Consider the following 144,179-nt stretch of genomic DNA (forward strand, 5'->3'; position numbering starts at 1 on the left):
ATACGGACTTTGGTACATCAGAAATGAAACTTCATTCCTCTGCAGTGAACCGTTTCGCAGAGGGCATATTTGATTTCAGCTCCATCGGAAATTAGAAAGTATAAGAGACAAAGAATTATTGGGTTGATTCAATTACCTATATTGAATAAAGTGTTCATTCGGAATTTCAGGTTTTGAAATCGCAACGTACGAGGACATATTGAAAAATTCTTAGCCTACTATAGAACCAATAAAAATTTCAATGTCAAAATATTTTATTACTCAACATATTCTCCTTATAATTGGATACATTCATTACAGTGAACCTGCAACGTCTCTAGACCTTTCAAAAAAAAAGTTTCTCTTTGCTCTGCAAACCAGACCTCAACAGATTTTATTACCTCCTCGTTGGAAGAGAATTTACGATTTTTTAAACTTTTTTCAGTTGAGGAAAGAGATAATAGTCGGATGGAGTCAAATCTGGTGAATAAGGTAGTGTTTTAGTAATTCAAACCCTGAATCACGAATTTTTTGCATGGCATCATGAGATTTGTGTGCAGGGGCGTTGTCCTGCAAAAACAAAATAACTTTGGATAGCTTTCCGCGTCTTTTCTCTTTAATTTTTTCCCGTAGAGTGGTCAGTAATGTCGAATAGCAATCTCCTGTTATTGTTCTACCCTTATCTAAAAAAATCAATCATGATTACTCCATGGCAATCCCAAAAAGCAGGAGCAAGAACTTTTCCAGCAGATTTTTGGACACGGAACTTCCTAGGTCTTGGAGAACCAGAGTGTCGCCATTCCATCGATTGTTGCTTTGTTTCTGGATCGTAGAAATCTACCCAAGTCTCATCTAAAGTTATAATTCGGTTTAAGAAGACAATATGTCCAAATTGACGTGAACTATATGATGAAAGCGTTCGTATGAAATATTCAGTGCTTCAGATATCCATTTTAGCCAAATTAGACGGTCTGATAAAATCATGTCATGAACTGCATCGATATTTTCGGGGACTGACACAGAAACTGGCCTTTCCAATCGGTTATCATCTTCAATGGAAAATTTACCTCTTTTGAAACTTGCAGTCCAATTTTTCACGGTCGCGTACGAAGGACATTGATCACCAAGGGTATTGAGCATATCTTCGTAAATCTGCTTACCTCTCAACTCTCTTAAATACAGGTACTTGATGATGGCTCGATACTTCAATTTTTCGATTTTCACAATTTCGGTGGACATCTTCTTTCTTTCAGTGCATTGCGTAACTCTGGTTTACTTTTTTGACCTCAAACTTCACACTTCTAATGAGTTATTGTTCGTTGCTATGGTAACGCAATTTTTTTTTATGCGTGAAACTGCTCTAGGCTAACTAGATATCAATACTGCCTTGATACAAACTTACTGTTCTTAAATTTCTCTCAATTGAGGCAGATTTTACGAGTAACGATGCTTTCGGGCAAGATTTTGTTGAATTGAAGAAATAAATCGAATGTTTTCGTAAATATCCCCAATTTGGCAGGAAATCTGGTGTTTTCTAGGAAGAAACTTGAGCATCTGATACGCTCTCATTAGTACTTCATGGTATTCAAGTAACCAAGTGTGCAAACTTACGAAATTACGTTAAACATTTGCCAATTTTCAAAAGAGCGTTCCGTTGGGGACATCACGTGGTTCAGCGTTATACGAATCAACCTCCATCATTCGCAGATTCTCGCAAAAGGTAATCCACCACACTCTACCTCCATATTCCATAATCAACTCGTTTTTCTCGACGATCAAACAAACGGTCGGCCTGCCAATCATACTCCCGTTGTGTTACTTTCACACCTCAACCTAATTTTGTAATTTTCTAATTATTCCGCTACTCAATTAAATTGACATTCATCCTAGTCAATCCTTGAGACGTCATCTCAGAACGTGATTAAGGATATAATGAGTCCCCTTTGTTTGACTGACTCGTTGAAAAATATTTCCGTTGACGTTTTCGGAGAAGGATCTATTATGCTCGAAAAAGAGCTTATGGGACTCGTGTTCTTCAGATTTCCGTTGATCAAGACGGGTTGTCGAGGATTAGGAATTACCCACTAACTAGGCGAGAACAGAAGTTAACAGCAGATGATGAAAGCGTTGAAAATTGGGATGAAATTTCTGGGAACAGTTAGGGCTTGGCTTGGCTGAATATTTATTGCTCCATCCTTCTGTTGGGAATTCCGATTCTGTCCGATTTTTAGAGGATATGTCAATTGGACCCAAAGGAAGCTACTTGCCAAAGGACTGACATTTTGGACTTGACGCAAGGTCACAGCAGTCCTTTGAAAATGTAAAAACAAATCGTTCCTTGTACATACTCGAGCGTGTCAGATTTTCATACAGATGGTTTCTCAGTGTTGTAGACGTGTTGACCCATTGATCTGACACTAATCAGGGGGGGTTTTCTTAATCCGACACTTTGAAGATGATAAAAATGCTTTTTTTTTCGAATATTCCACTGCCTGTACCTCTAATCGTTTTTGTATTCAATATGAGAGTTGTAGATAATAAAATTCTACACAACTTTTGTCTGAAGCAATTTTACTTACTCTAACCGTTCTCGAGTTAGAGGGCAATAAGGTCGAGGAGCTCAGCCACACATGCGAAAGGGCAAGGTCAATGTAGAATCCCAGTCTAATCTACATTCATCCAATTATCAAAATGACAAGGTATTTCTATGATGACAATTTTGAAATTAGTCTCTGACTGAACCTTAGAATGTACTATTTTCCAACGAGTGAATTTTCGCTTCAGCATGTATCGCTAAACACCTCGCATTAATCGCCATATATCTCAAAAACGTTTGAACGTAGAAAAAATTGCTTGGGACAAAATTTGTAGAGAATGTTATGCTCTACAACTTTTATAATGAATGCGAAAAAGATTTGAAGCCCAGGGGAGGAGATAATTCAAAAAAACTGATTTTTGTGACCTTTATGGCCCAATTTTTATTGTTTCGGTTTGCTAAAACTGTCAGATTATACTTTTTCCGTTATTCTTGAATCATTAGCTTCAAAATAAGAAAAAACGCCACTTCACTCGAGAATGTACACATGACGTTTTTTTTTTGCGCCTTCCCACACATTTTCGACACGCTTAAATTGTCAGATTAAGAGAATATATACTTTTCAACATGTAATCAACCACATATATCTTAATCTGAGAGGCTCGAGTATGTACAGTGATCTTTTTTTTTACCATTCTGACAGACTGTCCTAGACAATTCCCCCTATATACAGGTATAATTTTTTGTAGAGGTACTCTACAGGATCCAAGGTATGTCCCCTTAAATCAATCTGACACGCTCGAGTAAATCCCGAATTTCCCTCTTTGGCTCCCCAACTATAACACTAAACTAAATGCGATATATTGAAATTCAAGAAAATTATAGTCAGGATGAAAAAATTGTGCTTCAGATACTGTACTCTTATTGCCTGTCATGCATTAGGTAGCCTTTCAGTAAAATTTCAATGCCTTGCCATCACAAAAACCGTACAGAATAACTCGAAAACGAAGCTTCATCGGCCTTTGCGTTTCATCAAGAATATCAGTCTGTATATGGATACTCCTTGATGTTTTGAATCGCCCTGTATATACACCCGACCACACCAATTCACAATTTTTTTTCTGGTTGAAAACGTCACTTTTCATCTATAAATTTCTCTTTCTAATCTAATGGGTTACAGTTTCTGTGGCTGTTACAGGAAAGACAAATTTTTCGACGATAAGTGATGTTTTCAATAAAAAAAAGTATGAGAGATATAGATTTGAGATGTTGAGAAGTAGGAGGCATATTGAGTGTTCTTCTGAACGATCCTTCAGGTGTTAAAATCCTCAGGTTGCAATGTTCTCTAAGATAACCTAGTTCAATTTTGTCTCTGTGTCCTATTTGAATGGACCGCAATTTTTCTTCAGCAACTTTACGTCATGAATCAAAGTGAAATCTCCTATTGTACTCGAAGCGTCATCATCCATCTCCTGGTCTCAATCGATAGCGTGAATAATTTCGCTCCACAAATCAACGAAAAATTTCCAGTTTGTCCGCGGTGAGCTAATGAAAACTGCCGTTGATTACAGCACGCGCAGCTATATCTCCCGATCTCTGCCCACGTAACTACACATCCATTGTGGAGGCATAAATCAATCGGACACAATATTTGATTTCATTTGAGGTTATCCAATGAATCAGTTTCATTTTCAATTAGTTTTGGTGCTGGCGTAGAGAGTTTAATCTGCGGTAATATTCCAATGATGGTGGATGCCCTAGGGGTCGTATAATATCCCATACGTGGGCCCCTCAAGTTGGGAAAATTACTTGGTGGTCTTGACTTTTTTCATGATTTATCTATTGAGGGTTACAGTTACAATTGATTGTAAAGGACGAATCTCTTCAGATCTTTGAACCAGTGACTGATAAGATATGGGAAAACAAATATCATTATCATTGTGGATAAATTGAAGAATGCTTACGAATATTGCCTTCTAAAAACAAATAATCTTCAAGGAAAAGGTGATTTAGCATTCATTGTTATTCACATGTATCCTCCTACTACATAGTGCATTATTATGAGAATATTTTTGGTGATGTTGGTGGGTTACTTCAACAAAATTTTATATGGAAGACCAGGATTCACCCCTTTAATTTTTTCGCAACTATTAATTCACACCCTGTAGAATAATTTCCGATCAATCAATTCTTTTGATTTTTTAATTATATGAATTCATCGAAATTTTATCCTTGTATCTGCCCTTCACATCTGCCCGCAACTCGATCAGAACTCTTCAAATATTGAAAAATTCTAACGCCTACAACCCTGAAACCATCTAACGGATTCCGCTAGTGGATTACCACTTCATTGAGGTAGATCGACAATGCTGCCCTGAATACAACACGCCTCCGAAGAGAAATTCGTCCGTTTAACCTGGAAGAATCTCGATTCCATGTATCAAAATTACTCGGATATGTTCAGTTCACGAAATTGACGCCACTGCACATAAATTGGGAATCTCCTCGGATGGCAAACTCGATAATGGGCCCTATTAAAGCTCGGGGTCAGTCCCGATCTGCACGAAGACACGAAATATCACAATCTTATGCTATTCATTTCTTACATTATCCGTCCATTTATCTCAAATTGGAATTATAGTTATTAAGCTGTTTTATACAAGGTCCTGTCGGCGGGATATCGTATTCGCATCCATTGCTTTACTGTTTCTCATCTTTGCTTAACATTTGTCGTCTCAGATTCGAATATAAAAAAAATTGTAGCTGATATACCCACTCATGAAAATATGTATAAGTTTAAGTTTTTCTATTCCATTATTTTTTACTACGTTTAATATTTCTCGAAATTATTTTATATACATTCATAAACTCCTTTGCTATCAATCACCTTTTTCAATTTTCCTAAAAAATGTTCCCTTTCATAAAAAAATTACAAGAGACAAGGCTTAAAGGAATGTGCTTCCATTTTCTTTAATGCCTACTGAGGCATCATTTGAAAAAAGCCGGTTTCTTTCTCCCTTCTTTTGATTTATGGTGTGCCTTTCTTTGGTAGACCACCCCTGTCAACGTCCAATTATTTTCAACGAAACATGTGTACAGGTTTTATGGTAATTCACGAATCGTAAATTACGAAGTTAGGAATCAGATGCAGACGGTCAGTGATTTGCGACAGATACGCCCAATAAATCAGATATAAGTAAATGATTATCCTGAAAATTTTATCGGCAAATAAAACAAGTCGTAAAAATTTCGAAATACACATATATCTAAGTCGCAATTATCAAATGAGACCCGATCCCGACAATAAAACTAGAATTTCTCTCTTGAATATGCAAAAGTAGCTTGTTAAATTCCGAAACCACGTTATCAATTTTAATTTTTTCCGTTAAATTTGGGTTTTCAACTCAGGTAGAGTTGGATTGTGAGATATTCAGTTGATTATATATACTGAACAAGCTATAAAATATACTTGTTAGATGGCCACTCGAAAATAAAACGCAAAATATTTTTAGGTGATATGGTCTGGTATTCTGATAAAGAATTCAATGAATACACTGGGTGTTCCTACATTGGAGGTACAAACGGAGAGGGGAGATTCCTAAAGAGCTTTTGCATGACTACTAATACCCTGATTTTCAGAAAGAGGAGCAGTTAGATCATTTCAAGGGGAGTGTAACACCTTGATCATTTTTGACCTAAAATATAGAAATTCTCGAAATCGAGTTTTTGTGCTAGGGTGGAAGCCTATGCAAAGCTGATTATATAACCGGAAATCACAATTTGATCAGACGAATATAACAGGAAGAAGTTTTAACTGAACCCAACTTTTTGGGAATTTTTCAAAGGTCAGCTTTAGAGAAGTTTTCCTTCCAGGACAATCATCGTAGATCTAAATGTGATACATATTCTGATAGAGCAATTCTTCTAGTAAAAAATCTGAGAAGCTCACCCATCTCGGCGCAACCGTTCGGTCTTGAGGAAGTTTTAACTGAACCTAACTTTATGGGAATTTTTCGAAGGTCACCTTTAGAGTGATTTATCTTCCAGGAAAATCATCGTACATCTGAACGTGAAACATATTCTGAAAGAGCAATTCTTCTAGTAAAAAATCTGAGAATTTCATCCATCTCGGCATAACCGTTCTGTTTTGACGAATTCTCAAATGAAATTCGCAATTTTTGAAAAATGACATTTCCAAGATGAAAATCTGAACGAAGGAAGATAGACTTTCGAAATTGCTCGCAATAGATTCAGCGTGTTCGGAAACTTGTATTGTCATACCGAAATTTCAAATATCTGGCCCTGTTCAGGAGAAAATAATTTATTTTGTTTTTCCACTTTTCATTTTCGAGTTGACTTCGAGGAGCTCTCTGGAGTGCAATTCTCTATTGAATCATCAACTGTTTCGTTTTCTAGAATTTTCAAAGCAACTTCAATGCACTCCATATCCTAGGACAGTAATAGAACATCCTGATTTTCAGACAGAGTAACAAATAGGTCATTTTAGGGTGGTCTAACCCCTTGCTCATTTTTGACCCAAAAAATCGAGATTTTCGAAATCGAGTTTTTGTGCTAAGGTGGAAGCCTTGCCAACGCTGATTACATAACCGGAGATCTCAATTGGATCGGAGGAATATAACAGGAGATATCGCAGATTGAAATTTGCAATTTTTGAAAAAGGCTATTTCACCGATGAAAATTCAAAAGGAGGGAGATAGACTTTCGGAATTGATCGCAATAGATACAGCGTGTTCGGAAACCTGTATTTTAATAAGGAAATTTCAAATATCTGGCCCTGTTTAGGAGAAAATAATTTTTTTTGTTTTTCCACTTTTCATTTTCGAGTTGACTTCGAGGAGCTCTCTGGAGTGCAATTCTCTATTGAATCATCCACTGTTTCGTTTTCTAGAATCTTCAAAGCAACTTCAATGCACTCCATATCCTAAGACAGTTATAGAACATCCTGATTTTCAGACAGAGTAACAAATAGGTCATTTTAGGGGGTCTAACCCGTTGCTCATTTTTGACCAGAAAAATCGAGATTTGCGAAATCGAGTTTTTGTGCTAGGGTGGAAGCCTTGCCAACGCTGATTATATAACCGGAGATCTCAATTGGATCGGAGGAATATAACAGGAGATATCGCAGATTGAAATTTGCAATTTTTGAAAAAGGCAATTTCACCGATGAAAATTTAAAAGGAGGGAGATAGGCTTTCGGAATTGCTGGCAATAGATTCAACGTGTTCGGAAACCTAAATTTTCATACCAAACTTCCAAATATCTGACACTGTTTATGCTAGAAAATATTTTTGTTTTGTTTTTCCATTTCGAGTTGACTTCGAAGAGCTCTCTGGAGTGCAATTCTCTAATGAATCATCAACTATTTGGTTTTTTAGAATCTTCACCAATTCTTGAAACATATATCACGTAGCCCGTAGTTGTCTATGAGCCCATCGTTCTAAACGCCTTCAAATGAGGATGATCATAAATCGGGGTCTCTGAATCTGACCCAAGACTTCCAATGTGAAGCGAATCCTCTCCGACAATCCCGTTACCACCCGTCAGCACGGTACGGTCCTACCTCTATCGTCATTTCAAAATACCGCAGATACATTGTGCTATTCATTCTCCCGCTTGCGACATTCCTATATCTATGTTCGAATTAAATTCACCCACACTATCGTAGAGAACCTCGTTCGCCATATTGAACGACGCTGCTAGAAGGGGACAAAGTCTGTTCATTGGTTTCTGCAGATGGAAAGTTTTAATTCTATTGGACTAAATTGTTGTTAACTGTATAATATGCGTGACACGCATCGATAAGTAATGTCAGCGGTGGCAAAAATGCGACCGGGACCAGTATATCGCTTGTGTAATTAGCGACTTATTTATTTTCATAGGCACCGCCACTTTATAGATGCAATAAGTCTGTGAACAAAGAAATAAAATGGCGTCTTCATTGCAGTTTCGTTTTCGATCAGTTGATGAGGCAACAATATAAAGTGATCAGATGTATCAGCCAATGACATTTCTCTTAATGATAGGAGAGATTATTACAGAATAATTTTAATACAAAGTAGAGACCATCTGTTCTATTTTCAAGTTTATCCTCACTTGAATTATCGTTATGGACAAATTATTCTCCATCAAAAGATGTGTGTTTCATCCTACTCCCCACAGAATGTGCACTCGTCAATTTCTGCTAGAACCACTCACCTAAGGTGACAATACTCTGTAAGGAATCCAGTAAGGATGTGTAGCATATCCTTACTAAGGTCCAGATAGTTCTTAGATCTCGCAGAGTCCTAGAGTTATTCTCCTTCGTTCCTTTCCTTCTCCTGAAACTCTTTCTGTCATTTTTTTAAACCCCAGAAAGGTTTCCTACCACTCAAATTCCTCTTGATTGCTTGCTGAGAAATTACCACTCTGTGGTGTTTTGCCACAAAGTTGAACGAGAACTGTGAGCAACTAAAACAAAAAGTTACAGTTTACAAGGTTCTTCAGAAAACTTAGCTAACCGAGTGTTAAATTAATCATCAGTTCTCTTGCACCCATTGATGGGACAGCCTTCAGTTGATTGATTGTTGTTGTGCCAACCTGGACATTAACGTTTAATAAAAGTATAATCTGCCCTACTCGTGTCTCAAAGCTAATCAGCGGTTATGGGTTATAATAAACGCTGGAGAAATTGGCGGTTATTGTTGGAAGGAGCAAGAATTGAAATCTAATTTATTCAGTACCTACGTGCATATTGGTTTACACCTCATTCGGAAACAAAATTTATTGATACTTGGGAACTGCCTTTATTTCAGACCAACAAAATGACCGCAAAGTTCTGTAAAGGGACCTCGATGAAAAGTTATTCATTACTGATATTCCTGAACTGACCGAAAATCGAAAGTTTGATTAATTGAAACCGGAAGTGCGTGCTTGGATCAGTGTCCCAAGTCAATGGGATTTTTCAGGAAAATCAGACAGGAGTGATTATTTGACATGCGATGGCGGCCAGACCACAACATAGCGTGTTTATTCATTTCATCAGCATGTCACAGATGGATTTAAAAAAATGATGAACCCTTCGTATCGTGCATCAACCTAGTGATAGACCAGAGCAGGCTGTTTCTTACCAACATTGCCAATTTTCGAACTTATAAAATCGGTTATCTACAATCTAAGTAATGAAAACACGAAATCTCTAGTATTCAGAATACGAGCTGAACAAAATTTTCAGTTTGAATTTTGCTTGGGCGGATTTTACGCCGTCCACATAGATCTCATCAAGAATAAGCACAGCCACTAGACACTACTAATAACGAACTTCCTCAATCCAGTCAATCCTATCTGAAAATAACCGGACGATGGATCACGTATAGCCATCTTCAACCGACAAAAACAATGCTATTAAAATTCTAACTCGTCCATCAGATCTAAATAGACCGCAATTTTCAAATCTAAAAAATAGGAATGCCTTCAGCGTGTCGCATTCCCTACTGATTAATGTTAGGAGCTCATTGGAAGTTTGCCTTTAATTATTATTAGGTTTGTTTTCCTTCTCAGAGGGATTCCGCAAATTGATTCAGACGTTACACCGATGATTAAGTTGTCAATTATGGTAATTCTATCCACGTTATCACTTCGCTTGGACGATGCATAGCCTTATACACATGTAGCTACATGCTAATTTTTAGTGATCTCTGAGTTTTTTCTGTGGAATTGAGAACTTTGTGAAAAAAAATGTTATACGAACTCATATCATAAATTCATCTATTATATCTAAACTGTCGATATAAAGGTATATTTCTCGTACTGTTTCCTCAAAACATTCACAGTTATCTTTTTCATACATGTAGAAGAGTAATTCGCTTGTTCTTTGATGATTCTAAAAAGCTATTAGATTAGATTAGATAAAGAATTTTGGTACCAAATCAGACAACAATCTTCATAACTTCTAACTACGATCGATTTTGAAGCTCGGAAATCTGAGAAATATTAATGAAGAGGACAAACTGAAGTTCTTTAATTTCAGAGATACTTTCTTCTGCATCAGTTTCAGTTGCTTTTCTATTTCGATTGAATAATTAAAGTTTCACAAGTTTTGTATAGTATATTGTCACAGTATCGCAGGTTCGAAACCCGCTGAAGTCATAAAACTTTCAGCATAATCTAGAATACAGTGACAATTCTGCCAAATGGAAGAAGATAGTTTGAAATAAACTTTTTTGAATAAATTTGTTATATTTTTTTTTAAATTCGCATGAAATTCAACCAGCAGAAGGACCAAATCAAGGAACATTTCTGAAAATTACAGGCTTTGTTGATTAAGCGCCATCTATGAAGGGCTATTCGAAACTTTTATGAGGAGTTCCAAATTTTCCTTTGCTGTATATAATATATCGACGAGATTCAATCGAATATTTCTAAGAAAGTCATTTTTTCAGAGTTAATGAGCTTAATAAGCTTTTAAAGCTCGAAATTATGACTTCTAGTCATATGTATGATAAAATATCCGCAGAGACATCTTTGAATGAATTGCCAAACACAATCCAATAGAAATATATTGAACATGCATTCTGTAATCGGTAGTTCTATCAACATACTCCCAACACTAGATGTCTCTACTTAAATCAAAATTAAAATCCAGTAATTTACAAATATTTTACTACCTCAGATCCGAATATTTCAAAATGATGAAGTAATCTCATGATATTTGAAGAAATCGTAGTTCATTCATAATATATTGATATTTTCTGTGAGTCGGCATTCTCCAAAAACTTGTATACAGGAAATGTCTTTTGGCGCCTATATTCGATTCCAGAACAAGCACGCATCGATAAGTAGATCCGATTTCTGTCACTCATCCATTGAAAAAACAGAGGAAATTTTGATATTTCATTGAATTTTCGCCATTCACGTACGTTTTTCGTTTCGATTAGTAGTATATTTTTAAAGGTACAACGGTTTTGGTCAAATCATTTGCAACACCCCTAACGACCGTTGGATACAGTTCCGGCACTTATGGAAGCGTAGGAAAAATCTTTCTGAAGTTTCTGCCTGTGGATAATTTCACATGTGGTGGTAAGCCGGTTATCTTCGTAGGAAACGTATCATATTTTTCAATTATAAGTGTTACAATTTTGATATACGAAAATGCATCAAGAAACATTACAATTAATCCACATCCTCGAAAAAACAGTTTCCCCTGGTAAGTACATTTTGTTTTATTTTACCACCTGTACGCGTTTTATTTATTCTGATTTGAGCCCAATTTTCTTACTTTTTTCTATATTTTGCATGTTTAATATCATTTTTTATGTGTAGTAACCTTATATTTATGACAAGGTCAATACCCCTGCTGTTCTCAATTTATTGAAACTTATAGGGCTCCAATATAACTGATAATAGTTTGAGTCATCCAAAATCAAATTGTGATCCACATCCGTTCATCTCCCGATGCTGATTTCCAATGCAGTGTTTTTACTAAGATTTCGTTTCTTAACATAGGCATGAATCATTATTTCTGAATTATTTTCAGACAAAACCGAATTGGAACAAGCTTCTTCGTTCCTTGAACAGGCTGCATTAACAAACGTCGTTCAATTCATAAAAACCTTATCTGAAATATTAAGGCATGGAGGAAATAGTCCTGTGGCTCGTATGGCTGCTGGTTTGCAGCTCAAGAACCAACTCACTTCGAAAGATCCAGCTATTAAAACAAATTATCAGATGAGATGGCTGAACTTTCCGGAAGATATACGTACTTATGTTAAAAAGAATGTGAGTTCTTCTTTTCAATTTAAAGTATGTTTTGAGCATTAGTTTTATGCAGGTTGTTGGAGCACTAGGAACAGAAACAAATAGGCCATCTTCTGCAGCTCAATGCGTTGCTTATATTGCTGTGACTGAGTTACCTCAAGGACAATGGCCGGATCTTATAAGTACCCTAGTAAACAATGTAGTCCAACCTCATTCTACAGAAATTCAGAAAGAAGCCACTTTGGAGGCAATAGGTATGTTTATGTGAAGTTATGGCTGCCCAATTTATATCATTTAATTTCAGGTTATATCTGTCAGGAAATCGATTCAGATGTTCTTGTAACACAATCAAATGATATATTAACAGCTATTATACATGGGATGAGAAGTCAAGAAACTTGTAACCAAGTGAGACTAGCTGCTACCCAAGCACTTCTCAATTCTCTAGAATTTACAAAAGCTAATTTCGAAAAAATTACTGAGAGGAATTATATTATGGAAGTTGTTTGTGAAACTACGCAATCGCCGGATTCTCAAGTGAAGGTAAGTGAAGGATCTCTGTTAGAGTTGAATTCTTAACATTACTCTTTCTTATTAGGTTGCAGCGTTACAATGTTTGGTGAAAATCATGTCACTTTATTACCAACACATGGAACCTTATATGGGACAAGCTCTGTTCCCTATCACTCTGGAAGCAATGAAATCCGAGAACGATGCTGTCTCTTTGCAAGGTATCGAATTTTGGTCTAACGTTAGTGATGAAGAAGTCGACTTGGCAATTGAAGATACTGAGGCTCAAGAAACTGGCAAAACACCTTCAAGGTAAGGTTTGAAGAATAATTCCAGAAAGGATGTATAGTGGCAATGAGAATTTTCATATTTCCAGAGTTTCCAGACATTATGCCAAGGGAGCACTTCAGTACATTGTACCCATTCTTCTCCAGAAACTCACAAAACAAGAAGAACTTGACGATGAGGATGACTGGAATCCCAGCAAAGCTGCTGGAGTGTGTCTTATGCTGCTTGCCTCTTGTTGTGAAGACGAAATCGTACCTTTCGTGTTACCCTTCATCAAAGACAACATCAAGTCTGAGAACTGGAGGTTCAGAGATGCATCTTTGATGGCTTTCGCCTCAATTTTAGGTTGGTCTCAGTGAAAATTCACAGAGTGTGTGGATTGAATGAAACTTTTAAATTTTTTATAGGCGGCCTGGAGAATACCACTTTGAAGCCATTGGTGGAGCAGGCGATGCCGACACTCATCCAACTTATGTACGATAGTAGCGTAATTGTGAGGGACACAGCTGCCTGGACGATTGGCAGGATTTCAGAGATCATTCCTGAAGCTGCGATCAACGAAACCTTCCTGAAACCCTTGTTAGAAGCTCTTCTTACTGGTCTGAAAGCTGAACCTCGTGTAGCGGCTAATATCTGCTGGGCATTCTCAGGTATTTAATCAAATTCGTTCTTCAGAATGAAGCACTTCTGAAGTGAACATGGAGAAAGTGCTTCTTTTTTTTTCTACCAGAAAATCTGTCTTGTTTCCTTGAAGTTTTCTTCCACAATGACATTTGTGGCTTAACCTCGAAGTGTCATCTGTCAGAAAATGACAGATGACAGATGGATGATGGAAATTTCAACTTCTAGAAAGAAAATTTTTCATTTCAAGATCTTAACCTTACCTCAACTTATCTCTCAGAATATGAAAGATCACTTGTACTTAGCATGTTAGACAGAAATTTGAAGTGCATGAATGAACGTTTTCCATTTCAGGATCTTATTCTAACCCCATCTTGACATCTGTCAGAATTTGACAGATCATTTGTCAGGTAACCCTGATAGATGGAAATTTTTCGTCAATTTCAGAATCCTAACCTAAACGCCACTTGTCGTCTGTCAGAATGTGACAGATCGCTTGTCACGTAGCCCTGCTATTCGGAAATTTAACGTTCACGAAACAGCGTTTTCCTTCTCAGGATTCTAACCTCAACTTGTCATCTGTCAGAATATGACAGATTTCCTGTCAAGTAACCCTGTTAGGAGGGGATCGGACCTTGATGAATGAATAATTTCCGTTTCAGGATTGGCTGAAGCGGCTTTCGAAACAGTTTCTGGAGGGGATGAGAACGGACAGCCCGAGACTTATCCTTTGTCCCAATACTTCGAATACATCATCCATCGTCTGTTGGAGACGACAGACAGGCCAGACGGTGGACAGGCTAACCTGAGACCAGCTGCCTACGAGGCGTTGATGGAAATGGTTAAAAACTCCCCCAAAGATTGCTATGTGGCTGTACGAAACACCACAGTAGTCATTCTTGAAAGGTAGAGTTGTCGAAGATTTAGGAAGAATCCTATGATGCTACGTAATGAATATCTTTGCAGACTTCAGCAAGTTCTACAGATGGAGGCGCATATAACTAATCATAACGATCGAAGCCAATTCAACGACTTACAGTCTTTGTTGTGTGGTACCCTACAATCCGTACTGAGGAAGATGACCCCCGAAGATGCCCCACAAATCTCTGATGCTATCATGACTGCTATGTTGACGATGTTCAGTTCAAACAAAAGCGGGGGTAAGTTGATGGTTTACTCTTCGGAAAACAAAGAAATGTTTTTTTTTCTGCGTTTGCAGGAGTTCAGGAAGACGCCCTTATGGCAGTATCCACCCTCGTGGAAGTTCTCGGCGAAGGTTTCATCAAGTACATGGACGCCTTCAAGCCGTACCTGTATCTGGGTCTGAAGAATCACCAGGAGTACCAGGTGTGCTGTACCGCCGTCGGACTGACGGGCGACATATTCCGCGCCCTCAAGATCAAAATCCTACCGTATTGCGACGAAATCATGCAGCTGCTGCTGGAGAACCTCGGGGATCAGTCCGTTCACAGATCGGTGAAGCCGCAGATATTATCAGTATTTGGGGACATTGTTTTAAGTATAGGTACAGAGTTCAGGAAGTATCTAGATGTTGTCTTAACAACACTGGCCCAGGCATCTCAGGCGCAAGTTGACAGGAACGACTTCGACATGATCGACTACCTTAACGAGCTCAGGGAGGGCGTGCTGGAAGCTTACACGGGAATTATTCAAGGTACGTACGCACAGGAGGAGTATTTATCGGAAAAAGTCGATCAAAACTCGATTTTCAAAACTTAGTCAAGGCTTAGTATTGTCTGTGCATCTTTGAACCTCAATAATGGTTACATCACTAGTTACGTAACTTATCTCATGATCAAGATCTGGAATATTTTGCTCCCAAGCTTCAAGCATGGCAGTGCAGTGTTGCAGAAGAAAAGCTTAAAAAAATTTTTACTGAGAAAGGCCTACTACAATCTCAACAAGTTCCTTAGTGAAAAATCCTTTGAAGGACTTGAATTCTTTTCTGGTGTTATTGAATTTTTCTATTTATTATTGTTTTTTTTTTCTTATCTTTTGTGACGTGATCAATAATCTGGGATTCTTAGATAAAAAATAAAGGTTATCTATCTATCTATCTAGTAGGCCAGTTTGATGACGCCCCATCCTCCCTCTAATCAAGACAAAAATCAAAATCTAGCCAACGCATGAATAGCTTGAATTTGCGTTTTATGCTTCTCTAGAAATTTGATTTTTCACGCCATTTTTTGAGTTTCTGTATAGTTAAATCTTACAAAAACTGTAGTGGATATTGAAGAGGAAGGTATGTACAGGGTGGGCAAATTTCGATGTTTTAGCACTGCAGTTTTTAAACCAACGGTGATAGACAAAATCTGAAACCCCATTCTCGTTCTCTTTTTCTGAGAAACTAAGTAGTCATGTTTGGCCGCCTTCTTTTGTTTTCGAGTTATAAGCGAAAATTGGAAAAATGGCGATTTCGAAATAAATTTATATCTCCGCTAATACTCATGATAGAGCTCTGAAATTGAAACATTATACAGGCACTTTTTTGAGTAGAATCCAGTGGCGTGCTCGCCTTTTTAGCAGGATTTTTAATTACGAAGCTATGACCCAAAGTTATGTTTTTTTAAATGGGAACACCAGATGTCAGTGCAATTTTTTGAAAGCTTAATATTTACTGATTTCAAAAATATATAACATCATATGGTTTGTATCAATATAAATAATGAAAAATGGTCAAAATTTCTATGGTTTCAACTTTCGATGAGAATAGAAAAATGTAGCATCTTAACGATTACCACACTCATCTTCTATTAGTCCTTTCATTTCTATGCTTTTTACTCAATTTCTCCAAGATTCAAATTTTGTGAAAATTGGTAAAAAGCATAGAAAGAATGACATTGCCGGAAGGAGACTGCTCTTGTTATAGGAAGCCCTATTTTTCTATGCTCGTCAAAGATTGAAACCATAGAAATATTGAGAAAAAAGGTTTTTGCCATTATCTAATGTTTATATTGATACAAATCATATGATATATATTTTTGAAATCAGTAAAAATTAAGCTTTCAAAAAATTGCACTGAAATCTAGTGTTACTATGTAAAAAAACATAACTTTGGGTCATAGCTTCGTAATTAAAAATCCTGCTGGAACGGCGAGCACGCCACTGGATTCTACTCAAAAAAGGCCTGTATAATGTTTCAATTTCAGAGCTCTATCACCAGTATTAGCAGAGATATAAATTTATTTCGAAATCGCCATTTTTCCAATTTTCGCTTCTAACTCGAAAACAAAAGAAGGTGGCTAAATATGACTACTACTCTTGTTAGTTTCTCAGAAAAAGAGAACGAGAATGGGGTATCAGATTTTGTCTTATCACCGCTGGTTTAAAAGCTGTAGTGCTAAAACTTCGAAATTTGCCCATCCTGTACATACCTTGCTCTGCTGAGATTTAACTGCAAACAAACTCAAAAAATGGTGTGAAAAATCAAATTTCTAGAGAAGCATAAAACCCAATTTCAAGCGATTCATAAGTTGGCTAGATTCTGATGTTTGTCTTGATTAGAGGGAGGATGGGGCGTCATCAAATTGGCCTACTAGATAGATAGATAGATAGATAGATAGATAACCTTTATTTGATCTAAGAATCACAGATTATTGATCACGTCACAAAAGAGAAAAAAAAAAACACAATGATAAATAGAAAAATAACTCCAGAAAAGAATTAAAGTCCTTCAAAGGATTTTTCACTAAGAAACTCGTTGAGATTGTAGTAGGCCTTTCTCAGTAAAAAATTTTTTAAGCTTTTCTTCTGCAACACTGCACTGCCATGTTTAAAGCTTGGGGGAAAAATATTCCAGATCTTGATCATGAGATAAGTTACGTAACTAGTGATGTAACCGTTATTAAGCTTCAAAGATGCACAGACAATAGTAAGCTTTGACTAAGTTTTGAAAATCGAGTTTTGATCGACTCTTTTTCCAATAAATACTCCTCCGTGGGACGATCTGTTCCAAGTTTAATCGAAACAATTCTAACGAATCATTTTTTTCTTCTCAGGTTTGAAAGGCGAAGGCACGACGCCTTCTCCCGAACTGATGCTGCTGGAGCCCCACGTCCCGTTCATCGTCCAGTTCATCCTGGTGGTCGCGCAGGACGCTGACCATTCCGAGAGCACCATCGCCGTCGCCGCCGGCCTCGTCGGCGACCTGTGCAGCGCCTTCGGCACGCCCATGATCCAGCTGCTCGATCTGGAGCCCATCAACGAGATGCTCGCGCTGGGCAGGAGGAGCAAGCACAGCAGGGCGAAGACGCTGTCCATCTGGGCGTCCAAGGAGCTGAAGAAACTGAAGACTAACGCCGCCGTCTCGGCCGCAGCTAGTTGGTGAGCTATCTTTTTTTTTTTTTCGACTAACTTTCGAAGGGGTGTCGTTTTGTCCGGCGTGAAAAATTAATGTTTGGTGGGGTCAGTGTTGGGACTTTGGCCGTTTGGGGTATTGAAGAACGTAATGTTATTTCAGCTGGGTGTTGACGATTGACTAACGAGGAATTTTAAATTCATTTTTCTTGTGGATGACTTCCGGGGCTAATTCGCCTTAAAATTAATCGGTATACAGGGTGGCTGAGTCTTTGACTCGTACAAATATTTCAATAGTAGATTCTTGAGGTCAAAAGAAACACTTTTTTTCTATACCATTTTATTTGATTCAGCCCTGATCAGAAGATATAGCCATTTCAAATTTTCATATTGAGCTGTGCCTAGAAAAACAAAATTACCTTCAGAATGAATAGCTAAATCTGTGACACCACACATCTGTCGATCTTAAACGGAGTTGCATTCTAAGTATCCAAATTTAGTTCTTTGAATTTTTGGTATTTTTCGTTTCATTAAATAGTACAAAATATATTGACCCGGGTCATTTCATTGATTAATTCGACGTCGTAGATTACCAATATGCAGTTGGATTTCTTGTAGGATCGGTATTTTAGGAAATAAATCATTTTTAGTGGAAAATTTGGAAAAAATTGGTCAACTTTGAGAAGCTGTAGCAGCCAGAAAAAAAAAATTAGACATATGCTGATTTTTTTATGATAGATAGATCTTTTACGAATAGAAAAAAACACACTCCATCCATCTACCGCCAACAGTTTAGATTTAATGATTTTTTCCGCGAAGGTCCAAAATTTCCGATTTTTCATCGACCATAAGTTAAAAAATAAATATTTTGAAAACTATCTGTTTGCATATTCGTGTTCTACGCCCTCGATTTAGTGAACAGTATAAATTTGGTTCAGATCGGAGACCAAAAATTTTTTTCGAAAAATCGCAATTTTTCCATGCATATGTATGGAAAATTTGAAAAAAAAAATTTTTTTTCCAATTTCCACCAAAATTGGAGTATTCACTAAAACGAGGACGTAGATTACGAAAATGCAAACAAAATTTTGCTGAAAGTATTAGTTTTCAAGTTATGGTCGATGGAAAATTGGAAAATTTGGACCTTCGCGGAAAAAATCATAAAATCTCAACTGTTCGCGGTAGGTTGATGAAGGTTGGATTTTTCTATTCGCAAAGGATCAGTCTATCACCAAAAAAACCAGCATATGCCCAGTGATTTTTTTCTGGCTGCTACAGCTCTTCAAAGTTGACCAATTTTTTCGAAATTTTTCACTGAAAGTGATTTATTTCCTAAGATACTAATCCTAGCAAAAATCTAATTGTGTATTTGTAATCTACGACCTCGAATTAGCCATAAAAATGACCCGGGTCGATATAGTTCGAAAATTAAAAAATTTATGAATTTCTTCTGCTACTTGTGTTACCCGCGCTCCACCACCGAACAAAAAATTTCATTTCATTTAGCTATATCGACCCCGGCGGTTTTCTGGAACTGGACAAGGACGGGGATGATAAGATGTCGGTTAAAATTTTCAGCGCTTTTTTTTAGCAGTAGTGGAATCTTCCCTAATCTTGATCGAAACCCTAATTGTTGGAATTCCATTTTTTCAGATTCTCGGAGCCTCAAAAGGAAGTAACGGGAATTTGTCTGGGTAACAAATGGAAACCAAACAATAACATTTGAGACAACTTTCAAAATCAAACAATAATTTACACATTTTCAATTTCAAGCCAGTAACAAAATTCGGTCTAGTCACAATAACTAATCCTTGTTCTATCCCCCCCAGTTATCATTTTTAAGATTACAGACATAAATATGTGTATTTATTTATACAAGTTTTATATGCCTTTTGTATGTTCCCTAAGTAAAACATCAATTTTCGAAAAAGTCCATGTGTATTTGAGAATCTTTGTTACATATGACGAAAAGATTTTTTTTTGTGTTGAGCTTCCATTGAAAAATAATGATAGAAGTAAATATGCTTAGTGGGCCTTCGTGTTGTATTCGGACCTTTCACCATCCATCTGATTCTTCTATTTCGCATCCTTATTATTGAGGTTTCATGTGTACCCTGTGACATCTCAAGAAAAAATTTCTAAGGGAGAACAGTGATCAATGTGTATTGTGGCTGCGACCGAACCTTTATTGACATGGTATTGGGTCCCAATGACAAACAAACTATTTGAGTGGGGGTGAATGATTGCGAGTATGAACTTGCCGTGACGTTTGTGAGCGTTAAAAAGTGATTTTCGTTGAAGAAGAAAAAAGGTACGTTTGCTATGAAAGTCTGTTGTGGGTGGCGCTGTATCTGAAAGTTCTGAATGGCGTTGACTACTGCAGTTGTAAAATTAATCGATGAATCGCTTCTGAGTGAGTCTCTTCATTCAAAATTACATATCGATAGACAAAAATGCATTTGGTCAGTTTGAATTTCATCAAAAAACGTGAAACGTGAAGATGTTGATCATCTGTAAAGGTTTTCTTCGTCAATATATACGAAATATCAGAAAAAATTCAAACTGACCGATTGCTTCATCAATATTTCCAATTTTCGGACTCATTCTCGATCCTCCATTCGACATAAGAGCAATATTGGTGCGAAATTTTCGGAATCTAACCTAACCGGTACAGGGTAAAGTATAAAGATTAAAAACTAAATGACAATAAACGAAACCGAAGGAGAATCCAGAATGGGTCCGTCGATAGTTGAATACCTACAATTTCGAAGAGATCTTAACAAGAAAAGCACATTTTACCTCAATTGCTAAAAGGTGCTTTTGTTGATTCGAATGTGTCGCAACCAAGTTCATTGAAAACATGTATCTCAGGTAATATGAGAATAAAAAAATAGGTGAGTGGTATTTTTATGAAAGTTTTTTGTGAGGCCCGTACGTGCCTTGCCTGCGAGTTGAGTGACAGGTCTAAACTTTTTTAACGAGGACGAATTTGCGAGGTCGCGTTAAAACAGTTCAGAAAAGGTCGGTAGAATAAAATAATCTGTGATTTGAGGAGGTTTCTAACGATAATGATGCCAAAAACAATTATTGATTATTCCATTAGTATTTAAAAGTTACAGGAAGCCTTCTCAATATTTTCATAATTATAATTCCAGATGTAAATCGATATTCCTTGTATGTGTGATAATTTTGACATTAAGGTCAGCTTCGAGACTCTGGTTGCTCCATTTCGAAATTCGATAATTTTCTTTGTTTTAAATTGATAACGAGTATTTTTCCCCAAAGCAATTTTTTTTTCTCTAAATTGGACTCGTTGGGGGAACTGTAATTCTGGAAGTTGACTTTTGAAACAATGGCCGATCTCTCACTTTTGATAGTAATTTTTATGGATATTTGTCTATCACAGGACGAATTTGTTGAACAAAAAGTATCGTGTAATGTAAGTGGCCCATTGTTAATGTCAATATGTACTAATAAGGCTGTATGAATTTTTAGTATGTAAGAGAAGCGAATGTGATATTTGAATGTTAGTAATATTTTTACGGATTGTGTAGTTCTTCTACTGGCCTAACATTTTCAGTAGCTCTTAACCTTTGATGTTTATTTTTTAAGGGGCATTACTCTGTTTTTGTACATATTTTTTCTTGGAATGTTCCACATTAAATTTTGTTTGGTCTTACCACAATGACGAATGTTTTTAGCATTACACTTGAAAAAATAAAAAATAAATCAACGAAATACGAATAATTCATTTCAACTCAACCCTTTGAGTGTTTTACGCTTTTTCATGTGTAATGTTCCCCCGATTACACATTTTATTTGTATTTAAACTAATATAAAATCGATAAATCGTATCTTTGGATGTTCAATTTATGGCTCATCCCATAACGATATCAGGTGTTACTGTCAGAAATATATTTTCGTATTTTTGTGTACACAATCACCTATACTGTTTAACATTCCAGTGTTCGTACTTGATCAATTGTATTTGTTGATATTATTTTCCTGAATTCATTCTATTTTTCCTCGTTGATTGTTGATTCAAGAGGAATTTATTTGAAGTTAAAAGGAAATTATTCGAAATTCTCGTCTTATCGTAGCGTTTTTATGGCATGAAAACGTGTTTGTTAGCTGAACCAATATGAGAGTGTAAAAAAGGTTGAATGTTGTGCCATGTTCGATTGATTTGTAAGAGATCTAATGAACACCCCTTGCACAGATGATTAACAATAGATTAAAGTGTGTAATGAAGACTGAGTATAACTTAATCATGTATAAATAAGGTATTAGCTCAAGTGCCGAATAAATGTCGGTGCGGTATCTGTATCACTATTGTTAAACATCCGTCTCGATTATGGAGTAGCTTATGTTATAATGTTACCATGTCTAAGGTGCCTACTGACCAACTGTATGTATCTCAACATTGATATTTGTATTTTCTTCGATGGTTCTGTTACTTTTTCTGAAAGTTTATTTTACTGAATTAGGATTCTTTCAAATTTCAATTTATTTCAATTTTGGGTAATAAAAACTTGATTTAATCGCTTATTTCATTGGTCTGTGTTCTAACAAGGTATGTCCCCCAGGTGGTCTTAATTACACACGAATTCAGCGATAATGGGGAATTCTCCCCAGTTTATTACATCGAATGCGAGTTTTAACAATAATTGTGAGTTTCGTTGATAAGTTTTCGAAATTCGCTGCAGAAACTGTCTAAATCCATTAAATTCTTCTTGAATTCAATTCTAGTAGGCTATGCTTCGTTTGCCATGCACAAAGTGGCAACAGCGTCACTTAAACCGGGTTCATCTATAGATAATGAACATATCCTACTAAAATGTTTCATTCTAGTAGGCTGTGATATGAACAGGCCCTAAAAACAGAGACGATTGACTCCTGAATGAGATGGAACTACTTTGAGCACTTAAAACTGTCAAAGAATGAGGTTATGTCTTGTCATAGCCTACTGAAATGAAATATGGGGTTTTATATTTTAAATAGCTTTGTTATAACGTTCTAGAATGAAATTCTAGTAGGCTATGGATTCGTTTCTCGTGCACAAAGTCCATATATATGAAAATAGCTCAATTGAATGTTTTAGTCTAGGGGTGTGTTCATAAACTTACTCCGAGAGTAGACTATGAGCATGGTCATGCTCAGGGAGCATACTCTGAGGAACTAAAAGTACGTTAGTGAACGCTTCGAGTAATCAGAGCTTACTCAGAGTAAGTTTGTGAACGCAAGCTAGTATGATGTGACCCCCGAATGAGATGGAACTACCTTTGGCACTTACAACTGTCAAAGAATGAGGTTATGTCTTGTCACAGCCTTCTCGAATGAAATATGGGGTTTCAAATTTTGAATAGCTAGTACTAGAATTCAATTCTAGTAGGCTATGCTTCGTTTGCCATGCACAAAGTGGCAACAGCGTCACTTGAACTGGGTTCACCTATAGATAATGAACATATCCTACTAGAATGTTTCATTCTAGTAGGCTGTGATATGAACAGGACCTAAAGACAGAGACGATTGACTCCTGAATGAGATGGAACTACTTTGAGCACTTAAAACTGTCAAAGAATGAGGTTACGTCTTGTCATAGCCTACTGAAATGAATGCTAGGGTTATATATTTTAAATAGCTTTGTTATATCGTTCTAGAATGAAATTGTAGTAGGCTATGGATTCGTTTCTCGTGCACAAAGTTACATCGGCGTACCTTACGCTTTGTTTTCTCCATAGTTATGAACATAGCTTAAATGAATGAATGAAGTTGGCACTTACAACTGTCAAAGAATGAGGTTATGTCATAGCCTTCTCGAATGAAATATGGGGTTTCAAATTTTAAATAGCCAGTACTAGAATGAATTTGTAGTAGGTTATGGTTTCGTTTCTAATGCACAAATTGGCAACAGCGTCCCTTTACCTGAGTTCTCCTTATAGATATGAACATAGCCTACTAGAATGCGAATTTGAGAAGATATTTCATGAAAAATAATTCATAAGCGTCCAAAGGAGAATTCCCCATGCTTTGATGAGCTGTATTTGAAAGAAATACGGAAAATCTGAAGATTTAGGAAAAGAGGAGGAAGCAAGATTCAGCAGCCTTTTCTATCACATAAAATATGTGCTTTCCTGATTGAAGCAAGTGTTGTTTCTTCAAATAGATTGCTGAATTCGGCTTTTTCATCTTGAAAGCGACACAAAACATTACACCTTCCATTCCAGGATCGCCAAGGGCGAATCTATCTCCTCTAGCTCAACTACCGACGATCAACAACAACCACAACAACGACGAGAACAACCATTAACGCAACAAGAGAAAGATTGGAATTGGCTCGTGAACCGGTATGGCCCCGTATGAAAATACTTTGAACCGACTCATGCGGGGAGGTGATTTTTGATTTTCAGAATATTGACTCGTGTACATTATTTGTGACGTCATATATATACTTGGTGTAGTGTCTACAATATATTGCCCAGATCAATTATTCTCGTAGAGAATGATGGAAATGTACGATAATATGAAGTGGGAAGTGCCTTAACGCTAGCCAACTGTAGTAGTTGCGTAATGTGAATATAAGGATATTTTATGTTCTCCTAAATTTCTCCTGTTCAAGCATTCTCTCGATTGCAACAACATTGTATGGTTTTTTCTAAAGAGACTTGTCATCCACACTGGATTATTGATTTTAGAAATAATCAGACGATTAAGTTAATTATTTCTTTATTAAAAGTTTTAGTGCAAGGATTTCTAATTTATTTACAGTCACTTTCGTTGAATCTGAGTATTAAATATTTACATAATATAATGGAAAAATCGGTAGGAAAAAGTCACAACTTGGGAAGCTGCAAATACATGTCCGACAAATGAAAAAACTGCAAAGACAATGTATTTACATACAGGGTGATTCAAAACCTGTAAAGTCCCTTAATTTTTCTCCTAGAGTTCTGAATCGTCCTGTATATTCGGGTGAATACTTCGTATGCTTGTGTAAGTAAAAAATGCTCCCAATTTTCTCGTATCTAATGAGTTTCGGTTATTTCCGACAATGCCCATGTGATGATTCGTGATTTGAACACAGATGTCATTTTGTGGTACTGTATCTACCCATAATATACTCGATCCAGTCAAGGTAATTATACACCAGGGTATAGATCCCGTATTTATTTCTTCTGCCGCAACCTTTACCGAAACTGGTGATTCCTTGTACTTCGTACACAACTCCGCCGTTTTTGGTACGTTTTTGCGTGCACATCAAGCCTCCGCCACTGTCACCAGCACAAGTGTCTGATTTTCCTGAACGCCATCCAGCGCAAAGCATGTTGTCGGTTATTGGCAACTCCTTGTAAGCCCACTTGCAGGTATCCTCCTCCACTATTGGGATCTACAAAAACAATGGAGAAAAAAGCACCATGACAAGGGAAAATTCAAAATCTTACCCTTGATTCTCTGAGTCTTGTGACGCCTCGTCTGGCTGAAGATCTCGTCTTACCCCATCCCATGACGGAGCAGAGTTCTTGAGGCTGGGGTTTTCTGTGTGGTAGGCAGGCTATTGGTGTCTTGACCGGGAATGGGAGTTGAAGTAAAGCTATATCACCGTTCACAGTCCTTTGGTTGAATTCTGGATGCTGGTAGGACTTGGAGATGAACAGTTCCAATTCCCTACCCTCGGTGTAGGTCAAATCGTGTTCGTTCAGTCGAACTATGAGGAAACTGCGGATGCAATGGCTCGCTGTGAGCACCCATTCTGACGCTATCAGGGTGCCGCCACAAAAAACTTCCTGCGACAGAAAAAATGGTAAAAAAGAAAGTAATAATAATGAGCAGTGACTGGAGTCTTCATTTAATGATAACTCACCCCGTATTGATTGATGAGGGCCACATGCCATGGCCATTTGTATCTTGGAGACTCGTTCCCACCAATAATTTTCAGCATGTAAGTCCTCTTATATTGCAAACCACAACTTGGGGAGTTGTTTAGCAATCTTCTTCTGCGAACAGCGGTATCATGCAGAGTGTACATTTTGCTATCTGTAAAACAATCCAGTGAGAACCATAATTGACAATTTTGAGATAGGTACTCCGCAATGTAGGGTGGTTATTACCTGAATACTTATTCTCAGTCTGCATGAGATTGAAAACGTACATCTCGCATTCAGTGTTTCCACGGTAACAATACGCTTTCTGAATTTCCCTCTTTTTCTTGCATCTCCCCAGTTTTGTACAATATCTTTTTCTGTAAGTTCTGCAGTTGTGGCTGCAAGTTGACCACTCTGACCAGCCACTCCAAATAGTTGGATCTCCTGTTCTGGGTGATATTTTCTGGAGCGAAGCCACATTTTGATTAGTGATGAAATTCGAAATTTCAAATTATAATTTGAATGAATAAATAATGGGTTTACACCCAGTATGTGAAGATGCAAGAAGCTTTTCGCTTCCTATACTTGATGAACGATAAATCGTGGAAACTTTCTAACAATGGGTTAGAACACTTTTTAAACTTCATCATTTCGCCGAAACAACTCTAAATTATTCGAGGAAGGTCACTCTGTAATTCAGATTAGTAAGTTACCTGCTATTCATTCTCTGAGTTAACGAACCTTCTCTCGCAACACCACATGAAACTCGTCCTTTCTTCGTTTCCTCTTACGCGTACATTTTTTCTTCCCGCACCGTCTCTCCTGGTAGATTTTCGTATAGTCGCAGGGGGTCAGCAAGCAGATTTTCATGCGTTGTTGGACGCACTTCTTGCATCTGGACCATGAGCTCCACTCCGACCACTTGGGTCTTTCCGTTGGGGCGGTGTGATTGGGGTATTCTTGATGCAATTCATGAGAGGAAGAGGAGTTGTCTTCTATGGGGGTGATTTTGTCGGGGAGAGTTTTGCTGTGACTTTCTTGTATCTGGAGAGAAAAAAAAGTACACTTGGTGCGTCGAATAAGCCCAGATTTGAAACTATGTACTGGACTTCCTCTCGTGAGGTCATTTGACACGTGTATGATAAGGCTAAAAGGTGCTTTTGTTGATTCGAATGTGTCAATGGATCATGGATGAATTTACATAACTTATTTACACGGTCGATTGATATTTATTGTTGTATATTATGTCAGTCAAATATAATTTTTTTCGTGAATTGATGAATGATATCGCTGAGTTAATTAATCGATACAGATTTATAAACATGCTTCCTTACTGTTTCATAACACAGTAACAAGTGTTAGCTCTGTCAGTCCCTTTTATATCTGTGATGATTATTATTTCATTTCATTAATCGATTTGAAATTTTTTACCATGCTTCAATTTTTGTTTATAAAGTTTTGGGTTGATGAAGATGGGAAACATAATGGAATTGAAGCGATAAATTTGATTTCGTTGAAAAATTGGCTTCTGTACCTTACATTGCAAAATATTTTCTGATTAATTGACAATTTTAACTACACGAAAGAGTTCATTAGAATTCTGGAAAAGGAGAGCTAGCTGTAGACGATGTAGCAGCAAAACAGCTCCTTTAAATTTTAGAATCTAGAGAACATCAACGTCTCAAAAAAGGTATCAATCTTCAGAACCGATACCTTCAATCTCCGGTGAAACTATATATCGGCAAATAAGGTATATTGATGCTGAAGCCATCCAATTACCCGCACTGATTCATTTGGGATTTGCCTGAATGGATTCCAATTTTGTTGATGTAAGTAGGTTAAACGCTATCCGAACATGGGTTCAGCAGTAGGTGGTTGAATAAATCTTATTCAATTATTCTAATTGGAATTGTTTTAGAACAATCCAGGCTCGACCAATTTCATTATGTTTTTCTTGAATAGTCCCATTGATGACCGGGTAAACGAAGACCAAGCTTGTTCGATTTGTCCTATTTCAACCTAATAAAATGCGTAGGATTTTTTTATTATTGGACCATATGATTCGCATAGCAATTCATTTAGTATTATTCACTGCTCGCCTATGTCTATGTATGGGTTAAAGTTCATCCAAATTTCGATCACTCCGGACAAAAATAAAAATAATTGATCTCCGAATGGACCTTTCATTGTCCAATATCTCGCTCTCAATTGCACAATCAAAACATCGTGTAGCACATGTCAATCTTTCATACCAAAATAAATACGTTAAATTCGATAATAAAAATTGGGTTATAATAATTGAAATAATCACAACAACGGTCAACGACATGAGCGTGTGAATTTAATTGCAACTTGTGCTTAATGACTTCTGCAAGTATATTAGATTATACATAAGTTGAGATGGCGGGTTTCCCCAGCAGAAATAATAACAGAATCTAAGAATAAGATACTCAACGTTGTCTGGTCCTTAAATAAGTCGACAAATAAATGAAATTTATACCTACACATACTTGAAAGTTATTTGTATAATGCAATCATAATTCAATTTTGTTTTCTGTGCCAGTCTCAACTTTTCTTCATCAAAAAATATCTGATTCCAAGTCTGATAAAAAAGTGATTAATATGCAAATGAGCTTCAATTTCAATGAACTCTTCGATATAAAAAATCATCAAAGGATTCCAAGTTGGTGTTTCATTAATGATGAGAAAACATCGGTAATTTCGATGACTAACATCCTTTAATTCGCGAATTTTTTCAATTATCTCGAAGCTCGAGATGAAATCTACCATTAAGTGAGAACAATAGATACTGAACCCAGGTGTAAAAATGACGTTTCCGCCACTAAATCATCCTCAGTCGAGCATAGGTACTACAAAATTTTTATTGAGTGCTATTCTTTTACTTCTACGAAAACTTGAAGCACCATAAAAATGAGACGTAAAGGCAGAGTCCAAGGTTTTTCTATAGGTAATTGTGTGTACATGATGAATTGTACAGGGTGTCCCGAAATTAATGTGACAAAATTCTTGAGGAAAATCTAAAAGTGCAATAAACAAGTAGAATTTTATACGAATCTCGAAATGCCTTCAATCACATTGTTATTAATTTAAGATGAATTTCTTTCGAGTGAAAATAGATGAAGTATTAGTAGGTATTCAACCCTCAATGTTCAATGGTGATATGATGTTTGGAGTCAGGGTCCATTTTTAGTTTCCACTGATTAATTCTTAAATTGTATAGGAAATACAATTTCAAGAAACATAAAACTGACTGAATGAATGAAAATTGTGAGAGGTAGGTATAAGTGTGAATTAAATGGAATTCATTATTTCAATTTTCTGGGTGAATAAATATTGGTTGTCAAGTGGTTTCTGAGAAAAAAAAGCAGAGAGAATTCAACTTACTTGACCATTAGCTGTGAAAATGCAGGTAAGGCCCATGAAGATAAATTTTAAGGTATGCATTACTAAGTTTTGTTCTCAAACCCGAATTTTTTCTGCAGTTCCGATACTCGTCATTTCACTAGCATACCGATGTGATAAGTTGATTGAACATTTAATTTATCGGTAATATAAATATTTGGCCGATGCAGTAGGTGTTTGATTTCGCGCTAGCTCCAATACATGATATCGCCTCTCTCGTTATATGCGCTAAAGACACTAATTGATGGCAGTGTATAGAAGTTTATTCGCGGTAAACCGACTTGATACTGAGATGAATGAACGTGCAGCATCGCTAAGCTGCCTGCGGTCAGCCTTGCTGGTGGGTATGTTTCATACCTTTTCGTCTAGCTCGTTATTGTGGTTCAAATCGGCGAAAATGCCACAATGCACATCGCTTATCATCTCTTTTAATGTGTTCGCATTTCGAACACCAGCTGATGGGACAAGGTGAGATTTTTGTGTTTCATTAACGCTTTCTTCTGGTAAATTGGTCTATTCAGATTGGGATTTAATTCCTACAGAAGGGATTATTGATTTGATGGCTTCATCACTGGCAAAATTAGACTACCTATTTTAGGTTTTTCCACTTGGGATAGATGAGCCAAAATATGTGGTTGCGAAGATGTGTTTTTGTGGTTTTCGTTGAATAGTATACATACAACATATAATATACATTTGTACTCGCTTCGGCGGTACATATACTAAAATTGGAACGATACATATGATATCGATCCAGGTCATTGTATTGACTAATCCGAGGTCGTAGATTACGAATATACAATTAGATTTTTTGTAGGATCAGTAATTTAGGAATTAAATCACTTTTAGTGGAAAATTTCGAAAAAAATGGTGAACTTTGAGGAGCTGTACCGGACAGAAAAAGAGAGGAAGACATATGCTGATTCTTTTTATGATAGATTGATCCTTTGCGAATGGAAAATTCCAATTTTCATCCATCTACCGCGAACAGTTTCGATTTTATGATTTTTTCCGCGCATGGCCAAAATTTCCAATTTTTCATCGACCATAACTTGAAAAATAAATTTTTAAAAAAATATCTGTTTGCATATTTGTTATCTGCGCCCTCGAATTAGTCAACAGTTCAAATTGGGTTCTGATCGGAGTCCAAAAATTTTTTTCTGAAAATTGCAATTTTTTCCATGCATATGTATGGAAAATTTGAAAAAAAATTTTTTTTTCCTAATATCCACCAAACTTGGAGTATTCACCAAATCGAGGGCGTAGATTACGAATATGCAAACAGAATTTTGCTGAGATGATTAGTTTTCAAATTATGGTCGACGGAAAATTCGAAAATTTGGACCTTCGCTGAAAAATCATAAAATCTGAAATGTTCGCGGTAGGAAAGTGAAAGTTGGATTTTTCCTTTAGATCAATCTATCACCAAAAAAATCAGCATAAGTCCAGTGACTTTCTTTTGGCTGGTATAGCTCTTCAAAGTTGACCAATTTTTTCGAAATTTTCCACTGAAAGTAATTTATTTCCTAAAATACTAATCCTAGGAAAAATCTAATCGCATATTCCTGATCTACGACCTTGAATTAGTCAAAAAAATGACCCGGGTCGATATAGTTCGAAAAAAAATTTCAGATTTAGAATCATTTCTTCTGCTACTTGTTTACCTGCGCTCAACCACCGAACAAAAAATTATTCATTTAGCTATATCGACCCGGGTCATTTTACTGACTGATTCGAGTTCGTAGATCACGAATATACATTTAGATTTTTCTGGGATCAGTATTTTGGGAAATAAATCACTATTCATGCAATTTTTACTTTTCTGTGTCTTTTCTTTAATTATAGGTATGTGTAGCATAGGAACGGCAAAATCTTGAACTGACTCGGACGGCCTATACCCTAGGAACGGTCCTGAGAAAATGAACCTACAAAAAAGAGTCTTAGGAGAAGGAAAAACCGAAAAAGAAAACTTCAGCACTGCGAGATCTGAGAAGATCTGTAACTTAGCAATATGCTACATCTAGGCATTTGTCGCCTAATGAGAGTGCGTCTGTCAGAAACGGACGAGTGTAGATTCTATGGGGAAGGAGGATGAAACTCCAGAGCATCTGGTGGTCTGGTTAATCGGTCACAACTATGGCACCTTCGGAGAAATATCGGTTCCTCTTATCTCTCCACTCAATATTAAAAGATGAATAAAAACTTGATTATTTTAAGGTAGCTCTTTCACTCTCCACAGAAACAAATCGCAAATCTCATTTTCTACCTCATCAAACCGTGAAATATATTCCGTTCCACGATCATAAAAACAATTCATATCGCTGAACGAGCTCGACAAAAAGTGGTTCTACTTTTCCCCTATAGACAAAGATCCTCACGTATAATTTCCGTCCAAATCTTGTTCTTATGTATAATTTTATAATTAAATGATGGTACTAGTCACCTGACCTGACGTTGAGGCCGCGACCCAAGGCGTCAAGGTCCCTTTCCGAAAAGCTCATTACGTCCCAACCGCCAACTATCCAATTCTATTCATTATTTCGCGAATTCTGCGGAATTACGTATACATGCAATAATCGAATCGCTAAATTCGAAAATACGGGAAATGGCTGTAAAGCGATCTTCCCACCTGCTCGTGTCTCATATGCCAAACCTATCCATCTTCAGTTCTTCGGCTCGCGTTCAGTTTGATGCCCGTGGTTTGTCTGCATGGTCGAGTTAATTTGCTGCTAGGAAACTCATCAGCGGGGAAGAGTAGTAAAGGGTTGTGCAGACCGTGTAGACATTGGCGAAGTTGCCATGTGTTCGTACATGTTGTTTTTCAGTTGGGCGAGCTTCTGCTGTTTTGTGACGGGTTCCGGTCATAATGATTTTTATGGAAGGAGATACGATCACTATCACGGAAAATACAGTGATTCGGAATTGATGGTGGACGTTATTAACAATTTTGGGCTGAGGATATTGATGGTAGGCAATCTTTTTAATCTTGAGGCTACCAATTACGACGATCAAAGATGAGAATCTGTAATGTAGACCTTTAACCACCTTTTGTAATTGCACCCCACATGCTCTCCCTCAAAACCAGCAAAAATGAAGAATTTTGAATGTTGGAGGCAGCTATGAAAGTAGCCAAAACTGTGCTTAGCGAAAACATTATTTTCACCTCATTATTCTTCGAAACACCTATTAATGTGTACCTAAATTACGCTTTGGTAACATCCTTCAAAACTCAAAAACTGTAAGTAGTGCGCTCTCATCAGCAGGCTACCCTCTGGGTCACCTTGTATTGATTTCAACAAAAAACATTTTCGAAAATCTAAGCTATGTAATAATTCAATTCGAAACAATGCTAATTGATCCATCCTCGGACTCCATTTTTATCAGTTTTCGTTTATCTAAGCCCATTGAACAGTTACAAATTGTTTCTGCCTGAGGTTCAATAAGTTAATGATCGGCGTGACTAAAAGTTAACCCATCTATTACAAATGACCGGTTTCGATATATATATGTACATCAATTTAATTGGAGTTGACATCAAAATTGTCGATTCACTACAATTCATAGCGAATTAATATTTTTCTTTGTATCTTGTATACTATATTTAGTTATCCTTGACACATTTATACCCAAATAATACGTTATTTACGTGAATAGGTACTTTTGTGTGGGATCACGAGAATAGCTTGTCAGAAAAGACTTCCAGATTGAAGCAGTAGTAATTTTTTATAGGAACAGTGGTTTAATTTATGAATTTCGAAAAATTGGTATGTGAATTAAGATGAATATCTGCTTTTTGATATCATTTCTTGTTTGAAATTTGTCTTTTCAACCAATAGAGTGTCTTCTTTTGCTTGATTCGGATTCTAAGCTTTAGATTATTGGAATAAGTTGTAGATATTGGCGGTTTTAGTCTATTGGTTATCGGTACTCTATCCTCTTTTCGTAGGCACACAATGAACACAACGATAATAACATAGCTTTTTCACCATATGGAATTGGCGTTATCCTTATGGCCTTAGGTGAAGGTTTGCAAGGCGAAGCTCTGTATGAGATAAGAAAGGCCTTATATTTGCCCTATGATGCACATACTATTCGCGTAGGACTTAGAGATATCCACCGACATTTGAAGGTATGTAAGATGATATTCGCTTTTTTGTTTCAAAAGGATTGGAAGAGATTGCACCTTACGTGAGATTTCAAGTACCAACACTGCAACTGCCATAAAATCCAATAATTTCGGTTTAAACCTCGATTTGGGATTTTATGTTCTAGAGTTATTTCATACCGAAGGAGGGTTTCTTAGCCGGAATAACACTCAACATTGAGAACATCTCAATAAATCCCGAGTATATCCAGCTACTGAATTTTTATGGATATGACATTAATTCCTTCAATACTGCTCTGTATCCAGAGAATCATGTAACTACTACGGAATCTGGGGTAATGGGTGGAAGAGAAGAAACAACTTTAACTACTGAAAACGCGTTTATTTCTTCGACTTTGAACCCAGAAACTACAACGATGGGCAAAGAAGATAGGACAACCACGACAGATGTTTCAGTTGTGGCATCAACAACAATAGAGAGCGTTCCTCCAACAAGTACAAAAGAACCTGATCAATCAACAGAAAATCAAGGTTCTACATCAGAATCTCCATCAGACACGACGATGCAGACATCAATAACAAATTTTCCATCTACAGCAACTCCAACAAGAATGACCACTACAGAGACTGTTGGGGAGTTCACAACTGAGGGTAACTCTGATGCTACTGAAACAACTACATTGGATGCTATGGCAAGGGAAAGTACCACTAATTTTGAAACAACAGTATCTGCGACCAGTGAGGTTGTATATACCACCAGTGACTCTACAACCGTTGCAACAGAAGTAACAACTGAAGAAGGCTTGGATGGAGATGTCACTCTTTCTGTGACAGATACCCAGAGCAGTGTTACTGAAGGTATATCACGATTATTGATGATCAAATTACAATATCTTTGTTTTCAAAGTGTTTGAATGTTTAAATTTTGAAATTATTGAATCTAATCGTGAATTATAATATCTTCGAACTAATGTATTCCAAAAAACAGTTTCTTCTAGTTCTGAAGCTGAACTCTTCACATCAGTAACAACCTCGGCTTCATCCACTACAGATAAACAGATGGAAACTAGCACAATCAGTACAGGTGGGCTTACGATATGATTTGATTTATCCATACTATTTTTCGAGAATCACTCTTTAAAAGGTCTTCATTTATTGATTTCAATCTTTACTACTTCCAAATATAGAAGTACCATCAAAAATAATGTGAAAAGGACTGTTATCTTTCAGAAAACACCGAAACTACTACATCAAAAATTCGCAGTATTCGTTCCTCTGAAGAATATTTCACTGAAGCTGACAACACTCTTGTTATTGAAGAAAAAGTTGAAGAGGAAATTTCAGAATTAGAATCGCAAAGTTCTGACAACAAATCAGATGAAGAAATTAAAAAGAAAACTAAAAAATTCGGCGCTGAAGATTGGAGTATACGAATAAACAACAAAATAATCCTCCTGAGTCCAAATGAAGATCCTCCACTGGCAGAAAATACGGTCGAGACAATAATCAATAAAGAAAGGAGACATCCAAGATCTATAGAAGAATACGTCATCACCCGTTTATACCATCATCATGATTTCAGACCAACCAAACCATACGAACCCGATCAGCCTCTCTACTTTTTCCTCGACGAAGGGACCAAAGAAGCAGGGTTGGACTTTATGACATACGACACGGTTCTTCCATTTTTGTACATCCCAAACCCAAGTGCGATGGCCCTAGCCTTTCCTTTAGATAACGACAGATATTATCTGTTACTTTTGATGCCTTCCGAGACCTATCGTTTGGACGATCTGATTTGTAAACTCTACATGCATAACACTTTCAAGTACATCTTGAATAACTTGGAACTGACGCACGTCAGGGTGAATATTCCGAGTTTTAGCTTGAATGGGAGGATAACGCTGACAAATACTCTGCAGAAGGTGAGTTAAGTCCATCACTAGTAATTGTCTCATCTAATTTCCTAAATAAATCTGAATTTTTCCATAAGAGATTCATGATGGATATCTCTTTGTTTCATCATAAGCAACTTTCTGACCTTCCTTCCAGTTAGGTATTAAAAGAATCTTCGAACCAAGACAAGCAGACTTCTCCCCAATGACGAGCACAAGGGACGTGTATGTGACCAACATCGAACAAGCAGTTTCCGTTACAATCAAAAATAACCTTAACATCAAGAAGGATACCAGGCATGGTGAGACGTCTTCATTAGTATATTATTGACCCAAACCCACTACCTCACCTATAAACGTGTCTGATCGTTGTAATTAAAGTGTCATTTGCGACACCTCCACAAGACCATGATTGCAAATATTTCGAAACTTTTGAGTGGATAACGATTATTGAAAGGAAATTGTCGTTTTTCTTTCCAGAAGAAGTATACAATGAATGATTTACTAATGAGATAATCGGGATTAATTTAGCCATTGTTTTTCTTGTGTCGTTATACGCAATTTCCAATTATTGCAATCCGATTTCTTCAGTTATTCGATCAGGAGATAATGTCGAATCCTTCTAAAGAGCGAATGTTCTTAACAGAATTTCAAAAAAATTCGTTGTCAACCTATTGAACTTTTCGAACGAATTCCATTTCGTATAACAAAAAAAAAACGCATTTTTCTCGCCACACCGTATAAAAAAGCGATAATTTGGGAGCAAAGACTCCATAATCTTTGTTTGCGAGTATATCCTCGGAGAAAAACTAGAGATTTGAGATATCTTTATTCATAAGATGCTCAAATACGTAGATTTATTTTTATACGGATAACTCTACGGTACGCCACCTAGTGTCAATTTTTTACAACAATAGCTAGTACTTAATTGTTTCATGTTTTGAGAGGCGTCTTATGCAATTTTTTCTTATTTCAGGTCACCGGTATTACTCAGAGCCACTGCAATTCGACGTCAATCGGCCATTTTTATACTTTGTGATAGATTCAGAACTACAAATAATACTTATGACTGGAAAAGTTTTGAATCCCTTGAATGTAAGAATAAAATAGTACAAAAAACAAACCCCCTCTGTTATTAACGAATCAAGAATAATCAGGATCGAAAAAAAACTCACTGATGTTTAAATGCATCTATATTTGGCTTTAAATTAACGTCATATCCACTCCAAATCGGATATCAAGGCTACATGATCAGATGGTGCAACAATACTAGGCAAAGCTGTGTGTTGCGTTAATTCTTCGTTACTAGGCAGGGGTACCACTTGAGTTACTTTAAGGTTGGTTTTCTGGTAGAAAATGTAGTCCAGACAATCTGCGAAACCACTAGTGAAATTGGTGTACTGTGGCGTCCCACAGGCGCTGTCTAACGGTATATTTTGTCGGAGTTCCAGATTTTTTACTTCTTCGTCTTTATCTGAAATTTTTTATGTTATGTTACATCATCACTTTATGTTTGAAAATACACTCACTGCTACTGAAATCTATAAAATCATCTGGAACAAATCCAGTGGTGTATAGCTTGAAAATTCCACACTCGGGAACACTATTGAAATCCCCACAAAATATCACGGAGATCCTCCTATCAGGATACTGAAATAACGCATGAAAATAAAGCAATCATCGGTGAATTAATAAAAAACCAACCTTGCTTTTAAAATTGTCTAAACAACTTTGAATGTAAGTAATAGCTAAACCACCCTGTATCAGTCTGATGTGATCTGCATCAGGATGGAAATAAAGGTGAGTGTTAGCAAGAAGTACGAGTTCATTTTCCATGACCTTCGATTGAAGTAACACAGTTTGAAGGGTACTCTTTAAATCCATTATCCTAGTTACTAGTGGTTCATTTGCAGAGATTTTCTCCCAAATTTGAGAATAAATTGGATCTTTATCTAGGTGCTCAGAAAACACAACCCTACTGCTCTCTAATTTCACGAATTTCTCTAAACTAAAAAAGCAAGCAACACCTTCAGCCACTTCTCCTCCTTTGATTGCGTAATCTCCCTCAAATCCAAGACGAGAAAAGAAAGGTGTCAGGTCATGATTGTATACTTTCCTGTCAACCTCCTGAAGACATATTATGTCAGCATTATAGCCTGTAAATGAAGAGTATAACTTTTATTTCGTTATAAGTTCAACGTTTAAATCGAGTATTTCCAGCTGTGATGATGTATTTCACATCAAATATTAAAATAAGCCGAATAAAAAGTGAAAGCTTACTTGCCCAGTAACTCCTTCAAAATCAGCTGTTTTCTATAATCCAATTGCAAAGCATAAGCTGGGCAATAAGGGTGCAAGACATCCCTTGTGTAATCGGAATCACAATATAGATCTGCTAAAATATTGTAAGTCACCACTCGAATACTGAAAAAGAGGGCACATCAAAATTTATCGCTCATCATGCCTCTTTATTCATCCAATATGTAAAGATATTCAATTCACTCACCCATTTCCTGGTGTTTTATTCTTAGTAAATTGATGTCTTGTTTCAAATGGGCAATTTCCTGGACCAGCTTGTATTTTGGCATTGCATTCTACCTCAACAGTTGGTCCTTCCAAAGACTTATGCCTCGGAGTACAGGACAACTTCAAGTAACAATCAATTAAATCATTACCTGGAGTGAACATGAAACCTTTGGCTTGCTCTGACCAAGTTTTACCATCTTTCGATGTATACCAAATGAAATCAGATTCTTTTGAATCAGTGTTATAAGCTTCAAATTTGTTTGGATATGTTGGGAAGCCAGCCAATATCGACGAAGGAATACCTAAAGAATCAATCCATGGAGAATTGATGATAACATCGAATACTTTATCCAAAATCCTCAGTTGCACTGCGTTAGTTAGGGTAAAAATTTCTTCGCAAGTGCCATTCTGAACATTCATCCCGTTAACTGTGAATCCTATATTTAAATTAGATGGTATAGTTGTAGGGTCTTTTTTCTTGTTTTTCTTCTTGATGACTTTGTCGACGTTGGTTTCAAGTCTTGTCAGAAAGGCAGATAAAGGTTCAGAAATCTGCCTGACAAAATTGAATTGCCTATTTACCTTTAACTCTGCATTTTCATATTGAAAAGTGAAACTGAATTGCTGCAGGTCTTCTAGTTTACGAAAGTAAGCCTTGTCCATTTTGAGTAAGTATTTGTGAACGAATCTTTTCGGAATGAATAATAAAATATTCTTAAAAAGCATATTTCCACATCTTCATATTTCAAATTTTTGAGGTTATCAATTATATTCTTCTATGCTTGTGTCATTTTACAGAGCATTTTTTTGCGATAGTAAAATTAGTTCGAAACTTTCCCGGTAGAGAGCGATACTTAGTATTAAGTAACAGAGATTTTCCAATTCTTTTATGTTTTCGTTCTATTCTTGCTTGGAAGTCTCAATTTTCCGGATTTTTGAAATGAAATTTTCGTGATGGGTTTTAATAACGATGAATCAAACCAAGACTAAGGAGGTTAATAGGAACTAAATAAGATTAAAATATAAGAAACAGTAATTTGTATATTTTGTCTTCATAACAACTTCATCTATTCAAAATTTTAATATATAAATAAATATTTTCAACCTGAATATTGAGAAGGCGAAATTGACAAATATATTCACATCACAATATTACTCTGATATAAAAAAGGTGATAAAAATATATCATATTACCAATAAAGATTTTGAAGATACGAATAAAACTATGAGATTTCATGTAAGATCAGGAATACAAAAATATGGAAGTAATTGGAACATTGCAAGAAAGATTTGTCAATTGAAATAAGTAGTTTCTTACACATTTCAAGGGTTCAAAGACGGTTTACAAATATTTACAAGTTTATATTACATTAAAATCAGTTTGGTAGCAGCAGTCCAACAGAATAAAACATTCGATATTTTCATTATGCTACAATGGCCCCATAAAATGGGACGCTGAAAACTAAAAAGCTATATTCAACGTGAACAAGTTGAAAATTTTTGGAATTGCATTAAACATAATATATACAATTAATACGTCACAAAAGGTCAATACTATTCATCGTTTATCTAAGTTGAGTCATTATTTGTCCGCTGGTTAATTAAAGAAAGTTAATTTGGACGGAAGAATGCAGGCTAAGCATTCATCAAATAAGGGATATTTGCTGTTAGGATCCTAGAGAAAATTGAATAAATGAGCGATTATTAATGATGTAAAAATTAGAGCATTTTCGACATTGGTTGATGTAACAAAAGTTTTCATCGATATTGATCAATCAGTTAGTTTTTGAGTCGAAAATTAAATGGACAGTTCTAGATGTATAAGGAAATTTTTTTATTTCTTTATTATTTAAGTATAATAATGATGCTTACGTACAAATTCGGACTTTCAATAAGCATCTAATCTGCTCGCTTATGAAAATATTTTATCAATGTATATTTGTACGTTATTTCCAACTTTTCGGTTTGACGTCAAGTTCGTAAACTAAACTCTATAAAGCTGCAATTCAATCAGTCATATTTTGGAAAACCTTTCATCATTCGGAACAAAATCGAGGTATTACTTGAATTTCTCCATAAATTAGCACCATTCAACGCAGAGAACAGCGTATTTTTTGAATACTAAAAAGAAATTAATCAAACATAAGCCTCGACATGCCTCCTCTGCAGTTTGTGGAAGAAAACTTTCCAACTGTGCATGGTTTTCCCCGACCATATCCAAACGCTGGACGTAATGCCGACGATCATGTACATGAGGTACTTGACCATGAACACCTCGAACTGCGGACTTAAGTACTGGTGTTTTTCCGCCCTCGGGCACGGCACCGCGTACTTGGTGTGCTTCTTGCACATGTCCCTGGTCCACGTCAACATCCACTCGTCGAAATAGAAATGTTCGTAGAACAAACAACCGATGATAACGACGGCCGGTACGGTGTACAAAACCGAGAAAATACCGATTCTTATCATGAGTTTCTCCAGTTTGTCGGTTTTGGTACCGTCGTGCTTCATCACTGTGCGGATCCTGAAGAGCGAGACGAAACCGACGGTTATGAAGATCAGACCGAAGGCTAGGTAGACGCAAAAAGGGGCCATGACGAACACTCTGAGGGCGTCTCTGTTCCAAATTCCTACGTAGCATACCCCGCTCAAGACGTCACCTGAAACGAAAGATGAATTAGTGGTCGGGCTGGTTCCGAAATGATTAAAGATCGAGAGGGAAAGAATCTGAATCGGTTCTCGAGATAATGTGGGAGATTCGGCGTGTTCTCTCGAGAATCGTTAATGGAAAAATCTAGTTTCGGGGTAGAGTATGATAAATACGTTAAAAAAATCCTTATGTATGCTTTGAGAGGTCAAAATTCAATACTTTTACCACGCTACCATGTGAAATACACAGAGGTCAACCATTTCAAGCCAAAGTTGCACAATTTCATTTGAAATAAAACTTTGAAAAAGGAATGAAAAGTGTGAAAGGAAATATTGCCTATTCTGTTATGATCTTGAAAGACTATAGCCCATTATGAGACTTTTTTTTCAAAAGGGTCAAAAAACACTTGTCCCCCAATAGTTGCATGCAACAGAATTAATTCACAGTAGGACACTGATGCATTCAAAGTGCGAGTACAAATAATGAATACATTTGCTGGTCGAGATGTCTTTATCCAAAACAATATCGGGTATTATCGACCGGCCTAGCAGCTTTTCTACTGTATAAACGAGTCATTCGATTCTGAGGACTCAATATTGTCCCTCCAAAACTTGTTCAATTCATGTCCAAGTCGTTAAAGTGACACCTTTATGGGACTCGGTCATAAATTGATGCCAGAATGGGAAGAAATAGAAATATACATATCAAATCAGAAATTCTTCCCGCTATAAGCAGCTACAACAAAAATGGTACCTAGAAGATCATTCAAGATCCGTATCGTTTTTCCCGTATCAGATTTCGAAAGGATTCATTTGATGCTTTCAATTAGTTAACATGTTTCTGGGAATTGAAATGAATTGACGACGGTTTTCAACAGTGGATTGGTACACCGAGAACGCTATCAAGCGTAGAAATAGTGTCATTGAATTCATGAAACTTTTTTGCCTCCTTTCACATTCGAAACTGGGTTTGGGTTTAATTAGTTCATTGTTCGAAAATGTAGCATCCTTAGATGGGCGAAGGTGAAAGGTTAAAAGGTTTACTTTCACCCACCATTTCATCTCTATAATAAAAAATAGTTCATAAAAACCCCTTCAATATCCTAGATCATCCTCAACAAAAAAGCTCCATCCATACATGACTCCTCATACATGAAAAAAAGAGTAGGTAGATAATTCAAAATTGAACTTGACCTTTTCGAGCACACTTTCACAAAAAACTAAATTCCAAAGCTATGAATTACTCTTACTCTTTGACTTTGAATTTTTAGGCATTTTCTCGAAATGGCAAATGCAAATAGAAATATTCTGTAAAGAGTTGATTTTCGATAACCCTGTCTGCGTCTTCCTCTGCGAAAACACGAGATTTCGATCTGTGTTCTGGCAATAAAAGCCAACTGTGCTCCAACAGGATGCGGCTGTTTGTATTTAGAAGAGGTTTTATTATAAGCAACAGGCCGATCCCCTATACGTGGGTTCTTTGTTCTTACCGCAAGTCATATGCTCTCGTTTAAGTGGAGGACGTTTTATTTTTGACATATGGATACACACACCACCTCTAATCTGAACTGGAAACGCAAACAGAGCCGGCGTTTATTTAAAGGAGCGGTATTTCTGAATGGATTCAGAAGCGTCAACAGACGTGGAACATAAGTTCAACACGTCGTAATGGAATTCCATTTTCTGCCTGTGAGATTGAATGTAAATAAAACGCGGGATGAAAAATCCAGTTCGATATGATATGGCCATTATGCTTTTTTGGCATTTTGCGAATTCCAAATGTTAGTCTATTTATTGTTCTTCGTTTTAGCTGAGGAAGGGTTGTTGAATTCAACTGCATTTATATCGGAGGATCATTAGATACCACGATTATACAGTACCACTTTGAAAGGGAGGTATAGGTGGCGTTCCTGTCTGTATATTATATCTTAATGGAGTCAATATTCAAACATTTGGGGATCCATTTTGCAGCAATTTTTGTCATGTCCAAATTGACGTAAACTATATGATGAACTCGTTCGTATGAAATATTCAGTGCTTCAGATATCCGTTTTAGCCCAATTAGACGGTCTGATAAAATCATGTCATGAACTGCATCGATATTTTCAGGGACTGACACAGAAACTGGCCTTCCCGATCGGTCATCATCTTCAATGAAAAATTTACCTCTTTTGAAGCTTGCATTCCAATTTTTCACGGTCGCATACGAGGGACATTGATCACCAAGGGTATTAAGCATCTTCGTAAATCTGCTTAGCTCTTAACCCTTTTAAATACGGGTACTTGATGATGAATCAATACTCCAATTTTTCGATTTTCACAATTTCGGTGGACATCTTTCTTTTAATTTATTGCGTAACTCTGGTTTACTTTTTGGACCTCAAACTTCACACTGACACTTCTAATGAGTTATTGTTCGTTGCTATGGTAACGTAATATTTTTTATGCATGGAACTGATCTAGGCTAACTAGATATCAATACATACTCGTACAAAGCCTTTATCATAGATTAATCTCTAAGCTATGTCTTTCTGGAGAATGTGTGTGTGTGTGTGAATGGGGAAGAACAGGGTAAGTCAACCTCACTGACAACTTCCTCAGTCAGTTTTGGCCACACTTCTCAACACTCTCAAAATGACGGTAATCCACTCGGAGCTGAATTGCAAGGTTTCCTAGACAAAATGTCGACGAATCATCAGAACGAGACGGCAAATCATAAACTGATCAAACTCGACGCAGCTTACGCCTCATGAATGAACATCGTGTTGTTAAAAAGCTGGTTTCCTAGAATTACGATGGCGTAGTCACTCATTGCCATCAAAAGAAGCATATCAAAAACTATTCATTTCCCGAACTAATGGTCTTCCCTATGATATAGTTATTAAAGTGGCTTCCCATGGCGAGCAGATGGCATATTTATACTTATACGGCTTTGGTTCTTACTACCTGAATCTTCAACTTTATGTGTTGGATTATCGTTCTGTGAGTGATAATGTTACCGGCGTTGTTCCTCAAGAAAAAGTTTTTGTAGAGCAATTGGCAGGGGTAGACAGAAACGCTCAGTATAATCGGGAATGGTGGAGATTCTTCTACATCTTCTGAAGATCACCTGAAGCTGCTCAGCACTGGGTTATTTACAAATAAAATGAAGAAGTTCAACACTTCAATTTATAAGTTATGATGAGTTTACATAATGGTATTTTTACGTGAAGAATAAAGGTGCTGTTCGTTATAACATTTACCCACAAAAAATAAAAGAGAGAGAGCTTCGTCAGTGCAACAGATGAAAAAATATCGACACAGGTCCCCTTTGGAAAAGGGGATGGGCACCACCCTTCCAATTTTCATTTTGCCCAATTTCCTCTCCCGACTTCCTGTTTCTCGTTAACACCGGCGGATGATTTGAGCGGGCCTCGGGGTCGGTCATGTGACAGGTGTTGTATTGAGCAACGTTTGCAGGCCAGTTAGTAAGGTTAGCCAGAGCAGGGTCGATGGTTCTCCCAAGGACAAACAACCAGCAGCACGGGCGAACGCTGTATACCTATGTCCGCCTCTCCGCTCTTTTCTGTAGTTTATACCACTCCGGGGACCCCATTTGCGTCCGTGAGGATGGGTACAGGGAGTAGAGCAATTGCGCAAATGGTTATTCCGACTCCGTGCTCGGGAACGGTTGGGGTGAATCGCTGAAGGCACCCCCAGCCCCCTGTTTTATGGCGGGACCAGATCACCGAGATAAATTCGGAGATCCTGGAGAAACAAATTAGTTCTGGAGGAGAGGAGATTGTGGCTCAGACTGAAAATGTGTGTATCATTTTGTATGTATATCATTTTTGACGTGGGCAAGCAAAATTGATTAAATTTTAGCATGATTCACTAAGATCTTTCATTTATCTCCAAAACAGTTCGTTATTTGGGTCTACGACGAATAGGTTAGGATATTTCTACGGAATATGCTTTATAATAGATGTTTACGCGAAGAACAGATTCAAGATATAAGCATATGAGAGAATTTCGAGAGAGAAATTTGTAAATTTTTCAATTCTGTCTCTCACTGTGGGCAAGTTACGAGGATATATTGAAAAATTCTTAGCCTACTATAGAACCAAACAGAATTTCAATGTCAAAATATTTTATTACCCAACATATCCTCCTCTTAATTGGATACATTTATCACAGCGAACCTGCAACGTCTCTAGACCTTTCAATAAAATTTTCGTTCTTGATCTGCAAAACAGACCTCCACAGCTTTCATTACCTCTTCGTTGGAAGAAACTTCACGACCTTTTAACCTTTTTTTCAGTTGGGGAAAGAGATGATAGTCGGATGGAGCCAAATCTGGTGAATGAGGGGGGTGTTCTAGTAATTCAAACCCTAAATCACGAATTTCTTGCATGGCATCATGAGATTTGTGTGCAGGGCCGTTGTCCTGCAAAAACAAAACACCTTTGGATAGCTTTCCGCGTCTTTTCTCATTAATTTTTTCCCGTAGAGTGGTCAGTGATGTCGAATAGTAATCTCCGGTTATTGTTTTACCCTTATAAAAAAAATCAATCATGATTACTCTATGGCAATCCCAAAAAACTGAAGCAAGAACTTTTTCAGCAGATTTTTGGGCACGAAACTTCTTAGGTCTTGGAGAACCAGAGTGTTGCCATTCCATCGATTGTTGCTTTGTTTCTGAATCGTAGAAATGTACTAAAGTCTCATCTATGGAAATAATTCGGTTTAAGAAGTCGACATCGTTTTCAAATCGAGCACAGATCGAACGCGTTGCTTCTTACCTTGCACACTTTTCTGTCAACATTCAAACATTTTGGGGGTTCATATGAAATATTCAGTGTTTCAGATATCCGTTTTAGCCCAATTCGACGGTCTGATAAAATCATGTCATGAACTGCATCGATATTTTCGGGGACTGACACAGAAACTGGCCTTCCCGATCGGTCATCATCTTCAATGGAAAATTTACCTCTTTTGAAGCTTGCAGTCCAATTTTTCACGGTCGCATACGAAGGACATTGATCACCAAGGATATTAAGCATATCTTCGTAAATCTGCTTACCTCTTAACCCTTTTAAATACAGGTACTTGATGATGGCTCGATACTCCAATTTTTCGATTTTCACAATTTCGGTAGACATCTTCTTTCTGTGCATTTAGTCCGTAACTCTGGTTTACTTTTTTGACCTCAAACTTCGCACTGACACTTCTAATGAGTTATTCTTCGTTGCTATGGTAATGCAAATTTTTTTTTATGCATGGATAAAATTCGATGAAAAATTCGTATTTTTTTGTTGATCTATAGCCAACATCTTCCAAACGAACTTGATCTATAAAAACCGAAGTACAGTTCGAAAACCTCGAACGAAGAGGGCACATCAGACTGGAAACTGCGTACCTTGGGCATTATTTGCCATTCGAGCAGGCATGTTCATCTGATTTCAGCATTTCAACTGTACATACAATTTTTCATCGATACAGAGTGTATGTTCCTTCCTCTGTATCGACGCGAAACGTGATCATATCCCGCCCTCAAATATTGTAAAATCATGCCGATCGCATGTGGAATAGGAAATGCCAAGGGTCAAGCAGGTGTTATCTGTGGATATTCCCATCGAAGAGGAGGAAGATCATAACAATTTACGATTCCAATGCTTTATGACAGAAGGTCATAAATATCTGGTATACCAAACGTATTATTACCCTTATCACGGGTCGAAGACCTTGGGAAAAAACGATTGGATCACTTCGTAGCATATCTGGACTAGTATTCGTCCCAACCACAGAAAATTATGAACCAACTCGTGAAATTTTCAAATAGTTTCCGGAAGTATACAAAATACTTTGATCAAGGACTATCGGTAGTTTTCAATGATCCTGAATGTTGAAATTATCAGTCCAGGAGCAAAATTTCGAAAAATAACCCAGTGTGGAAGCACAGAGCAACCACATTCGATTTTTTTTCCAGAGTGTTCAACGTGAAAATAGTAATTGTGAATAAAAACGCGAACCCAGCCATAAACTTCATTTCCAAGTATATGTTCCCCTTAAAAATAACCCATTTCGTTAGTTACGATCAAACAAACGAAAATTCCAACCGCATTACGATAAGAAGCTTACACGTTATAATTTTCACACAATAGAACATGGTATTTGTTACCCATACCAGAATTAGAAGTCTAATTGGACATTGTCGAAAATTTACCTCATTCCCAGCTGTAAAAATCAATCATAGTGCTATGAATAATACATCACACACGTAGGTATGAAAATAGAGATATAAATCACTCTAAAGTTCAAGTTGTTGGGTTCAAACGAAGAATGCTCTTGCTCTTCAGCGTCGAGTGGTGTTAACCGCAAATAATACGGGTTGTGGCTTTTGGCCGAGGAGGTCTCTTCGGTCATTATTTCAACAAGGGCGGTTTATATTACGAGAAAGTCCTTAGGAGGCTGATTTGGTCATCTATCGCTCGATACAGGTAGATTTTGAAACACACCAAAAAAAAGAACCTTGCAAGGATTCAGGGCGTTTCCTAAGAAAACACAGGGGTTGATTTTTAATGTGGTTTGCCACTGTTCTAGTTCTTCCCCTATTTTTTGCCTTCTTCTTATGTAGGAAGCACCGTTTCATATTTTAAAGTTGAAATAATGATGCAAAGCTGACAATTCAATTCATTTCTATCAAAAAATTCGAAATTTATAGATATAGGACTGCTCATTTTTATCTGGGACCTTAATTCTTGTTTAGAGGCAATCCTGAGAGTGGAATTCTATCAGCATATGTAATCTCACACGTGACATGAATTATTCAAGTGCGTTACATAGACATAACATCCATTCCTGTTGACTCAGAGCGGCTTTTTCGAGTGTAAATAAATATTTGAGAATTCGGTGTAAAGGTACTCGCTTACGCGGTGTTTACCAAGGGTTTTCTTGATGTTTTTTTGCCGCCATCGCCTCTTGAAGAACGTGGTAGGCAGTTGCATGAATTTGGATCCCATACTTTGAAAAATACTGTACTGAGTCCTAAGAATTTAATTCCGATAGTCAACGAACGTATAATTAGTTGGATTCCCTAGGTACCACTCCAAAAAATTGGCATTTAAACAGTTTCCCTGGAATGAATTAATTTATGGAACAATCAGCGCGTTCACCAACTGCTCCACATATAAATTCAGTCATTAAGCTGGTAACCGAGAACGGCGGATACCACTCGAAAAAATATGAAAAACCCCCATCCTCCATTAAAATTTATCTGCGATTCGCTTTTACGAGAATTCGTCGGATTATATTTATCCATTTACGACAGCTCGTATATACATTTCTGAACGATACACCACTAAAGAATGAAGCCATGATCTCGCACACCGCGTCGCTCAAAACATTCCCATTTTCTAATTAAATTCCAACCCAAGAACTTGATCGCCGATCAAAATTACGATCGTGGTACTCAGGTTTCGCCAGTCTTCTATACGTACGGCCTTTAATTGGTCTCTGGTTCTCGCTCGACGAACAAGAGCTCAATTTATTGTCAGGAAACAGAAAACTCCGTGTTCTTCATGATAATCAATCATGGGAACTTGTTGACAAATGAAATACCAACAGTGCCAATTCATGCATAAATTACTCGATAAATTATATTCTCTATCTTGTTATCATAGTTTTTTTTTGTGTAAAAAGACGATACTAATTTTGCGAATTCACTCCATACGCTGCTCAACATAACAAGATGCAAAGATTCCTTGACAAAGATGGACTTTGGAAAGATCGTAATCTACAGCAACATTAGGACACTCCACCCTTTCACTAAAATATTAATCAATAGGACATTTCTACTGGACTTTTATTTCATCCCTATTTCTAATGTAAGACTCAATAATAAATGCTTATTGCAAATCTGTAAGAACCATCTTCATAATTTGATAATAATTTTAATATAACGACAATCCAGGACGCTTACTTGACACTTTACCTGAAAAATGGTACTCTATGTCCATAGACATAGAGTGTCTATGTCTCTATGTCTATGGGTACGACATCTCAGAATTACGTTTATACACAGAATATCGACCTTTAAAATACCATAACCTACTTGACAGTCTGCCATAGAAAAGAATCCAAACCCCCAATCATCACACCTCATAATTACGACGAGAAAAGTTGAATCCACTCACAGACCCTAACTTGGGTAATGTTCAAAGACAATGGGTGACTCTTGCTTCATTATTCCAGCCACGTCTCTCAGTTCAGAATGAATAGGAAAGCCTCTTCCTTTTGTTCATAAAGTATCGGAGAGACTTTACTCCTATGACTAATCATTCTTGCATGCTTTGAAGAAGGTCCAATCAACATGTGAGGTTACCATTTAATGTCCAAGCGAAATTTAGCTGTAATGAATTTACGATTTATTCTTCGACCAAGAAAGATTATTCAGAAGACTTTATTGAAACAGGCCACACATAAATCGTCTTTCTAATAAATAGACGAGTGAAATATTATTCACGAAGGCAGCAAAGTGTTAGAAGAGGTAAATATTGTAATGAACTAGTGTTCGTAAATGGGTATTCTTCATGAAATTAATCATTTTCTAGATTTCCAAACTTCTTGGCTCATGATTTGAAAGTCGAGTTTATTAACTATTAGTTCTAGACGTCTAGACCACTTAGGGTTAGATTATTTCGAAGTTTTATGTGAAATTTGAACTTTTTCCACGTTTTCCTTTGAGTGAAATCTTCCTCTGGAAATATCTTTCCCACAAATCGAAGTAACGTGAGTTAAACACGCGTTTGAAGATTTTTTTATGATCTGATTCACTCTACCCTTGCTGCCAGAGCTTACTCACAATAATTTCGAGCCCCACGATATTGACTCCAAGTTATTTTATTATGAAGGGTGTGAATGCGAACACTAATACTTTTATAGGCGACTGGATTAAAATTCACCCTAGAGGATAATATCTCATGGAATTGCGAAAAGGGAGGTTCAATTTTAGTTTAGTCTGGCTTTCATAAAGTTTTATAAACAACCATTACGGTTATTTATCTGTTTGAACAATTGACAGCGTAATCGTTATTGCAGTAAATGGATTACATACGGTATTATCTCTTCGAGAATATTGTGAGAGCGTTAATGAAGAATAATAGGCGTAGTTCGTGTGAAAGTTTTTCATAAGCAGGTACCCGCATTCACTGTTAACAGATTTCGTTTGATATTTCATTCGAAGAAACGGTTCATTTTACTGACATGTATTTTGTTGGAAATTGAAGAAAAACAGAAGGTGAACGAATTGTAGGATGATTTTCTAGTGTTTATACGTTGAATTCACGTACTGCTTGAATTTCTGACTTCACAAATTTCCGATAAAGATGCTGTGATCAATGCCCCTCTTGAGAACGCATGGCCATCTTCACCAAAACCACGCTCATGTAGCTTCAACACCAGACAACTTCTACATTTATTCATGATTCAGTGTACCTCCGAGTTTCCCCGCCAGATAGGATACTTTACGCCATATTTCACGTGGAAATTTATGTGACTACGAGGATCAAGCACGTGAAAGAATACTTTGAACCTCGCCTCCAGGTCTTGAAATATCACATTCGCCCACACATGGAAGTATACCGTTTCTTTGGACTTGAGGTACGGAGATGAATGCCTTCTGAATATGTATGGAACCTGGTGTGACTGGATTTATCTCGAGTGGTACCCATGGAGATTTTGGGATACGGCCGTTGGGAGTTTCGGATTCAGAATCGTGCGTGTCTTCGGGGTTTTATTCGACAAAAATGATGAATGCATGGTAATGTTCAACCGTTGTATCGATGTCAAACACGAACCACAATATTTGCTTCATTATCATACACTCAAAATAGGAGCACCCATCAATAGATGACAATAAATTTACCTATCTGATAGGCGAAGAAAATAGTGACAGTACACATTAGTTGACTACGTTTTGATACTAAATTTTGGTGGTTTGAGAATGGTCAGATATCAATCCATGATGTTCAGTTCATATTGCTTTGAATATCATAAGGGAACAGTTTAAACGGAATGCATAATCGAAATGGCAATAATTGAAACGAATATTGCATCCAGAGGCCATTCCCGTGCTCCTTCAGGGTGGCTTGAATTTAAATTTATGCCTTCGAAGAATCCGAGGGTGATTTAGGCTCGAATCAGAGACGACAATATAAATGCAGTTGTGTGGTCTTTAAACCGAGATGTTAAGTAATAAAATCAACGCGTAAACAATGCAGTAGTCTATTCTTCCATTACCTCCCAAGAAGAAATGATAAAAGGTTGGTGAGTAAAAGGCGTTTTATTGGACATCAAAAACTTTTTCCTTCGCCCGTCGAAAACGCCTATTTGTACATGCTGTAAACTGTTGATTCAAGAGAACTATTCGAGAAGATCACTCATGTGTCTACCTTAAACTTTCCGTGTTTAATTGAAGTTTGTACTACATGATTCTCCCTAGAGAATACTACACGTGATTCGTCAATATCATCCACAATCTTCAGGTGGTATAATTTAACAGTTTTTCCTCAATTTCCTCTTCTGTCAAAGATTATTAGATGAAATAGACATAAAAAACCCCTCTATAGTATAAAAAGCATGTTTTTGGCAGAAATATCTTCTTCAAGTGTTCACTCTTCACTCCAATCTTTGATTATGCCGACTACTGATGTTTAAGACAGATATCTCTCCCTAGGATCCTCACTTGATGAAAATATACGACCACGCACTCGTCGAATTGAGGATATCTAAAATAAATATTGTTTAAATTCAACGCTATCCATCTGTGAAATATTCCGCAAGCTGAATAATGCGAGTCTTTCATCTTCGATTTCAGTTAATCAAGAGATTGAGCAAGCCTGCACTTAGATTAATGAACAAGTTGATAAATAATAACCAAATGATGAAATCGAGACTGAAATGTGGCGCTCAATGATTGTGAGAAAGAAATGGGCACAAAACTTCCCTATCCATATTTTTCTCGTGAAGTACTAGGAATAAAAATGGAAATCAACATGCTGAATCATCTGGGAATATAATATCGTTAGAAAAGCCTTTCGGGTGATGGATATCCTTCAGGTTTTCAAGAATTTGGAGTGATATTTACCCTTATCTGACTGTAAAGTATTGGAGACCCTTTTGGAAACGAACTCATACAAAAAACGGGCCTAGGTACCTATCTCCGCACTCCTCTAGATATAATTCTGCGAAAAAAAAAACGACGCAATAAAAATGTAGGTTTATAGTCGGTAGTTCATAAATTGGAGATCTTGTTGCTATCCAGCACGTCTCAAATGCTATTGCGGTATTTACAGCGTCGTTTTCATTAACTGTACCGGATTACTTTACGGCTCACACGGTATAGGAAACGTTGGAAAATGGTGGAATCGGATTTTGCCGGCTAGTTGTCAAGAATAATCAGCAATATATCATTGGGATCGGCTTGATAACTGTGGATTTCGCGGAAAAAGCAAATATCTCAACGTAGAAATCGTTGAGGCGTATACACGGAATAACGCAAACAGAATCTGAATCTTTCCGAGTGAAAAAGCTAATTCCCTTCGTAAGAACTCAAAGAATCATACCATGAGGTAACTTAGAATCACGATAAAGGTCCAAAAATAGGTTTAACATATTGCCAAAGTTACTGGAGTTAGATTTCTAGGTTCAAGCCCGGGTCGGATCATAATTTTTTCTCCAATTCAGCACAGAGATAGTTCAGACCAGAAAATTTGTTTTTCTCCAAATTATTGACCATTATGTCGAACTATCTGCGTTTTTCATCTCTGTTCTTGCGAATTCGAAAAACGAATCAACGAGCAGGATCGAAATTGATGGCACTCTTATGCAAAACAGCTCCATTTCCTGATCTCGCCTGGTTCTAGACAGTTGTAGCGAGAACATCTGTACCGTTACCTTCGGAATGTGTCCCCCATTAAATACTCGGCTGTGAATATGATTTCTGATATTCACTTGACCAGGAGATAACTGTCAGAATCTTGGAGTGAATAGAGAATAACGAGACGTAATTACAGTGACAATAACTACTCTTTGGCAGCAGCTACCTAGATTACAGCCTGGGTGCCAGTGATGAAAAAGGAGAGCTTTGTGTCAGCGCCATTATACGCTTTGAAATCCGCTAATTTGTCGGTGTTTTTTTGAAGGAAATAACCAGAGTGTGACCTCCCATTTCTCATGAGGAGATAACAATTGATCCGATACGGATTAAGGAAGGCTTTCACAATATCTCGACTCGAATAGGAATGATTCATACGTGGAATCCTCAAAATATAAACGTTGGTATAATCTCAAACAAAAACAGGGTAAAATTTAAAAAAAAGTAAAATAACAGTTCTGGATGTAGCTTTGTTTTCGAGATATTAGACTTTCTTTATGTCATCATTAATTATTTGATCAAATGAAATACAGAAATAACACTATTAGCTTGGCAACTCGAAATATGGGAATCGTATATACAGGGAGGTTCAGATCGTAACCAGAAAATTTCAACCACGTATTCTACATCAAAAATAAGCCCTATATAGTCATATAAACATATGTCGAGAAATGTTTCCTCGGAAAGTGTTTCTTTTGACCTCAAAAATCTACTGTTGAAATATTTGTAAGAGTCAAAGACTAGCCCTCAATAGAAATGCATGTTTTGAGTGGATTCAAATACATTAATTACCATTCTTGATCATTAATTTCCACTGCGTAAACTTGTGTTGAGTACCCGCATATACAGACAATTTTCCGATTAAAAGTAGCTTTGTCCAACCCAGGTATTGATCCACGAAATTTTTATTATGTCATTGCTGCTACAGAAACCATTGATATCTCGGTTACAGATTGAATTTGGCAGATTATTTCTATGGATCAGAACGAGGCTGCTTCTAAGGTTTGTGATCAAATTTAACAAGAGCCAGAAAGGTTCTTCTACAGAAAACTGAATCTGTTCCATCTCCTCTATCTCATCGATGCAATCGAATGCATCCTCTGAACTTGCCGACATTCGAAGTCATCTTCAGCCAACCCATGCCCTGGGACGGCCATTTAAGGCAAGGCAGGTGCCATATTGGATCTTCCACATCGTGATCTCCCACAGATTGAACTATGACAGTCCCAGTGACGATGTGGCAATCTTCCCATAATCCGCGACTCGCTTACAGTTACCCAATCAATTTTCAATTCCCTATTTGAGAATAGAATTCGTAATCATCTTGGGCAACCATAGGCTAGGTCTTCTGCCGATGTCACGGAGTGGAAAAATTTATGAATGCCGATAGCCTATTAAATTATTAAATTTTCTATACGTGCTCGGAAGTCATGGCTGTTGGAGCTTGGTATCTCTCGATTTTCTCTGGAAAATGTCACGACTCCGTGGCTGATAGCCATCGTCTCGAGCTGGCTATGAATTTACGATCAGGGCTTCTAATTATGCCGAGGAAGGTCGAGAGGTGGTTTCAGGTTCACCAATTTGCAATCGGTAGCCGAAGGATTTTTTTTAAGTAAGATCTACTCGTTTTGGAATGGTTCCTGCTAAGTTTCCTAACGCATAGAAAGCATCCTTGATCAGTTCACAGAAATCCATTGTCAGTGTAACTTCTTGCTCGTTGACAAATGATCACAGAAATAATTTATTTGTTTTCATAACGATAAGAGTTGAGCATAGACGTTAGTTGGCTCTTTTAACCATTGCGTTCGAGCAATCGATGATGCAAAACTTCGCATTTTGACCTTGTGAACTTCAGTCACCTATCATACCTGAGTTGTAAAATATACCAGACATAAGAGCCATTAGTGAACGAAACTCTTATCGATCCATTTTATGGGAGGTAATTTCCTCAGACAAAACGAAGTGACACTAATGTATATGTGACACGAATCTGGCCATATGAATGAAATATCTGTGAATGATCGTTTGATACTCAAGGCTATGGAGAGTAGAGAGAAGGAGAACGATCGCTGCTTTGAGACCACAGATTTTTTGTCCCCTAAAATATGTACCAATAGAGTAGTTCATGCTTTTGCCAACAGGCGCGCTGGCCATCACGAGAGTGCGAAATTTTGATTTATACAAATCAAATTGTAGTTGGCTCGTTGGCTGAGTGAACTGTTTCCCTGGTGACAGATGATAGGAATATTATCATAGATATTATTATTTTCGATTTTTGATAAGAGAACAACATATGACTATGGTGAAATGTTGAAGCGTGCGCTAGTATAAAAGTGTTTTGGCATCGGAAAGAAAAGGAGAAGAGATAAAATTTCCGAGAGCATTTTTGAGAGAAAATTGGAAAAAACCTTATCTCAAGAATCGACTCCGAATCAATTTGTGTGTCAAGAGCACTTTTGCGATGAAGATATCAAAAAGATGATGGATTCATTATAAACGAAATCGAAATTGTCATCCCTCGTGAGAAGTTGACTCTTCTGAATAAGAATATCTAACCAATAAAACTACACGGTTCATAAGTAAATATTCTTGAAGAATTTTGTTGGCATAACATAATATATGGTTTATATCGGTTCTCAGCTGAGTATTGGCACAGAATCTACTCTAATACCTAAGTGATAAATCTGAGACTGCTACCTTTTGTTGTCTTGATGTGTACTACTCCTCACTACGGATTTATTTAATTTTCAAGAATACGGTAAACCAACTAACATAGCTGCTTTCAATAAACAATGATAAACAAAAGTAGGTACAATTTTTTTGATCAGTGATTTCTTTTGAATTTCAGTGATTTCGACTTGCATTTTATTGCATATAAATCAGAGAACTCATATTGAATATGAATTTGAAGAAAGGTATTTGAAAAATCATCAGAAAAACCACGATGACACATAACCTTAAATAAAAAGAAGGCTGTTCATTTCAAATTGACGCTTGAATCCCCACCCCTTATCGATACCCGCTGCAATCGCAGCGACACCTATCCTACGTTTCCCGTTTTCGGGGACACATTTTTAGTACGTCGATCGTTCTCCTTCTCTCTACTCTCCATACTCAAGGCAATCTAAATAATGGAATTGGCAATGGTAATGCATGAGTTCTCACACTTTGATTGGAAGAACTAACCAATATTTCGAAGAAATCAGAGTTGTCTTCGAACTCCATGGAATTATTTCGTTGAATAATGAAATTGTGAGATGGAAACACAATAATGAAAAAGCGCTGTTCTGAAATAAATGATTTTCCCACAGTTCCCTTTCGCATATAAAACTAAAACAAAAAAGGTCCATTCACAAGATCCGACGTAATGAAATAAAGCGAACAACAAGACATCACGTTATCAATTAATCGATAACTAATGAACACATTATTTCAGGTCCCCATTAGTCTCACCCCAGCAATAAATCCTTGTTGCCTAAACCATCCACAATGCATTCTCCATCCGCCTCAAAGAGAAACGGAAGAAAAACGACTATAGATAACATTTTACAGCCCGACAACTTGAAGTTGAACGTATGTACCCATACAGAAATTACATCTTTCTTCTTCGCGTGGATTTCCTGCGTTTATAAGGCAAGATGAGACGACGCAGGCATTATTCTCCCATTTTGCCCGGCGATCGAGAATAATTCTCAGAATTTATCAACCGCCGTGATTGCAGCTTTTTCAGATCACAAAATGAGGCAGCTTTTCATTGAATCAATCCGTTCTTGAGGGCTGCATAACTTTGCATTCAACTCAACACATGAGCAAAGCAGAAAAAATATTTCCCTCAATTTCTCAAAGAGCAGTTCTTGCAGTAATAAACCTAGAAGTCTCATCGACCCCATCTTTTTAAGAATTTTTCGAAGGTCAGCTTTCGAGTAGTTTTTCTTCCAGGGAAATTATCGTTGATCAAAATGTGATACATATATTGTTAAAGCGCAACTCTTCAAAGAAAAAATCGCAAAATTTCATCGATCTCATAGCAGTGGCGGTTCCAGGATTGATGTTGGGGTGATTGCATAATATTATATTTGAAATTCTGAAAGTGTTCTCTTTTACCCAGTAAGGAAGGAACTCCTTACAGTCGAAACGTGTGTAATGGCATAACTCTACATCATATTTTGATATGATCCCTCCTACAGGTTTAATGAACGCCGAGCCCATAAAATGTTCGCTATTATTTTGACCTTCGAAATGTTAGCAAGCCAGTCTGAATGTTAAAGACGAGATTTATCGTGTTTTTGTATGTATTCAATTCAGATCATGTTTCATTGGGTACTTCCTATCGGAATCAATTGATATTCGCGATGCATTGTTTCACATCGAGCCTGGGTATAGGGCTCAGCGTTCAAAATGTTGTGAATTTCTTAAGAATCTGTTTGTATTTCTTGAAGAGATTATTTAGTTTCAATCTGAAACTGTTTTCTTGAGCAAGATTATGTGTAGGATTCATATTAGACCGCATAGCGCTCGAGATATTTGAGAAAAAATGAGAAACCTACTGATTTTTCAACTTCCACCCCTTTCCATCTCAAACCCATCGCTCAAAATGGTAAGAATTTTACCCAATAATATATGGTTTGAGTGGAACAATTTGGAGTTGGATGTGGGAGCATTTTTTGGGCTAATTCCACCTCCTATTATGAGAAATCTATAAATAAGTACCTTTTCAAAGCATTAAGGAATCAGAAATAGTGTACACTGCATTCACATTTATTTTAGCAGTCGGTTGGCCATGAAATAATTTTCTCAAGTTTGTAACTAGAACGTAGTAAGGTTGGCACTCATGAAATGTCGTTAATGTCATAACGCCATTGCCACAACTAATGTCAATGGCATTTGAGAATTTCATGTTTGAGTGAATTAATGCGAAAAGTTTACTACAGGATTTTCGATGAATGTCATCGTAGAATAAGTTCTCGAAAATTGATTTTTCTATTTTTCATTTGGCTTGTCCTATACATTGTAAATATCTTAAGGTACCAATAAATACCTAATTATTATTATTATATCAATGTTTTAAGATGGACAGCCACAAATACGCGCCAGTTGTCCTGTTATAATTGTTTATTCATGTGAAATGTTTGTTCAAAGGTGAAGTTTATCTTGATTGAAACTTCCTTTAATTCCTTTTACTTATATTGATGCAAGATGATTTTTGTTGGAGAATTTAACATTCTTGTAATTATCTGTTAATTCCTTCGGGAGATACCCATTCCCAACCACTGCATCATAGGCATTTCATCTTCGGGTTAATATTTTTGAAATCCACAACTGATGTAACGTATTCAAACTTTAGCCAAAGAAGATAACGAACATTAACTCTCCTCAAGCTAGTGCATATTATGATATTATACTGATCTCTTGTATTTTCCATGCAAATAACTGGATTTGGTATGCCTTCAATCAGTTTGTATAAACTTCAATTATGTTCGTCACATATTTTCCGAAGAGATTCGATATGATAAAATACGTAATAACAGAAACTTTTACGTAGAACGGGCAACATAGCGTTGACTTAAAACCCAAAAATGTTTTGACAAGCTTCATAACCCCACATTTTCGTACTATACAGAGTGAAATGTGTCGAATTTCCATGGCCAACCGAGTGCTAAAATAAAAGTGAATGGATTATAAGTAATTCTATTACGTTTTCACTTTCCCAGGGGCCCAACGGACCATGAAAAAATCGTATACGTCGAGACCTCCGTCTTTGACAAGCCGCCGAGTATTATCTGCACTTTTATCAGATTACCTCTCAAATTACCGGAGATTTTATCACAATGTATCAATAGCATAATTCTCCTCTATGCCGTCCAGATGACCTTCGGGCCCCGCTCTCGCAGATCCGAAGATCATTAACTTGTGCGAAATTAAAAGACTCAATGACCCTAAATGATACATTTCGACTTGATTGCGATGGCATGATCGTTTTATGTTATGACGAACAATTTGTTCCGTCCTGGTGCTCGTACACCTCGTAGGATGAACAAGTCGGTTGAAATTATCCATAGCCGGTGGGGAAACGGTAGCTACTTTCTCGTGAAATTGGTGCAGGTGATTCTATGAGGGACCATCACGATGCCAGTTCATCTACATTCATTTCGGTTCATTTTTTACCTTTGAAATTGATCACGTGAATCGAGTACATTCCAATAAGGGTCTTTCGAACTTTTATGTACGAGTATGTATTGATATCTAGTTAGCCTAGACCAGTTCCATGCATTAGAAAAATATTGAAATATTGGCGTACCATAGCAACGAACAATAACTCATTAAAAGTGTCAGTGTGAAGTATGAGGTTAAAAAAGTAAACCAGAGTTACGCAATAAATTAAAAGAAAGAAGATGTCCACCGAAATTGTGAAAATCGAAAAATTGGAGTATATATCGAGCCATCATCAAGACCTGCATTTGAAAGGGTTAAGAGGTAAGCAGATTTACGAAGATATGCTTAATACCCTTGGTGATCAATGTCCTTCGTATGCGACCGTGAAAAATTGGACTGCAAGCTTCAAAAGAGGTAAAGTTTCCATTGAAGATGATGACCGATAGGGAAGGCCAGTTTCCGAGCCAGTTTCTGTGTCAGTCCCCGAAAATATCGATGCAGTTCATGACATGATTTTATCAGACTGTCAAATTGGGCTAAAACGGATATCTGAAGCACTGAATATTTTATATACGAACGCATTCATCATATAGTTCACTTCAATTTGGACATGAGAAAAATTGCTGCAAAATGGATCCTCAAATGTTTGAATGTTGACCAAAAGTGTGCAAGGGTAGAAGCATCGCGTTCGATCTGTGCTCGATTTGAAAACGATGTAGACTTGTAGAATTGTTACTGTGGATGAGACTTGGGTACATTTCTACGATCCAGAAACAAAGCAACAATCGATGGAATGGCGACACTCTGGTTCTCCAAGACCTAAGAAGTTTTGTGTCCAAAAATCTGCTGGAAAAGTTCTTTCTTCAGTTTTTTGGGATTGTCTTGGAGTAATCATGATTAATTTTTTGGATAAGGGTAGAATAATAACCGGAGATTACCATTCGACATTACTGACCACTCTACGGGTATAAATTGAAGAGAAAAGTCGCGGAAAGCTATCCAAATGAGTTTAGTTTTTGCAGGACAATGCCCCTGCACACAAATCTCATGTTGCCGTGCACAAAATTCGTAATTTAGGGTTTGAATTACTAGAACAGCCTTCTTATTCACCAGATTTAGCTCCATCCGACTATCATCTCTTTCCTCAACTGAAAAAAAGGTTTAAAAGGTCGTAAATTTTCTTCCAACGAGGAGGTAATGAAAGCTGTGGTGGTCTGGTTTGCAGAGCAAGAAGAAACATTTTTTTTTAAGTCTAGAGACGTTGCAGGTTCGCTGTAATAAATGTATCCAATTGCAAGAAGAATATGTTGAGTAATAAAATATTTTGACATTGAAATTTTGTTTGGTTCTATAGTAGGCTAAGAATTTTTCAATATATCCTCGTAACAATTTATGTAACCCAGTAAATATCATTGAAGAGTAGAGGCCACCCTCATACCTCATTCAGAGAGTTTTTTCAGTCACGTGGAATGCAGTATTTCATACTAAAAAATTTGAGCTTTTTTGATTAAATATGTTTGTGTTTCTATGGAACTTGGTCACTGATGTGTGGATGGAGCAGATGCTCCTCCAAAATTTCAGGGCTCTCTGAAAACAATGAGAACTATGCATTTCTTCTCGAACTCTGCATTTCCGAGCACCAGGCTCATATGTAAATTGCAGACTGATAGCCATCTGGAAATGATAATATGCCTTTGTCGCGTATCAAAGCTTGGTAGCTCTATATAAATTTCAAACTGGTTTCAGGTCTCTGCCGCCAAGCCTCCAGCTTACGAGCCACAAGGTTTTGGCATGGACATAAGCACAGTTTCTTCTTTTTATAAGCTAGTCTATGATATATGTTCTCAACAGTTACGTATCCGATGATCGTTGGGTGTCTTGTTTTTATTGTGTTTTATCGCGATTGCTGACGAATGAAACTTGAAAAATTTATGATATTCCCACGACTGCTTCTGGATGCGTTTCGCGGATTTCAATAAAAAGGGCTTAAAGAGATTCGATCACTGATCCTGTAAAAAAAAACATTAAATTCTCTTATAGTACCAAGAAAATTTGTTTCCCCTTTTTGGATGTGCTGCTAAAAGATTTTCTGACAACACCTAAATGAATAGGTACCAATAAAATAAAAAAATTCTTATGCAGGGGTTACAGTTTTTATTTTTTTCATTTTCAATGAACGACATCATTGAATTGGACACAATGTATTTCGTCAGTGTCCCTTTCAATAAACACATCAATTATTAATCCCATTTGAAAGGTGTAGAATTATCTTCCAATCTAGTCAGCTAATTTGCATATCAATTTATTTTATGATTTCAGAAGTTGATGTATTTATTACTTACGAAGTGTGAACGAGAGTTAATTAATACGTATTTTGAATTTGTGTCAAGGGCTGAAGTCGATAGTTTGAACATTCGCTTTCAGAGTATATGAACACTAAAGACATGCGAGAAATTTGGTTGATCCCTTTACAAGTTTCCACACTTTCCTCAAACGTTTTTCATTTGCATAAAAACTGCAAGAAAGATTTGAACCAACACATATTCAACATCAACCCGTTAAATTGGTGATTATGTATTCCGAAAAAATTTGAGAAATTGGATTGTAAATAACTTATCTCGAGTTTCACCCTGAAAATATTCCCTATGAGCTCCTCATGAACTACTGAAGTTCAGAATTATAACAAATACTAATCTTTTAGGAAATTTCATTTCAGTCGGTTTGGTGAATTGCATGTCAGCCATATTCATTCATTTCCAGCCTCTTTCACGAGAAAGCTCCTTTCAATCTCTAATTATCGTGAAAATAATGATTGAACTTCATTAGATATAATTTTCCAAGAAAAGCATGATTGCTCAAACACTCATTGTTCATTAGCGCTAATGAGATTTGGGTTCATTCCGCATGCAAATAAAATTAAAATAGAACAACTGTTATAAGGTAGAAGATTGAGTTGTATTAAATTTCTCATGTTGGTGTGAATCAAGGCTCACAATAGAAATCTCTGTGGTCACTGTTTACGGTAGATTATGACACCACAGACAACAAATGACAATTTTCTTTCGTTTCTTATCCAGAAGCAATTATCGTATAATTAAACAATTTATTTATACGTATGTTACTATGTGTTTCCTTAATTACATTCTGATCAGTTGCTGTTAGAAGTGAAGTTTACGACTCTTCAACCATTTGACGAAGCGCTTTCAACAATTGTATACCTATTGTTCCATTAATGTTTATAATGTATATATTGAAGAACCAGATCCTGGTTTTAGCATGAAAGTCGTCTCCACTTATGCAATTACCTGTTGGAATTTTGACCTTCGGATCCTGGCAACAAAAAAACTTTCACGATTTCAGTCAGACAGAATTAAATAACGGTATTGTCGCTAATTTCGCATTTAAATCACCAATATTCTCGGAATCTCTAGAAGCGCAACAGTAGGAGGTTATTCGAAAGAGATCCTGCTCAAGAGGTCTAGCGAATTTCTCTGACACGATGATTTTCGCATAACCCAATGAAGCGCAGTTGTTTCAAATTGCCAATTGTGGTCGTTGATCAGGAGCTATTAATTCCTGTGTATAATGATGTGGAATTTCAGTGGAATATATCGATAGATTGAGCTATTTGGTTGATGTCATTTCGATTGGCTCATGCAAATTAGAGGCCAATTTGTTCGTAATCAGCCTTCGTTATGTATTGATCTACCGGTTTCTAGGATTGTGGCAGATTGGTACTTTGTGGAAAGATTGGGCAATTTTGCTAATGTAAGGACTATTAGCATATACATAGATGGATATGGATATTAGTATAGAGTATGGGCAAATATAGTCAAATTCTCTAGAGTTTGTATATTATGCGAAGACTGTTGAAGGTTGATGAATTCGTGGTGTAGATGTTTGATTGATGCGATGACCTAAAGCAGTTTGGCCTCTTCTACTTATAAATATATCGCATTCAATGTGGAATGTTAAAAACCTGTTGGATAGCGTATTGGAATAATCGATAAAAAATTTTGTGTTCCTTTAAATGAAATGGAGCGACCAAAAAGCATAATCTACGTAAAGTCCTAGTGTCTAGTGAATGCTTGAGACTCTGTTCCAATTTCATAAGTTCTTGTTGTTTTCAAATCAATTTTATTCCGAGTTTTATTCATAAAATCATAAAATTCTCAAAACCTTAAACGCTTGTTGGTAAATGTCTCGTAATATTTCCGATATTTCCACAACGGAGGAGTAAGTGCTATTTCAACACCAACAGCATGTCATCAGTGTTTCTATGGTAACATGGAACCCTCTTACTCCCTTATATATCATCCTCGACCATTATGATATGGTTGTTGTATCTAATTGGTCTAATTAATAGTTGTTATTACGTTATTAGTAAGCATTCTTGTGGTCGTATTTCTATCTCCTCAGTGAAATTATATTGATTTCAGGGCAATATTTCTGATAGTTAATTTTTGGTGTAAAAATCGAATTCAATTGGAGAGTTGTTGTCTTTTCAGTTTTTCGATGGTGATATACGAAATGAAAAGCTCATATTTACGAGTAGTGGATTTTTTCTTATTAGTTTTTATCAGTGCTGGATTCCAAAGTTTCATTATAAGAATCGGTGACCATTTTTAACGGTTGGACTAATGAATATAAATAGGACAAACAATGGACCCTCCTCAGTAGGTAGAAAACTAAAAGAATTCTTTCTTAATATATATTTCGTACCAGTTCGCCAAACACGCCGCTTCCTTTGTAGTCAAAGATCCTTCCAAATCAACACTACCCATCTATAGAACCAGAAATGAGAGCAGGTCTTAGGAATCTATTTCAAAAATGCAGATCGGTAAAAAAGGATAAAAGATACCCATTTTCATCTTTGTAAGGTGAGGCGGTATACATATTTCAAAAGCGGCCTCTTTTGTGAATATATTCACGTCTTCATTTTAGGATTTCATTGGTCCCTCATTACCTACAGGTGGAAGGAAACTCTACCTGGCCATAAATCCATGTTATTTTTATCTACAAAAGGTCTACAACATTTTACGAGTCGAAAAGGTTATTTTCGACACTTCCGTGGCAAGTTGAATGTTTTTTTTATCATTTTTATGTACCTATTTTTCGCGTTATGCTGAAATATCAATCGCTTCGATAGGTACATATATTATGAATTTGTGAGATAAAATGCTTCTAATGATGACTCTAGGCTGTACTTTCTAACAGTTAATGATGTTCGAACAAGTCTAGACAAATTATCGAGTATTCACCTCGATGTTGATTGAGTGTCACCAAGTTTAACAATTACTGGAACGGCTGCCAATTACGGAACATTTAATTCAAAGGATAAAGAATTCTTTGAAGAAACACGTTTCACCACATACTTCGTATTCGATATTGAAAAATTCAATCCTCAATTCAAAGCTCTTTTGCAGGGTTCTTCTTTAATCGACACGAATGTTCTCCAGTTGCATTATTCAGAGAATCCTGGGATCTTTTTTAATCTGAAGATATATCTTTCTTATACATCGAGTAAATGGCTCGTTTCATAACTTCCAATAATGCAACTACCATGTCTTCCAGATAGAAAGGAATACAAACACTTTTGTGATACCCCGTAAGAAAAAGTCTAGTCTAGTACCTCCATCGGTACACTATATACAGGAAATATTTGATCAAAAAGGCATACAATTATATTAGTATGAAGGGTTTCATGGAATAAAGGTCCAGTTACCCAAATTCAACAACTTTGAACTTTTCATATGGAGTCAAACTGGGACAACTTCGCATGGAGATTCCATAACCATGGTAACCATGAGCAACTTCTCCAAGTGGTATCTACTAACACACTTTTCTTCCGTACGATGATTCTCTGGGAAACTGAAATCACTATCATGATACTCACCGTCTACCTTGCCCATAGCTAATATGGCGATCGTCTTGATAGCAGGTATGGCCCACGCAGCCAGATGGAAGTACTGGGAATTCGCTTCTATGGCTTCATGGCCCCATTTCAGACCGGCGGCCAAGAACCAGGTGAGTGTCAGCACCACCCACCAAATACTCGAGGACATGGTGAAAAAATACAACACCATGAATAGGATAGTGCACAGTTCGTATTTGGTCCCTTGCGTTATGGTACTGACCGTTATGGTACCATGTTTGGATGGGAAGGGTTCACGACAAGCTATGGAATCACCTGCTAGGAAACCTATCACGTAAGCTATGGCTACCATGAGGTAACAAAGGGAGAGGAAGATGATCGGTCGTTCCGGGTACCTGAACCGGTCGTTGTCTATCAAAAAAGTGCAGACCGTGAACAAACAACTGACTGAACATATTATGGCCCATATTCCTATCCAAACTTTGGCGAACTGCCTCTTGGTTTCGCTGAAAAACATCATTTTGCAAGGCGCGCCACAGTTCTTCTCCACCCTGTCGCCAACCTTGAAGGAGTATTCCAATATTTCAGGGACTTTGAACTGTTCAGGACATACGAATCCTATATCCCTCCCTCTGCCTTTGGTACCACGATGGGGGTTCTTGTATTTGGTCACTTCCGTATCCTCGAACGCGATATCGTGGTTGTAATTGACAGTCTCGGTAACGTTTCCCGGTACGCAAAGATTGGTACTCGAGGAATTCATGGGGTACTGTTCACAAGCCAAGTACTGGGGCCATTCGAAACCAAATTTGTTCATGATAACCTCGCATCCTGCCTTGACGGCCAAGCACAACGGTCTGCATGGCGGCAAGGGGTGGTCTAAGATCGTACACACAGGTAAGAACACTGAACACATAAAAAACTGGAAGTGTACACTGCAATTTATCTTCATCAAGGGGAACAATTGGTGAACCAACAACCCGGCTTCTTCCTGGGTTGCGTGTCCCAGCATATTCGGAAGAATCGTCTCATTGTACGGGATATCTTTGCAGAAAGGCACTGTGATCGGTTGGCATCTATCGTGGTGAGGTAGAATATCATCAATCTCCGTGGTGATCCGCGAGTTACTCTGAAGAGTGGCCACTTTGACGAGAAGCAACAAACAGAAAGTTGTACGAAACATTTTGACTAGTTTTTCTCCTACTACCATTTCGCAACTTATTACATTATTTTTCTTTGTTGTGTTTTTTGTTTACATCACGTTTTTACGTATCCATCTCGCGAAGAAAGGACGTACAACCACCGCATGATCACAGTTGGTCTCACTCTCACAAACTGGTTAAGTTAACCTATTCTCAAATGGAAGCGGCATAACGAGAGTCGTCGAGAAGGGGGGGACGGGCATTACACGGCAACCCCAGCATGCAAGTTTCATCTGTTTTCATGCTCTCGTGCGTAATCGTCTCCCCTCGTGTCAGGCGCCGATTTTAACATGCCTGCCAGAGTTTTGCACGGTCCGCAACCGACGTTACACCTCCTCCGCTTTGTGTGTCACAAACGACGATGGAAGGGATCGAAAGAATCAGTGGCGTTGCCTGAAATTTTCTTTTTGAAGGGGGCCTGGGGAGCTCATTGTAGTTTTATACTTGATTACTCGGAAATTTAGTCGATTTCAGTATCTGGGGTGAGGGGATTAACGAGTGTCCACCCTGGCCCCTTTGTGTCTACGCCCATGGAAAGAATAGAAGTACTAATTCAGGGTGAAACCGTCGAACATTCAGGATCGCTTTTTTTACTCCCATGGGGGCTAACTCTCTTCTCTTTCGAGATACAGGTTGTCAATGACAATATCTTTAGAAACAAAGCAGGGTTTTCATGAATTGCTCAAAAACATCGTAGGTTTTTTGGTTCTAATTTGGCATGCTCATTCAATCATAGACTTATTAGATTCTATGAATGAAATTATTGATTACAGTGGCGTCTCACAAGGCATCTTATTTGAACTTCCCCCAATATAAATCGTGGAACTCGGTTGTTTTATCTTCGTTTATTTTGCTCACCCTTATATTACGGTCTGATTGGCAAAATTAACGGGGTGACTGGGGTGAGAGAATGGTGGCTGCGCCCGAGGGGTGCTCTGTTTCATTGATAAAATTAGATGATTATTTTCAGCAATTACAATGTCGAAAATATTGGATTTCACAGGAGTAGGAAATAAAGAAAGAAAACTAATCAATTCCTCTTTTATTCGATGGACACAAGTTTACATTTTTCTTCTACTTTTGAAGCGATTTGTGGACCAATAACTTATTTGCACGATATATAAATATAAATAATTGTTTAAATTAAATATGCTAAACTAATCTACAGCCTTTCAGCTAAATGTTTCCTTTTTCTCTTCGTTGTGTTTGATATGAGCCTCCTATTCTCGATATGACTGGAATTGCTTCGATTCACTAGCTTCATGAAATGTCTCGCTTGGTAGCTTCCATTGTGAGAGAGATATCCTGTTGAAAAAAATTATAATGAAGACATAAACTGTGCCAAGGTTAATTCTATAAAATTTTCACTAGAATAGTGTTTGAAAAAAATTTTTGAAGAACTTTCACTGCTTGAATACAATTTTGATCGTATTTATAATCTATCAAATCCAACGTACCTCCTCTTGGATGATCTGGAAAGGGTTTTCTCTTCTTGTACCTATGGAAGCCATTCTCCAATCTCCTATGTGGGATATTTTCACGAAGTCTGTTATTATACAACGCACTTTGGTTTACTGTACAAGATTTCCCCTTGCATCTCACCAAATCTCTCAACTGATCGTGCAGAAACGATTTCTCCTCCGGTTTGAGCTGATCTATACGATTCTGAAGCTCAAATGGATCTGTAGGGAACAAAGTCAAATTAAAATAATTTTAAATAGGCCCAACACTCCATTTTGAAACTGAAAATAAAATTAACATGGAGATATATTATCGAAATCAGGAAAAAGTTCCTCCAAGGGCGGGGCTCGAACCCCATGCACCATAACAACTGAAAAACTGAATAAATTGTCGATCTACATACCTATCCGCAAGTTGTAGAAAGTCACCAGTCCGGTGGTGAACTCGCAATACAGAAAATTGTGTGTAACGTTGATGGTCCTCACGCATGAATACGTATTATTGTTGGAGTTCATGCAGAAACAGAAGGGACCGTTGGTCCACAAAGGGACGGTCTTCCAGTGGTCGTTGTCGTGGTGGAAACAGTTCATCCTCTCGGAGGAACACTGCTTGTCCAAGCTCTCCTTCTTCCTCTGTTTCCTTGCACGTCTCCTCATCTTTTCCTCGTCTAGTTTCCTCCTGCTACTTCTGACATCTTCCACGCTAGAGGAATCTTCGGAATCGAAATCCAGGCTTTCGCAGTGACAGTTGCTAGGTGGATAAGGGATTTCTTCCGATGTTCTCTGGAAGAAGAAGAATGGGTTCAAGGAAAAAACTTATAGATGGTTATAATTGATATTAGGGCTTCATGAATATCACCATCAATTTATTATTTGGTGGCAGATAGATCTGTGGCTTACCTCGTCGATTATTGGTATGTGTTTTTGATGCTTTGGCTTGTTGGGCTTCACGAATTCAGTTGCGTTGTCGTTCTCATCCTCCTCTTCGACCGTATCGTTCCTCACTGCAGGACTATCGGTAACATTTTCCACCGTGACTACTCTCGGGGTAGTCGGTCTATGATACCTCCCCATCTCATTCGTCTTCTTGTGATGCTTCCTCCTGTTGACCTTGGGCAGCAGATTGGTGGTAGGTTCCAACAGATCTGTATCGACGCCATCGTGATCCTCCGGTCTGTAATGTTTGAGGTGTCTCCGGATCTCCTTAAGTTGTTCCAGCTTCTCCTTCAGCTCCTGTATCTCGTTGTTGACCTCGTGTCTCGACTTCTGCCACACCCTCCTGTTCTGGTAGACCAGATTCGAACAGTTAACATTTCCCCTGCCCAATATTCTGCAGCCCGATATCGAATCGCCGATGAGGTTCGTTTCCAGATTCCTGGAACGCATCTGTTCGTCGATGGCTGAGGTATTCACGTACTGGAATAAAGTTAGACATCGCGTGATTCCAAGAGAGGGTTAGGGTCGGGAGCCTACCTGAAGATCGTTGAGTTGTCCACGTAGGTTTTTCATCTTGTCGTCGACGCGTTCCAGGGCATTCCTTTTATTTCTTGAATCGTCGGTGGATTCTTCCAGTTCGGTGAAGAATATTTCATCCAGGTCAACGTCTCGCTTGGTCCTGGAGATGCTTTTTCTCCTTGGGATGTTTTCTATCTGGAATGGAGAATTGATTCGGTGATGTTTAGTCTGAACGAGGTTACTAGACTAACACAAACCGCCGGGTTGATCTGGAATCTGAGAGTCTAAACAAATACTGCCATCTTCATTCTGAGAATTAGGAAATTGAATTGAGTTGAGCCTTGTTTCTTAACAGATGGCGCTAGGGTGTATTCATTCACCGTAGCGACTGCTGACATTCAATAGGTCAATACTTTGGGTGATGGTGTTTGGCTATGGTTCGATTTAGATCGTAATTTGTTGATTTTAATCAGCTGGTGTTATGTATCTGTATTAATTTCGTTTGTTATCTACCTGCCTTAATCCTGTAGCTTGTAGGCGTTATACATTTTCTTTGGTAATGAATTACCTCTGTCCCTGCCAAATTGTGATGGAATTTTGATGATGTTAATGTACAGGTTTGTTAGGGGTTATAATTAAAGGTCTTTCCCTCCGTAGGGATACCTTTAGGACGTAAATTGATGAGATTTCTTATCGATATTCAACACAAAAGATATATATTGTGGTTGTGCCTAATTATTGTATATCTAGAGGAATATGAAAGTTCACCCTTTTAGGGCAGAAAATTGTAGATATTGTAAGATTGCTTAATTTTTTAATCTTTTCATTTTTTGCTTGTTAAAATTGACTTGCCCTAAACTGTATCGCCTCAATGGATCAATAAATATTAATATTAGGCATTCACTTTATTTCATCCTTCCCTAAGTTAGGTTAAATAGTACAAAATATATCGACCCGGGTCATTTTATTGACTTATTCGAGATCGTAGATTACGAATATGCAATTAGATTTTTTAAAGGATGAGTACTTTAGGAAATAAATCACTTTAAGTGGAAAATTTCAAAAAAAATGGTCAACTTTGAGGAGCTGTACCAGACAGAAAAAGAGAAGAAGACATATGCTGATTTTTTTTTATGATAGATTGATCCTTTGCGAATAGAAAATTCCAATTTTCATCCATCTACCGCGAAAAGTTTCGATTTTATGATTTTTTCCGCGAAGGTCCAAAATTTCCAATTTTTCATCGACCATAACTTGAAAAATAAATTTTAAAAAAAATATCTGTTTGCATATTCGTCATCTACGCCCTCGAATTAGTCGACAGTATAGATTTGGTTCCGATCGGAGACCAAAAATTTTTTTCTAAAAATCGCAATTTTTCCATGCATATGTATGGAAAATTTGAAAAATTTTCGATCTCTCCGATTTCCATCAAAATTGGAGTATTTACTAAATCGAGGGCGTAGATTAAGAATATGTTAACAAAATTTCGCTGAAAGGATCAGTTTTCAAGTTATGGTGGATGGAAAATTCGAAATTTTGGACCTTCGCGGAAAAAATCATAAAATCTAAACTGGTCGCGGTAGGAGAATGAAAGTAGAATATTTCTATTCGCAAAGAATCAATCTATCACTGAAAAAATCAGCATATCTCCAGTGATTTTTTTCTGGCAGCTATAGCTCTTCAAAGTTGACAAATTTCTTCAGAATTTTCCACTAAAAGTGATGTATTTCCTAAAATACTGATCTTAGGAAAAATCTAATTGTATATTCGTAATCTAGGACCTCGAATCAGGCAAAAAAATAACCCGGGTCGATAAAGATCAAACAATAAAAAAATTTCATGTAATCTCGTCTGCCACTTTTATACCCTAGGGACGGCCCTGATTTCCCATTTCTTACACTTTCTACGAAGTAGGGGCCACAAAATTACCCTGCACCTAGGGCCTCAGTTACCTTAGTCCGCCTCTGTTCCTATTCCAGTAATGGAAAAAGACGAGACAGAACTCCAGCGTTTCAGAAAATCGCTCTATATAACCCAAGAACTCAAAACGAGAAGAGGGACGTAATGCTGACGAATCCAAACTGCATAACCCGTCATTATCGGAAACCACTCAATACTCACCGGAACTTTTTTGTAGACCAGACCGTTCGGGGTGAAACAAGCGCACTTTCGATATTTATTGTCGGGGACCGCCCTCGAATTCAAAACAATAGATTTGCACTTGTGTTTCCTCCACCTCCCGTTATCGTACACGCAGAACCATTTCTGGTTCGAAGTGCACGGTTTTTGCATGTTCGGCTGCGAGCATTCCCTCACCAGCCGTTCGAATTTGCTGTACAACGGGATGAAACCGGGCAGAACCCTGTTGTCTAGCTGCATATTGTCTCCTGCGAAAGAAAGATCGATTAGGGAAAACTATGAGCGATTCTACAATAGTTCATTTTATGACAAGTAGGGAATGAGGCCATTTCCCACGGGTAAGACGTGGGAAATGAACATTCCGTGTGAGGTAACGATATATTCTGTATAAAAACGTAGAATTCTTAATTTTCTCTCACGATTTTCATCCTATTGGGTTTAGAATGTTGTTCTTTACTCTTAAACTGTCTTTTGAATTGCAGACAACACCAGTGGAAACTTATGTAAATCTCATTGGCGTGGATATATCCGGGCTCGTGATCACTCAGAAAGTTGCAAAGCCACGGAGGCACCTTTCCAGACAATAATAATTAGCAGCGGCGGGACAGGCTTGATACCACCAAACCCCAAAATCTCTGCGATTCCAGTTCGAACGGCTTATGTTTCGTTATGTCTATAAATAAGGGGTAACGGCGGGATTACCGGGGTGAATTTAAATTCACCCGCTTTCGAGCGGACATTCCAACGGGTTATTTTTACGTCTTAGTCTTTGGGTTGGATGGGGTAAGTTGAATATATACGGGAGTTTTAGGGCGAGTATGAAGTCGGGGGTTTTATGTGTGGAGTTTATGGTTATTTCGGCACTGTCTGAAATGCAGGGATATCTACACCTTGGTTTCAGTATATTGGCTGGAAATTTTGCATATCGAATTTGATGAGCGTTTTGCGAGAAGAAGGGTGGACATACACAAGAATTGCAGAAAGGTTTGGATTGGAGTTTCCCATACAAGTGTGTCCAGAATGTTGCAGCGATTCAGGGAGACAGGTATGAATGTCCGAAGACCAGGACAGGGTAGACCATGGGTAACAACTGCCATTCAAGAACGTTACTTGAGAGTTTCTTCGTTGAGACAACGGTTTGCAACCGCTCGCCTCCTTCAAATTCAGCTTGAGCAAACTCATGAGGTGCAAATTAGCACTCAGACAATAAGAAATCGCCTCAGAGAATATGATTTCAGGACTCGTGTCGCGGCAAGAGGCCCAGCTCTTACCCCAGCCCATCGAAGGGCGCGTTTGGATTTTGCGAGAGAGCATATCCATTGGGAAGAGGCCGATTGGGAACGAGTTCTCTTCACACATAAGTCTAGATTCTGCCTCTACCATTGTGATCGACGTTCCCTTGTATACAGACGTCCACATGAAAGATATGCTCAGTGCAATTTCCTGAATTCTACTGGTTTCGGGGGAGGATCGATTATGGTATGGGGTGGAATATCTTTGACTGCTCGCACAGACCTAGTGGTCGTTGATAATGGAGCTACGATTGCTGATAAGTATATTAGGAACATTCTTGAAGAGCATGTAGTGCCATTTGCCCCATACATTGGTGAAAATTTCATTTTTATGGACGATAATGCCAGACCCCATCGTTCAGGACTACCTTGAAGAAGTTAAAGTCTCTCGAATGGAATGGCCAGCAAGAAGTCCAGATCTCAATCTGATTGAGCAGGTTTGGGACAACCTCAATAGAAGGCTGAGAAGTTCAGAAAATCATCCAGCTACTCTTAATGACTTAGGAATCCAACTCGGAGAAATCTGGGAAGGATTAGATCAGAACATTTTAAGATCACTCATTTTGAGTATGAACCGTCGTTGCCGAGCTGTAATTAACGCAAGGGGTGGAAATACCAAGTATTAAATCACTTATCAGCATTTCAGTATTTTGAAAATTGTTCATTTCTCTTCTTTCACATAAGATTCGGTGAAATCCTGAATTTTTCTTCCATTTAATGTGTCTTGTTTCGTTCAAAACCTTCCCGAGAGAACATAAAAAATAAGTTATAAAGTCAACGTAGAGTTAACTTTCAATAAAATTGAGATTTTCAGAATGTGCGTTAGTTTTTTCGCGCAGTGTTTTTCTCGATCCCCAAAAAATAATTTTGTAATATGTATTTCGAACCGGAGAAAAAAAAATCAAGCTCATGGAAGAAAAATATTTAGAATCCGCGAAAAACTAAGTTTAATATCCCCAGAAATATTTGGGTCACGATAAATTTAATTCTCGACGTCAGGCAAAGTCTACGAAAGTAGATGAACAACACCGGTGCTGGACCACTTCCGGTCGTTTTTATATGTGACTAATTCCAAGCTCGATTTTAGCCTATTTGGTCAATTTTAAGTTCATTTCGTGAAAACAATTGATAATACTTACGTTTCAGAGGCGGTTTATCCTGATTAGTGATCTCCTCCTCCTGTATCTCAGTCTCAAGCTCCCTCATCTTGCGCATGTCCTCGTTCAAATCGGGAAGGTCGTCTTCATGATCAACCTCTCCTCCCTCGTCGTCCGTAGCTTCCTCAGACCCATAAAGTTTCGTTTCCGGTACCTCGGAAGAAGAATCGTTGCTCAACATAACAGTGGTCGTCGTTTCGTAAACTTCGGTCATGGGGGTGGTGCTCGTGCTGCTTCTGAGGGTGAGCTGCTGTTCCCTTGCGGCCAACTTCCTGAGTTTCGCATCCAGGAAGGGCGTTTCACGACGACCTGAACTGGACAACAAGAGATTAGTTCTTTTTCTTTGACGTTTTCGATGTTTGAATGTCGACCAAAAGCGCGCAAGGGTAGAAGCATCGCTTTCGATCTGCGCTCGATTTGAAAACGATGTAGACTTCTTAAACCGATTTGTTACCATGGATGAGACTTGGGAACATTTCTGCGATCCAGAAACGAAGCAACAATCGATGGAATGGCGACACTCTGGTTCTCCAAGACCCTTTTTCGTGTCAAAAAAACTGCTGGAAAAGTTCCTGCTTCAGGTTTTTGGGATTTCCATGGAGTAATCATGATTGATTTTTGGGATAAGGGTAGAACAATAACCGGAGTTTACTATTCTACATTACTGACCACTCTACGGGAAAAATTAAAGAGAAAAGACGCGGAAAGCTATCCAAAGGTGTTTTGTTTTTGCAGGACAACGCCCCCGCACACAAATCTCATGTTGCCATGCAAAAAATCGTGATTGAGGGTTTGAATTACTAAAACACCCCCAGATTTGGCTCAATCCGACTATCATCTCTTTCCTCAACTGAAAAAAAAACTTTAAAAGGTCGTAAATTTTCTTCCAACGAGGAGGTAATAAAAGCTGTGGAGGTCTGGTTTGCAGAGCAACAAAAAACATTTTTTTTTGAAAGGTCTAGAGACGTTGCAGGTTCGCTGTAATAAATTTATCCAAAAGAGGAGAATATATTGAGTAATTTCGACATTGAAATTTTGTTTGGTTCTATAGCAGGCTAAGGTTTTTTCAATATATCCTCGTATTTACCTTTCAATCAGAAAAGTGTCCGGCCATTTCAACTTCTTCCTCTTACTGCTCAACAGGAGAGGTAGTATCGAACGTCCGTCCATATGTGGTGGCGTGTCCACCCCTGCTATATCTAGAAACGTTGGAGCCAAATCGATGTTCAGCACGATTTCATCTATCACAGCCCCATGATCTATCCCAGGTCCTCTTATAAGGAAGGGCACCCTAACGTCAAATTCGAATGGGAAACTCTTCCCCTGGAAAAAAAGGTGGATGAGACAATATTCTGGGGGAAACTCGACAAATATCCCTCACCTTGATGAGTCCAAACTGACCCAGGTGATAACCGTGGTCGGACGTGTAAATGATGTACGTATTCTGCAGTTCACCAAGCAGTTCGAGCTCCTCGACCACCCTTTGCACCGCAGCATCCACCGACTGGAGCGTTTGAAGCCGTTTGGTCATCAGCAGATCCGTGAACTGCTTGTGGATCGGCTTCATCTTGTTGGTGACTTGGAGTATCCACTGCTTGTCTGGATTTGGCGCGTAATCGTAGGAAGGAATGCTAAAATGAGAATTTGTGGAAAAAAGATTTGGAATTCAATTGATTTGGTGTGTTTTTTACAGAATTTTAACAAATACTGGTAAAAACTATATGAGTTTATTTAATAAAGATTGTTTCGTGGCCAATTTCTAGAAAACTACTGAAGGCGTCTCGCTTACTTCAATGAGAAATGATGATATTTCTGCGCTGTTCGGATTATTTCACTCCCCGATTGACCTGTCAATGGATCGATCGATTCTTTGAAGCGTCCCGTTGAGAATTCCGAACAACGCTTCAATTCTATTCCTGCCCCATTAGATAAAACGCCGCCATAATTAAATTTTATCAAGTCAGAGCGGGTTTCCGTTGAATAGCGAACTGAAAATAGCGATACTAGACATGCGAGGCAGACTAACTCCTCGGGTAATTTTCAGTTCCTGACATGCAAGATTATACGCTCATGGAAATGCTCTGGCTTTGTTAGGTTCCGCGGAAGATTATCCGGAAAATGCTCCCCTAGACAGTGATTCTTCCCCTACGCTGAGATGTCTTCCGGTGATCCGGTTGGTAAAAGCATTCGACGTCAATTACGGATGAAATACAAAACCTCGAGCTTATAAACCATAAAAATTAACACCATCGTTTGTCATTCCTGAAATTCGAATTTTCACCATTCCAATCAAATACACTGCGCAAAAAAATTAACGCACATTCTGAAAATCTCAATTTTAATGAAAGTTAACTGTACATTGATTTTATAACTTATTTTTTATGTTCTCTCGGGAGGGTTTTGAACGAAACAAGACACATTAAATGGAAGGAAAATTCAGGATTTCACCGAATTTTATGTGAAAGAAGGGAAATGAACAATTTTCAAAATACTGAAATGCTGATAAGTGATTTAATACTTGGTATTTCCATCCCTTGCGTTAATTACAGCTCGGCAACGACGGTTCATACTAAAAATGAGTGATCTTAAAATGTTCTGATCTAATCCTTCCCAGATTTCTCCGAGTTGGATTCCTAAGTCATTAAGAGTAGGGAGGTTGTCCCAAACCTGCTCAATCGGATTGAGATCTGGACTCCTTGCTGGCCATTCCATTCGAGAGACTTCAACCTCTTCAAGGTACTCCTGAACGATGCGCGCACGACGGGATCTGGCATTATCGTCCATAAAAATGAAATTTTCACCAATGTATGGGGCAAATGGCACTACATGCTCTTCAAGAATGCTCCTTATATACTTATCAGCATTCATAGCTCCATTATCAACGACCACTAGGTCTGTGCGAGCAGTCAAAGATATTCCACCCCATACCATAATCGATCCTCCCCCGAAACCAGTAGTATTCAGAAAATTGCACTGAGCATATCTTTCATGTGGACGTCTGTATACAAGGGAACGTCGATCACAATGGTAGAGGCAGAATCTAGACTCATCTGTGAAGAGAACTCTCTCCCAATCGGCCTCTTCCCAATGGATATGCTCTCTCGCAAAATCCAAACGCGCCCTTCGATGGGCTGGGGTAAGAGCTGGGCCTCTTGCCGCGACACGAGGCCTTAAATCATATTCTCTGAGGCGATTTCTTATTGTCTGAGTGCTAATTTGCACCTCATGAGTTTGCTCAAGCTGAATGGAAGGAGGCGAGCGGTTGCAAACCGTTGTCCCAACGAAGAAACTCTCAAGTAACGTTCTTGAATGGAACAAAAAGATCCCCCTTTTACTTTAAATTTTCATTTAGAAAACGCAGTTAATGTTGGAATATTTGAAGAAATTTGGAAATGATTGGTATGCAGCGTTTTCTGAGATCTAAAATTTGAAACAGAAAGGGTATAATTTGAAATAATCAATCAAAACTATTGGGTTTAATTTCGAGAACTCCAGACTGAAAGCTAATGACACCCGACCTGCATTAACTATATCGATCAGAGAAGTAACTAGGTTATTTCCTGAAACGTATTTTCCATTTATGTCGAATATAAAAGCGACTTGGATATTTCGAGATGCTATTTGGGGGTTTAGACCGGCTGAAATATTCACAACCGCCATTAATCAACATCGGTGCTTTTCGGGGAAGACTAAGTTCCACTTTGAATCCTTATTTATTCATCCACCAACCGGGGATCCACTTATATTATGCGGAATTCATCTTGAGCGATATTGAAAAAACACTCTCAAGCTTCGGAATTTTTTCCCAGTCGTTTCGGATTAATTCTCCGGCCGACTTCTGTCTAAATAATATATACAGGAACGGGGATCAAAGGAGCTCTGAGGTCTGGGTTTTGTGGGAAAGGGCAGCTTTTCCATCTTTCAATAATTCCTCGAATTCGTTCAATCTCCTCGGGTTGAGATGCAGGTCGCAGAAGGTCTTTTGTTGGCGGGATTGAAATGGTGAGACTTGTCGAGCTCGAAAATCCAACTGGAGAAATTGAAAATGGAATCCGAAGTTCAAAGATATTAATATTATGATGCGTTACTTTTAACTCAAACGTCTCTCAAACTATACTCCATTCACTTTTATTTTAGCACTCGGTTGCTGGAATGGAAATTTGACACATTCCGCTCTGTATAGTACGGAAATGTGGAGTTATAACGCTCGTCAAAACATTATTGGGTTTTAAATCAACGCTATGTTGCCCGTTCTACGTAAAAGTTTCTGTTATTACGTATTTTATCACAATGTCGAATCTCTTCGGAAAATATGTGACGAACATAATTGAAGTTTATACAAACTGATTGAAGGCATACCAAATCCAGTTATTTGCATGGAAAATACAAGAGATCAGTATAATATCATTATATGCACTAGCTTGAGGAGAGTTTATGTTCGTTATCTTCTTTGGCTAAAGTTTGAATACGTTACATCAGTTGTAGATTTCAAAAATATTAACCCGAAGATGAAATTCATATGATGCAGTGGTTGGGAATGGGTATCTCCCGAAGGAATCAACAGATAATTACAAGAATGTTGAATTCTTCAACAAAAATCATCTTGCATCAATATAAGTAAAAGGAATTAAAGGAAGTTTCAAGTCAAGATGAACTTCACCTTTGAACAAAAATTTCACATGAATAAACAATCAACAGGACAACTGGCGCGTATTTGTGGCTGTTCATCTTAATACATTGATATAATAATAATAATTAGGTATTTATTGGTACCTTAAGAGATTTACAATGTATAGGACAAGCCAAATGAAAAATAGAAAAATCAATTTTCGATAACTTATTCTACGATGACATTCATCGAAAATCCTGTAGTAAACTTTTCGCATTAATTCACTCAAACATAAAATTCTCAAATGCCACCACTTTTTTGGATCTCCCAATAGAAGGAAATTCTTTGTCATCCTCTTCATTCCCAATCTTTCTGATTGTTGAAATAATCAGCCGAAATATAAGTTGTTTAGATTCAGATGAAACATTATACAAAATTCTCTTACATTGAATATGTTCGCTACCGTCTGACGTATTGTGGATTTTAGAATATCAGGATATAACTATTTGAATGAGCGGACCTGAATTCTTAAAAGCACTTCCTGAAACCCTGTCTCTTTTTTCAATCACTTTCGGCATTTTCTTAATAAACATTGATATAAGTTGTGGCAACGGCGTTATGACTTCAACGACATTTCATGAGTGCCAACCTTACTCCGTTCTAGTTACAAAAACTTGAGAAAATTATTTCATGGCCAACTGACCGCTAAAATAAATGTGAATGGAGTATATCTAGCCTGAATTCTCATCTCCAAAATACCTCACTTACTACATCGCTTCAAATTTACGATCATTAGAAGCGAGTTTCATGTATCATTATGTAGGTCTAGCTGAGGGGATAATATCGCAGTTACCGTCTCATATTCACAATAAATACACTAATACACTTACTGATGACTAGTTACGTTGAAGAACAGGTCCGAATACTGGGGCGCTGAATCCTCTGGACCGTGTGGCGACGGAAAAGACATGGTCAGCATTACTGGTTTATGGGCACTGTTTTTTTTAGACTGCCTCAGGAAGGCGATCGAATCGTTGGCTATCAGATCCGGGTAGTAATCCTGTGAAATGAACGTGTGGTTAATAACCGACGGAATGTTATTTGTAAACTGGCGTATGTTCATTCTGGCCCTAATGCTACATCACGTAGGGCGAGAAAATCTAAAATACACTGCTCAACATGAATGCTATAGAAGCAGTGTAGGTGAAAGACGCTTTTTACAACGAATATTCACCAAACATCGCCTTAGTTATGCTCACAAAGTTCAATTGACACAAGAATTAAAGTCTACAATGGCCAAACACAGCGCAGATTGTTGGTGAAGTGGATTTTGAACATCAACGCTTGTTTTCAACTTGATTGATCAAAATTCGCAAATATATTGAAAATAGCTATATTCTAATCATCTGGTATACTTTCTCTTCGTAATATACTGGGTGCTTCAATTTTTATTCGTGCATAGTCAAGTGGAACATATTATGATAAATTATTTGGGATCAACATGTACATTTATCGAATTCATCAAGATCCACAAGTGTTCTCGTTTTAATTCTATATTTCATTAAGTCTTAAACGATGGTCATTTTTAGCTCAATACATGCAACAAGCTGTTGACTCAGTGCTCACTTCTGTCTGTATGTTTATGGGTGTAATATTTCCTGCACGAAGGAGATTGTTGAATAAGATCATTATTAACACACTTAAGGCTCTGCGGTAGGTCTATCCAACCAAAGGTTTCAGTAAACCTTCATAAAATATGCAAGGAGAAAGGAGTGGATTTACAAAAAATTATATGCTTGTATTAGAAGAGTTCTTCTTTCTGAAGAAAATTTTGCAATCAGTTTTTGAATAAAGTTATCAATTACCCCAGTTTCTCAAGTGAAACATGATTTTCGTGTTCAAATTATTGCTGAAATTGGTTACAAGTATTGACTCACTTTGGAATAGTCGAATCCATGCTTGATTTTCTTCCCGTTCATATTGATGGAGTAATTATAATACTTGGAGTTCATAATGAGCCCACCCCATTCTCTCCATCCAGGTGGTATGTAGGAACCGTTGTATTTGTTCAAATACTTTCCGAAATAACCTGAAAATTAACAAACAGAACCTATAAATCAACGGACTATGAATAAATAACGAGAAACATATTATTTCCCATTTCTGCATGAGGAATTCATCGCTGAATCTCAAAGCTAGCCATTTTCGCAATCGACCATGAAGTTTGTATCTTCAAACATTAACTTGCAATAAAGAGCAGATTCCACACGCTGAACAAACAAACGAAACGAAAAAAAAAAATAAATTGCCGTTTATATCTGTGCGAACTTTCGTAAAATTCTCAACATTCCCATTCACTAGTATGGAATTCTCAAGGCTTGCCCAATACGATCGAGAACTTCACGTACTTGCTTGATTCCATCCAAGTTCCCACAGTTGAGCATTGGGAAACTGATAATTCTCTCTGAAGCGATGGCATATGGGTTTTATCCACTCAGAAATACCAACAACTATTCATTAGATCTATTATTTTACGGTGTGTCGATGAATAGTTGAGAAAAAATTGAAGGAGGGGTGATTCCTTGTCAAAAAATATTGTAGGTCTTTTATACAATTTTTTATTTGCTTACTTACAGCTTCCTGTACATTCTTCCATATTATCTCAATGGTTTGATCTCAATTTATAGCGGCAGAACGGAATTTTGGAAAAATCCAAAGCAGGATAAGGTTAATAGCTACTTTTGTAGCACTTTTGTGATTTGAGATTCAGTAATGGAAGATCGCGAATGAGATTAACTAGTAATATTAAAAAGAAATAGCTTATCTGAAGAACATTTCAAAGAATCGACTGAAGGAGAAAGATAACAAGATAAATTATCTTGGTTTAAGAAGAGAATATCAAAGTATAGATCGGCCTACTTTGTGACAAGTGATTACTTCATCTTCTTCGAAATACCCAAGTTATTGAGAGTTATCCCATCTGTCAAACCTCAAAAATGTACATTGTCTGCTTCAATCGCTAGACGGAAATGCTCGACCAAGAATTCTAGGAAATGATTTATGGTCTTTCCTCGAGGCCTGATATCTTTCACCTGCCTTTTGGTATCACATACAATTTTTATGATTCATCATCCGTTCTCGAATTCCGATAATTTCTTGTCCGTTACCAATCAACTTCCGACAGAAAACTGGAGCTTGACTCTCAAGTTAGTTGCATTCTCAAGAAACTACTCATATTTTTGTATAGATACCTTGATCCAAACACCCAATTAATTGAGCAATCTCTGTCGTCAACATCTGATCATTTATATTCCGAGATTTAATTGTTAATTGATAGACGATACCAATCCTGTCATCTCTGATATCTATTACGTCGTGAATCTTCACGTTAATGTATAATTTGTTATTCAGCTTCGGTGTTGTATAATGTTGAGCCCACACACCTCGGGCTCTGTTACTTATTTTGCTCTCCACCTCTGTCCAACTGTGAAAACCATCGACCAGGTGGAGTCGAAAAATTACATCGAGAAAACATGGCAATTTAACTAGACGTCGAATGGAAATTAAAAAAAAGGTTTATGACTGTTTGTCTTCTCCAAATACAGGTACATCATTTGAACCTGCACTCAAGTACCAGGTAGAATATTCATTGACCGATCTAAATTCATAAAGTATAATGATATTTTATTGTTGGTTTATAATTGAGTTTGACAGGTATATCTCTCATTATTATTGAAAATAATGAAGTTTAAACGATGGATCATTCTAACCATCATACAGTAATTGATTATAAATCACTCGTACCTAGAAAAAAATCAATATTAACCTTTTTTATTGAATTTCGCGAAAGTTGCGTAGCCAGGAACTTCTTGCCTTCGCATCGTTTACCATCAATTTGCATCCTGTCGCTATACATCATGTTCTTCACCAACCACATGTCACATATAAATACTTTTCGAGAATATACCCATAAAGCCAGAGGAAGCTGGCATTTCATGAATATTTTATAGCGACAAAACACTTTCGAAGGGTCTAGTTGAAATGATAATGATCGCCCATTAGCGGCCCACGGTTACAATGAGCCCTAGACATGTGTCTTCTTATAGAACAAGAATGCTATAGCGCATCTGTCCTCTGTTAGAATTCAAAATAGTACAATAGAAATGTCATCTTCAATAAAGTGATAATATGTCCATTAAAACGACACGGAATGTAGACGAGACCACGGCAATTTGTACGTATTAACATATTAAAATATGATAGAAACCCTTTGTCGACATGGACTTAAATTCGTGTGGGCTCTTGCATGATTTATCTCCCTTTTTATGGCTTTTCTACGTTTGAAGCTCGCTTCCTACCTACTCCACGCTCCCCAGTTGTCGCGACGTTAATTAGGCACAAGTTTAAACAGAAACCGTGTTAAATAACTAATAAACTCTACAAGTGTGTGGGAACACACAACCTCAATTGGGAACCGTGCAAAGAGTCCTCACTGGACTGGACAAGTGCTTTTTCTGTAAATGCCGAGAAAAGTTAAATCTTATTTTTTGACATATTTTCATCCTGGATTCTTGCATGTGTTGTCATACCTTGACGCAGGTTAGCATCCATCTTAGAGGAGAAAAGGAGGTCAGGTCAAGTGGTAGCTATACTGCATTCACATTTATTTTAGCAGTCGGTTGGCCATGAAATGATTTTCTCAAGTTTTTGTAACTAGAACGGAGTAAGGTTGGCACTCCATGAAATGTCGTTAATGTCATAACGCCGTAGCCACAACTTATATCAATTTTTATTACGAAAATGCCGAAAGTGATTGAAAAAAGAGACAGGGTTTCATGAAATGCTATTTAGAATTCAGGTCCGCTCATTCAAATAGTTATATCCTATGATATTCTAAAATCCACAATACGTCAGACGGTAGCGAACATATTCAATATAAGACAATTTATATAATGTTTCATCTGAATCTAAACGATTTATATTTCAGCTTAATATTTCCACAATCAGAAAGATTGTGAATGAAGAGGATGACAAAGAATTTCCTTCTATTGGGAGACCCAAAAATGTGGTGGCATTTGAGAATTTTATATTTCAGTGAATTAATGCGAAAAGTTTACTACAGGATTTTCGATGAATGTCATCGTAGAATAAGTTCCCGAAAATAGATTTTTCTCTTTTTCATTTGACTTGTCCTATACATTCTAAATGTCTTAAGGTACCAATAAATACCTAATTATTATTATTATATCAATGTATTAAGATGAACAGCCACAAATACGCGCCAGTTGTCCTGTTAATTGTTTATTCATGTGAAATTTCTTTTCAAAGGTGAAGTTCATCTTGACTTGAAACTTCCTTTAATGCCTTTTACTCATATTGATGCAAGATGATTTTTGTTGAAGAATTTAACATTCTTGTAATAATCTGTTAATTCCTTCGGGAGATACCCATTCCCAACCACTGCAACATATGCATTTCATCTTCGGGTTAATATTTTTGAAATCTACTACTGATGTAACGTATTCAAACTTTAGCCAAAGACGATAACGGACATAAACTCTCCTCAAGCTAGTGCATATTATGATATTATACTGATCTCTTGTATTTTCCATGCAAATAACTGGATTTGGTATGCCTTCAATCAGTTTGTATAAACTACAATTATGTTCGTCACATATTTTCCGAAGAGATTCGACATTGTGATAAAATACGTAATAACAGAAACTTTTACGTAGAACGGGCAACATAGCGTTGATTTAAAACCGAAAAATGTTTTGGCAAGCGTCATAACCCCACATTTTCGTACCATACAGAGTGAAATGGCCAACCGAGTGCTAAAATAAAAGTGAATGGAGTATACCTGCCAAAGTTTGTCTTTTTCACGTTGGTATGAACTTGTTAGAAGTAGTATGTGCAAAAAATCGATTGAAGAAGATTGAGGCTTTAAGAGGGGCATTTTTGTTATGAGCACTAGCATTGACCCAGATGTCAACGTATCTAAAAGGTTGGGGTTCAAATGTAGGTACTTTAACTCACCTGTTCTGTACCCTGCGTTGCTCAGGTAAGTAGCGAAAGACCTCGTCTCGTATGTCGTTTGCCAGGTGGTGCTCGAGCAGTTGTCGTTGTTGGTGTAGACGTTATGATTATGCACATACATCCCTGTCAACATTGACGATCTGGACGGACAACACATCGGAGTCGTGACGTAGGCGTGTCTAAACTCTGCCCCTTGATACTTGACGGCTTTAAGGGTCTTCGGCATAAAATTCAAACTCCCCAGCTCCACGTCCTGATCGTCCGTCAGTATCAGCACGATGTTGGGTTTCTGCTGTCTCGGTCCATAAGCCCCCAACACCCCACGTTTCTGCTGTGCACTGTGCACCATCGTTAGGAACAGCGAACATAACAAACTAATGATACGCATAACTGATCACAGGTATCGGAATAAATCATCAATGAATGGCTGTTTGTTTGGCTTCTCGTTATCTCCGCTTTTATGACTAGATTTTTTGTTGACGGTTTTCGATTTGGTCGTTTATCGATGTTTTGGGGTCATAGTGAGTTTGTGTTTAGAAGGCGCCTCTGATAACCTGTTATCAGACATTAGAACTTACGTAGGGTCAGGATGATTTACTACGTCTCATGTCTTTCGTTTGGGATATCGCTAAGCCATCCAGTATCTCACGAGTATCTCCGTCCTGAAAAAAATAAATATATTGAGAAGGTTATTTAAAGGAGAATCATTGTTTTGTGGAATACGAGCCTACTATAGAACCAAACAAAATTTCAATGTCATGTTCTCCTTTTAATTGGATACATTTATTACAGCGAATCTGCAACGTCTCTAGACCTTTCAAAAAAAATGTTTCTTCTTGCTCTGCAAACCAGACCTCCACAGCTTTTATAACCTCCTCGTTGGAAGAAAATTTACGACTTTTTAAACTTTTTACAGTTGAGGAAAGAGATGATAATCGGATGAAGCCAAATCTGGTGAATAAGGGGGCTGTTCTAGTAATTCAAATCCTAAAACACGAATTTTTTGCATGGCAACATGAGATTTGTGTGCAGGGGCGTTGTCCTGCAAAAACAAAACACTTTTGGATAGCTTTCCGCGTCTTTTCTCTTTAATTTTTTCCCGCAGAGTGGTCAGTAATGTCGAATAGTAATATCCGGTTATTGTTCCATCCTTATCCAAAAAATCAATCATGATTACTCCATGGCAATCCCAAAAAACTGAAGCAAGAACTTGTCCAGCAGATTTTTGGACAAGAAACTTCTTAGGTCTTGGAGAACCAGAGTGTCCCAATTCCATCGATTGTCGCTTTGTTTCTGTATCGTAGAAATGTACCCAAGTCTCATCCATAGTAACAATTCGGTTTCAAATCGAGCACAGATCGAACGCGATGCTTCTACCCTGGCACGCTTTTGGTCAACATTCAAAAATTTGGAGATCCATTTTGCAGCAAATTTTCTCATGTCAAAATTCTCGTGAACTATATGATGAACGCGTTCGTATGAAATATTCAGTTCTTCAGATATCCGTTTTAGCCCAATTCGACGCTCTGATAAAATCATGTCATGAACTGCATCGATATTTTCGTGGACTGACACAGAAACTGGCCTTCCCGATCGGTCATCTTCTTCAATAGAAAATTTACCTCTTTTGAAGCTTGCAGTCCAATTTTTCACGGTCGCATACGAAGGACATTGATCACCAAGGGTATTAAGCATATCTTAATAAATCTGCTTACCTCTTAACCGTTTTAAATACATGTACTTGGTGATGGCTCGATACTCCAATTTTTCGATTTTCACAATTTCGGTGGACATCTTTTTTCTTTTAATTTATTGCGTAAATCTGGTTTACTTTTTTGACCTCAAACTTCACACTGACACTAATGAGTTATTGTTCGTTGCTATGGCAACGCAATATTTTTTTTATGCATGGAACTGGTCTAGGCTAACTAGATATCAATACATCCTCGTACATTAAACAGGAGATTTCTCTTTCTAAAGTCAAGAAACATCCTTCATCCCAATCCTGTATGTCATTATCCATTGAAAACGCCTCCTGTCCGAAATCTCTACTAGGATATAAATTCAATTCATTACGACTCTGTTTACATTCTCATTTCTCATAACTTAATTCTGAATCATAATTGAGTCGTCCTAAAAAAGAGACATAACTCAAGACAATGATGGCTTTTCCATCACGTTTCATTAAACATATTATTAAAATTCGCAGACGCCCAATTTGATAGATCGTTGGCATCGAGCTAACTAGCGACTTATATGTATAGTCAAACATGAGTTATGACCCGAGTATGAAGAAAGACGAATAAGGAAATGATGGAACGTTTAAAAAAGCACGTCGGCAAGGATTAGATTTTAATAAGAACAAGAAATTTGACGTTTAAGGACAGCTTTCAACTGGGACTTGAGATTGATGTCCGTAACATCATGCTTTTTGAAACATTTGTTCAAATGATGTAACATTTTGATGATGTTCTCAACTATATTAAGTTGTAGGTGGAGGCTACGAAGATATATATTTAATCAATCCAGAAATACCTTTAGGTTAATGAAACATTTCATTCAGGTATCTTCGCAACAGAAAGCAACAAACGCACAAGGCCTGATCGATCCGTTGTTTCGAAAGCAAGAGGTCAAAGGTCGCGATGTGAGAACCCCAGTGAAATTTCCTAAAAATGATCATACGCTCCAGAACAGAACAATACAGTTGTTCGATGAAATGCAGATAGCAGAAATACCGATACTAACAGACTAAATCTCATACATGTATAATCTACATCTTCGAATATTTCTATATTCCAATGAAATCTTGATAGAACAGTGTCACTGCAGCAAATTTTCCCATAAGAGACTTGTTTCATTCACGTAGGTACTCAACAACTCGAGTATCCGATTACTGGGAACATTTATAGCTGAATTATCTGCATGTGCTACTTAGTGTGTAGGATATATCCAAGTGCTCACTTGTTAAGATATGAACACACTTCATTAGACGAATCATTAACACGTTGGGTAGCGGATTTGTTAGACCATGAGCGATTGCGTTTATCTTCGTTCTTGAACGGTTTCGAGGAAGCCTCTTAACAATGGAATAGTTCCCATTGATAATCGTGCCAATCATCCATATTAGTTTGCTCAAATTTTGTACCACTAGAACGTTAGAGCCAAGCCCAAGTTTTCCAACTCAATCAGATCTGTAGATTTTAAAGTTTCACCGTTTTTTTGGTGATCCCTGTTTACAGAAGAAACGAAGAAACTGAAGAAATTGAGGGAAAAATAAAAAAACAAGCGACTCCCAGGTAGAGAACAACCTATTTCTGTGTATTCACTAATCTGAAACTATTGAATCAATCTGTGCTGATGAATATTACCTTGTTTACGTCTTCATAAGCGATGAAGGATTACCGAATTTGTTCTTATAAATCTGCCATGGCCTCCTACACCTACGAAACTTACAATATCAGAAGATATTTCCATATTTTCGCATAATTTTGGAAGTTTGCAATATCACATCTGCATCTGCGATGGCTCTAAACTTCGGGCGTTGATATTAATAGTTCCACGTCTTGGAAATTACGGTCGTTGTCAGCTTTTTGACAGTATGACGCGAACTGGGATTCCGTTATGGTTGGTATAAAAATAAATCTTCGTGTGAAGCAGGAAGTTCGGTGCTGATTAATCTTAAATTCGTTTCACATTATTCTCAGAGGTACAATCTGAGAGGAAGATCTACGAATGAGGTTGGGAGTATACGACAACGGATGTTAAAGCTCTGATGTCAGATATACAGGGTGTATTGTCGAAAAATAGAGTGGGTCTTCTATATACTTTTATTTTGAGCTTTCCCTGATTGATACAGCTATTCTAGGGTTGACTCCAGATAAAAACAAACAGTTTTTTGAAGCAGTTCCATCTATGAAAAATTCGATGAGAATAAAAAAAAATTGCAGTGTTTTTATGAGAAAACTTCAATCGAAAGCTTCGTTGACGAAGGGGTATCGATTCTCATGAACAACTTCGCGAATATATCTCGTCAATATCATTAGCGAAATAAACTAAACAGCCCAAATGGAGATGCAATGTAGCGATGGCAAATCGTAATGGAATTGAATGGAAACAAGGACTGGAAAGCTGTGGCTATTGGACGGTTTGTGGCCGGAGAATTGAAATAGAAAGCGATACGGTCCAGGCACTTTTCCGAGAGGGATTTAAGCATTGCAATCCTGGAAAATCGGTTTTGTGCATTAGTCCTATAGAGCTGTAACGTGTAATGCTGGGGACTTGATATTGGCGAAGGTTTTGGGGTGGAAAATGGAGATTGAGGTTGCCAAAAAATAGTGTGGGTCCTCTGTATGATATTTTTTGGCACCTGGCACCTGTGAAATGCCAAAAATCAACTGCTCTTCGAGGATATTAGCAAAACCTAGCCTCAGTCTTCAAAAACATCTGGAATATTGTTAGATTCACATTCCATAATCTAAGTTATTTCTTAAGATTCTTCATTGTTCATTTCGTGAAATTTTTGTAATCTGTTGGAAATTTCGATGTCAATTTGATGTAAAATCGAAGAGCTACAGAAAAATGTTTAAGCACAAGAGATTGGGAAGCGTTCCAGATAGGTGATAGGTTCTATTTGAGGCCAAAGGATTTATTTATTCCTTATAAATTGAACTATACAGCTAACCAGTGATAACTGTTTATTCTAATCCTATAAGTCTGCGTGAACATTTACTAATTGGCGGAAAATACTCCCTCAATGAAAATTCCCGCTTAAAGAATATCACATTCAATTCACTCTACATATTTGTACATATTTATGACCTTTCTTAACACAAATAAAGTTCACCCATACAATCCAAACTATAGGGATATATACTTCATTCAAATTTATTTTAGCAGTCGGTTGGCCATGAAATAATTTTCTCAAGTTTTTGTAACGAGAACGAAGTTAGGTTGGCACTCATGATATGTCGTTAATGTCATAACGCCGTTGCCACAACCTATATCAATTTTTATTACGAAAATGCCGAAAGTGATTGAAAAAAGAGACAGGGTTTCAGGAAGTGCTATTTAGAATTCAGGTCCGGTCATTCCAATAGTTATACCCTGATATTCTAAAATCCACAATACGTCAGACGGTAGCGAATATATTAAATGAAAGAGAATTTATATAATGTTTAATCTGAATCTAAACGACTTATATTTCAGCTGGATATTTTAACAATCAGAAAGATTGTGAATGACGAGGATGACAAAGAATTTCCTTCTATTGGGAGACCCAAAAAAGTGGTGGCATTTGAGAATTTTTTGTTTGAGTGAATTAATGCGAAAAGTTTACTACAGGATTTTCGATAAATGTCATCGGAGAATAAGTTCCCCAAAAAGGATTTTTCTATTTTTCATTTCACTTGTCTTATACAATGTAAATGTCTTAAGGTACTAATAAATACCTAATTATTATTATTACATCAACGTTTTAAGATGAATAGCCACAAATACGCGCAAGTTGCCTTGTTACTTGTTTATTCATGTGAAATTTTTGTTCAAAGGTAAAGTTCATCTTAATTTGAAACTTCCTTCAATTCCTTTTATTTATATTTCCTTATAATTCCTTCGGGAGATACCCATTTCCAACCACTGCATCATATGCATTTCATCTCCGGGTTAATATTTTTGAAATCTACAAATGATGTAAGCCAAAGAAGATAACGAACATTAACTCTCCTCAAGCTAGTGAATATTATGATATTATACTATTCTCTTGTATTTTCCATGCAAATAACTGGATCTGGTATGCCTTCAATCAGTTTGTATAAACTTCAATTATGTTCGTCACATATTTTCCGAAGAGATTCGACATTGTGATAAAATACGTAATAACAGAAACTTTTACATAGAACGGGCAACATAGCGTTGATTTAAAACCCAAAAATGTTTTGACAAGCTTCATAACCTCACATTTTCGTACTATACAGAGTGAAATGTGTCAAATTTCCATGGACAACCGACTGCTAAAATAAAAGTGAATGAAGTATACGTATTCTAATTCTATCCATACATCCTGGACATAAATCATGATTCTAGAATCAGAAGAAGGCAATGATGATGAGAGATAACCTTGAAATAATCATTTTAATTGTATACCTACGTTCATTTTTTTACCTTTTGTTCGAGGCACAAAACTATTTTGGACTGGCAAATTGAAGTACACCCATTCTAAGTAGACCCACGTCATAATATCTCATTTAACTCCTTTTTCTTGATTTGATTTGATTCTAGATATCATATGAAGGAGAGGGGGGCTCATACTACGTTTCTAAAAGAAATCTAGTAGACAGTTTCTACGAACTTCGAGTCATTGTCTCTGTAATCTGATCGTATAATTCCCTGAATCCTATAATTAATACATCTCCTTGGCGGTCTCGATTTTTTTCTGGTTGCATGTCAGGCTGAAATCGACAATGGTATCCTTTTGAAAAACCGCCCCATAAATATGCTCCGTCTAGAGTCGTTTCGCCGGAACCTGAACTAATAGAACCGATAAATGTATACATGTATACATATATGAGAAGCGATGTGTGGCACAATTAGCATTTCGATTAATTCCAGAGGTCAGAGATGTACTCTTATGAATGCAATTAAAATAAAGCGTTTCACTCTTTGAGACTGGGCCCGGGATATCTTATAAAGTGGCATTTAGGTAAAAATGGAACGAGTTCTCTGCCTAATTGCCCTTATGGATTTATCGGACGTTTTCTCTTTCTGAATTCCTTTCGTTTTGTTGGTTCTTTTTGGGGTCAACGTTCATCTGTCGATGTATTTCTACTCATGCTCGAATGCTTCATATGCAAGGTCAAAAAATTATTCAAGGGTTGAGAGAACATATTATTGCCCACTACTGAATGAACGTTTCATTAGTGTTAAGTGTAAACTGAGCTTTAGGCTTCAAATCAGTCTACAAAAATTCATCCATCAAGAGTTCATTCTGTCCTTGTACTGAATTAGATACAGATATAAAATACTGCTAATTTTAATGAATAAACGTCTTGAATAGGTATGCCAAAAGCCATCTAACCACCGCGACTGTGAGCGCACACTGTAAGGGAGATGCTCAGCAAATAACTAGTTATCTACATCTACATCATCCTCATTTTATCTTTTTTTTAGGAATTCACAGGTAGGGAATTTGTGAATATTTTGTATTTGGTTAACGAACAATCAAATGCATCAAAATATCCAAATGGATGTCGCCCAATTTTATATTAGGGTGCGAAAAGTCGTGAAAACCCCATGACTCAACTCTCACCCTAGAAATTGATATATGGCATGATTCAACCGTTCATGACTTCTAATAGTGGGGGGATAACAAAGATACATATAAAACTCCATTCATACCAGACTCTCATCCCAAAAAGAGAAGAATTCTTGGGGAAATAACAATGAATATTTTAGTTTGAGATTGAACCATTCATTGTACAATAACTGAGTTGAATTCATTCAATGAAGAGTGATGTTTTGTGTAATATGATGACGATATAAACTCTTCAAGCAGTACTACTACTAGATCACAGTCTTACATTGAATTCTTTGTCTTACCTTCTAGCCCTAAACCTGTACAAGTATATATACTACTACCATTATTCGTGTCGAAAAAATATGGAAAATTTATGACAGCAAAACTACCAATATTTATGGAGGGTAAAATCTTAAAAAAAACCCGAGTCATAAATTATAACTGCCCATCCCACCAACTACAACAGTTGGTGACCGGTGATAAAATAATTTAAAACGACATTTCTGCAAAGTTAACAAGTTACAACCTGACACTCACACATCTGTTGTTGTGGGGTAATAAACTTATCAACACCGGCCCCATCTACAGAGCGAAGTGACTTCCTAGTGACACTAAGTCTAATAAGGGCTTACCTACCCAATAAGGATTTAAAATATGGGGTCGGTGCCCATTCTCACATCATAAAAAGATTAGAGTTGAATGGACCACGAAGGATTTGTATTAGGATGGTGAGGAATTCCTCGCGGTAAATCTGTCAACACAACCTTTTCAATTTATGGTCAAGGCGTCAAAATGTTTGATTGTTGAACGAAAGAACGGGAGCTTGTTACAAGTGACAGAATTTGAAGTATGCACTGTTGCTTTTTAATTTCTCTTCGTTGATGCACTGAAATTATGATCAAAATATTACCAATCAAAATTACGGGTCTCAGAATTAATAAGGAATTCAAATTCTGTAGGAAAAAAATACAGATGATCGAAAATAACATAAATAAAAGAATTTCCATGATCATTTCAAATATGGTATATTTTCGAGATGTTGTAATACGTCTTTCAAGCTTTTAAAAACTTTCTGTTTTGATAGGGGCAGAAGATAGATATTCGTAAAATTTGTAGTCCCAAACTGTAACTCGGAAGCTATAAAAGTAACTATTTCAAATGTTGGACAATTTTTTCTTCTTTATTTTCGCATATGAAGTAAAGAAACTTTTTAAGGTCTTTGGATATTTACCTTCAACATAATGATGGGGCTCCCTCCTGAAACAAATGTTGAAGTGCCCTTCTGATTTTCCCTGCTTTAAACTCGGTAAAAAGTAAATATGAAAACGTGGCGAACCTAAATTAGGAGCTATAGAATTCCAGCAGCGAAAAAGAGCAACATTGAAAGCTTTACATAATAACCAGCAATTTTGAGTGTTCGACCGACAGAGTTCACGATAAAACTACATCAGTCTGAGAACACAAAACTTTGTCTCACCTAAACTGCAGCTGATCTTTCCTTAGTCGTCTGGAATGAAGAAGACGCTTCTCCTCTTATAAATGGACCAGAGTATTCAGTCATTTGCAATCATCACAGCCAGTCCGGTCACTACACCTTTTACCAATTCAACCGCAATGCAAATAGTCGAAAAGTCAAGTTTGTCTGGTCCACTCGTAAAAGCACACCAACATCGTCCGCACTGGAGACTGAACTGAAATGAAATAGTAAGTAGTACGGGTTTGCCTTGATGCGGCCACGTCCATCACGCAGCATGCTGCCACCGTTCACGTTTTGTACGGGAGATGCCTGCTCTGGGACCCGGGGGCCCAATCACACAAAGATGGCGATTTTGAACCCCAAAACTTTCAAAAGGACACTTTAACAAAATACCACGAACAGATGACATGTCACGCGTCCTTTGGACCCACGAAGTGTGTCCGATATATACAGGGTGAGTCTTTGATTCATACGGATATTTTAACAGAAGATTCAAAAGAAACACTTTTTTCTATACCATTTTTTCTTATTCGGCCTTGATAAACAGCCATTAAGTAACAATTCGGTTTAAGAAGTCTACATCGTTTTCAAATCGAGCACAGATCGAACGCGATGCTTCTACACATGCACGCTTTTGGTAAATATTCAAACATTCCGGGATCCAATTTGCAGCAATTTTTCTCATGACCAAATTGACGTGAACGATATGAAGAACGCGTTCGTATGAAATATTCAGTGCTTCAGATATCCGTTTTAGCCCAATTCGACGGTATGATAAAATCATGTCATTAACTGCATCGATATTTTCGGGGACTGACACAGAAACTGGCCTTCCCGATCGGTCATCATCTTCAATGGAAAATTTACCTCTTTTGAAGCTTGCAGTCCAATTTTTCACGGTCGCATACGAAGGATACTGATCACCAAGGGTATTAAGCATATCTTCGTAAATCTGCTTACCTCTTAACCCTTTTAAATACAGGTACTTGATGATGGATCGGTACTCCAATTTTTCGATTTTCACAATTTCGGTGAACATCTTCTTTCTTTCAATTTATTGCGTAACTTTGGTTTACTTTTTAACCTCAAACTTCACACTGACACTTCTAATGAGCTATTGTTCGTTGCTATGGTAACGCAATATTTTTTTATGCATGGAACTGGTCTAGGCTAACTAGATATCAATACATCCTTGTAGAACTGAAAATAACATTTTTTATGGTTTTTCAACAGCCTGTATCTTTTAAATCGGGCCGATTCAGAAAAAAAGGTAGAGGAAAAAAGTGTTTCTTTTGGCCTCAAGAATCTACTGTTAAAATATTTGTATGAGTCAAAGACTCACCATGTATACAAAGATGGGGTGGGTAGAGAATGTGCTGGTAGATATTGGGGAGCTCAGTTCATAGCAGAATACCATAATGGACAAGACAAGAGTGAAGGAATTGTGAGTGAACTGAATAAAAAAATAACTTTTTTCTTATCTGAGAAAAAACAACAAGTGATTTGATTTTTCGATATATATCATATTTAGGAGGGATCACTGTCTCGTGAATTCATCCCACATTTCCTGTCGAAAATTTCTATCACGTACATCCTCTCCAAGATAAGACCGATGTAAATTCAAATTGTGCGGACCCTTGCTTGACATAAGCATCGGATTGTTTTGGAATGCAAAGGGTTGAAATTGGATTGCGGGTTAAATAGTTCAGGGTATAAGTCAACATGGAAATGCCAGAATCTGACCCTTCGACCCTTATTACATCTGCACCGCTGACGAAGGTTTGCGTATGTATCAAAAAATTACAGAGGTAATCAGAAATATCAGCATTTGTACCCCTTTCGTTTCATTTGGAATAGAAAGAGGTAAAAAAGTGATTGTGCAAAATTGAATTGGTTCATTAATTGATTATTATTACACCTGAAAATTGATGTTTCTTTCATAAGTTCGCGATTAACGATGTCATATCAATGTTTCTGTCAAAATTGCAGATTTTCTAACCCTAACCATCAATCCATTTTGCATTTTGGAGGTCAAAGACAATATCCGAGGACATCGTATAGATATATAATAGGTAAATCGATTAATACGTAATGCATACCCCATAATTCCTTCCAATTATTGGCATAATTATGCCGATCGACACAACTATTACAATTAAGGTAGGCCGAACATCATAGAATGGCCAACCATAATCCCTCTGTGGTATCGAACATCGAAGAAACTGTTTTTCAGAGTGTTTGGCTTTATCATAGAATTAGAAGGAATTTTTTTCGATGATCCGTCAAATTCGAATCTTCTTCTATCAAACAATCAAGACCATGTATACATAGAGTAGTTTACTCGAACATTACTTTTGGGCGTTCCATCGCTATTGCTCCTTTCTGGAAACAAATCCGTCAAGATACCAGACCTTCCGAGTCATAACCTCCATGTGTTAGCCATTGCCATCCTGTCAAATCTCCCAAATTGTAGTAAAATCCCTAGATCGATACCAACAACATGCTCCCTTCAGTAACGTCACCAACTTGGTGATCGCATTCGGGGATAAAACGAACGCCATCGAGTCAAATAGCCTGTCTAGCGTCAATTCAAAACTTTGCGGATAGCATCCCCAGAATGACCTTTTCCCCCTAAAATATGTTAACTGTGTCCCCGAAGAGAAATTGGGAGGTATGATTGATGAGGGAGCATGAGGGAAATAACCCCGCGAAGAAGCCAGGGAACGGCGCAAATCCCCATCGTCAGCTGCAAGCTGTGCAAGTGGTTGCAAATGACGAGATAGAGACTACTGTAGGATGGTAATGGGCGTATATGGGGTTGTAGGTAAGGGAGAAGACTGGTTCATGTGAATTCGCGATATACTAGATGTCCCAACTCACACTTGAAGGGTGAAGAGGTTCAACTGAATCTTTTTTGGGACGTTTTGAGCAATTATTCGCTCTTTTTCATGGTGAAAACTAGACAAAATATAGGGAAAAACACACAAGAAAGATATCAGAGGACGCATATCGATAAAAGATTGCACGAATACAAAAATCATGGAATATTCAACAACAGGAACAGAATCACAAAAGGGATCTTCCAGCCTCCACAGACTCTTTCCAGCCTCCTGATAACACTAAATCGATGAGTGATCAACTATAGTCCAAAATAAGGCTTTCAACAATAAAATGTTTCCTTTCAAAGATCAATAACAGCAAAGACACACTGTTAAATCACGGCAAGATGACACACATGACAAGCAACCAAAGAAAATGGCAGCAAATATACCTACTGGAAAACGGCTTTGAAATATTTCAATCAAGTAGGTACCAGTCAACTCTGCACAGTATTTTTCAAATAGTAGGTAGTTTTGCTTCTTTACAGTAGATATTATTTTTTTCAATTAAAGTAGAATCAGATTTTTGAGTGAACACACGAGGTTTCTCTTCATGTAATGAGGTGCAAAAACCTTTGAATGATGGGAACACTTGGTCCTTTTCATCAGCATAAAATAAAATTCACTTGCTTTAACTTGGTGAAAAATCACACTAGGAATGGCAAATGCATCGAGTTATGAGTCGATCGAAAAAGTTTCGCATATATTCCTTCCGAAAATGATGCAAGAAACGCAAAGTGATGGACGCTGCAACTTCCACTCTCACTGCTTGTATGTAGGGTTGCCTGTAGACTGGGGCGCCACCACCCCTATACTGATGAAAATATTTAGGAATCCCATTTAAGGTAAGCGCACATACAACGGCATCGGACGGACGGTATGGATCGGAATAAATTACTTTCAATGGAACTGAATGGAGCAACGCACATATGTGCGGACGGCAGGCATCGCATCGCATCGCATCCGACGGAATTGAGGAACGAGAATTAAATTCCGACCGATGCGTGATATGCCGGCCGATCCCGACATATGTGCGATACCAATCGGAGATTGCCGCGGCATCTGCGTCATTTTACAAGTCACTACATGCAGCGGCTTGTACGGGTAGTCATAAGAAATATGAATTCACGGAAGAAGCATGAGTTTTCAGGAGAACTTAATACTGCGCGTACAAAATTATAATGAATTGTACAGGGTGGGCAAATTTCGATGTTTTAGCACTACAGCTTTTAAACCAGTGGAGATAGACAAAATCTGATACCCCATTCTCGGTCTCTTTTTCTGAGAAACTAACAAGAGTAGTAGTCATTTTTTTCCACCTTCTTTTGTTTTCGAGTTATAAGCGAAAATTGGAAAAATGGCGATTTCGAAATTGATTTATATCTCCGCTAATACTGATGATAAAGCTCTGGAATTGAAACATTATACAGGCACTTTTTCAAGTAGAATCCAGTGGCGTGCTTGCCTTTTTAGCAGGATTTTTAATTACGAAGCTATTACCCAAAGTTTTGTTTTTTTAAATGGGAACATCAGATTTCTGTGCAATTTTCTGAAAGCTTAATTCTTACTGATTTCAAAAATATATAACATCATATAATTTGTATCAATATAAACAATAGAAAATGGTCAAAAACCTTTGTTTTCCCAATATTTCTATGGTTTCAACTTTTGACGAGAACAGAAAAATAGAGCTTCCTAAAACAAGATCAGTCTCCTTCCGGCAATGTCATTCTTTCTATGCTTTTTACCAATTTTCACAAAATTTGAATCTTGGAGAAATTGAGTAAGAAGCATAGAAATGAAAGGACTAATAGAAGGAGACTGTGGTAATGATAAGATGCTACATTTTTCTATTCTCATCGAAAGTTGAAACCATAGAAATATTGAAAAAGAAGGTTTTTGACCATTTTTTATTATTTTTATTGATACAAACCATATGACGTTATATATTTTTGAAATCAGTAAAAATTGAGCATTAAAAAAATTGCACAGAAATCTAGTGTTTCCATTTAAAAAAACATAACTTTGGGTCATAGCTCCGTAATTAAACATCCTGCTGAAAGAGCAAGCACGCCACTGGATTCTACTTAAAGAAGTGCCTGTATAATGTTTAATTTCAGAGCTCTATCATCAGTATTAGCGGAGATATAAATTTATTTCGAAATCGCCATTTTTTCAATTTTCGCTTATAACTCGAAAACAAAAGAAGGTGGCCAAAAAGGACTATAACACTTATTAGTTTCTCAGAAAAAGAGACCGAGAATGAGGTATCAGATTTTGTCTATCTCCACTGGTTTAAAAGCTGTAGTGCTAAAACATCGAAATTTGCCCACCCTGTACAATTTAAGTGACAGAAATTATAGCAACCATTTTTTTTTCGTCCTTCATCAAGTGCGGAAATAAATGAACATATTCTCCAAAATCCTTCCTTTTTTACATATGTCATGTATCCACATTCGTCTACGATTCCTTCGCTTTTGAAACTCTTCTTCCTCCAGAACAAACGCTAGTTCCTCACCGCTTGAAGACATATTCGCAACTAATCTATTCCTCCGGAGTCCGGCGATTCCGATGTTATATGTGCGATACCTTCATAAAAATTCCGCCGCTGCCGTGCCGTTCCTTCCATGCCGTCCGTCCGATGCCGATGTATGTGCGCTTACCTTTAGGCAACGAAAATGCCTAAATTCTGCGGGAGTTGATTGATTTGGTTATGGTTAGAGGCAATACATTCCATGGGAACACATTCAACCGAGTTAGGGTCACTCAAATTGAGTATCTTTCAACAAGAAACTGTTTTATCTGAGGTGGAAAGATTCGTGAATTATTTATGAGGAATCTGTGAATCCTGGATGGACCACAGTTTGGTGTACAATGATCAGACTATTAGAAAATACTTCTTCGAATAAATGCTGCTTGTTTTCATACAGTGTGATCTTTCATGACTTGATTAATATTGATCTTGAAACATTTGGTCCAAGCAGATTTGTAGTTCGTCTCATTTTGTCTACCGTTCCTTCTTTCCACAGAGGAATTTCTGCAATTGGTGGAGACCTCCTAGATCATATGATTTCACATGATCAGACTTCTTTAGTTGAGTAAAATCTGTAGTTCATAGGATTTATCCATAATAAACTGGAAAAAACACTTTGCCGATTTGTTTTTATTGGATTACACCCTTAAACTGTTCAAAAGTATATGAAAATCGGAAAATACTAACCCCCTATGGGCGATAATGGTCTACACTATCTTCATATGTAGAGAAAGAATACTATTAAAACTATTAAAAGTCCAAAACTGCTCTCTAATAGGTAAAACTCTTTTAAGTGTCAATCTACTACTTGATAGACAGAGACAAAGTGTTGAAATGAGAAGAATTTATGGAGTTCCCTGGATTCCCCAGTGCCTTTATTTATGGCTCCTGAAATTCACCGCAATTCCTAGATTAGAATCGGAGTTGATGGGGATATCACTTAACTGATCTGTACTTCGCACATTTTGAATAGCTCCCATGCCCCTGCAAAAGCTGCATTTATGTGCGAATTTCGAGCTCTGAAGTTTAGTTTAGGGAACTTTCTGGCCATATAAATCAGCGGAATAGCTAAGTCTGGAACGTGGAAACGGTGCGGAGGTCCATTCATTCCGAAAGATGGAAAGATGGAATATATGTCACGCTGTTCTTAGAAATAACCATATCTAAAAAGAGCTGTCAATGAAATTCTCATTAGGAATGGATATCTGATGGTAAGACTGAAAAATTTATTATATACTGAATGACAGAGAAGACAGAATACCCAGTATTAGCTTGACTGCCACTGAACCTTAAGATACCTTCAGAAATCATATGGTTGAGTTGAGACAGTTTAACCATTATCGTTCAACAAAGCGTTCGAAGAAGTTTCAAACAAAAATAACTGACCGAACCCTCTCCTCCACCGTTAATTATAAATAGCCCACCCAATACTCATTTGTGGTCTCTCACAAAGACCCGGAAAAGTTTCCCAGAAAATCCACGTATCCCCGAATGTGATTTCCAACCATCGGCGAATGTGAAAATTAGGAAATTGGCAGAATCGGTCGGGGAAGAATTCGCAGCCGACTGTTTAGTGAAAAGCCTCGATTCCCTTTTGAACTGGCCCAAACTATTCGGTTGGGGAAAAGGGGGTGGGAAGAGGGTGGTATGCGTTGAAGTTTTGATTGATGCTTTCGTAGATGAACCGGAAAGATGCGCTGCCTGTGATCTAGAAAACGACACGCTGGATATCGAGCTGTGTTTTTCAATTCGTCGGGGCAAATTGAATAAGTATAATAGATCTCCTTCGTATACGTAGGCCTTGATTTATTCACGTATTATTCTACTTGACTGAAAAGTTCCTTATATCGTTAAAGAAGAAGGATGAATATTGGTTTTCCGTCAGGAGGTCCTGTTCATTTGGAATTAGTCTAGCGAAAAATTGGCGTTTCATACAACATGAATCAGTTTATACCTACTGTTTTTTAGAGATACACCTGAATAATATACGAATGAAGGTACACCCTGTATTGCGTTTTCGAACTCCTGTTCCAAGGACACTCATTTGAAAATAACGTCAGTGTATAATTCTCTAATAGAAAAAGGGAGGGCCTGACCATAAATCAAAATGCTAATATGCACCTATTGATGCTGCACACAGGAAATTAAAATGAATTATTCACAGCCGAACCCTGTTCGAACAAAAAAGTACTCTACGAATTCCCCTATATACTTTTTTTCCAATCAACCATCACGCGAGAATAATTGTAAAAAATTGGGATTCCCTTCGAATTTTGTTCGACCACACCAATTTGTTGGGAGTAGTTGTTATTTATTCTTCGATGAAACGGGGAACGGAAATTTGGCTCAGGAAAATGAGTTTCTTGAAGTACCTGGGGAAACAGTTTTGTCTGACTACACATTTGCACGGGTATAAGTTCATAGCATTACCGAGAAGAGCGCCATTGGAGAGGTGAGAGTATTTATGGTATTAATTTTTCGACAGATTTTCTTGGTGTTTCTCGAATGCTCTATTCGGCATTATGAGTTTTATTTCCCTAACATAGTAACACTTCAAGAACTGACTACTAATTGTAATTCAGAACGAGATTCTGGGAAAATCTATAAATATAGGTTAAAAGAGTCCTCCCTTCTCAATGAGTATCCCTTTCAGATTCCTATGGACAGTCATAGTAGTGTTCTTCTGGAGTTCCGCCCTCTTCATCCTCATATATGTAAAATATAGAACAACTCGAAAATCAACGATCCTGGTGACTGATTCCATCAATTACCCTGTTTGGAACTACCCATTTCCAGCCATAACAATTTGTAACTTCAACAAAATCTCCAAAATGAGAGCTCACACTCAAGCCGAACAAATGTAAGTTCACCACTCGAAAAATTTTGAGTTTTGATGTTTTCTTCGTATGTTTTTACACCATTCCAGACAACACAAACTGAACCACAGTGTTGAGGAAATCGCAAATCTTTTCGCTCTCCTCGGACAGTTATACTTCTACTCTGATAACATCCAGGTGACCAACAAAGATAGATACTTACAACTTCTCCAGCTATTGGATCACAACAGGGTCAACTTGAACAGATTGCTGAGATCATTATCGCCTAGCTGTAGCAGCATTGTAAAGAGATGTAGATGGAAAGGGGAGGATAAGGATTGTGACACGATTTTCGAGAAAATTATAACTTCAGAGGGACATTGTTGTTCTTTCAATTATTACGCACCAAGAAATCACAAGTTTGGAGGGTAGGTATGCCTTTATGTACCACAAGATCACAGTTTTTGGTTAGAGCTCAATCTTAATACCTCTTATATTCTGAATCTCTCTGAAAAATCTACCTAGAATACTCAACAAGGACTTTAAAGGGGTAAATAAGAACATTCCCCTCTAAAATAAACCTCAGTGCTGTAGAATCCCACTATGATTATTGTATAGCAAGTAGTGAGAGACGACAATTATCTCCTTCCCACACCAAGTAGATTCTGCAGCTTTCACAAGCTGAGCTAGGGGTTATTTTGGTACTGCTGGAGAGGCACTGTCGGCATAAACTGAATCTCTATGCTTGGGCATATTGCAGACTCTTTGGAATAGAGAACATGTTTATGAAGCTCACATTTAGTCAAAGCTCACGATGTGACCTCTCCAATGATCCTAAGAACCTCATGATAGCTTTCTTATTCGTATAGGCTTCTAATTCTTCACCAGTACACTAATTGTATCCAAATGAGGAAAGATCCATCAATTTTTTGCATTGATATTTATTCGTAGGTTACTGTACCCTGCAAGATCACCTCCAAATCCAAGAAGAGTGTCAGCTTGTGGATATTCATCAGCTTTTGAAGCGTTAGTTTCTACAAATTCGGATGATTACCTATCATCTGACAATCTGGGTTTTGGTAACAAGGTATGAGGGCTGCTTTTGGTATTTAATTGCAGTTTCTAAGATGTTTCTGCTATATGCATAGGCGTAGCCAGGATTTTTCATTGGGGTATACCTGGAAAGCTCAAGGTAGTTATTCAGCTCGATTCAGTCGATTTCAGTGAATGGGTACCAGGAATTCTGGGGGGCGTGTGCCCTCCCTGGCCCCTACCTGTCTACGTCCATGTCTTTATTCCCAATAACATACTTTCGGAATCGAATACGAACAAAATTATCAACCCTTTTCAACCCTTTCGTATTTTATTCCGAAGAGTAATTTTTGAGGATAGTCTGGATGTTTTCTAGAACCTTTACAGATCTTAATACACAATTCCTATGATTACCCTGATTGGGGAGACGAGTCTTTTCTGCTGGGAATGAAAGTTACAGCCCTGCTGGGGGTGAACCCCAGCCGAACGTATTCGACGGACAATTTCAGATCTCTTAGCATTCGAGAAAGAGCATGTTACTTCGAAGATGAGCTGCCGCTGAAGAATTTCAAACATTACACTTACCAGAACTGCCTGACTGAGTGTAGAATGAATTTAACCCAGTATTATTGTGGGTGCATACCCGTTGTTTATATCAATGAAGACGGTAACTCAACGATTATAGTTGCAGACGCTGTTTATGACATATCTTTTGTTTTCCAGACCTTATTGCTCCAAACCATAAAGTGTGCTCTGTCAGGGACATCGAGTGTCTTTATCTTCATAGACGTAAGTGAGGCTTGTAAATAATTAACCTATTTTTGTGCAAGAAGAAGGAACTTAAAATGATTGAATTGTTTCAAAATCCCAAAAAGGAACTGATAATTACCCATATTTTCAGAATACATTCGGAGTACCGTTCCTGGTATCGAAATTGAGGCAGAAAATTTCACAGGTTATGTTTGGGATTCGACCAACCAACCTTGTCGATGCTTGCCAGAGTGTTCGTCCACAACGTACGATTTTCATTCCTCCTTGTCGTTTTTAGAAACAAAACATACCCCTTGGACGGATAAGCGTGGATTGTAGTAAGTGAACATGTGACTTTTTACCCCAATTTTTCTCTGGAAAGTAGTTGAGGTTTTCAAAATGACAACCCTGAATTTTTGTGCCAGAAATGAATTGATCTTCTATTGCTGGGAAAGATTTGGTCTTTGATGGGGTGTTTATTAGCCCTATTTTATTATAAAGTGGTGAACTTTCTTTGATTCTCTTATATAATATTTTATAGTGTAATTTTTTATGAGACAGTATCATTTAGATAATTCAATTCATGATCATTCTAGTTATGGAGTGAATATTTCTAATCACTCTGTATTGAGAGTATATTTTGACGACTTGGTTGGGACAAGAAATCGTCGGTCGGTAATTGGAAATTGGCAGACATTTCTTGGTGAGTATACTCATACGACTATGAATATTTTCAGCCTTTAATCTATTTTCAGCTTTTTACGGTGGCATTCTTGGACTTTTCGTAGGATTCAGCTTCATTGCAGGGATTGAACTGATCTATTTTTTCACCGTGAAAATATTGATCGATTCTAGAAAACCAAAGAAATTCGAGAAGAAGCCCAAGAGAATCATTAAACAGTTCTTACAGGACAACGGAAAGTCAAGAAAAAAGTACTCCATTGTTAATAAAAATCTCAAGATGTTTGATAACGCACCAAAAAAAAGTTATCTTGGTTATTATTTGGAATGAAATCGTCATTTTTGAAAATTTTAAACTTGTTATGATGCCATTTATTTCTACCACAATTTTATTCTAGCTGATGTTCATTTATCTGTGGAAAAAATGTACCTATTCACTTTATATTCTTTATATTATTCGGAAAACCAAAGACGCAATTTTAATGCAGGGTTGAAGAGAAGTTTCACTCTTCTGGAAACCTATTCAAATAGTTATATTCTTGATCGATATCAAATAAAAAGTTTTCACACTCAAATTAAACCAGTTTTATTTGGATCTTTCAGCATGTTATTGGTCGAACCTTCTTCTTCTGCTCATTTCTCGTATCAATGTAAGAAAAAAACATATACCATACTCATTCAACCAGCTGTTCACAAATTTGTGTGATGCTCAGGTGATTTTTATGGTTTTCTTTGGGAAAATTAGAGTCAAACCCGTAAGCATGACGACGAAGGCAATATTTTCTAGTACTAGCTGAAGAATATTGTCCGGCCTGCTCAGCATATCTGGACTCAATACCATAATAGCATTTTTATCTAGGTGCGCGAGACAGTTTAACTATTACATCCATCAATGTGGAATACTTAAGAGATTTTGTTCTATCGAGAAAAAAGTTTTATTTTCCTATCGACCCGAGTCAGCAGACTATAAATCTCCATTTATGCAGGCACAGAAGATTCTCGAACGATTGTAGGAAGTTTGCACGGAATTCACAATTTCCTGTAACTTCGTTGTATGTATCTATTTGTGTTCCTTGAGTAGTTTTACAGTAGTTTGGATGGAGGTACGAAGGTTTTTTGTCGTAGGGAAAACAGATTGAAAAATGAAATTTTGAGTGTCTTCTGCGATTCAATAATGGTAAAATGCTTTCCAGGTGTTTGAAATATGTTTGCAATTTTTCAGGAAAATCATTAATTTCAACCTCAATTTCTCCATTCATGTCACATCATTATCAAAAAGTTTCGACTTGTTTAGTGTGATGTAACAGGATATGTTCTAACAATTCCTTTGCACCCTGTATAGCCTATTGAAGAGTTATGAATTTTAAAAGACTTGCAAATGCTCTTGACTCTTACCTCAACGTTTTCCTCATCCTTTTTCACGCTTTTGCATCTGCAGCGTTATCTGGAAAATACAAAATCCATTGAACTCGATTTCTTTGAATGCGAAAGGTGAAAATGCAGACTCCCAAAATCGATCTTCCCTATCCCGACAATCCTCATATCCCTCCCAAATCCCCATACGGTGCATCATCTTTCCAATTGTGAAAAAGCGCTTTTTGATCTCGAACAGAAAGAGCCTGGGTGTCAGATCACGCAGTACTATTCACCTTAAGCCCTCTGCAACGACTCCCCAGCCCTTTTCCCGTTCATTTTCATCAAATTCGGATGCGTGACGTCAATGAGAATCCGGAGCCGGCTATCTTTCTCTATTATTGTGGCCATCATCTCCGGACATGCTGGAAGAGATGGCTGGTAATTCAATAGACCTCATCCCCGTCTAGGAAAGTTGCGAGGAAAGATAAAAATTAAGTGTTTGCCTGCCACGAGCCTTGGCAGTGTAACTTATAATTGCTCGTTGAATTGAAGAAAGAAGAATTGGCGAAAAAGGAATCGTGGGAGTGACGGACAGACGTATAACAAGATTATAAGTTGCTGGAAGATGCTCGCGCTTTTTATTCTACCCGCGCTATGGGAACAGTTGGAGAGTCTAGAAACAAAAGGTCAGTAAAGAACCTAGAAGATCTGATATTGTATATGCGATAGGCAAAATCATAAGGTACGAGATATACGAAGATGTATTGATATCTAGTTAGCCTAGACCAGTTCCATGCATAAAAAAAATATTGCGTTACCATAGCAACGAACAATAACTCATTGAAAGTGTCAGTGTGAAGTTTGAGGTCAAAAGAGTAAACCAGAGTTACGCAATAATTTAAAATGAAGAAGATGTCCACCGAAATTGTGAAAATCGAAAAATTGGAGTATCGAGCCATCACCAAGTACCTGTATTTGAAAGGGTTAAGAGGTAAGCAGATTTACGAAGATATGCTTAATACCCTTGGTGATCAATGTCCTTCGTATGCGACCGTGAAAAATTGGACTGCAAGCTTCAAAAGAGGTAAATTTTCCATTGAAGATGATGACCGATCGGGAAGGCCAGTTTCTGTGTCAGTCCCCGAAAATATCGATGCAGTTCATGACATTATATTATCAGAGCATTGAATTGGGCTAAAACGGATATATGAAGCACTGAATATTTCATACGAACCCGTTCATCAATCATATAGTTTACGTCAATTTGGACATGAGAAAAATTGCTGCAAAATGGATATCCAAATGTTTGAATGTTGACCAAAAGAGTGCAAGGGTAGAAGCATCGCGTTCGATCAGTGCTGGATTTGAAAACGATGTGGACTTCTTAAACCGAATTGTTACTATGGATGAGGCTTGGGTACATTTCTACGATCCAGAAACAAAGCAACAATCGATGGAATGGCGACACTTCGGTTCTCCAAGACCTAAGAAGTTTCGTGTCCAAAAATCTGCTGGAAAAGTTCTTGCTTCAGTTTTTTGGGATTGTCGTGGAGTAATCATGATTGATTTTTTGGATAAGGATAAAAATAACCGGAGATTACTATTCGACATTATTGACAACTCTACGGGAAAATATTAAACAGATAAGACGCGGAAAGCTATCAAAAAGTGTTTTGTTTTTGCAGGACAACGCCCCAGCACACAAATCTCATGTTGCCATGCAAAAAATTCGTGAGTTAGGGTTTGAATCACTAGAACACCCCCCTTATTCACCAGATTTGGCTCCATCCGACTATCATCTCTTTCCTCAACTGAAAAAGTTTAAAACGTCGTTAAATTTTCTTCCAACGGGGAGGTTATAAAAGCTGTGGACGTCTGCTTTGCAGAGCAAGAAGAAACATTTTTTTTGAGAGGTCTAAAGACGTTGAAGGTTCGCTGTAATAAATGTACCCAATTAAGAGGAGAACATGTTGCGTAATAAAATATTTTGACATTGAAATTTTGTTTGGTTCCATAGTAGGCTAAGAATTTTTCAATAATACATCCTCGTAATTAGCTGACAACACAATTATGCGGTGGATTACTCGGAATTATTCCATAGCAGTTATGTGACCTATAAATCATTCCATATTAACACGTGACGCAGGTGATTCTGACGCACAACAACCATATTGATATGAATAACATATATACCTACACTATCCCCTCATTTTTGGACTATTCACACTGTGCTACATTGCCGGAATCTAAATCTGCGCTCGTAAATATTCCGGGATAAATTCATTTTCACGTATTTCTTCCGGTCTCTCAATGTTCCATGGGATCGTGTTGCATAAAGGGGAAATTTCTTGACTATTTGCCAAGGCTTTCTATCTCTTAACGTCATCTATTCTGCGGATAGCAATATATGAGCCATAAATCGTCGTATGAGAAATACATGATCCTGTATTTTATCTGAAGGTGCAGTACACAATATACACAGTTACGTGATTGTTAAAAAATGCAGGGTGGGTTATTTATGCGGGGTTTACAATGGCAACACCCTTCGAAGATATATCGAAACCCAATTGTTACTCGTGTTAAATAGGTTCCCAGGTTAAGGACATTCCTTAGAAACTATCAGGAGAGAATTAATTCAATAAGAATCGTATACCTACCTACTTCCACTTTATTTTAAAGTTTCTCCCCAACAGACAAACTTTTCATTTTCCAACGAAAAGTTTCAACCCATCAATTGGAAATCCTTATTAAGCTTCTCGAAGCCATTTCATCGTTGTCTCGGAAGTAGCAGAAGCAGAAGCTGTAAGTGGAGCACAAACTTCACTGTCAATAACAGCAAAAATCAATGAAGAAGCCTTGCAATTACGTGCTTCCGTCGTTTTTGATGTCTCGATCCCTTTTTGCTTCTTTCCAACTGGTAATTAGTCGGGCAATACACTCCAGCCTCAACTTTGGACCTAAACCGTGGAGAACTGGTCAATCCTTGCGAGATTCATCCTCGAAATACGAGGACTATTTGCATTCCTATCTGGAAAAGGGGCACGAGTTTTCAGATGAGTATACAGGGTGTAAATGAAGAGTCCCAAAGAAATTTAAGGGTCAAAAAAGAGTGTGAGTCCTTAATATAAATTTTTCTAGATAGAGTCATTCGGGGGAACTGAGCGCAGAGGGTAAGTGTGCGCAGTGCGTATATCTCGACTATGCGATGTATGAAAGAGGGGTTCATTTGGGTGAAGCAAGGGCGCAGAATCGCCAAATTAGTTTTTCATAGGAGTGCGCCGTGCGACGTTTCGTTAACTTTTTATTTGCAATCAATCAAATTCACTAGTTTTCTTGTTAATTATTAGCATCTCTGCAAATTCTGCCAGGTCCAAGTTCCGAGTCCGACAGTGTTAAACAATATTTTATTCGATCATGCGCATATTAATCTAAATATATATTAAAAAATTTTAGGTTCTCTTAGCTGCTCAACTTTATAAGAACGTCAATTCAAATTTTGGCTTACTGGGGAAAGTGTGCGCGGGTAATTGTGCGCATAGATTCATTATATGGGCATTAGTTCAGTGAGGAATAAATTATGACATTGTTGATTTTCTTGGTTAAGACTCGATCAATACTGTCCTATTTGTTCAGAAAAATATGAAGAGCCACCAACAGGGGAATGTATCAAGTGTTGTGTTCACCAGGAATTGTGGCACGAACAATAATGCAGTGCTCATAAAAAGGCGCTTCTGTATCGACAATAAACAGCATTTCTTTGATATTGTAACATTTTGATGACATTATTTTGTAATTTGTTTTGATTGTGTGGTTCACTAAGCACTGCGTTCACTTACCCCGTGAGGGTGCACACACTTACCCGCAATACGGGGCATGTGAATGCACTCCAACTTTCACTATTAAATGTTTTTTTGCGGAGAGAAAACCTCTTTGTTTGTTTGCATTTTGATGTTTTCTTATAGATTAGAAAATTCTCTATCCTATGAATATGTTTTAATTTTCCTAGCTTCAACATTTGAAACAGGGTATGGCTTGAAAGACAAAAGTGCGCACAGTTGCCCCGAATGATTCTATAGCTCCTTCAAGATGGCACCTGCAAAACCGTATTTTTATTATCTTCTTCTCTGATACCAATCATGAATCTCGACGAAAAGAATGCTGACAAAACTAACTCCTTGTGACGCCCCAATAATTATCGCAGCAACACTGGAGTCCGGACAAAAAGTACCGACCCTATTCTTCCCAGAACAATGCCGACTGGCTGGTATTTCATTTCAGACCTCATGAAATGTGTAGGACGATAAAACACCGATCCCGTTATATCCTCATATATCTTCATGCGTGTGTACAACACAAGCTGAGAAAATAAATCGGGGCCATTACTCATTTTCCGACAACTTGCAACATCTAATAACGTTTGGTAATTCAGTTTGCCATCTCCGGACTTTAGAGCGATTTTCCACTCCTACGCCAAGTGGGAAAAAGATTGTCGGGTGTTTTGGGACTCCTTCCATGGGTTGGAGGAGTTTCTCGAAACAACTCGTATATACGCTGGGGGATTCGATGGAGGACCACTCGTGGAGGCTTTATGAAGGGAAAAAGGTGAAAGGGGTCGGTTTAATCCTTCAATTCGTTTTTAAATCAGCTCCCAACGGATTATTTGTTTTCGATTAGTTGTCCGCAGGTATTGGGGTATTAAAAACGTACTGTTTAATCAATTAGTATTCAACTCTCAGAAGGATATTCATGGCGATATCCTCAAGGTATATCTGGATTTTATGCTCCTATAAAATCATTTTCCTCATAAGCATTCTATCCCATTGAATATACATTTTCCAAGACCCACAACTTTTCGAAATTGAGGATATGATAGTAACAAATTGCTGAATGCGCTGGTTTCAACTGAAGGAATGAGAGGTTAGAGTCATTCGGGGCAACTGTGCGCACTTTTGCCTTTCAAGCCATACCCTGTTTCAAATGTTGAAGCTAGGAAAATTAAAACATATTCCTAAGATAGAGAATTTCCTAATCTATGAAAAAACATCAAAAAGCAAACAAACAAAAACGTTTTTTTTTCGCAAAAAAAAATTTAATAGTGAAAGTCGGAGAGTAAGTGCCCCATATTGCTGGTAAGTGTGCGCACCCTTACGGGGTAAGTAAACGCAGTGCTTAGTGAACCACACATTCAAAACAAATTACAAAGTAATGTCATCAAAATGTTACAATATTAGATAAATTCTGTTCATTGTCAATACAGAAGCGCCTTTTTACAAGCACTGCATTATTGTTCGTACCACCATTCCTGGTGAACACAACACTTGATACATTCCCCTGTTGGTGGCTCTTCATATTTTTATGAACAAATAGGACAATATTGATCGAGTCTTAACCAAGAGAATAAACTATGTCACAATTTATTCCTCACTGAACTAATGCCCATATAATGAATCTATGCGCACACTTACCCGCGCACACTTTCTCCAGTAAGCCGAAATTTGAATTGACGTTCTTATAGAGTTGAGCAGCTGAGAGAACCTAAAATTTTTTGTTATATTTAGATTAATATGCGCATGATCGAATAAAATATTGTTCAACACTGTTGGACTCAGAACTTGGACCTGGCAAAATTTGCAGAGATGCTAAAAATCAACAAGAAAACTAGTGAATTTGATTGGTTGTAAATAAAAAGTCGAAACGTCGCACGGCGCACTCCTATGAAAAACTAATTTAGCGATTCTGCACCCTTGCTTCACCCAAATGAACCCCTTTTTCTTTTTCATACATTGCATAGTCGAGATATACGCACTACGCACACTTACCCTCTGCGCTCAGTTACCCCGAATGACTCTATACATTTTTCCAAGACCCAAAACTTTTCGAAATTGAGGATATGATAATAACAAATTGGCGAATGCTCTGGTTTCAAATGAAGGGTTGAGAGCTTATGTAGGTAAGAAATCATTAACCAATATGATGGCGCCCTATACAAATTGAATAGGTATGGAGCAGGATTTAGATGTTATAATTCCAAAATTTGAAGATTGGTTGAATACACAAACTGAACAGAGGTATAGCAAACCAATCACAGTCCTCACAGAGTAGCTCTTTTGCAGTTTGAGAAAGAATAGATAATCTTTCCAACTTCATTGGCAAATCCATCTCTCAGGTGGAGAGGTGTGGGATCTGTAATGATCTCTCTCTCACACTCTTGCCTTTGTATGCATAAACCCAATAGGGGAAATGGACTTAAAATTGTAAAGATTGTTGACAATCCCTAAACAATTCACGAAATTTCAAAATCATTATAATAAACGAATCTTTTCATCGGTTTTTTCTCTGATTTTTCGACAGGAAAGCATAGCATAGAGTATAAGGTTCCGTTAGTCCTCAGAAAATCAATCTTTGGAAGGAACTTTTTTCATGCATCATCGGGGTTTAATAGAGCTTCAAACTTCTCCCGATGTTTTCAATAAGACAACACCGTTCGACTGATCGCATAATCCTCTTCCCCAAGAATTTTAGCGAGAGTCGAAACTCTCCGAATTTGATAATCGGCTTGTAAATCAACGCTTACCTTTTATATCAAGGGAAACAAATGTTTTCGTTCCATTATCGCCTTTATTCCGATCCTAATTCCGACAGCAAACAATACACACCGCCTCAGTTGAACGCAATTATTTTTCACGATCTTCTTCATCGCTGCAAATTATCGAGTGAATTATTTCATTTCTCTGGTTCGGGCTGGGAATTCATCAGGAGTTTTATGATTCCCTCATCGACTTCGGGAGTTTTCCGGGGGACTTTTTGCGGCCTAATGATGAAATTGTGTTGTTTAAATTCATGAAGACGCCGGATTCTGTAATTTCGTTCTTTCAGACGTTTTCTCCGCGAACTTTGTTCTTCCTTCAATGTCTCATTACCTCGCATTGTAATAAGCTGTTTGGGTTCATACTTTTGTCTTCCTGTTAATAGGGAAGAATAGGGAGATGAAGGAAACTTCACTAGTCTGTGTATTCCCGAGAACGAAATTAATTTTTCAATAACTTTTTGTCGGTGAGCTTTAGAACTCATTTGACTGTGTCAAACGAGATGCTGCATAGAAAATGTAAAATTTCCCACTGAAGGTACATTGGAAATAAGTTCATTAGATGATGTTATTGAAATTTTATTTTCTGAAGAATCTGAATGATAGTTAATCGTTATCGATTGCAGTAGTTATTGGTGAAAATGTCATTTCAATTGACAATAATTTCTGAGAAAAATATTTCTATGAGATATCACGCTGCAAAAATGATTTAGTTCTGTGATCTTAATTACTGTCGAGATGACAGTCGCAGTAGCTGGATTCTAATGAGAGCTTGGAACATCTATGTTTCAAGAACGAGAGGTCCTCGATCTATGGATTTCAATTCTGTCTATGTGTTTTTCAGTGTTTGTCTATGAACTCTGTGATATACGAAATATGGCTCCTAGAATGAATTTTAAGTGTAGAAAACCCAAGTTTTGCGATATTGTTAGACCCAAGGTGCGTTGTTTATAAATTCCTGTGAATAATTTACAACCGTTTAATCAGAATTAACTAGAAGCATAACTTTCTTCACATTTTCATTTGATTCAGGGAGAAACTTGAAGAAACGGAGGTTATGGATATGGAAAACGAGGAAAACAATTCTGCCTAATATACAGGCCACCCACAGCACTCAGGACAACGACAAAATTCAATTGGAGTTTACTTTGGGAACGTATAAGCATCTTAATTATTGTCGAGATGATACGTGGACAATGAAAGTTGAAGTAGCTGGATTCTAATGAGAGCTTGGAACATCTATGTTTCAAGAATGAGAGGTGCTTGATCTGTGGATTTCAATTCTGTCTATGTGTTTTTCAGTGTTTGTCTATGAACTCTGTGATATACGAAATATGGCTCCTAGAATTAATTTCAAGTGTAAAAACCCAAGTTTTGCGATATTGTTAGACCCAAGGTACGTTGTTTATGAATTCCTGTGAATAATTTGCAACCGTTCAATCAGAATCAACTAGAAGCATAACTTTCTTCACATTTTTATTTTATTCAGGGAGAAACTTGAAGAAACGGAGGTTATGGATATGGAAAACGAGGAAAACAATTCTGCCTAATATACAGGCCACCCACAGCACTCAGGACAACGACAAAATTCAATTGGAGTTTACTTTGGGAACGTATAAGCATTCTCTGTGAATAAACGTAGGGAGAGGTATCCATTTACGAAGAACAAAGGAAAACGCCAGCGGTATGTTGCTTTCTACTCTCGTATTTTTTTCTAGCTTGGGGTAACCTACAGACATGCGTTAAATTGGAAAGGTAATACGGCAAATTTCGACTGTAAAAAATTTCAACGCGTAGGTACGGTTGTGCCATATTTACTGGCACAGTTCATCGCTGTTTTTATAATGTTTCGAATGAACTAATTTTTTAAGGTGGCTATTCACTCAGGGTATGATGCCTCAATCTAATTGTTTGAAATTTGAATACCAACAACATGATCATGACCATTTATGAAGGTAGAAAAATTCAGTAAACATTTAAATGGGAGGGGGGACATCCGAGATGAAAACCTCAGTGAAAAACCCTTTTTTTTAATCAATCTGTCTGATTCTTGTGAAGGAGTTCAACTTCACCTACTAATGAACCAGCACTGAACGTTGTAGTAAAACGAATCCTGGAATTCAATATGCGTTGCCGTTTCTACCGGTCACGAAAAAAATCGTGGGTGGAAATTGCTTCTCGAAAAACAAATAACCTGAAAAAAGTTCGTTCTATGGCGCCACTTCAAGGGAAACGTTCATTTGTCTGCACGAACTAACGTAGAGTCTTCGACGTTTGAAATTGGTCATATATCCATCCCTCAGTCAGGTGACTTTTCCGGAGCCTTCGTTTCTATTTTCAGTTCCTACGAACAATCGAATCATCGCACTGAATACGGCCCCTAATGAATTTCATTCGGCTAGTTTGATTGCCAGGCAATGGTCGCATTTCCGAGGCATCAAAATTGAATTTGAAGCGAGTTTTATCGCTAAAAGGGGGTGAAAGCTAGGTGAAGCTGGCACCCCCAGATGCGAATTTTGAAACAAAAAATCATCAAGAACGAACGGTTGCGCCGAGATGGATGAAATTCTCAGATTTATTACAAGAAGAGTTGCTCTTTCAGAATATGTATCACATTTCCATTTACGGCTACTTTTATTGAGAGATAAACTACTCGAAAACTGACCTTCGAAAAGTCCTGAAAAAGCTGGGTTCGGTTAAAAAGACCAAGACCAAATGGTTGCACCTAGGTGGATGAAATTCTCAGATTTATTACTAGAAGAGTTGCTCTTTCAGAATATGTATCACATTTCCATGTACGGTTACTTTTATTGAGAGATAAACGACTCGCAAGCTGACCTTCGAAAAATCCTGAAAAAGATGGGTTCAGTTAAAAATTAGTCAGGACCGAACGTTTGCACCTAGGTGGATGAAATTCTCAGATTTATTATAAGAAGAGTTGCTCTTTCAGAATACGTATCACATTTCTATCTGCGGTTGCTTTTATTGAGAGATAAATGACTGGTAAGCTGACCTTCGAAAAATCCTGAAAGAACTGGGTTCAGCTAAAAATTCGTCAAGACCGAACGGTTGCACCTAGATGGATGAAATATTCAGATTTATAACTAGAAGAGTTGCTCTTTCAGAATATGTATCACATTTCCATTTACCTTTCTTTTATTGAGAGATAAACGACTCGAAAGCTGACATTCGAAAAATCCTGAAAAATTTGAGGTAAGAGTCTTCTGGAAAGAGAAAAAAACGTTTTACTGAAAGATTTTTTACATGAGAATAGAAAGGGTTGTATTTTGGTACCAGAGATTCAATTTGAGTATATTATTTTGCCGTTGAAATGTATAATTTGTTCGAAATGATTTCAACAAATTGGAACTATTTATGAACCGACGTTGTTGAATGAATGTAATTTCAAATCGAAGCTTTCGATATATACAATGGGTCGGCGTTTAAAATTCAATGTTTTCGTAGCACATCAAATACACCATCGAAAAACACAATGGTCGGCAAACAGCATTTCATTCATTCGCCGCTGACATCGGAAAAACATCGTAGAATAGGACCAGAATCGATAAATAACATCACAGGGGTATTATGTCGTATTAATAATCCTTGTAACGGACAATAGGGCACAATAATTGTCGTATATTAATCATTTCCAGTTGTATTCACGGAAAATTTCAATGCGGAGGTTATATTGATATTTATTTTGCATTAGTTTCAATTAAACGGACAGCTACACTTTGTGAAAGCCTGTTTTTCGATGCCATGAAAAATGAGAGCGATATGTTCGTTCAATCTAAATGAACTCTCTTTTCTCATCATTCATAACTGACAACTGGAATAATTCCAGTTGGTTCTTTCAATTTTGTTAGCTGGGAAATTCTTCTTAGTTATTGTCGTGAAATCAAATTTCCATGAAAGTTTTTATTGGTAAGATACGAGAAATCAATGTTAGGTCAATAACAGAGAAAAAAATTAGATGAGTCTAGCACTTGGTTGGTCCCCCATAAGATCATCTCAAACATTCTATTCAAGTCATTCTTTTCATGAGACAATTTATGAAATTTTGCCCAAATAACCAGAAAAGAGATAGAAAGCTGCTCCAGGTTTTTCTAGGAAAGGCCTTCATCTAGATATCTCTGCCTGGACGTGCTCGATGGAATACGTGTCTGGATAGCGAGATGGTCAGTCAATCCTTTCAATTGAATGAGCTTTAAGCTATTCATTTTAACCAGGCCTCTACAGTGAGGACAAGCAAAAGACAAAGGAAACTTTTAGAATTGATCTAAAGTCTTTTATGCTTTATTTTGGGTCTCTCCATTCAATCCAACAATTACTGCTGGAGGATGGGTCCAGAACTGAACTAATCTCATTGAAAAATTCCGGAACCGATCCATCGAAACGTTTTCGGTGATAATACCGAAGTTTTCCTGCCGAACACTGGAGCCCAAAGAGCCGAAACGAACGAAAAAAGTTTTCGACGTCTGAAAAAAAAAGGATGCTCCAATTTGCATCTGAATTGAGAGAGTTCTACAATGAATCATATTGTTCTAGGGGGATGATTCCGAAATTGACTCTCGATTCCAGTTTTCTGGATTAATATCCAGTGAACTGAGGGAATCAAGACAAGAACATCCTTTATTGGCTCGATATGAATTCAAGGTTCAACTTTATAGATTCCACCGCCTATTCTTCAGTTGAGTTTCTTAGGTACGTCAAAGTGGGATAGATAGTTTTCGTTGTTCCTGGGAGGTTCACCTATTAAAAATGAAAGAATATCCTCAAAATAATTCTCTCTTGAAATTCCCACATTTTTAACATTTTCCACATGTCCATAAACGACCCAACTAATTGAATTCTGATTCTGATGAAGCCAAATTCATGAATTACTGGGCTGCCAATTGGAATCAGCCGAAAATAAATATTTTCATTTCAGCGAGCTTTCACATTTATTGGTACTCGAAATATTTCCTTTCAATCATAACAAACACAACTGGTATAAATTTAATTTAGTAATATAAATGTCGCGTCTGTTTCCACATACACACCAGATAGAGTTCCTTCTACTAGATGGCTCTATGAATACAGAGGCGAAATTTTGGGGTTGAAATGATATGAGGAATATTAACTTTATTGTTTTCGTGGAAACTGGAGAATGCCTCTTCCGTATGTGAATATATTACGGGGTACATCTTTGGAATAACATTTGCAGGAGGAAATATCCGAATTTTTCCGGAGGTAAGGTTCATATTTACTGAATATTCTACGAAACTGCGTCGACTTAAAGTATAATCAGTTTCACTGCAAGATATAAGAAGGTAATGAAGTTATATTAGTTCATTTTCCACCTAAAGAATAACAATAAATATTCTGATTAGAAATCAAAACTCTTGTTGCAACATAATCTTTACTTCCAAGAGTATAGTCATCATAAGAAAGGGGGAAATTTTCTATCCCGATTTTTCGTCGTTTGCCTGGACAATATTTGCGCTACTGAATACTGAAGAAAAAGTTCAGGTCGGCACGAAAAATATCCTGGCGCGTGTTGGGATGGAAAGTTCTCGCGGAAACTGTGAATATGGCAGATTGGGTTTCATATGGAATACGCGTTCTCTGAATAGATCGTTCTTTGATGATCGTAATTGGCAACAAGTTCGTTCCGGAGTTTCGACAGATGCTCGAAATTTATGAAATTCGTTGGTGGCGGTACGGATTTTTTATCCCGAATAGGGGCTGGAAGGATATCGAATTTTTATCGGGATTTCATCTGTTGATGGAGAGACCCAGCTACTTGATACACTGAGATTCTGAAAATCTCAATTTTAATGAAAGTTAACTCTACATTGACTCTATAACTTATTTTTTATGTTCTCTCGGGAAGGTTTTGAACGAAACAAGACACATTGAATGGAAGAAAACTTCAGGATTTCACCGAATCTTATGTGAATGAAGAGAAATGAACAATTTTCAAAATACTGAAATGCTAATAAGTGATTACTTGATATTTCCACAACTTGCGTTAATTACAGCTCGGCAACGACGGTTCATACTCAAAATGAATGATCTTAAAATGTTCTGATCTAATCCTTCCCAGAGTTCTCCAAATCATTAAGAGTAGCTGGATGATTTTCTGAACTTCTCAACCTTCTATTGAGGTTGTCCCGAACCTGCTCAATCGGATTGAGATCTGGACTTCTTGCTGGCCATTCCATTCGAGAGACTTCAACCTCTTCAAGGTACTCCTGAACGATGCGCGCACGATGGGGTCTGGCATTATCGTCCATAAAAATGAAATTTTCACCAATGTATGGGGCAAATGGCACTACATGCTCTTCAAGAATGTTCCTTATATACTTATCAGCATTCTTAGCTCCATTATCAACGACCACTAGGTCTGTGCGAGCAGTCAAAGATATTCCACCCCATACCATAATCGATCCTCCCCCGAAACCAGTAGTATTCAGGAAATTGCACTGAGCATATCTTTCATGTGGACGTCTGTATACAAGGGAACGTCGATCACAATGGTAGAGGCAGAATCTAGACTCATCTGTGAAGAGAACTCTTTCCCAATCGGCCTCTTCCCAATGGATATGCTCTCTCGCAAAATCCAAACGCGCCCTTTGATGGGCCTCTTGCCGCGACACAATCAGAGAAATCATATTCTCTGAGGCGATTTCTTATTGTATGAGTGCTAATTTGCACCTCATGAGTTTGCTCAAGCTGAATTTGAAGGAGGCGATCGGTTGCAAACCGTTGTCTCAACGAAGAAACTCTCAAGTAACGTTCTTGAATGGCAGTTGTTACCCGTGATCTATCCTGTCCTGGTCTTCGGACATTCATACCTGTCTCCCTGAATCGCTGCAACATTCTGGACACACTTGTATGGGAAATTCCAAACCTTTCTGCAATTCTTGTATATGTCCACCCTTCTTCTCGCAAAACTACCGCTTGGGCACATTCCTCTTGGGTCAAATTGCGTGTTTCGCGTTGCATAGCGATCGAGTGTAGAAAATCGAACGAAAGAAAAACTATTGATCACTAGAATTGATCGAGAACAACTGATTTTAGAATGGAGCCAATACATTCAAAATCTGATAATATCATCTTTTTTTATTCCTGCTGGGAAAAAAAAACATGGATAACATATGCATGCATAATTCTGATAAAAATATGTGATTATCATTGAGAACACCCTCAGTTGTAGAATAAATTTGAGATTTCCATAATGTGCGTTAATTTTTTTGCGCAGTGTAGTTCACTGTTCTACAACCTTCAAGAAGATATTCGATCTGTTCCAATTTTTCTCAACAGTTGCCTGTTGTGTTGTGAATTGGTATGTCTTTGATATTTCTTTGGGGTTTGATTGTCGTATATATCTGCTCTTTTCGATTACAGATTCTTCGTTTCTGGTTATATACAGGGGTGAAAAAAAGAATGAAGATTAAACTTATATCCAGAACAGTCTGTGAAGCGAACCGTTGAAAGAGGAGAATGTTTGAGAACACTCTCTTTCTATTCATTGAGATATCTGAATTTTGGGAGAAGTCCCAGCAGGTTCAAGATGAAAATTAACAACAAACCACGTAGAGATTTTGTCCATTTCCCTAATTTCGCCGGTGTGTATATTCAAACACTGATGTCATATCCGATTTTGGTCTTGTGTCGAATTGGGGTGTTTGCAGAGCGCGATGAAACCCCGACAGCTAATAAGTGAAAATATGACGGAACGCAGGACCATTTTACGGAATACCCCGGATACCAAATTTCATCGGAATCCGTTTATTGGCTCAGGCGCCAGACCGTACGGAACGCCCGTGGGGACGTCGACTCCCATGTTCGGAAAAATCGCATTTTCAACGCGATAACTTGATTTTTCCGGAGAAACCGAATTATGATACCGGAACGGCTTTCCGCATTATCGGGAGTTGCTGTATTTGAAACCAAAACTTGTTTGCTTGCGTCCATGTTGCGGTTACTTACAGAGTATACCTACCGTCCTTTTATAAATAAATTCATCTGATTATTTGGGAAGAGATTTGGAGCTTTTCGAGGTAATTTTACGGAAGTTCTACACACAACTGCAGTTTCCATATTCAGTGTACACGGTGGGCAAAATTCGTTGTCTACTGAGAGGATCTCGAGAACTATAGCAGCTAGAAAAAATCGGATGACACATTTCCTAGCCGATTTACGGAGAAACAAAGAATGGTGAATACCGCAGCCTCCTACGATACTTCGTTTTTGAGTTTGACAATTTCGTAAAGTTCTCATAACTTTTTTGTCCTTGAAGATGCAAATCTGAAACTTGAACCTTCTACAGGCTTTTTTTACGTAGAATCCACTGATGAGCTCAAAATATTTTTTCATTTCGAATGATTAGGTGAACTTTCATTGATTTAAATGCAAACTTTTATTGGATTTGTTATTTTTGCATTGAAAGAAAATCATTCGTCAGTAGATTCTACGTATGAAAGTGCCTAGGAAGGTTCAAGTTTCAGATCTGTAACTGCAAAGACAACTTGAGAGAATAGTAGAACTTTTCGGAATAGTCAAAATCTCAATTTTTGTTTATAACTCGAAATCTAAAAATGATAGGCCGATTCTATTTTTAGATTTGGATCATGAAAAAAGAGCTAGAGAATGTGTCATCCGTTTTCTTCTAGCTGCTATAGTTCTCGAGATTCCCTCAGTAGACATCGAATTTTGCACACCCTGTACAGGGGAACCCCCATCTTACTGATGACACAGAGGAGATGCATTCGCATCTCTTCCTTGGGTAATGTTGGAAAACACAACACCGAGTGTTCTTCTTAATCTTATCAGCATGTTATTACACACCGGTGGATGTTGGCTTTGTCCATGTTTTTTCTGCTTGTTTATGGTAACCCTCATCCAAATTCTTCCTCCCTTGGTATCAATGAACTTATCACGACAATTTCTTGTGTATATGTTAGATTAGGTTAGGTTAGGTTAGGTATGCCCATTTATGGTAACCCTCATCCGATTTCTTCCTCCCTTGGTATCAATGAACTTATCACGACAATTTCTTGTGTATATGTTAGGTTAGTAATCGATCAAAATTCCAGTAAAATCCAACGCTAGTGAAAAGAAGAAAAATTGATAATGTTTCGAGCCCTATGCACTGAGAATCACTTCGGGCATCAGATGGTCGATATCCTTTTGGGGAATATCATCCCAGACAACTTGTACCTCATATCGAAGTGCCGCCTTGATGCTTTGATGTCGAACACTGAGCATGAAATGAATATTCCAGTCTTGGCTTGATTTGCGCCCTATAAAAAAGAACCTCATCCAGTACCCTCGAACAGATATCCTGGTTTATCTGTTTGCCATATGGGTGGCAGCTCGGGGGAGATTTGCCCGGATGAGCTTCAGGCTGATAGGTTATGAGCCCTTTGTTGGATGTTTGCCGTCGTCGAGTTTATAATACGTCCGTATAAATACATCAACTCGTTGCTTGCTCATTAAACGAACGCGATGTGCGAATATGAACCAACGCAAACGCCAACCGGAATTAAGTATCAGTAGATAGTCGGCTTGGATAAGTTGGAGATCCTGCAATTTATGTCTACTATCTGGACATATCTGCGAGATATATACCAGAGCTAATGGAGAATGATAACTAGCGTGTGACACGATTGTGTGTTCGCTGAATTCATGAAGATGGACGGGATACATATTTTTTCATAGAAAAGCTTGAGAAAATTACGGAAAACACAGAAGTAAGGAGAATGGGGCGCTCTGAAGCATCCACATCGATTTTGATGTTTTCTAGAAGTTAAATCAATTTCATTTCCTTTCAGGAAACAACAAAATGCAGTACATGCATTTTGTGTGCATTTCAACGACCCAGAAACAGAGCAACAATCAATAGGACCTTTTTCTGCAGGGCCTACGTAGTTTGTGCTCAAAATCCAATGACCCCATAACCTCCTGTATTGAAAACGTATGTTTAAATGGGACAAAAATCAACTTCGCAGTAGTTTCATCGGACAATTTGTCGTCGAACGCGCGCGTTTATGAAAAAAAGTGGATATTATCCACAGTGACATCCTCAGGACCAACGAACTTTACGCTATTGGTACATTAAACCTCATTCCGAATTCAATTAATCAAAAATGTCCCATTGTTCCTTGTTCCGCGAGATCAGCGTTAAGCCTCGCCATCGGCATATTCGGGGGTTAAGTATTCATTCGGCCGCCGACCCAATCATTTAGAACGCCAATAACATCGCGTTCAATGTTGCTTTCGATCCGGTCCTAAGCCAGCTGAATCAATGCGCTAGATTGAGCACTAAGTGCCTGCGTCCGCCCCATGAACACGGCAAAGCCTTCAGCGGACCATCTGGAGACTGTCGCAGGGATAATAGTTGGGCCATTGGGCTAATTTGAAGATTCCCGAGTCACTTAAACTGCGGGAATGGAATCGATGGAAGTTATTAATCAGATTATGTGTAACCTTGGCGGTATCCTCGATCTGAAACTATCACCTATACTCCATTCACTTTTATTTCAGCAGTCGGTTGGCCATGGAAATTTGACACATTTCACTCTGTATAGTACGAAAATGTGGGGTTATGACGCTTGTCAAAACATTTTTGGGGTTTAAATCAACGCTATGTTGCCCGTTCTACGTAAAAGTTTCTGTTATTACGTATTTTAACACAATGTCGAGTCTCTCCGGAAAATATGTGACGAACATAATTGAAGTTTATACAAACTGACTGAAGGCATACCAAATCCAGTTAATTGCATGAAAAATAGAAGAGATCAGTATAATATCATAATATGCACTAGCTTGAGGAGAGTTAATGTTCGTTATCTTCTTTGGCTAAAGTTTGAATACGTTACATCAGTTGTAGATTTCAAAAATATTAACCCAAAGATGAAATGCATATGATGCAGTAGTTGGGCTTGGGTATCTCCCGAAGGAATTAACAGATAATTACAAGAATGTTAAATTCTTCAACAAAAATCATCTTGCTTCAATATAAGTAAAAGGAATTAAAGGAAGTTTCAAATCAAGATGAACTTCACCTTTGAACAAAAATTTCACATGAATAAACAATCAACAGGACAACTGGCGCGTATTTGTGGGTGTTCATCATTGATATAATAATAATAATTAGGTATTTATTGGTACTTTAAGACATTTACAATGTTTAGGACAATTCAAATGAAAAATAGAAAAATCAATTTTCGGGAACTTATTCTACGATGACATTCATCGAAAATCCTGTAGTAAACTTTTCGCATTAATTCACTCAAACATAAAATTCTCAAATGCCACCACTTTTTTGGGTCTTCCAATAGAAGGAAATTCTTTGTCATCCTCTTCATTCCCAATCTTTCTGATTGTGGAAATATTCAGCTGAAATATAAGTCGTTTAGATTCAGATGAAACATTATATGAATTCTCTTACATTGAATATTTTCGCTACCGTCTGACGTATTGTTGATTTTAGAATATCAGGGTATAACAATTTGAATGAGCGGACCTGAAATCTAAATAGCACTTCCTGAACCCTGTCTCTTTTTTCAATCACTTTCGACATTTTCGTAATAAAAATTGATATTAGTTGTGGCAACGGCGTTATGACATTAACGACATTTCATGAGTGCCAACCTTACTCCGTTCTGGTTACAAAAACTTGAGAAAAATATTATCATGGCCAACCGACTGCTAAAATAAATGTGAATGCAGTATAGGGTTTGCATATGTCAATTAACGTTCACAGATTGTCATTCTAGGGACATGGAGTAATTCAATGAAAGAATCACGTTCAAACACAGAATATTAAGCCTACTCGACAAAGAATTAGTTAGAACCAACGAGATGATATATATCTCCTTAGTTAGAGCCCCTTTTTTAGCAGAAGCGCATTCGCCATTTTGCAACCGAATAGGTGGCGATTCAACTAGCCTCAATATTTCATCAATGGGACCATCATCCCAAACCCAGTCCTGAGCTTCGATTGAAGACGATTATTCTGACATTTAAATTATTAAAAAGGATACGTAAAGTGTGGGAGAACCCATCTGAGACCAACATTCTTCGGGACTTCTTTCCAGAATCATCCAGCGCCAAATATGTGCCACAGTCAGGTTTTCCGTCTCGGAAATCTTCCCTTAAAGTTTCTCATCCGTCAAGGAGCATTCCCGGAATCCACAATACGCAAATTTCACCCACATTCACGGAATATGAATATTGAAATACCGAACCGTTTACATTGTTAGTTTGACAACACTGTTGGAACCCCGATTTCAGTCTAACGAACCGTTTTAAATTTTAGATGCTGCCCTATGAAAAGAGTCTGCGGAAGGGATGAAATTGAGGTCGCGTCTTGAAATCAAACAGCCAATCCATTACGTCTTCCGTCGTATTTGTCAAATGAAAATACGAGGAAGAAATTTACTAATAAAAAACGAAATATCGCTAAGTGTACGTCTTCGCTTTCCAGAGACGATTTTTCATGGTCCCTCCAACTTTATGTGACATTACACTTTGGAATATAAAAGATTTCGTTGGAAAATGCGGACTTTGACTGATGATCACAAAAAACAATCTAGAGTGCGCGTGGATTTGCTCCAAGCGATTAAAAACAATTGTTCCAATGTGATATGGGAGATTCAATGAAGGCTCGTGAATATCTGGACAGATTTCCTTTCGAGAAAGGTTTTTTGAATTGTATAATTAACATAGATTCCCATAGTCCTTTCAATTACGAATTGGCGATACGTTCTTGAAAACGTAACTAGAGCGAGCAATTTCTAATTCGAAATGATTATCAGGGTATCATCAAATATTCTAGCGCAGCAAATTTATGCTCCCAACTTGATAAATGTAGAGTAAGGTAGGGTAATAGCGCTACCCCAATAATTCCCTGTTTACACAGAACCAATGAAGGCATGTATTAACAGATACTGTGTTAGTGTGATAATATTCTGCTAACTAATTATCAACCTTTATATGTTTTAGTGATCGCTGTATCGGCTGTACGATACAGTTGATGAGTTGGCGAATAACAATGGGTTTTCATTGTGATAACAATGGATGCTGATATTTGTTCGATCGTCGAGTGACGAATGAGCTCATACAACAAATCTAAAACGTCTTTGTCACGGGGAAAAATATTTATTTATTCCACCATTTGGACCATCGAAATTTTCTTAACAAATGTTAAGTTTCACTTTGTATATTCCACTATCGAATGAAGCTGTGAAACTGTCCTGCAACGAAACTCCTAACAATGCCAATAATATTCATCTGTATTGTATGAATTAGGGGGGTTTCTTTATAGAGTTCACCGTTCAATAATGTTTTGTATTCAGCCGCTGGAGGCCAGGCATTTAGAAATATGGAATCTGGAAATGTCATCTCAACGTTGGATAGCAGCGTCGAAAACAATAGGCCAGAGAAACTCTCTGACAAATGCATTGAATTGGCGGAACGGTGAACTTTGACCCAGGGGACTTAACTCAGGAAGATACCAGCGCCAGTTGGAATTGAAGTAACGCGGAAAGTACGGGCGGGGGAGCGTTTATTTTGAGAATCGTGCTACGCCCTTAATTCGGAGGGTAAACATTTTTGCGCGACGCGATACACATGGTAACGTTTTGAACTGCACGAAAATTGGGTTGAGAGGATATTTTGGGTTCATATTCTCCTGTTGAGGACTGAACTAGTGTTCATCTTTCGATTTTGTGATTTGTTGTTGCGAGAAGTACACTGCGCGAAAAAATTAACGCACATTATGGACATCCCAAATTTATTCTACAACTGAAGGTGTTCTCAAAAATAATTATTTTTATCAGAATTATGCATGCATATGTTATCCATGTTTTTTCCCAGCAGGAATAAAAAAAGATGATATTATCAGATTTTGAATGTATTGGCTCCATTCTAAAATCAGTTGTTCTCGATCAATTCTAGTTATCAATAGTTTTTCTTTCGTTTGATTTTCTACACTCGATCGCTATGCAACGCGAAACACGCAATTTGACCCAAGAGGAATGTGCCCAAGCGGTAGTTTTGCGAGAAGAAGGGTGGACATACACAAGAATTGCAGAAAGGTTTGGAGTTTCCCATACAAGTGTGTCCAGAATGTTGCAGCGATTTAGGGAGACAGGTATGAATGTCCGAAGACCAGGACAGGGTAGACCACGGGTAACAACTGCCATTCAAGAACGTTACTTGAGAGTTTCTTCGTTGAGACAACGGTTTGCGACCGCTCGCCTCCTTCAAATTCAGCTTGAGCAAACTCATGAGGTGCAAATTAGCTATCAGAGAATATGATTTAAGGCCTCGTGTCGCGGCACGAGGCCCAGCTCTAACTCCAGCCCATCGAAGGGCGCGTTTGGATTTTGCGAGAGAGCATATCCATTGGGAAGAGGCCGATTGGGAAGGAGTTCTCTTCACAGATGATTCTAGATTCTGCCTCTACCATTGTGATCGACGTTCCCTTGTATACAGACGTCCACATGAAAGATATGCTCAGTGCAATTTCCTGCATACTACTGGTTTCGGGGGAGGATCGATTATGGTATGGGGTGGAATATCTTTGACTGCTCGCACAGACCTAGTGGTCGTTGATAATGGAGCTATGAATGCTGATGAGTATATAAGGAACATTCTTGAAGAGCATGTAGTGCCATTTGCCCCATACATTGGTGAAAATTTCATTTTTATGGACGATAATGCCAGACCCCATAGTGCGCGCATCGTTCAGGAGTACCTTGAAGAGGTTGAAGTCTCTCGAATGGAATGGCCAGCAAGAAGTCCAGATCACAAAAAATTGAGATTTTCAGAATGTGCGTTAATTTTTTTGCGCAGTGTAGTTTAATCAGGATAGCATTTTGATTTTTGCTTATCTTGGGAGAAAACGATATCTATATTTCATTATTTTCAAAGTAATGTTTTCGAAATGCCAAGGGCATAAGTTGACTGGGATTTTGTCACAAACTGTATAGCTTGTACTTTATTCTGGATTCACTTTTTTAACCCGATTTTCCATCAAGTTCCTAACCTAGATTTGGAATATCTTCATCAGCTAACCAAATGTTCCCTTTAAGGTTGTATTAGTCGGTACATTGTGGAATATAGAATACATTTAGCCGGTTAGGGTTCCAGCTAGAGCGGAAGCTCCCAGTTCATTAGCAAAGGTATTCAAACAACTTTCTTCCTCTCGTGGAACTTTTGTATGTCATCCCATTCAGCGAACAATATAACGAGCGTAGGCGCTAACACGGTTGAATCGTTTTATTCCATTATATTTTCGTTCATATATGTCTAACTAGAGAAGTTTGCCGTGCGAGCTTATGTTTGTAATATACCCGCCGTAGATTCGGGGCAAACTGAATAGTACCTCATAAATTATTTGCACAAAAGTTGGTTCAACGTCTGAAATCTAGCAACGGTTTGAAATTTCAATCCTTAGTTTTTGTTTCGAGCTGGGTCCGGATTACCTCCCCTGATTTATAAGGGGATATTAAACGGGGGAAGATAGGGACTGAACTTATGGAAGAAAAGCTAGGGAGTTTTGGTTGATAACGTTGCTAATCTCTCTACAAGGACTCATTTTTTGAATGGAATAAAAACAAGTCAAGGCACTATGGGAGTTGAAGACTCGGGTGTTTTTGTGTTTATCTACTTGCCAGATCATTTCACAAAGAATCCCAATATGGACGTCTCTGCTGTCAGATTCAGAAACTTTATTTTGAAATGAAAGGATCATGGTTAATTTGATTGAGTTCTTTGTGAGAAAACTTTTGGTTTTTAGCTGTTTCACATCCTCTTATTTTGAGGCCACTCTCCTCATTATTGATTATTCGAATACCTTAGATTAGTAGACCTAAATCATTCAAGTATCCTTCTCAATTCATAACAATTCACAGCCAGATCTATCTCATTATTCGGAAACAAAGACTTGGCAGACTGTAGACATCAATAAATGATTCGAAATGTCTAGTATGATGCTGGGAATCTCGATCAAACCATCCACATTAATACGCCTCCAGGTCCAAAAAGGAACGAAAGCTACTTCCCACTGTTCATTCAATCTCTGGAACAATAATACACATCCCCTTTCAACATATCACTGTACGTTCTCCCTCATCGATCCCTATGTCAACGAATATCCAGATCCGCTCATGCGATATCTGTTCCGGCAATGATATTTATCTAGATCTAGAATATGGTGTATGCAGATTCAGATATCTGTACTTTCGACTGATGTAGGGAAAATTGCTGACGTCGAACAAATTGAGAATAGGGTTGAGTTTGACATAGTCGTACGCAATTTCCGATGTTCCATCGACCATAACTTGAAAAATAATTTTTTTTTTAAATATCTGTTTGCATATTCGTGTTCTACACCCTCGAATTAGTACACAGTATAAATTTTGTTTGGATCGGAGACCAGAAATATTTTTCAAAAAATCGCAATTTTTCCCTCTCCGATTTCCACCAAAATTGAAGTCTTCACTATATCGAAGGCGTATATTACGAATATGCAAACAGAATTTTGATGAAAGAATTAGTTTTCAAGTTATGGTCGATGAAAAATCGGAAATTTTGGACCTTTGCGGAAAAACACAAGAAACTACTCCGAAAAAAAATTATTCATTCAGCTATATGGACCCAGGTCATTTAACATACTAATTCGAGGTCGTACATCACGAATATGTAATTAGATTTCTAGTAAGATCAGTATTTTGGGTAAAAAATCACTTTTTGTGGAAAATTTCGAAAAAATTGGTAAACTTTGAGGAGCTGTAGCGGCCAGAAAAAAAGCACTGGATATAAGCGGATCCTCTTGACGATGAATTGGTTCTTAGTGGATAGAAAAAACTATATTTCATTCATCTACCGCGAACAGTTCAGATTTTATGATTTTTTCTGCGAAGGTCCAAAATTTCCGATTTTTCATCGACCATAACTTGAAAGTTAAATTTTTTTTTAAATATCTGTTTGCATATTCGTGTTATACGCCCCCGAATTAATCTACAGTAGGAATTTGGTTCTGATTGAGGACCAAAAATATTTTTCGAAAAATCGTAATTTTTCCATGCATATGTATGGAAAATTTGAAAAATTTTCGATCTCCCCGATTTCCACCAAAATTTGTGTGTTTATGAAATCGAGGGCGTAGATTACGAATCTGCAAATAGAATTTTGCTGAAAGGATTAGTTTTCAAGTTATGGTCGATGGAAAATCGAAAATTTTGGACCTTCGCGGAAAAAATCATGAAATCTAAACTGTTCGCGGTAGATGAATGAAAGTTGTGTTTTCATCCTCAAAGAACCAATCTATCACCGAAAAAAAATCAAGTCAAAGTCAAGTGCCTCTTTCTTGGCTTCTGTAGCTCCTCAAAGTTGACCAATTTTTTCGAAATTTTCCACTAAAACTGAATTTTTTGCCAAAGTACCGATCCTAGGAAAAATCTAATTGCATATCCGTAATCTACAACGTCGATTCAGTCAAAAAAATGACCCTTGTTGATATAGCTGAAAAAATAATTTTTTTTCGAACCATCATTCTATTCTAACCAAAGGAGAGGAATAGGTTTATTAAATCGGCCACGTTCTGGATTAAATAGATCCCTCTGTAAACGAATATCGAGGTAGGCCCATGCGTAGCATTGATAATAATTATCTGTAACATCGCGAATGATAAACTAGTCGGATTTTGAGAGATTATGAAATCTTGGCTACACTGGTTTGCTAATGGTCGCCACTAAATTACTTAGCCATTATCGTCCATCATTCGTAAATGAGAGAGCGGATTGAAAAAGGAGGAAATGGAACGTGCCAGCCAAATGGCAAGCAAGCAAGTAGACGGAATCAGTTAGCGTGACCTTAGTACTTGGCAGTTTTTTCCTTTCGTGCGGGGAGCTTTCTCCCATCGTATAAGTTTTTTGCGAAAAGCAATTAATCCCCGGATAATTTACTCGAGAGAAGATGATCAGTGTCTGTTGAGGCTGAGAACATGGGGTAGTTGGGGAAATTACCCGACATGATACAGAATATCCTATGAAGTTTCTCTCCCCTAACAAACAAGCTCCAGAATTATCTGGTAAATGAAATATGGTCGAAAAACGCCTTCTAAATGTAGATATATCGAAGGAGAAGCTGGACGCCAAACAAATAAGAAGCAGGTTCTAACTGGACACCCTGTATCCAGATGAAATCAGGCTAGGTCGTGTCTAATGAACAGACCACTATAACCGTTCGTTATGATCTCCATAACTCAGAATTCCTCGATTGCTCCATTAACAATTTCCAAGGAAGTCCCATAAAACCAGACCTCTCGCCAACTCCATATCAGAAGAGGATGTTAAATTGATTTTTTCCCGTAGTTCTGTCATTTCTACTGTGAGAATCCGTGCAGCGGAGCGTGTAAGATAACCTTCGCTGTGAGATTAGTGTTCGAGATATACGTAAACTGCTTCTGCTCTGGCAGAACGGCTTGTTTGGAAGGGAAAGTGGAGAGGCTGCATACATCAATAATTCCCTGTGGAGTAATGGTAGTTTATGTCGTCAAAAGGGCCATTATTCGAATGAAAAATTTATGATTGAAATGATGGTATACCAATATTATCCACGAAGAGACAAGCGATTTAGTACTAGGCCTGGTGGAAGTGAATACGAGGATGTATTGAAAAATTCTTAGCCTACTATAGAACCAAACAAAATATCAATGTCAAAATATTTTATTACTCAACGTATTCTCCTCTTAATTGGATACATTTATTACAGCGAACCTTCAACTTCTCTGGACCTTTAAAAAAAAAAGTTCCTTTTTGCTCTGCAAACCAGACCTCCACAGCTTTTATAACCTCCTCGTTGGAAGAAAATTTACGACCTTTTAAACTTTCTTTCAGTTGAGGAAAGAGATGATAGTCGTATGGAGCCAAATCTGGTAAATAAGAGGGGTGTTCTAGTAATTCAAACCCTAAATCACGAATTTTTTGCATGGCAACATGAGATTTGTGTGCAGTGGCGTTGTCCTGCAAAAACAAAACACCTTTGGATAGCTTTCCGCGTCTTTTCCATTTAATTTTTTCCGTAGAGTGGTCAGTAATGTCGAATAGTAATCCCTGGTTTTACCCATACCAAAAAAATCAACCATGGCATTACTCCATGGCAATCCCAAAAAACTAAAGCAAGAACTTTTTCAGCAGATTTTTGGACACGAAACTTCTTCCGTCTTGGAGAACCAGAGTGTCGCCATTCCATCGATTGTTGCTTTGTTTCTGGATCGTAGAAATGTACCCAAATCTCATCCATAGTAACAATTCGTTTTAAGAAGTCTACATCGTTTTCAAATCGAGCACAGATCTAACGCCATGCTTCTACCCTTGCACGCTTTTGGTCAACATTCAAACATTTCGGGATCCATTTTGCAGCAATTTTTCTCATGTCCAAAATGACTTGAACGCGTTCGTATAAAAGATTTAGTGCTTCAGATATCCGTTTTAGCCCAATTCGACGGTCTAATAAAATCATGTCATGAACTGCATCGATATTTTCGGGGACTGACACAGAAACTTCGATTTTTCACAATTTCGGTGGACATCTTCTTCTTTAAACTTATTGCGTAACTCTGTTTTACTTTTTTGTTTTTGACCTCAAATTTCACACTGACACTTCTAATGAGTTAATGTTCGTTGCTACGGTAACGCAATATTTTTTTATACGTGGAACTGGTCTAGGCTAAGTAGATATCAATACATCCTCGTATAACTGAGTAAGGATCGGTCGACCGAAAAGTCATTCGATCGAAAGTTCATTCAATAGAAAGTTACTGCATCGAAGGGTCACTCGACCGAAAATAACATCCACTTTCTCCTGATTAGTCTGATCGACTCAAAACTCTAACTCTCTCATCTTTGTTTAATCATTTATGAAGTTTGACAGAGATTATGCACATTTGGACATTTAATTCTGCAGTACCAAAACGGTTGTTTGTTTACTTAACCTTTATTCACATAAATTTCATATAATGAAGGTTATGTAAACAAACAATCGTTTTGGTACTGCATAATTAAATGCCCAAATGTGCCTAACCTCTGTAAAAGTGTCAAACTTCATAAATGAATAGACAAAGATGAAAGAGTTCGAGTCGATCCGACCAATCAGGAGAAAGTGGGCGTCATTTTCGGTCGAGTGACCCTTCGATGCAGTGAACTTTCTATTGAATGAACTTTCGATCGAATGACTTTTCGATCGAGTGAACCGTACCGGTATAACTTGGGTATAACTATAGTTTCACAAACAACATGTATTTCATCCAATTCTAATGATTTTATGGGGGCTCAATGATTGGATAAATAGAACATATCGAGGTTGTCTTATCCGTTTGATAATTTCTTTTCAAGAACCATACGTCTAGTCGGGATTCCCGTGTGTAATTTGAAGGAAACACTTCAATTCATCTCGGTGCCGTGAAAAAAATCCAATCAACTTCGTTTTCCCGGCGTAATCCTGGAAACTCGCACGCTGTTAATCGGCCTTGTAGGAAATTTGTCGACAAAGGCAGGCCAGACAGGGGAAACTTTATTCGAATTAGTGGACCTGGGCTACGGTGGGAAGTTACGCGATCCCTCCTGGCTCTGTTGTTCGCAGGAGGGTGCTTCATCATAATATAATTTCCATGTGTGTCAGTTTTCTCGGAATCCCATCTCTCAAAACGCTACAGCCGGAATCGGTGGGGAATGCAAGGCCTTTGCGATGTCCTATAGAGGGCAGCAAGTTCGGGAGTATTATATGAAGTTTTCCGATAAAGATGATCGGTCGATAGAGAGAAAGAGCAAGTTCTTTGGCTCTTTTAGCAGAAGGTTTTTTTGCGGACTCGATATGTAACGAAGAAATACAAAAACATGAGCTAGTGTTTCGTTATCACCTTAAAATCTTGAGGTGGGTGACGTAAACTCAGTTTACCTTACCAGAGTTGTATTTCCTTTGACAATTTGGGGGTTGCGTTCTCTATCCTAATCTTATTTTTTCTAAGCATCGTAAGGAATATTTTCTAGACGCTTGTTTGCTTAATCTCAGTGAAGTTAGAAACGAATTACGTACTTCTAGCCTTGAAGAGTAAGAATCTACACATTCCAAAACCACTTTGTTTCGAGCGATCTACTACGCCTCTATTTTCTTGCAGTAAATTCCGAACCTTCTAGATCTAGACTGATCGAGAAGCAAAATTGGCAGTTTGCAAGGGTCATCGAACACAGAGAAGGGATTTGTTTATAGTGCGACAGGTTATGTGGATATAAATAATAAATAAATTGTTTTGAAGCGCGGGTAAACACAATTAGCGAGCGCGGGTAGCAAACGAAATTCTTCTGAATCAAATTTTTTTTATTTTTCGAACGATATCAAACCGGGTCATTTTTTTCGATTAATTCGAGGTCGTAAATTACGAATATGCAATAATATTTTTCCTAGGATCATTACTTTGGGAAATAAATCACTTTTAGTGGAAAATTTCGAAAAAATTGGTCAACTTTGAGGAGCTGTAGCAACCATAAAAAAAGTACTGAACAAATGCTGATTTTTTTGGTGATAGATTGGTTCTTTGTGATTAGAAAAAAACAATTTTCATTCATCTACCGCGAACAGTTTCGATTTTATGAATTTTTCAGCGATGGTCCAAAATTTCTGATTTTCCATCGACCATAACTTGAAAACTAATGCTTTCACCAAATTTCTGTTTGCATATTCATAATCTACGCCCTCGATTTAGTAAATACTTCAATTTTGGTGGAAATCGGAGAGATCGAAAATTTTTCAAATTTTCCATACATATTGTATGGAAAAATTGCGATTTTTGGAAAAAAATTTTTGGTCTCCGATCGAAACCAAATTTATACTGTACACTAATTCGAGGGCGTAGAACACGAATATGCAAATATATATTTTTTAAAAATTTTTTTTTCAAGTTATGGTCGATGGAAAATTCGAGATTTTGGACCTTGGCGGAAAAAATCATAAAATATAAACTGTTCGCGGCAGATGAATGAACTGAGGTTTTTTATATTTATAAAGAATTAATATATCAACAAAAAAATTTGCAAAAGTCCAGTGCATCTTTTCTGGCTGCCTCAGCTCCTCAAAGTTGACCAATTAAGCGAGCGCGGGTAGCAGCCAGATAAAAGGCACTGGATATGTGCTGATTTTTTGGGTGATGAATTGGTTATTTGCGAATAGAAAAAAACAATTTTCATGCATCTACCGCGAACAGTTTCGATTTTATGATTTTGTTCCATCGACAGAATTGGAAATGAGTCGGAAAAGGAGTGAAATGTATTCCAAAAATCACACTCTGCCTACGAATATGGGGCAGTACAATGTTTGAAAGAACTGGTAACCATTGAATAGGTGAAGATCTAATAGTTCTCCAATAATTCTCAAAAGAGATTTAGCTGAAAAGTCATCAGAAATTCATATCTTCTTGATTGTGTCCCGAAGAAATACGTACAGTAGGAGGAGTTTCACGTTTCGGGAATTAACTCGGGAGACAGCAAGGGGTAGTTTATTCGAACAAGTGGACCCAGCGATGGTGGAAAGTTACGTGGTCGCCCCCAGGCACTGTTCGCAGGAGGGTGCTTCATCATAATATAATTTCCATGTATGTCAGTTTTCTCGCAATCCGCACGCCAGAAATATTACAACCAGATCCGGCGGAGGATGCGTTGTCGTAAAGTTCATTGTGGAGAACCGGCCCCAAGAAATATGACCCTGAAACTCGATGAAATAGCATCGAAACCATGGAGTGAAAGAATTATTCGCCTATATGAGATTCCAAGAGGTGTAGAAAGATGGTTCGCTCACTATAAAGCATGGTCTCAGATAGGGCGTCTTTTCTCTTTAATTTTTTCCCATGGAGTGCTCAGTTATGTCGAATAGTAATCTCCAGTTATTGTTCCTTATCCAGAAAATCAATCATGATTACTCCATGGCAATCCCAAAAAACTGCAGCAATAACTTTTCCATCAGATTTTTGGACACGAAACTTCTTAGGTCTTGGAGAACCAGAGTGTCGCCATTCCATCGATTGTTGCTTTGTTTCTGGATCGTAGAAATGTACCCAAGTCTCATTCATAGCAACAATTCGGTTTAAGAAGTCTACATCATTTACAAATCGAGCACAGATCGAAAGCGATGCTTCTACCCTTGCACGCTTTTGGTCAACATTCAAACATTTGGGAATCCATTTAGCAGCAATTTTTCTCATGTCTAAATTGACGTGAACTATATGATGAACGCGTTCGTATGAAATATTCAGTGCTTCAGATATCCGTTTTAGCCCAATCCGACGGTCTGATAAAATCATGTCATGAACTGCATCGATATTTTCGGGGACTGACACAGAAACTGGCCTTTCCGATCGGTCATCATCTTCAATGGAAAATTTACCTCTTTTGAAGCTTGCAGTCTAATTTTTCACGGTTACTGTACTCTAAAGGTGCGATTCCACCGCAGTGCTGCACTGTGCGGCACTGTTGCGCACATTCTGCTGCACTAAAGTTCATTGCAGTGCACTCGCCCACATGAAAAAGTAACGCACAGCTATTCCGGTGGAAACGAACGCTAAATGTGATAACAGCTTGTTATAATAATAATAATAAAGGGCCTTTATTTTGTACTCTATGAATACAATCATGAGGCGAAGTTTAGCCTATAGCTATTCTACATGTTTCTCGAAAACAAATACGACAAAAAAAGATTCTGATATAATATAATAATATACCTAATATATATAATTCCAAATTGACGTGAACTATATGATGAACGCATTCGTATGAAATATTCAGTGCTTCAGATATCCGTTTTAGCCCAATCCGACGGTCTGATAAAATCATGTCATGAACTGCATCGATATTTTCGGAGACTGTCACAGAAACTGGCCTTCCGATCTGTCATCATCTTCAATGGAAAATTTACCTCTTTTGAAGCTTGCAGTCTAATTTTTCACGGTTACTGTACTCTAAAGGTGCGATTCCAACGCAGTGCTGCACTGTGCGGCAATGTTGCGCACATTCTGCTGCACTAAAGTTCATTGCAGTGCACTCGCCCACATGAAAAAGTAACGCACAGCTATTCCGGTGGAAACGGACGCTAAATGTGATAACAGCTTGTTATAATAATAATAATAAAGGGCCTTTATTTTGTACTCTATGAATACAATCATGAGGCGAAGTTTAGCCTATAGCTATTCTACATGTTTATCGAAAACAAATACGACAAAAAAAGATTCTGATATAATATAATAATATACCTAATATATATAATTCCAAATTGACGTGAACTATATGATGAACGCGTTCGTATGAAATATTCAGTGCTTCAGATTTCGTTTTAGCCCAATTCGACGGTCTGATAAAATCATGTCATGCACTGCATCGATATTTTCGGGGACTGACACAGAAACTGGCCTTTCCGATCGGTCATCATCTTCAATGGAAAATTTACCTCTTTTGAAGCTTGCAGTCCATTTTTTCATGGTCGCATACGAAGAACATTGATCACCAAGGGTATTAAGCATATCTTCGTAAATCTACTTACCTCTTAACCCTTTTAACTACTTGATGATGGCTCGATACTCCAATTTTGCGATTTTCACAATTTCAGTGGACATCTTCTTCCTTTTAATTTATTGCGTAACTCTGGTTTACTTTTTCGACTTCAAACTTCACCCTGGCACTTCTAATGAGTTGTTGTTCGTTGCTATGGTAACGCATTTTTTTTTATGCATGGAACTAACCTAGGCTAACTAGATATTAATACATCCTTGTAATTTTTCCATATCTCTTCAACGTAGCTGAACTTTTGGTTTCAAAATTCGACATGGGTATGCCAATTTCACCCACCTTCTTCATACCAAACTGCGTCCACGATTTCTTGTATTAATTGCTACCTCAGCTCGTTGACGAAGTCTGGGTTCGGACCTGAACCTGTAATATTTGTTTCAAGGTAGTTTCAGGCATCATTAATCCTACTCGAACTGCAAAACACGATATTAACACTGCTTGTTGTGAAATTCAATACCGCACTAAACCGATTACAAACTTAGTTCGTAAGGCTTAATGTCCCGAAGATGAAAGAGGCTCCAAGGCCAGAATCCTGTTCCGTTTTTTACACACGGAAAGTGGGGAATTCATCTGGGTGAGTAAATTGATTATGGCTTCTGTAGCTGGTCGCTTCCTGTCGTTTATTTTTTCGGAAATTTCCCGGTCCGGATGGTCGTTGACCGTAACACGCCTAGATTCGATCCTATCCATCTATTTCATCGGGGAATTTCTTGGGGGATGTTTTTCGAAGGTTGCCGAGAAACTGCTAACCCACATTATCGACGTGGTCGTCAGGATTGAACCCGAAATTGAGGAAATGTCCAACTCGTGGCTAGTTTCTGACGAGGAACTGAAGAGTATACCTAGATCCAGTGAGTTTCATAACTCATTCATGAAATTAGACTCTCATTTCGCATGAAAAGTGGTTTTTGAATATGGCTCTCACCGGGGTTTCTTCTTACTAAACTCCCAATCAAATGTTTCTCCAGATCTAGGTGGTTTCGAAGGGTAATTCTCGCCCTGCAAAGTCGTTTAGAATGTTCTTTATGATGTTGACAACAAAAGTCACACTTGGAATGAAGAATACAGAAAGTATCTGAAAAAACATCAGTTTTTCTAGTACCATGAGAGCTCCCCATCCTCATATACATTTAAGAGATTAATAGTTATGCTTATTGCATCGCTCTTTATTAATTTTCGCCCCATACTGAAAACCAAATATGTGTTCGGAAGGGAGGCACACAAAAAATTTAAATTTTTCATATGTAAAGGCGAAGACTGGGATGAGGATATTTATATGTATGTGGAAGTTTAAAACCATTGTTGCGTAAAATATTCGGCTCAGACCTGAATGAATGCCGCAATGAATTATTCGTTACATATTTCGTGGCATTGTAGGAAGAAAACCTCGCTGTTGAGCTGCTGCAGTATAGGACAAAAACGCCGGTGTACTTTGGTTCAGGATCCTGGAGATAATGGAGAATTTTAGATCGTATTTGCAGCCAGGAATCTAGAAATCCATTTCTATAATTTGGCAGCGAAAATAGTAAGGAGATATTGAGTAATCAGAGTAATGAACCCACTACAAATTAATGGCTTTATTCTTGGACGTCTGGATGAACAAGTACAAATCCAACACAATTTTCGGCTCGAATATTCGCGGTCACGTGATCCAAGTGACCGGATATAGTCGTCTTTCTGTTCCGGCGGACAGGTGGCGCAAATCCCTCCCTCCCCATAATTTTGACAAATCGCCAACCACTGATTCGCAGCTTCCGCCGAGTCTACCCCTTTAAATTCTACATAATTTAATGTCAAAAAATTTCCAGGACGAGGATGATATGTGTGAATATAACGAGCCGGGGGATGGTGCTTTATCATCTTCGCGATCCGAATTTTATGGAACAAACACTGGGATATAATGCGATCGTCTCTGGTGATTTACGATACGGGGGATGGGGATCTCGTTGCGGACTAGGGGGGAAGTCATTAGTAAATAAAATTACAGGGTGTCCAGAGGAAGAATGATTGGAATTTTGGTACGAAAATTTCGTACCATCTTATTCGTAAAAATATTTTAGCAGTAGATTTTTGAGGCTAAAAGAAACACTTTTTTCCTTTACCATTTTTTTCGAATCGGCTCGGTTTAAAAGATACAGACTCTATGTGGAAAACATGTAGTTACAAATTGATTGGTTGTAAAAAGACCGTAATTTTCCTACATAAGTATCCTAACAAGCTAGAAAAGGTTTGAATCAATATTGGTCCAATCAAATATGATAAAATAGGGTTGGCGACAATTTTTCACAAGAACTTCAGGGCTTAAGTGTTGGGGGCCGAGGAAAAACTATAAATTTTTGAACTTTATTCGGTTTTTCGCAATGCTGACCTAGAAGGAAGCGTCTGACAAAAAAAGTTCTCGTATCTTTTCTGAAGAGGTTGAAATTACGCTTCGGACGATACCTACGGCCTCTTGATCACGTGAGTGGTTGAGTAATAATTGATCGTCAAACTTAGACATTTATAAAAACTTGATTTCCGACACTCAAGTCATCTATATTCATCGATATATCATTTTTGTTTAGCTCATTTGACAATTTTAGAAGCAGGTCTAAATTCATTTTTATCGATTTTATCATTTTCAAACCAAGTAGGGAATAGACGTTTCACTTTGATGATCGATTGTGCTTGAAACACATCCACACATTAAAAACACGATTCCACCGTTTATTTATAATTTTTATTATAATTTTTATTTTTACTGTCCATTTCCAACAATATGACACATCGAATTGTATTACAAAATGCACGAAAAACATTCAGCCAAGTTCAAAACACTTTCAGCGTCTCCATTTTCGGTTTTTTTTTGCTATCCCGCTGAAAATTGCGTGCTCGTTGTAGCGTTCATCTGAATGAAAAATAATGATCCAGCAAGGGGGAAAATCCATTAATTATTATTCAACGAGAGGGCCCGCCATGGAAAATCATCAATTTGAAATTAATTTTGAGTCAATTAATTCTGAGCGAATCCCTTCCACTGCGAAGGATTTTCGGTCATATATTGAATAATTAGGTTGGCTAGAACGCGCAGTTTGAAACTTTCGCTTTCCAGAACTCCAAAAGAAAACGTACAATAGTTATAGGCTTTAGTTTAGGATATAGAATGTAATGATCGAAGCTGAACATCATAAATCTGATTTGTTTTGTTTGAAATTATAAGGACAACATGGTTTCAGACTTATTAGTCTCCTTCGATGGGAAAATCAACGGAAGTGGTTGCTTTCAGTGGTAGTAGGAGCCACCTAGCGTGAAGAACACCACATACAAACTTCCCTCTTAGAGTAATTCGAAAAATCTGACGCCACATTCGCCCTGTGAGCACCACTAAGTAATAATAAGGTAATGGGTGGACCTAGAACCGCTCCTCGTGTTCCCAGCATGCTTCCAATCAAAAACAACCCCCATAAAATACCCCGTGGTAACTTTATTAAAATTCAAAAGTGAAACGTTGCAGCGAATTAGGAATTCCGAAATGCTGGCGGGCTATCCTTCGAAAACGCGAAAATGCCCGGCAAAACCCCTCGGCATATCCGATACCACAATTTGAATAAATTCGATTTGCCCTCTCAAATTCAATTTCCTCCTGCGGCACTGAACAACGGACGATAAGAAATTCCGCTAAAACGTTCCGCGTTTGAGTACGTCATAAATAAACATAAGAAATAAATGAGCAAGGAACACACAGCTCACATTCTTCTGACTGTGGATGGCAATGAGTGAATAATGGAAGTCTTGCTCGTTGCTCGGCGAGCACCAGCACCCGTGGCAGTCCTTCTGGAGGAAATTGCGTCCTCTTTGCTCTTTGCTTTCGAATTAGACGAGCAGAACAATCGTCCGTTTAATGAAATATTGAGGAGACTGGCGTCACGTACGCGGGGAAGCTATCAAAATGCTAAACAAATGTTTGGGCCTCGACGATCTTGTGGAACTTCCATGCAATTTGTGTTCGTTCTCCAGTGTTTTACATTATCGACATATAAGAAGCAACAAATTGCTCTTTGACTCCTACACTGTCATATAAAGATGTCAACTTCAAGAGAACAGAAGACGTGGAGATGGAATGAAACACGTCCAGATGAAATCGACAACCATCTTCCAAGACAGAGAATAGAAGGACTGGAAAGAAAAAAGGAGAGATTAAGAAAAAAGGAAAAAGATCATAATACAAGGGAAGAGAAGAGGAGAGAAAGGAAGTAGACGACACGAGAAGGAAAAAGCAGATAAGAAAGGAGAAGAGAACAGAAGAATAGAGTAGATAGGAAGCAAAAATTGGATAAATAAAATATATGATAATAAACACATATTCTCTCAGAGGTATCAAAGGATTATTCACACTTTCTGTGTTTCTTCCATTGAACCATTGCTTCCTACATCAAAGTTGTCTGAAATCTTCGAACCTTAGCATCAATCGATGCTTACGAGAATGTATTGATATCTAGTTAGCCTAGACCAGTTCCATGCATAAAAAAAATATTGCGTTACTATAGCAACGGAACAATAACTCATTAGAAGCGTGGAGTTTGGGGTCAAAAACAAAAAAGTAAAACAGAGTTAAATTAAAAGAAAGAAAATTTCTACCGAAATTGTGAACAATTGCTGTCCAAATTGACATGAACTATATGATGAACGCGTTCTTATGAAATATTAAATGCTTCAGATATGCATTTTAAGCCAATTCGACGGTCTGATAAAATCGTGTCATGAGCTGCATCGATATTTTCTCTGACTGACACAGAAACTGGCCTTCCCGATCGGTCATCATCTTCAATGGAAAATTTACCTCTTTTGAAGCTTGCAGTCCAATTTTTCACGGTCGCATACGAAGGACATTGATCACCAAGGGTATTAAGCTTAACCCTTTTAAATACAGGTACATGATGATGGCTCGATACTCCAATTTTTCGATTTTCACAATTTCAGTAGACATATTCTTTCTTTTAATTTATTGCGCAACTCTGGTTTATTTTTTTGGCCTCAACCTTCACACTGACACTTCTAATGAGTTATTTTTCGTTGCTATGGTGATGTAATATTTTTTAAGGCATGGAACAGGTCAAGGCTAACTAGATATCAATGCATCCTCGTAAAATCCACGTGCATAAAGTGAGTTCTTTGTCGACTTTTCAGCAAAGTCCTTGATTTCATCAACCATTTGGTAAAAATCTGTCTAACTCATCATTACTTCTATCGATAGATAGTTTTCTTTACTCGATACATTTCTTGCTTCGAGGATCAACTGCAACAACTCGTAACTCATAAACATTGGCCCAATTAAGCGAAAATCCACCTTCAATACAACCTGAGACAAATAACCTATCAGTCATGGGTCCCCGCTACTCGAATGAACAGTTTGTATCGCTCAGGGAGTTAATCATAAGGAATCGACGTCTTAATTGAAAGACTTCGTCTCCGCGCTATCTCAGCAATTCCACGTCGGAGCAGCATACATCGCCGTATAATTCCGCAGCATCCGACCGTGAAGTGGAAACTCATCCCGATAAAAGAGGAATAGATGTTCCCGTGATAGAGTGAGTATATCGAAGTTAAGAAAGGGAACTCGTAAATCTTGAAGAGACAACCGTTCCCCGGAACAACCCTACGAAATTGGTGGAGTCGGAGATGCAGATGAAACTGTTATCGTCGGATGGATCTGAAAGCGCGGATTGAGCCTGGTGATATTCAAAAGATGAGAAACTATTCTAGGGTTGCTTTTATTGTGGCCATGTTTCGAAGGCACGATTCTCCGATCTCAGCTCGATGTTTCCAGAGAAATCGAGTCGTAAGCTAAGTTATTCTGAATGGATCTGTTTATGCAGTGTGAACGCCAAAAGATCCACAGATATGCTAGGTAATGACAGGTCACCAAACTGTATGAATCCCAATATAGATGGAGAAAAACTGGGGTTAACAACTGGGAATTTCCAGGAGCAAAATTCATTTATTGATCGTTTCAATCATTTCGAACTTCTTCAATCTAAATTGATAGAATATCACGCTGAAGTATGTCTCAAAACCTCCAACGAGATAATTATCCAGGGAAGTAGACGGTGAAGGTGAAGACATTTAATTTCCGATGTGACCAAGCAGTCGAGAAGAAAAAGTTCATGAATACAAATACTATATCGTGGCCGAGAATATCCTTTTACAAAGCCCTACAAGAAGGTCCCTCGAAAAAGAAGGGCCGTCTAATAGATCAGAGAGGATATCTATCGGTTCCACAGGAAATTCGATGGGATTTAGCGTGTCTTCCATTTTACAGTTTTCCACTGACCCCAAACGCTTTTCGATTATATTACGGGATATTTCTTCTGGTGATTCAATCTTGAGAGAATTCAGAGGAGTGGGAACGTGGATGGTAGGGACGTAACACTATTAGGGAGTCATTTTATCAGGTCCTATAGTTCCTGGTTTCATTTCGTGGATTTCCATTCAGGAGGCATTGACGGAATGAAATTCGTTTTGTCTTTCTTTTATTTCTGGCCGTATTATCTGCTTATTGGGTAGTTACTCCATTGAAGGACTTTGATAGTAGATAGGAAATATAAGGAGGACACTTTTTGGCAGAACTCCACGGAAATCAATTAAGAAGCTCACCAACTTTCAAGCCAGACTTCCACAGCTTTTATCACCCCTCGTTGGAAGAAAATTTACGACCATTTAAACTTTTTTTTATTTGAGGAAAGAGATGATAGTCGAATGGAGCCAAATCTGGTGAATAAGGGGGTTGTTCTAGTGATTCAAACCCTAAATTACGAATTTTTTGCATGGCAACATGAGGTTTGTGTGCAGGGGCGTTGTCCTGTAAAAACAAAACACCTTTTAATAGCTTTTCGCGTCTTTTCTCTTTAATTTTTTCGCGCAGAGTGGTCAGTTATGTCGAATAGTAATCTCCGGTTATTGTTCTACCCTTATCCAAAAAATCAATCATGATTACTCCATGGAAATTCCAAAAAACTGAAGCAAGAACTTTTCCAGCAGATTTTTGGACACGAAACTTCTTAGGTCTTGGAGAACCAGAGTGTCGTTATTCCATCGATTGTTGCTTTGTTTCTGCATTGTAGAAATGTACCCAAGTCTCATCCATAGAAGCAATTCGGTTTAAGAAGTCTACATCGTTTTCAAATCGAGCACAGATCGAACGCGATGCTTCTACCTTTGGCTAGTTACTCCATTGAAGGACTTTGATAGTAGATAGGAAATATAAGGAGGACACTTTTTGGCAGAACTCCACGGAAATCAATTAAGAAGCTCACCAACTTTCTCCCTCTCAAGGACCTGAAGCATTTTGACCCCAGCTTCAGAGGAAGGCCTATCATAGTCTCTCAATGAGGAGCCTCTACTTCCTGAAACTCCTTTTCGTGCTCCATTCAGAGGAAAATATTCTGTCTAGCAAACCTCCTTTGTGTTTGTCAATGCAGGAGATGTGGCCCACTAGTTGGGGAGTTATGAAAGACTGGTTCTAGCCAGTTCTGATAACACTCCTGGTACATTCACCCTCATACTCAAATTCCAAGTGATTTCGAGTTCCAGAACTAATCTAACATCCGCCATATCCGGAGTTTTAGAACAGAACTGTGGGAAAATCATTCCTGGATCAGAAGTTATGAAATCTATCCCTTTCCAATCTGCTAGGAAAATACCCAAGACCTACGGACTTGGAAATCAATTAAGAAGCTCACCAACTTTCTCCTTCTCAAGGACCTGAAGCATTTTGACCCCAGCTTCGAAGAAAGGCCTATCATAATCTCCCAATGAGGAGCCTCTACTACCTGAAACTCCTTTTCGTGCTCCATTCAGAGGAAAATATTCTGTCTACCAAACCTCCTTTGTCAATGCAGGAGATGTTGCCCACTAGTTAGGGAGTTATGAAAGACTGGTTCTAGCCAGTTCTGATAACACTCCTGGTACATCCACCCTCATACTCAAATTCCAAGTGATTTCGAGTTCCAGAACTAATCTAACATCCGCCATATCCGGAGTTTTAGAACCGAACAGTGGGAAAATCATTCCTGGATCAGAAGTTATGAAATCTATCCCTTTCCAATCTGCTAGGAAAATACCCAAGACCTACGGACTTGGAAATCAATTAAGAAGCTCACCAACTTTCTCCTTCTCAAGGACCTGAATCATTTTGACCCCAGCTTCAGAGGAAGGCCTATCATAGTCTCTCAATGAGGAGCCTCTACTTCCTGAAACTCCTTTTCGTGCTCCATTCAGAGGAAAATATTCTGTCTAGCAAACCTCCTTTGTGTTTGTCAATGCAGGAGATGTTGCCCACTAGTAAGAGAGTTATGAAAGACTGGTTCTAGCCAGTTCTGATAACACTCCTGGTACATTCACCTTCATACTGAAATTCCAAGTGATTT

The 144,179-nt window shown here is 37.7% G+C and overlaps 7 protein-coding genes across 11 annotated transcripts; 3 read left to right on the forward strand and 4 right to left on the reverse strand.

Moving 5' to 3' along the window:
- Window positions 1–11,356: 11,356 nt before the first annotated feature.
- On the forward strand, window positions 11,357–24,751 carry LOC123312339 (importin subunit beta-1). 2 transcript variants are annotated; one of them, XM_044896712.1, is made up of 12 exons: window positions 11,357–11,717; window positions 12,048–12,289; window positions 12,342–12,522; window positions 12,573–12,811; window positions 12,867–13,090; window positions 13,155–13,411; window positions 13,474–13,716; window positions 14,350–14,593; window positions 14,654–14,847; window positions 14,907–15,362; window positions 17,707–18,031; window positions 24,232–24,751. In XM_044896712.1, the coding sequence occupies exons 1-12, from the start codon at window positions 11,663–11,665 to the stop codon at window positions 24,365–24,367; spliced, it is 2,796 nt and encodes a 931-aa protein (XP_044752647.1). In that variant the 5' UTR covers window positions 11,357–11,662; the 3' UTR covers window positions 24,368–24,751. The 2 variants fall into 2 exon arrangements, with proteins under 2 accessions (XP_044752647.1, XP_044752648.1); XM_044896713.1 differs by lacking the exon at window positions 24,232–24,751 and adding an exon at window positions 19,658–22,552.
- LOC123312342 (coagulation factor X-like) lies at window positions 24,714–29,569 on the reverse strand. The gene is made up of 6 exons (XM_044896719.1): window positions 29,272–29,569; window positions 26,608–26,910; window positions 26,113–26,329; window positions 25,866–26,038; window positions 25,447–25,788; window positions 24,714–25,391 (listed from the first exon to the last, which is right to left on the reverse strand). Exons 1-6 carry the CDS (start codon window positions 29,329–29,331, stop codon window positions 25,092–25,094), a joined length of 1,395 nt encoding a protein of 464 aa, XP_044752654.1. The 5' UTR covers window positions 29,332–29,569; the 3' UTR covers window positions 24,714–25,091.
- On the forward strand, window positions 29,534–36,432 carry LOC123312340 (immunoglobulin A1 protease-like). 4 transcript variants are annotated; one of them, XM_044896715.1, is made up of 7 exons: window positions 29,534–29,629; window positions 33,236–33,418; window positions 33,562–34,252; window positions 34,383–34,478; window positions 34,625–35,319; window positions 35,447–35,591; window positions 36,266–36,432. In XM_044896715.1, the coding sequence occupies exons 1-7, from the start codon at window positions 29,534–29,536 to the stop codon at window positions 36,397–36,399; spliced, it is 2,040 nt and encodes a 679-aa protein (XP_044752650.1). In that variant the 3' UTR covers window positions 36,400–36,432. The 4 variants fall into 4 exon arrangements, 3 of the variants coding, with proteins under 3 accessions (XP_044752650.1, XP_044752652.1, XP_044752649.1); XM_044896717.1 differs by having other exon boundaries at window positions 29,626–29,757; XR_006537612.1 differs by lacking the exon at window positions 29,534–29,629 and adding an exon at window positions 31,040–32,256 and having other exon boundaries at window positions 35,451–35,591; window positions 36,266–36,399.
- A 32-nt stretch (window positions 36,433–36,464) lies between these two features.
- Window positions 36,465–38,590, reverse strand: LOC123312341 (2',5'-phosphodiesterase 12). Its single transcript, XM_044896718.1, has 5 exons — window positions 37,796–38,590; window positions 37,574–37,713; window positions 36,994–37,445; window positions 36,819–36,939; window positions 36,465–36,763 (listed from the first exon to the last, which is right to left on the reverse strand). Exons 1-5 carry the CDS (start codon window positions 38,539–38,541, stop codon window positions 36,504–36,506), a joined length of 1,719 nt encoding a protein of 572 aa, XP_044752653.1. The 5' UTR covers window positions 38,542–38,590; the 3' UTR covers window positions 36,465–36,503.
- Window positions 38,591–38,838: 248 nt separating this feature from the next.
- On the reverse strand, window positions 38,839–65,792 carry LOC123310710 (frizzled-7-B). The gene is made up of 2 exons (XM_044894329.1): window positions 64,428–65,792; window positions 38,839–40,475 (listed from the first exon to the last, which is right to left on the reverse strand). The coding sequence occupies exons 1-2, from the start codon at window positions 65,614–65,616 to the stop codon at window positions 39,952–39,954; spliced, it is 1,713 nt and encodes a 570-aa protein (XP_044750264.1). The 5' UTR covers window positions 65,617–65,792; the 3' UTR covers window positions 38,839–39,951.
- Window positions 65,793–66,635: 843 nt separating this feature from the next.
- Window positions 66,636–92,741, reverse strand: LOC123310709 (extracellular sulfatase SULF-1 homolog). Its single transcript, XM_044894328.1, has 13 exons — window positions 92,528–92,741; window positions 83,760–84,421; window positions 79,661–79,812; window positions 78,614–78,783; window positions 74,496–74,745; window positions 74,202–74,437; window positions 73,097–73,428; window positions 70,648–70,913; window positions 68,542–68,718; window positions 67,969–68,484; window positions 67,473–67,851; window positions 67,066–67,290; window positions 66,636–66,913 (listed from the first exon to the last, which is right to left on the reverse strand). The coding sequence occupies exons 2-13, from the start codon at window positions 84,145–84,147 to the stop codon at window positions 66,771–66,773; spliced, it is 3,234 nt and encodes a 1,077-aa protein (XP_044750263.1). The 5' UTR covers window positions 84,148–84,421; window positions 92,528–92,741; the 3' UTR covers window positions 66,636–66,770.
- Window positions 92,742–100,293: 7,552 nt separating this feature from the next.
- LOC123310751 (sodium channel protein Nach-like) lies at window positions 100,294–112,253 on the forward strand. The gene is made up of 10 exons (XM_044894393.1): window positions 100,294–100,391; window positions 100,593–100,799; window positions 100,866–101,183; window positions 101,707–101,842; window positions 102,175–102,454; window positions 102,511–102,576; window positions 102,689–102,875; window positions 103,134–103,240; window positions 103,293–103,470; window positions 112,193–112,253. The coding sequence occupies exons 1-10, from the start codon at window positions 100,294–100,296 to the stop codon at window positions 112,251–112,253; spliced, it is 1,638 nt and encodes a 545-aa protein (XP_044750328.1).
- The last annotated feature ends 31,926 nt before the right edge of the window (window positions 112,254–144,179 follow it).

The sequence above is a fragment of the Coccinella septempunctata genome, chromosome 4 (genome assembly GCF_907165205.1).
Source record: "Coccinella septempunctata chromosome 4, icCocSept1.1, whole genome shotgun sequence".
Taxonomy (NCBI): Eukaryota; Metazoa; Arthropoda; class Insecta; order Coleoptera; family Coccinellidae; genus Coccinella; species Coccinella septempunctata.

What these genes read in the sequence shown, in the direction of transcription:
- LOC123312339 (XM_044896712.1), top strand. Translation starts at nt 11,663, where the DNA reads ATGCATCAAGAAACATTACAATTAATCCACATCCTCGAAAAAACAGTT. An exon ending in GGCTTTCGCCTCAATTTTAG is followed by an intron (nt 13,412 to 13,473) that starts GTTGGTCTCAGT and finishes AATTTTTTATAG; the next exon opens with GCGGCCTGGAGAATACCACT. An exon ending in ACAGTAGTCATTCTTGAAAG is followed by an intron (nt 14,594 to 14,653) that starts GTAGAGTTGTCG and finishes ATATCTTTGCAG; the next exon opens with ACTTCAGCAAGTTCTACAGA.
- LOC123312342 (XM_044896719.1), bottom strand. Translation starts at nt 29,331, where the DNA reads ATGCATACCTTAAAATTTATCTTCATGGGCCTTACCTGCATTTTCACA. An exon ending in TTTTCACAGCTAATGGTCAA is followed by an intron (nt 26,911 to 29,271) that starts GTAAGTTGAATT and finishes TTTTCTCTCCAG; the next exon opens with ATACAAGAAAGTCACAGCAA. An exon ending in CCCTCATCAATCAATACGGG is followed by an intron (nt 25,789 to 25,865) that starts GTGAGTTATCAT and finishes TTTCTGTCGCAG; the next exon opens with GAAGTTTTTTGTGGCGGCAC.
- LOC123312340 (XM_044896714.1), top strand. Translation starts at nt 32,089, where the DNA reads ATGTGTTCGTACATGTTGTTTTTCAGTTGGGCGAGCTTCTGCTGTTTT. An exon ending in ATATCCACCGACATTTGAAG is followed by an intron (nt 33,419 to 33,561) that starts GTATGTAAGATG and finishes TTTATGTTCTAG; the next exon opens with AGTTATTTCATACCGAAGGA. An exon ending in CAAGAAGGATACCAGGCATG is followed by an intron (nt 35,592 to 36,265) that starts GTGAGACGTCTT and finishes TTCTTATTTCAG; the next exon opens with GTCACCGGTATTACTCAGAG.
- LOC123312341 (XM_044896718.1), bottom strand. Translation starts at nt 38,541, where the DNA reads ATGCTTTTTAAGAATATTTTATTATTCATTCCGAAAAGATTCGTTCAC. An exon ending in TAGACAATTTTAAAAGCAAG is followed by an intron (nt 36,940 to 36,993) that starts GTTGGTTTTTTA and finishes GCGTTATTTCAG; the next exon opens with TATCCTGATAGGAGGATCTC. An exon ending in TTTTATAGATTTCAGTAGCA is followed by an intron (nt 36,764 to 36,818) that starts GTGAGTGTATTT and finishes AAAAAATTTCAG; the next exon opens with ATAAAGACGAAGAAGTAAAA.
- LOC123310710 (XM_044894329.1), bottom strand. Translation starts at nt 65,616, where the DNA reads ATGGTAGTAGGAGAAAAACTAGTCAAAATGTTTCGTACAACTTTCTGT. An exon ending in AGCTATGGGCAAGGTAGACG is followed by an intron (nt 40,476 to 64,427) that starts GTGAGTATCATG and finishes CTTTCGTTTCAG; the next exon opens with GTGACGTCTTGAGCGGGGTA.
- LOC123310709 (XM_044894328.1), bottom strand. Translation starts at nt 84,147, where the DNA reads ATGCGTATCATTAGTTTGTTATGTTCGCTGTTCCTAACGATGGTGCAC. An exon ending in ATGGATTCGACTATTCCAAA is followed by an intron (nt 78,784 to 79,660) that starts GTGAGTCAATAC and finishes TTCATTTCACAG; the next exon opens with GATTACTACCCGGATCTGAT. An exon ending in GACAACTCAACGATCTTCAG is followed by an intron (nt 68,485 to 68,541) that starts GTAGGCTCCCGA and finishes ACTTTATTCCAG; the next exon opens with TACGTGAATACCTCAGCCAT.
- LOC123310751 (XM_044894393.1), top strand. Translation starts at nt 100,294, where the DNA reads ATGAGTTTCTTGAAGTACCTGGGGAAACAGTTTTGTCTGACTACACAT. An exon ending in AGAAATCACAAGTTTGGAGG is followed by an intron (nt 101,184 to 101,706) that starts GTAGGTATGCCT and finishes ATTTATTCGTAG; the next exon opens with GTTACTGTACCCTGCAAGAT. An exon ending in TGTTTATATCAATGAAGACG is followed by an intron (nt 102,455 to 102,510) that starts GTAACTCAACGA and finishes TTTGTTTTCCAG; the next exon opens with ACCTTATTGCTCCAAACCAT.